Source organism: Diplotaxodon limnothrissa, linkage group LG23 (assembly GCF_057381915.1).
Source record: "Diplotaxodon limnothrissa isolate DT_005_m linkage group LG23, D_limnothrissa_male_GT1.1, whole genome shotgun sequence".
Classification (NCBI taxonomy): Eukaryota; Metazoa; Chordata; class Actinopteri; order Cichliformes; family Cichlidae; genus Diplotaxodon; species Diplotaxodon limnothrissa.
This window is the reverse complement of record NC_140617.1, coordinates 9,656,110-9,800,288: the sequence shown is the minus strand read 5'-3', so window position 1 is coordinate 9,800,288 and position 144,179 is coordinate 9,656,110. Positions and strand designations below refer to the sequence as shown.

The 144,179-nt window shown below is 40.3% G+C and overlaps 6 protein-coding genes across 12 annotated transcripts in view; 3 read left to right on the top strand and 3 right to left on the bottom strand.

Moving 5' to 3' along the window:
• Positions 1–1,578, bottom strand: part of shroom2a (shroom family member 2a) — a 45,930-nt gene extending 44,352 nt beyond the window's left edge. For both annotated transcript variants that reach the window (XM_085349037.1, XM_085349041.1), the window contains exon 1: positions 1,373–1,578. The gene's annotated coding sequence lies outside the window, so the exon portion shown is untranslated. The remainder of the gene's footprint in view (positions 1–1,372) is intronic.
• A 2,398-nt stretch (positions 1,579–3,976) lies between these two features.
• On the top strand, positions 3,977–8,411 carry LOC146607549 (synapse-associated protein 1-like). The gene is made up of 9 exons (XM_085347693.1): positions 3,977–4,155; positions 4,541–4,659; positions 4,754–4,820; positions 5,059–5,132; positions 5,216–5,355; positions 5,460–5,611; positions 7,055–7,101; positions 7,938–8,082; positions 8,172–8,411. The coding sequence occupies exons 1-9, from the start codon at positions 3,978–3,980 to the stop codon at positions 8,297–8,299; spliced, it is 1,050 nt and encodes a 349-aa protein (XP_085203819.1). The 5' UTR covers position 3,977; the 3' UTR covers positions 8,300–8,411.
• Positions 8,412–13,232: 4,821 nt separating this feature from the next.
• LOC146607548 (AP-1 complex subunit sigma-2-like) lies at positions 13,233–38,894 on the bottom strand. Of its 3 annotated transcripts, XM_085347277.1 has the most exons (6): positions 38,716–38,894; positions 34,005–34,113; positions 33,766–33,903; positions 31,273–31,303; positions 16,561–16,569; positions 13,233–13,342 (listed from the first exon to the last, which is right to left on the bottom strand). In XM_085347277.1, exons 1-6 carry the CDS (start codon positions 38,892–38,894, stop codon positions 13,233–13,235), a joined length of 576 nt encoding a protein of 191 aa, XP_085203403.1. The 3 variants fall into 3 exon arrangements, with proteins under 3 accessions (XP_085203403.1, XP_085203404.1, XP_085203405.1); XM_085347278.1 differs by lacking the exons at positions 13,233–13,342; positions 16,561–16,569; positions 31,273–31,303 and adding exons at positions 19,639–19,674; positions 22,390–22,452; XM_085347279.1 differs by lacking the exons at positions 13,233–13,342; positions 16,561–16,569; positions 31,273–31,303 and adding an exon at positions 28,233–28,280.
• Positions 38,895–44,955: 6,061 nt separating this feature from the next.
• Positions 44,956–49,458, top strand: LOC146607547 (retinoschisin-like). Of its 3 annotated transcripts, none has more exons than XM_085348303.1 (6): positions 44,956–45,010; positions 45,327–45,352; positions 45,454–45,625; positions 47,424–47,565; positions 47,651–47,846; positions 49,306–49,458. In XM_085348303.1, the coding sequence occupies exons 1-6, from the start codon at positions 44,956–44,958 to the stop codon at positions 49,456–49,458; spliced, it is 744 nt and encodes a 247-aa protein (XP_085204429.1). The 3 variants fall into 3 exon arrangements, with proteins under 3 accessions (XP_085204429.1, XP_085204428.1, XP_085204426.1); XM_085348302.1 differs by having other exon boundaries at positions 45,451–45,625; XM_085348300.1 differs by having other exon boundaries at positions 45,448–45,625.
• Positions 49,459–50,893: 1,435 nt separating this feature from the next.
• LOC146607546 (cyclin-dependent kinase-like 5) lies at positions 50,894–107,285 on the bottom strand. 2 transcript variants are annotated; one of them, XM_085347131.1, is made up of 19 exons: positions 107,166–107,285; positions 104,968–105,189; positions 102,991–103,025; positions 76,615–76,660; positions 76,304–76,440; positions 75,176–75,296; positions 73,407–73,466; positions 66,866–66,956; positions 66,554–66,743; positions 63,050–63,130; positions 62,081–62,247; positions 59,403–60,441; positions 58,878–58,979; positions 58,372–58,477; positions 55,692–55,815; positions 55,370–55,475; positions 55,072–55,194; positions 53,468–53,629; positions 50,894–52,924 (listed from the first exon to the last, which is right to left on the bottom strand). In XM_085347131.1, exons 2-19 carry the CDS (start codon positions 105,029–105,031, stop codon positions 52,565–52,567), a joined length of 3,114 nt encoding a protein of 1,037 aa, XP_085203257.1. In that variant the 5' UTR covers positions 105,032–105,189; positions 107,166–107,285; the 3' UTR covers positions 50,894–52,564. The 2 variants fall into 2 exon arrangements, with proteins under 2 accessions (XP_085203257.1, XP_085203258.1); XM_085347132.1 differs by lacking the exon at positions 107,166–107,285 and adding an exon at positions 105,855–106,477.
• Positions 107,286–119,025: 11,740 nt separating this feature from the next.
• On the top strand, positions 119,026–140,449 carry LOC146607545 (sex comb on midleg-like protein 2). Its single transcript, XM_085348015.1, has 15 exons — positions 119,026–119,136; positions 121,635–121,747; positions 122,215–122,244; positions 123,713–123,783; positions 124,764–124,998; positions 126,023–126,111; positions 126,202–126,445; positions 130,924–131,189; positions 132,616–132,709; positions 132,795–132,998; positions 133,083–133,244; positions 135,170–135,298; positions 137,702–137,923; positions 138,776–138,939; positions 139,645–140,449. The coding sequence occupies exons 2-15, from the start codon at positions 121,726–121,728 to the stop codon at positions 139,768–139,770; spliced, it is 2,058 nt and encodes a 685-aa protein (XP_085204141.1). The 5' UTR covers positions 119,026–119,136; positions 121,635–121,725; the 3' UTR covers positions 139,771–140,449.
• The last annotated feature ends 3,730 nt before the right edge of the window (positions 140,450–144,179 follow it).

Sequence of the window (144,179 nt, the reverse complement as noted above, 5' to 3'; positions counted from 1 at the left end):
ATTTTGTTTATTTTTACCTTACTGAGCTACCTTGTCTTGTCAAGTTTTGTACTTTATTTGAGCTATTTGGCGGCATGTTATATTTAATGTTTTGGCTGCTGCAACACCGGCTCAACTTCTAACCAGGATTCCTTCTGTCCTCCAAATTCCTGAGTGTTGACCATATTGAAAAAGTCTTTTAGCACAGAACACATCCTGACTAAAAGATGGGCCTGGTATCAAAATGTATGTTAAAAAAAAAAGAAAAAAAAAAGGGAACCTTTGAAATAATGTAACATGTTTTCACCAGCCACCTATCCCATATGCAGATATGTCATATAAAAGTCTACCCAAAATTTTGCAGTTTTTGAAGTTTTCCTCCAGTGAATCATCAGGAAACAGGCAAAGGTTCCAGAGTGCCAGTGACTGTTTCTGTTACTCTGTTTCACAGACATTAAATTGATACAGCTGCTATTGAAACTCTGTTATATCCCATGATAATGATGCTCAGAGCTGATTATAGAAAAAAAAATGGCCCAAACAAAGATTTTGGCTTTTGATTGACTTCGCAGTACTTTGTGACAGAGCATAACGTGTTTTTCAGCCATGAAAAACTTATGTAGATATCTCCAGTTGATATGAACTTATGAGGGTTTAAAAATGCTTGAAAAAACTACATTTCAACCCACCCGTATGTACTTCGAGGCACTCCAATTCTGAAAAAATTCAGGAAATGAAGACAAAACTTTATTTAATATACTAAAATTACTGAACAAAATAACATAAGTTGATTTTATATGAAATGAGCCACAGTGCAGATTAGATTATATAAAAAAGTGACGAGACAGTAAACAAATTAAGAAATAAAAGGTAAACTGGGAAAGTAAAAACACTTTGGAAGCTGAACTGAGCGGAACTATAAGAAATAAAACATATTTAAAACTAAATAAAAACGCCTGAAAAATAACGCGGACTCTGGTTACAGTGACAAAACATTGGATTTAGGGCTCTTATTTTGAAAGGAACCTACCACGAACATGCAGACTTTCATTTATTAACTTCTTTAAGTGATAAAATATCTTCTACGTCCATCTGTACGGAGCTCTGCGAGACTAAAGCAGGAAACCTGTAACACCTGTTGTTGTCAAACTGCAGACAGGGTGATTTAAACTTAATGCTCTTACGTGCGAGAGAATTAAACGCACCAGCAGCACAATGGAAACCATCCAGCTCAACCACCAAATAAGCCGAGTAACACCGACCTGGTCGCTCACATAGGCAACACAAACTTCGTCCCACACCAGCAAAATCAAAGAAACTCACCTACTCCATGAGGTGCGCAGCTATTTTGGGAAAAATATTACAAAAGTCGCTCTGAAACGGCGGACCTTACCTGAGAATCCAAGTTTTGGATGAACCGGTGAACAGGAAAGCTTCGTCGGGTTGGCACGGAGTAATATCCCAGGTTTACGTTACACATACTTCATCTTTTTTAACTGGTTTTATTTTAAAAGGAACAACTTTTTAAAAAATAAATCGTACGCTAACTCTTAAACGAAGTGGCGACCTTACGCTGTTTCAAACGCAGCAGCTCCAGCCGTATCCTCCTACTTCATGTTACAAACCGAGAACGACACACTGACACACTCGGGAGAGGTTAAATCAGCTAAGCTAAACTAGCTCCATCCATGGACTGCAGGGATAACAAGTGTGGCAGAACAAAGCTGCAGCGCAAGCGCGACACCTACCGTTAGCCAAAAGGAAAGGCGGGAAGAACAAGCAAGTGTAATCTAAAACGGCTAATTTTAGTAATAATATTAAATAAAAACTGACAAACACGTTACGTAGTAACTATACCTATATTTCTACTTTCCCACTTTATTTATCCAAATAAATAACCTCTTATTTTGGTTTTAGTCATGGACAGAGACAGAATTAAAATCTGTGGGGGAATTCTTTTATTAGCTAATGAGGAATTTGAATGCAGCAGCACATCTCAAAGAAGTTGGGACAGGTGCAAAACAACTCTGGAAAAGTAAGAAGTACTAAAATAAAACAGCTGGAGTAACATTTCATAACTAATCAGACTGTCAGCAGTTCAGTACCATGATTGCATATAAAAACAGCAGCTTAAAGAGGCACAGGTTCTCAGAAGTAAAGATGGGCAGTTTCACCAGTCTGCAAAAAATTGCATCTACAAATTACAGATTAACTTCAAAATACTGTACCTCAGTATAAACTGTGAAGACTTTGTATTGTAGATCTCATGATCTACAGTACATCTGTGCAAGCGACAAGGCTAAAGACCACTTCCAGAAATAACTGTATTATAACAGAGTTCACTGTACCATCCAAAACCAAAGGTGAAAGCTCCATATGTGAACATCATCCAGCAATACTGTCATTTTCTATGGGTCTAATTTAGTTTAGAATAGACCAAGGTAACTTAGAAACTGCTGTGTGGTTAGATGAATCAGAATTTGAAATTTTTTATGCAGAACATCAATGCTGCATCCCTGACAGTGGTTCAATCCATGAGAGCTACTCAAAGATTTTGATACCCAGACTTCATGTGCGCTCTGCTGATATCTGCTGATGTCTGATCTGGTCAGCATCTCATTATCTACAAACTCGTTAATAGCACTGATTAATGGGTTTCAGGCCTAAGAAGCAGAGCGGAAGAGGGCTGCAGACTGAGAAGCAGTGTGCAACTGGATGCAGTTGTGGATGGTGTGATAAACTGTTGTTGTTCTACTTTTACAATAATTAATTTATTTGTGGTTTTTTTTTTCTTATTTTGTTGTAGCTGTGAGATCAGTTTTAAAATGTAGGCAATGTTCAATCTGTCTCACAATCATTGCTCTGTTTTTTTTATACTGTCTTTGTTTTAGCATAACTAAACTAATACCACGTTATTCCAAATAAAATTTTAACTTTTCTATTAAGTTCTTCAAATGCAATTAATATTCAAATGTGTTAGCTATGTTAGCTTTGTTTATTAGTTAATCCCAGTGTACATTTTTCCTTTACAATCTTTGATGAAATAATCTTAATTATTTGTAAAACTAATAAAACTTTTAAAACGTGTGCCTCTTAAAAGTGTGGAAGACGCAATTAAAAAACAAACAAACAAAAAGAAAAACACTAATCAATGTATATTTATGAGTACAATATTTTTTTCTATTTCATATCCTCAAAAATTCATTACTGTACCTTTAAACACATTCAAATTATTGTTTAAATATGTACACAGGCGAAAAAAACAAAAACAAATATTAGCCACGTAATTGGGCTATTTTCTCATACGCTTAATTTTACTGTCATGCTTCTTATTCCAAAAATGCAGAGTTGCTAGTGTAGCTATCCTTGTGAATATCATGCATTCTTATTATATTTTGGTTCAGAGCCATTAAGTAAATAAAAAAGTAAATAAATAAAGCACACATGAATGAACTCTGAATATTATGAGCTGCTGTATGGTTATTATGTGCACTAAAAATTTCGTTATCAGTTTTTATAATACAGCAACAGCTGCTGCAACTATAATGCTAATTTTGCTACCTCGCCACCTAGCCGTTTGGTAATGAATAAAAGACTTAAAGAGAATATAAAACTCCGATCGTCTCATTTTTCGGTGTACTACCGCTACAGCTATCATGTTGCAAAGCTGTTGTTTTTTGTCTCTCTGTGGGTGACTTTATACAATCACGAGGAATAAAAGTCCGATAGAAACGTATAATTTTCTGAAACGTCGGTGAATGAAACGAAGGCGGAATCCACTCAGAGCGTTCCTTTCCATGACAACCACAACTACGGATGGTAGGTTAGCTCAAACCAGATGGGACAACGATTCGCGGAAGTGGGTAAGAGGTGAAACTTGACGAGTAGCCATCACATAAGTTTTAAACTATCGGAAAACTAAACTTTAGAGTTTAAAAGGCATAGTTAGAGCATGTTAAATAACTCATTTTAAAGTATTTAGACTAAATACATAAAGTATGTTTAAGAACTGGTCAAGCTGGCTTGGAGCAGAGAAAGAAAGCGGCCAAGTTACAGAAGAGCCTGCTGATGCTAACGAAGAAAAACGCTTTAGTGAAATAAACAAACCGAGCGACCAGCAGGGCAGAGATGCTGGGACAGATGCTCAGCTTCTCCAAAAAGCAAAAGGTTTCAGTGGTGAGTCCGCTGCAGTCCACATATTGTTGTTGTGTTTCTTAATGTTTTGGTTTTGTGGTCAGTTTTTATAGGTTTTTAGCACGATTTGAGCTTTGGAGAGAAATCATTGATTACAATACAAACAAATCAATTTGTGATGATAGCTACCTTATAGTCATCCACTATCAGATTTGACTTTCATTATAGTTAACTGAAATTACTTATGTTTTAAAATTGCACCTCTTGTAGTTTGTTTAGATGATGCTCATTTTGGATTCTTTTGTAAATGCAACTTTCACTTATGATTATTTTTGATAATGTATTATTCTGCTGATTATTTTCTCCATTTGTTGATTAATTGCAACTATGCAACACAGTAATGTGGGTTTTTCTGGCTTCTTTACAGGTTACATTTATAATTTTGCCAGCAGCGCCTCAAAAAAATTATCTGAGTCCGTAGTAGAAACAGCTCAAACCTTAAAGAAGAGCGTGGAGGAGGGGAAGATCAGTGGAATTATTGATAAGGTGAAAAGTTTCATCTATTGTCTGAGGCTGATATCAAGTTTTTACTATTTAGGGTAAGTTTGGAATGTTTGAAGGTTTGTTCTTCTTCCCTTAGACCATTTTGGGTGATTTCCAGAAGGAACAAGAAAGGTTTGTTCAGGAGAAAAGAGCTAAAGAGTATGGTGAGTACTTCTGTTGTGTACTTATGACATGAAATGTAACAAAAGCTCTTTTAATTGATGTAGATGTTTGATTTAAAATCAACAGTGCTGATGCACAGAAAATGCGTTTTTGTCCACAAACATGTGGACCAAACTGTATATCGGTTTTTAATCATTAATTAAAGCTTACATTTAATTGTAGCTGAAAAATATTTTCAGAACACCTCAGAACATCTCTGCTGCTTTTCGCCGCTTGTAGGTGCTGCTGTGCCTCTATGGGTGGGTTATAATGAAGAGGATGCCATACAGGAACAAATATTAGCTCTCTCAGCTGTAAATATCTTTAAAAAGCATTTCATTTATTATAGAAAGTTACTTAAATTATGCCTCACTGTAACTTTACTGCATTGTTTCAGGATAAAAGAAATTTTTTGCGTGACCCCCCTGCTGGGGTGCAGTTTTACTTTGACTTTGACCAAATGTATCCAGTCGCCATGGTTATGCTAGAGGAAGACGAGCTCCTGAGGAAGATGCGCTTCCATCTGGTCCCCAAACAGTGAGTGTGTCATAAGTTAACTACGTTAACTGCTGTGTTTTCAATGTGAGCCTCCCTGCATCCCTCAGGGGTGACTGCGTTTTCCTCCATGCTGTTCTCCTCAGGGTGAAAGAGGAAGTCTTTTGGAAGAATTACTTCTACCGCGTGTCTTTGATAAAACAGTCGGCTCAGCTCACAGCTCTCGCAGCCCAACAGGCGGCTGAGTGGATTGATGTGAAGAAAACCTCCTACCCTTGCAAAGATCCTCATCAAAATGGTACAGTCTGCTCTCTCCTGTAAAACCTCTGCATTAAATACTGATGTTGATTTTTAAAGCTATGATATGAAAGTTGATCAAATGTAAGAATGTACAAATATGACTGTAAGTATTTGTGTAATTCTTTATCTTAGTATTCAAGGAAGATTTGTTTTGATTTTGACTGATAGCATTTCTAGTTAGAACAGAGAGTGCAAGTTTATTGTGCAATAAAGAAAAAAGTGAGTTAACTTCTGGACCTTTCTGAGCATAGAGTGAAACACGTTTTTATTTAATGGGCCACATACAGTCCAGTTTGATCTTAAGTGGATTGAATGAGCAAAAACGCTGCACAGCAACATAAAAAGTCAGTAAAAAAATTTCCTTTTGAAAAAGTACAAGTAAAAATGTATTCAGTGAACAATCCATTAAAAATGCCAAACAGACGGAGACGTCAGAAGGAAAAAAAGTGCGATCCCATCAGTATATCTCATTACATCAACTGCACATCTATAAAGCCACAAAATATTCACATGTGAATTATTTTGTAACTTAACTAAAACATCCGTGTGCTACTAGATCGTAACATTTAGATCTTAACATGCTTTTTGTGCAGTAATGTTCTTAAAACACCAAGAGTTGCAGTGTTTTGAATAATTGTACTTATTTATTTATTTTCAGTGTTCATAGTTTGTAAAGCTTTCATGAGCAGGATTAGACGATTTAACGTTCCGTTTCTGTTCCATCAACGATATGGTTGACGCTCGTGGCTTAGACTGCGTCCATAAGATGGGGAAATGTTTTAAGAAGTCCTGTTTTTAAAGGCTGAGTGTTTTCGTCATTGCTTTTTAAAAGGTAGATGTCACAATGAAGAGGACGTCATAGACAATACTCTCATACATAGTCAACTTGTAAATCCGAGACAGCTCAGTTGTGTTCACGAAGAAATCAAATGCTTTAGAGTGAGACCACAAACTAATTGGATTTTCGAATAAAGAAGCAGAGGGTCTTTTCGGCCCTAGACTTTTATACATTCTGACTTGCAACCACAGGCGTCGCCCTCTGCTGGTCATTGGAGAGCATTCAGGTTTAAGACATTTTGGGGTTGGTTTGAATTTTCAGACCCGGCAGCTCATCTTTTATATACAGTCTGTGCTTAAAGGCAACGTTAAAAGCACCATTAGGTTTGAAAAGGCATGCTCTTCGGCTCCAGGTAATGATGTGATTCCAGAAGCAGCATTTTGATCAGTAGGATCTAGCTCCACCCTCCTGCAGACTGATGCATGCTTTTGTATGAACATATAGTGTGAAAACTAATTTATCTTTTCTTGTTGTCCTGATAGCAGTGGGATTTAAAAAAAAATGTTATTAGTATTAGAACATTTTGAATATCACATTTTTCCCTTAAATACCTTTTCACAATGATGACATTTCATTTATTTATTTATTTATTTATTTTTGTAGATGCCGTTAAATCAAAAGCCAGCAGCCTCCAACCAAAATCAAGTGAGGTAAGATTACCTGTTTTTAACCTCTGAGATCTAAACAATCCTAAACAAAGGCTGGCAGAATATGTGGTTTCTGGTTTTCGAAAGCTTTTCTTACATATCTCAGTTATCAGAGGATTAAAAAAAAACAAATTTAAAATGTTTTACTTTTCTTCATGTTTGTGATTTTAGTGACACGGAGTGAGTTTTTCTTATCAGTGGTCAATGAAACAAAACAAAACAAACCTCAGCAGCATGCTATGATACCTACGTGTTATAAATGACACCTTAATAGTCTTATAAAGGATACAGTAAAGGATTATTTTACTGTTAATATTTGCTGGTCATTAATATTGAATTTTGTATTATTTTGACAAGAGATTCTTCAGGTTAATTCTGATTGGCACGTGTTTTATAAGGGGTATTTATTTTTTAATGATTATCGGCTGTTTTTGTGGTTTTGTGATAAATATTTAACTGCTACTGCTCACTCTCATAACTTTATTTGAACCGAAAACACAAACTTTTCATCTTTTTGTTGGTTTTGGTTCCTGAATTTAACCAGTCAGCTGGTGGGGAAAAAGCAACTGTACAGAGAGCGAATCAGGACACAAAGAATGACCTCCAGGTTCAGTCATGTGATTTACACCACCGCCATCTGATCTAGATAATATTTATACACACACTACTCTGCGACCCTTAATCATTTATGAGGTTTTGCAAACGCTGTCATTTCATTGTTTGATGGTAAAAAGTTAACTAATTAAAGGTAATAGTTTTATCATTTATTATTGCTGCAGAAAGGTCATTATAAAGCAGATTTTAAAGCTGAATCTGAGCTTCTGTTTGCGTTATGAAAGGATGAAGAAGAACTCTCCACCAGTCTGCAGCTGTCTGAATTTGTAAGTGATACTTTTGACTCCTGTGAGATCAACAAGGACGACCTGTGCAAAGAGATGCGAGAGCTGGTTCTGGACAAGAGGGAAAACCTAAATCCAGAGCAGGGTGAGTGCTGTGGTTAAACTGGGACATTGTACTGTGTGTGTGTGTGTGTGAGCTCAGTGTGTTTTTTTTGTTTGTTTGTTTGTTTTCAGAGGAGATGCCAGACTGGGAGAGAGAGCTGCAGGAAGAACTTCGGGAGTACGACGTGTTGGCTGACAGCGAAACCCACGATGATAACTGGGACAAGGAGATCGAAGAGATGCTGAAGGAGGAGAGTTAGAGTAATGAGCGACACCTTCAGAGGCGCTTTGGTGATTTCTTACATCTTCGGTCTTCCAACAGCTCTCCGTGGATCCATGCGCTCCCCAGATGAAGAGCTGGGAAGTTTGCATTCATGCGTGTTTAATTCAAAATGTGAAGAGAAAATGGATGTTACAAAGACAATGTGTCTCACATTAATAGAAGTTTACAGTATTTTTTTTTTTTTTTTACTTTGCCTGATTTGTTATCAGGATTAAAGCTAATAAAGATATTTTCTCGGTAATCTAGCTCACTCTGAATGGTGGGTGACTAAGTTACCAACTCGATGTCATGTTACGGATGAAAAATTTGATTTGCAGCACATGAATTTCCAGCAGTGATCAAAAATCAAATATCTACTTTCATCCACTGTGTTTTTGAGTGTGCCGTTAAAAAGACGCCTGTAGCCATGGTGACACATCACACTGGTTTTGGACTCCACATTTTAAAGCCTCAGTGTTTGGCTGCCCTGTTGTTGTTTTTTTGAGCCAGAAGTTGGGCCAAAGGGTGGCGTGATAGGTAGTGGCTCCATTATTTATTTTATGTGTTCACCTAACAAGCAAAAGCTTCCTGGTGCATCTGGTGTAAAAGTCTGCCAGTCAAGCATAGAGCTTTGTTACTAGTTACGGCAATGGACTTAATCTATGAAAGATGGACGCTACTTCTGAGCACTGAAGTGGAGCCAGTGTGGAAGTGGCTGTACCCTGCATTCTCTTAACAGCCAGCAGGGGGTGACTCTTGTTTCAGAAAGACCTCCAGTTGTGTAGAGGTTTATGGTAACTCAGCCTTCAGCTCCTGTAATCCATGATCTCCGTAAACATGTTTGTGATGAATTCACAGCCTGAATCGGTAGTTTCATGTTTTATTGAACACAAAGTGAAGCTCATTTGATAAATTATTGTATGGCTTATGGACAATAAAGCAGGATGTGCTTCAGGGCGGGGCTAAGTTGTGATTGATAAGTCATTAACAAATGAGCTTACAGCATTCTTGGGTTTCACAGTCAGATCCATTGTACCTCGGTTTTAAAAAGCTGAGACACTAAAGATAACCAGTTTGGGTCACATGTGACATCACAGTGGCTGTGCCCATTATTTATATGCAGTCTTTCATCATACATATTATGTGAGGCTATGGCAAAAAAACAAGCAACACACTGAAGGAAGAATACAAGCGCTGCTTCATTTGCACAGCAGGCTTGTGTGGAAGCTACATTTCTGGCAGAAATTATATATTAAACCGGACTATGAACAGTGAAGATTCTCTGTAATTCATTAAACCAGAGATTTTAGTTTTGATCTGGAGAATTTCATGAAACCAGTGAAGTATAACTCTCAAAGTTTATCCTCGACTGAGCCACCCTTTTTCATACATACAAATGATTTGTTGGTTTGTCATGCTTTTTAAATGCTGTTAATAAAATACCTACAGGCTTTGGACTCCATGTATTTCACCAAATTTATTAAACAGATGAGTGAACATGCAGGTTTTTTGAATGCATTGTTTAATGTGAAACCATGCCGGTCCGAAGCAGTCTTCCTCTTGTTTATGTTTTTTGGGACTTTTCCCCCCTTATTTTTGTACATTAAAGATGTTTTTCTGCAGTTCCAGACATCATTGAAAAGCTGTGTGGTGTGAGTGAGACTTGAATGAATGAGAGGAGCCCGGCTGTTTGTGATACTCTCTCTTTATTGCTGAACCTGACAACAAAACATTAACTTCCTCTTTCTTTTTTTTGTCCATTTCAGACAATGATAGCTGTAAACACATCACGCACAGGCTGCTCGGCACTCACGCTGAAGCTGCTGTATAATTCACTTTATACACAGTATGGAATAGCGTCTGTTCTCCATAAGTCACACTGCCGATATACTGTAAACCACACACTATCAGTTGTACATGAAAAATGCTCATGTGAAGTTATAGAAAACAGCCAGAGGCTTAAGAGTAGTTCAAAGTGTAAACGAGCTGTGACGTTTGGATTAAAACAAACTTGCACAGAGCAGAAAATAGACACCACTTTATGATATTTGTACAGTCCTGTGCCCAGTGTGTCAAAAAGTGGACCTATTATGTTTTTCCTTATTATCTGTCTTATACTGTAAAGATGGTGGATGTATGTAAAAGTCATTTCTTTGAGCCAAAAATTTAGTTTCAGGCAGTTTTTCTTATTTTTTGGATATCCCTAATAGACACGCCCACCTGCTGTAAAACAAGTTTACAAGGGGCAGCCAATCAGGAGCAGCTTGACTAGCTTCAGGAGATGAACTGAGTGGCTGCATTTAGGCCCAGATTATTTTTTAACTGCGAATCATTCAAAGCGACACTAACAGAGTCAAAGAGAAGGGAAATCAGCAGAACAGGTCCACTTTAAATGTGTGAAACATTTGCTTTTTCATCCAAGCGGCTGTAAATTATTTTCAGTACATTTACGACACTATTGCTATTTAATGCATGGTCACTTAAGCAGTGTCACAGTAAATAGGTAGTTTACATGCTGTACAGTGTGTGGCTGTCACAGGCCGAAGAGTCGTTTATACTCAAAAGACAGTGAAACGGTTTTAGCAGAGTAGTCCTGATGAGACCTCAGCTCAGGGTGTAGATGGGTGGAGCACAATGTCGCTAGACCCCCTGTTGGATGCACTTCACACAAATCTAACACAGGAGTGATGGAGGTGTCTTTACGAGCTCTAACGTTCAAGTTTTCTAAGTACAATGCTCTTCACGAGCACTGGACTGGTGCTGACAAATATTACATCTTTTAAAAGAAGTATATGCAATACAACATCAGTAATCTACAGTACATGCTTACCTGCACTCAAAGAAAGACCTTCAGAACACGAAACAGGTAAACACCACCATGAAGCCAAATAACTACTCTGTTTCAACCTCTGCTGGACGCAGTGACGACTTCAGCTATAAATGTTTCTGAATGAGTTCATGAAAACTGCAGAGATGTAATCAGGCAGTCAGAATTATACTAATAATTATACAGTATGTTTATATTCAGTGACATTATGAAAAAACGATATTTATGGGATTGGGAACATGAGACCATGCACTGTAGTAACTACTATTTACTACAGATTGGAGACAGAGTCAGTGATTTTAAGCTAATGTCCTGGTTACATCCATCAAATAACACCAAAGCCAGTTATCCTGAGTGTGAACTTAAAGCTGTGTTAATCATCATGTTCTATCTGGAAATGAGAAGAATACTTTTAATGTGAATGGGACAGATCTCCCTAACAAACCCAAAATCTGAGCCTCTTTATCTCAATTTTATTTTGGTCCCTTCAGCTGTTCCACACAACCTCCCATTAATCCTCTGTGCACCCTGTTGCCACAATAACATAAAGTTTGTGATTAACTGATTAAGAAAGTAAATCTCATGGTTTAAAGATATTTGTGGACAACAACAGAGAACTAAAGAACAGGAAATACCTACACTAACAAACACAACCTTCCTCTTTTGTCCATTTCAGACAATAATAATGTAAACACATGTCTGGTAATATAACACACAATCTGCTCTCATGCTGAAGGTGCTTCACTTTATAAACCATCTGTAATAGCTTCTATTCATTGTAAATCACATCACGATAAAATCTGTGACTAGCCAGTAAAGAAACAAAGAGCTGAATGAGTTCATATCCTGGCTCGTAAACCTTCTGGGAACTCGATGTCACCTCATCTGTACTGTGGCTGTTGTTGAATGTTTGGTAACACTTTATATTAGCCATTGCTACTAAACGCTACATTGATAGTTAATTAAGCTGTGGGCTCTGACTGTGTGGTTTAAAATTTATAACATCCAACCATTAACCACATCCTTAATTATCATTTCACTGTTTGTTAACATTAAATCACTATCAATGTTCAATCAGGTACCAATTACGGTGTGCATATGATGGTTATTATAAAATGTTACCTACAGATTCAGTGACATGTTTTTATAAAAATAAAACAAAATAATCATCACAGTAGTAAACATCAAGAAAAAACTGTAAACATTAATAAAAACAATAAATAAATAATTCAGTTCCAGTGGCATGCAAATATATCCGTTATGCAATAGTAACATCAGTGAGTGATTAAGGCATTCAGCATTAATTGGAACATCATTTAGAAACCAAATATAGGAGCGAGGGTTGCTGGTAAACTGAGAGAAAATTCTTAATTTCACATATTTTCTGTTTTCAAATTATTTCACAGTAATTTCAGTTTAAGATGCAAAAAAGCAGGGGTGTCAAACATGCGGCCGGGGGTCCAGTACAGGCCAAAGAAATATTTAAGGTTAACGAATCAGCGGCACACATCTGAAACTGCTGCCCCTGGTGGTGAAGGTTTTAGTTTAATTCGAGCACAAAGGAGCCGTGGGCATACTAGTGTGGCTCGCATGAGATCAAAGTGGGTTGGCCCATTCAAATAAGTCTCATTTATTAAAGTATAAATATACTGGCTGTAGGATATACTGAGTTCAGGATTATCACAATGCAGATATGAGAGAAAACAAAACTTTTTGGCTTTGTTAATGTAATACTTGCCTTTGTATTACAGCCACTTCTTTGGGTTTAACTAACATATTTTAAATTCAGAACACTGCTAACACCTCACACTGAATAAAGAGATCGCATCAGCGTCCAAAAATAAATAAAAAATCAAGCAGGAATTCACTCAGCACAGCGTCCTGGTGTGGATTTGAAAGCAGCATGAAGCTTAATTAAGCTGGATTTGTGTCTCGGTAAACAGTTAATGTCATCACACTGAAACAAATCAATAACTCAGCAGGAGATACACACAGAGTGCTACATCATTTGTCTTTAAAAACAGTAGAAAACAAGGCAGAGTCGTGTTACACAGATGCACAGGGAAATTATATTGGTGTGTGTGTGTTGAAAGGTGAACTGTTATCAGCTACATACAGCAGAGTAGCTGGCTGATGGGGGAGTGTGGATGGCGATGAAGATGGTGTTTATGTCAGTCCGATTTCCTCCAGCACGCTGCGCGGGGTCTCTGCTTCCTGTGACGAGAAAGAAGAACCACAGCTCCAGTGAAGCGCTCAGCTGGACGCGCACACAAACACACCATGTTTCATCTGCTGTTATCAGCAGTGGAAGCACTACAGAAATATTCTAAGGAAATGATTGCTTGTAAAATAGATTCTGATTGATTGCCTTGTTACATTCGATACTATAAATCTAATCAAAGCCACATTAATCTACATGAAGATTTTAAAAGTGAATTTAAGCTGGGCTAGGCTGTTTTTAGGCACCACTGGGCAAAAATCTAACCTTTAACCTTTCAGCTTTTCTAACTCAAGTAATCTGGGAGGATAATAGACTTCTGCACATCCTCTTGGCCTTTTTTAGATTTTAGAGAAAAATAGCCTGTTATGGTTGAAAGTTGGGAGTAATATAGTCAAAATAAAATTGTAATTTCTGTTGGTCCTCAGATCTCCCCGTGAGGATACATAGGACTGGACATTAAAGACGTTCGTAACTTATAGGTCTTAAACCTGCATTCTTTATAATGGCCAGCAGGTGGCGTGTCCTCTGGGTTTGGTCCCCTTTTTCACTTCAGAACTACCTCAGTTATTCATGCCATAGATTCTGCAAAGTGCTGAAAACATTCCTAAGATTTTGGTCCATACTGACATGACAGCATCACACAGTTGCTGCAGATCTATGATTTGAACCTCCTGTTTCACCACATCCCAAGATTTAGTGTACTGAGATCTGGTGACTGTGGAGGCCATTTGAGTACGGTGAACTTATTGTCATATCCAAGAAAACAGTTTGAAATGATCTGAGTTTTGTGTCATGATGGGTCATCCTGCTGAAAATAGCCATCAGGAGATGGATATTGTGGTCATGAAGGGATGTACATGGTCAGCTACATACTCCAGTAGGCTGTGGTGTTTTTCAGTTGATACTAAGGGGTCGAAAGTGTCCCAACAAAGACATTACACTGCCCCCTCTACCACCTGTCTTATCTTTGTTGCATAGTCTTTCCAATGCATTGGGCCATGATGCTAGCCGTCCTTCGTCTGTTCACGTTGTCTAGCGGTTAACATGCGACGGGACGTGCATAGTTAAGGCGGGGAGGATGTAACCCACATAAAAATGAAAAGAACTGCATCTATAACTAAATCGGAATCTTAAATTCCAACCGGAGCGTGTCCGTGAAGGCATCGTGACGCGTCATGACGCACGCCACGCCGCGAGGCTGCACGTGCCTGTTGTGACCAATCCTATTCGCGAGGCACTATTATATGCCTTCCGGGTTGTCGCCTCGAAACGACGCGGGGGAGAGGCGTTAGCGGATGGAAGCAACAGTATTTTGATACCGCCGCGGGTAGATGCGTGGGGCTCGTATGTGACATCGCACGTAGTGAATGTGCAGGCTAGTGGTGCCCTGGAGAGACCACAGCGACACCACTACTTTGGATGGCGAGCTAGGCCCAACGAGCCAGAACCCCAGCTACAACTTCCTGCGGTCTGGTAGGAGGCTGCTGCGGCCTACACTCTCCCCTCTTGGTTTTCAGTCCCCTAAATCTCACTTCCGAGATTTCAGTCTTGGAATCTTAGTGCTGATCATCATACTTCCAATTTCAACCTGTCTAGACTGTCATACGCGTTGGACTTATATCAATCATGAAATAAACTTTATGGACATTGTTTGCCAGAGGTTGGACGAGGTTGCTGCACCGCTGTGCAGCGGATATTTTACAAGCTTGAATTATGTTTTATCTTTTCCTGTCTGCAGATTTTGTAAATATTGGTATTTGGTAATTGCACTTTATTTTCACTATAAATAATAACTGTAATCACAATATCTGTGGTTGTATGTTTATTGTACTTCACTCACCTCCTAGAGCCGAATCTGATATCTTCTGAATTAGCCCAACTACTCATAACCAACTTAAATTATTTTAGCTTATGTACTTGTTACAAACACACCTTAGAACCATCACTAACGCCAAATGAAAAAACGTCATAATTGATCATCATCTCTTGTTTTAAGAACAATCTGCATCCTTTACCCCCCCCAATATCTCACAAACACGTGTTTTCACAGCATCACCACTCATAAAATGAACATAATGGGTTTAAGTAACATCACTCTGTCCCACTGAAATAGATGATTATTTCTACCCATTCTGGCTTTGTGCTCCAGTAGAACAGTTCTGGGTCATGGGGCAGCTGTCCAGGCTCCCCAGCCTCAGGATCCCACAATCCCCATCTGTTATATGTCCAACCTACTGATCCTCACTGACCAAACGCCATGCAAATTTAAAGAAATACATAAAATCCACCTTTTTGCCTCCACTCCACTATTTCTGTTCATTTGCTTCTGTGCTTGATGTGATGTCATATTGTCATCTGTCAATTTGAGTTTTTATTCATTTGTAAAAAATTTTAAAATGAGGGGAAAAAAAATTGGCTGACATCACGACAGACAATCACAGCAGGTATACAAAACAGAAGCAGCAGCCTTAACGTCAACTATAGATGACTAGTGTTTGACATCAGCCAACGAGCACAACCTGGCTAATTCTCCTTTCTGACTCTAAAAATACAAAGATAAAAATGAAAAAATGAACTTAATCTTTGATTCAGTATGACGTGAAACTAGCAACTAATCAGGGGCACAGTGAAAGTGAGTCATGGCCCGTTTTCCCATAGACTCGGGTAGGACCAGAAGAGTCGCCCCTGGTGTCAATTAAAAAAGAAAATGCAGGTTTAAGGTACTTGGGTGCTGATTTATCTTTTACTCTCAATCTCAATCTTTATTCAGTCAGAGAAGGACGAGCTGAGGTGCAAAGGAGCTTGCAGGTTTGCAGGGGTCTAAAGCATCTTAAAACATCATGATCTATATGAGGTTTGCCAATAGGATGCATAGAAGGCCCGACTTCCTGACCTGCTCTTTAACACTTTATTGGCTGTTCTACAAAGGAATACATTTAAATACAAGTGAAAGCAGAACAAGCAAGAGCCACCCACAACCTCATACTTCAGTTTTGTTAATAAACTGGTGATTTTATAGAAAAAATGTTCACCATTCAACATCCCTCACATTTATATATGCACTAACTTGGAATAAATAAACAAATAACAGGACAGACAGGCTCTATCCTATTTAATGCACATCTACTTTGCTAATTCTACCCTAACTAGTGTCACAAGTTGTAGTTAACAAATTTCAGGGCTTGTGTCAGAAACAAAGAGAATCACTTACTTTGGCATCCTAAAAAAAGGTTCAGCACAAAGTAAAGAGAGTAAATTCATCAGAGCAGTGACATAAAATTCATTTAAGCTAACACTTCCACACAGTGGCGTCTGTGGTTTCATTTTCAGTGCAAAATGTTCAGACGTGACCTCGAAACATCCACTCTGCATTAATCACCCTTTATAGACTTTTCACACAGGGGAAATATTTTGTCAGAGTGATGAATCCCTCGTTGCCGATTATGTAGGCTAAACCCGTTAATCTGGGAAACGAATGGCGTTCTGCACAATTCAGACAGAAAATAAAAGCTGTGGAAAAAACCCTCCAATTTCAGAGAGCCACAGGGGGGAAATCCATAAACTCAGAGAACAACGGTTATATTAAAGAAAGACACCAGTGTGCTGATGTGACAGAGAATCGTAAACAATTTATTATGTATCCATTACGTACATCAATAAAGTGAGGGTCCATTTATTCAGCTGGCTTTCATTAGCAAGCCACAGAAAAGACATTTCATATGAAATATTTATTTATTTATAATAGAAAACATATTTGTAGGTCTAATTGTTTCAAGCGTTTTAACGTCTATAATCAACATAAAACCCCGAAGAATCTTTAATCCGTGCAATCATTGCAAATACAATATTCATTTAGGCAGAATTCCTCTGAAACCACTTACCTTGAAAAACTTTTTTTAATATTTATTTAAATAGGAAATAATCATGATCTGTGAATATTTTTTAAAATAACTCTGCTTATTAAGAGACAGACACTTAAAAACTATTAAAACGTCTACTGTGCGCTTCAGTGTGAACACTGGTTTGATTTTCACGCTCATAAGAACGTTTTACAAGATCACAGCAAAAAGAAAAACCTAAAAATCAAACAGATACGTATGATGTGAGAGTGAGAAGATACAAGCAAAACAGATGAGATACAGAAATGGGTGAACATGACTTCTATTGCATTCACTTCCCACAAACATGACCTGTGAGTCAAAACAAGTTAAAAACATGAAAAAACTGGATGAACCCCTCATGGATGTAATACTGACTCAGGTATGAGTGGTGAGCGTGGAGTCTGTGTTTAATTAAAGCTCAGGTTTGTATTTTGTGATCTGGACTTCAAGAATTTTGAAATTCTCTGTGTTTATAATTAAATACTTTTAAAAGTACTGAACTGTATTTTTAAAACACAGTCAGCACCTGTACTACTTGTTTGCCCAAAGACCAAGTAGAAACAGCACAAATGAACAAAAAAATGAAAGAAACATTTTGTGAAGAACATCTATCATAAAAAACTGATATAATCTCTTATTTGACATAAATCTAAATCAGTCTTGTATGCCATCATGATTAACAAGGTCAACTTAATGCGTTTTTTCCAGAAAGTGATGCAGCTATGAAGCGGAAGAAGTTATTTACTAAGTGGAACTGCTATTTAGAGTGGACCTATTATTTTCTGTTACACAATTTTCATAAACAGTTTGACTCAAAGCTGTCACAACGCCAGATTTTCAGTGGATGACTACGGCAGCCAAAAGTAAATTAAATGCGAGACGCTGTTTGTTGGACCTGACTTGTTCAAAATATCCTGAAGCTAGCTTTAGCTCAAAACACAAAGCAGAGGAGCGGAGGAAACAAACTGGAATTAAAAGAAAGAAACACTGTCTCTAGTGTTTCTTTTAACAACCACAGAGGTATAAAAGAGCAGTGACATCACCGATTGGTTGTGGAAGTCTCTCGAGATGAACGCTCTTGCCGTCACATCTTCTTTTTGAAACTGGTTGCAATGAGCAAGGCGTGGCTCTGACTAGGGCTGTTCAATATAACGATATATATCAGATGACGATATAAAAACGTCTATCGTTTCATTTTACGCTATCGTTTGTTTTGTGCTGTTGCAAAATAAACTGTTTAGGGCAATATTTTTTCATCGTTTTGATGGTCACTGTAGTGGCTATATTAATTTCCTAAAGTTCTCTCTTTCTCTTATATTTAATATAACCACACTACCAAAGGACAAGCGCCTGTTTTTATGCGTTGTCGTTAGCAACAACGATGGCAACACCATCACGTGTCCGCTTGTTTATTTTCTACATAAACCTTTCACAATAAAGCTCAAGATCCTGTTGAGACTTTTCAAAATAAACTGAATCACGTGAAAGAGTATGCAGAGTATTTACCGATGAGAAGCAAAAAAGGAGCCGTCAGGTGCTAAAAAATAAACCTTAGACTTAAACATTAGAACAGGCTTTTCCCCGCAGCACGCCGTGTAATAAATTCTCACAAAGAAAACGGCGGCAGTTACAACCTATGTCTAAAAATGTGTCATTTAATGCATCGGTAAAAAACTCGACTCCAGATACACGACGCCCAGCTGGAAACACTTCAGCTACCCGAGATTCACAGAATTTACAGAAAATGTAAAATTTTTGTGATTTATATCGTTATCGGACGATAGATGTTTTATATCGGGATATCAGATTTTGGTCATATCTGACTGTGAAACCACAAACCAACATGTATACTTGGGTTACCTCCTTTCTGAGAGTTGGAATGACCAAAATTTGCAAAACAGACTCTTAAGTTTTATTCAGTGTGACCCAGAAAAGCGTTTAATCTAAGAGTTTTCATGCAGACTCCTGCAGTATAATAGGTCCACTTTAAATTATTGTTAATATTTTATTTTTGGGTCATGATGGCACTTAATTTGCTGCTTTACAACAATAACAAGGAAACTGTTGAAATGATACAAAGAGTTCAGTGGAGCAATGACAGGCATGTGACAATGCATCACCGCAAAATATCAAATGGATCGATAACAATATTGATTACGTTTTCACGCCCCATAAACAGGATGCAGATCTCTTTGTGTAAATGCTTCCATTCATGGTTGTTTTAAATTTGAATTTGATAATATTGTATCATGACTGTCATGTATGAAAATGAATGAAAACTGAAAATACTGTTACACCCCCAAACCAATGACAATGTCAGGTGCCGCGTGCAGAAAGGAAGGTGCCAGGCACTGAGGAGCTCAGCATGCAAGGTGGATAGCAGCAGCAGCAGCAGCGGTGGCAGCCAATCAGTACACAGGCACATTAAAGTACTCATGACGGGGCTGGAGGAGAGAAATGCACACAGCTTAGTAAACAAAGGCAATACTGCTTCCAACAGCCACTTCATTCATAACGTGCAGGAGACAGAGCAGCAGGCAGGACAAAAGACTCTCACCATTGTTTCCTCTTTTCCTCTCAAAGGAAAGTTTGGCAAATGTTTGCTTTCTGGCTTAGCTTAAAAGCTGGTAATACATAAGTGTGGCTAATTCTAGAAAAAACGTACCCATTTTCCGTCTTACCTTATTAAAGAAAAAACTCCCAAAGGTGAAACAATCATTTTCAGCGTGAAAGTACAAACACTGTCTAACTTATTAAACGTTATCTCACAGCAGGTACAACATAGCTGTAATCATACAAGTCGTAGTAGTGGACAGCGTCACTGAAATGTTAACATATGAAAGTAGAATAAAGACAGATTAGTGATGAGTTCACTCCAAACACGAAGCAAAGTTTTTACATATCAAGTCAACATGAAGAGGTGAATTAATGCAGGCAAAGTGATAAGATGCGTTTAAAACTTGCATCCACATGAGGTTATTTAAAGTTTTGCAAAAAAATTCACTTCACACTGTGTTGCAAAACCTCATCAGCTGTGATGCTCTGAACGTCACCAATTGAGCTTACTGACGCATGTCAGGGGAGATCGAATTGCATGGCTCAACGTCACTTTTACATCCATGAAAAAAAAGGAGACAGAGTTGGAGAAAAACAAAACTGTAGGAGTTCATGATATGTTCTGAAAATAGATAAGTGTAACTTGATTCCAGCTATTGAGTGTACGCCTCCTCTTCTTGTAGGCTGCTAGCGGCGAACATTTGTGTTTTTTCAATGCACCCGTATTTGTATGAGTAACTCAAGGTGAGACGTTGCTTCATGTCTGGCGTGAACGCACCAAAGGACAGACCTCAGTTTCCAGTGTAAACATGTAATTTAAGAGTTAAACGACTGGTTACTGTGAAAAGGAGTCGATGAACGAGACCAGGAAGACCGTCTAAACCAGCACGAACTATGCTACACACAGACAACGATCAGTCACAACATTAAAAGCCACCGAAACAGCTCTGACTCATCAAGACTTCAGAATTTCTCCTGAGGTATCAGACACCAAGACGTTCACAGCACATTCTTTATATGTTGGAAGTTTTGAGGTGGACCTTCATATATTTAATGTGTTTTATCAACTCATCTTGGAGATTGAAATCTTTGGAATGTATAAGTCTAATCGGGATCTTGGACTTTGGTTCTTTAAAATCTTCCTGTACTTGTTCTTCACTATGACAGGACCCATTATCTTGCAGAAATAAGTGACCGCCATCAGGGAACATCTCTGTCATAGAGGGGTGTATGTGGTTTGCAACAGCATTCCAGTAAAAGTCAAAATGTTTCCCAGTGTTTCCCAGCAGAACATAACACAGATCACTGTGCTGCTCCCACAGGGCTGCCTTCTTCCCATATTGTGTCCAGGTGCCATCTTTCTGCAGGTAAACAGTGCAGTCCAGGCCTCTTCCTTCCATGGCGCCACGGTTCAGCTGTTCCACTCATGTGTGAGTTGTAGGAGATTTTAGCAGTTCAGCAAGACTAAATTAGATCATGGTTCCTGTGCACTAGCAAAGCCCCTCTAGAAACATGTCTTGCTACTCATAGGCATCTTGGATCCTTTTCATTGATTTATTTTAAAGCTTTATCTAAATTAACATTATTTTCAATAGACGCAGCATGAACAGAATCACCGGTCAGGTCCGGTAAAAAAAAATGCTTAAAATGTTTGCTGACTTCACACCAAAATGAGGTTTTGAAAATTCAAGATTTTTTGAGTCCCATGTCTTTCTCTTAAATTCTTCCTGTCACTGATCATCCTTCCCTGGACCACTTTTAGTAGGTACTGACAGCTGTGTACTACAAACAAATTATTAGAGAATTCTGTAATAACAAAGATGGCTCCAAAGAGCCAATCAACTGCTGAAATGGGAATCATCTTATTGTGCTACATATTAGAGGTTCACAGCTGTTTCAACTGTATAGCTGCAAGTATGTTTCTCTACTCTTTATCGTATTAAAGATGTGGATAAGAGTGGGAGCAATTTGACTATTCCTCAAATGTGGCCCCCGCTCTGATATGACTGTGTGGTTATAGTAGAATAACTTTACCTGGCAGAGTTTGGACCTCGTTTTCTCCTATTTTTCCAAACTTTCTGATGGTAGCAGTCATCCATGGCTTTAAACGTTTCTCCTATTCGCACAGTAGACTGCACTGCACGCCATGCATTGGACCAGTAGTGCTTTTCTTCTGTCTTTGTTGTTTAGTGGTTGACAAACAGCATCTACTTGATAAAGTGACACCTTTGGGGTCAGTAGTGCATTATGTCTTGATGCATGCTCAATCATCCAGGTAAGTAAATCCTCCAAAGTTGATTCTGTTCATCTGAACGTAGCGTTTTCAGTGGGAGAAACGTTTCGTCACTCATCTAAGTGACTTCTTCAGTCTCAGCTGACTGCAGGTTTTCCCAACCTTATAAACAGTACCTTTGCATAATGACTGAAACCAGACCACTGAAGGAACAATGGGCTTGGAGCCTCTGTGATGAGATAATTAGTGTCACTCACCTCACTGTCAGTGGTTTTAATGTTGTGGCTGATTAGTTCACACAGTTAAAACACTGAGACATGAGGGCTCTAGCGGTACACACAGCCTAAATCCACAGACACGACGCATTCACCTTAGCAGGGCTAATTCTGGAAAAGACCAGAAGACTCAGAGGCCATATTTGGAACCACCATACCTGTGAGGCAAACATTTTTACAAGGACAAAGTAAGTATGATACACCGTCGTCACGACTCTCAGCAACCTACAATGCGGGTACTACACATCTACAGACTCTGCTGAGGGAGTAGGAGATTAACCGTGCACCACCACAATAACTGTGCCCTCTTTGTGGCGATGGCTCTGCTCAATTTATCTCTGATGTCTCCCATGCAGGGCTGGAAACCTTCTGAGGCATCATTATTCCAAAAGAAGATCTCCTTCCTGGCACCAAAGTAATGGCCAGCTCCTGAGAAATATTTCATTAAAGGCTTATTGAAATCGCTTCAACCAAATCCCCTGTGGTATGTTTTCCATGTAATTACTGCACTATGCACTTACTAATGCCTAAAGGCACAAGGACCTAACTCAGAATGAGCCCAGCTCCTCCCGCATCACTTTTACCTGCAGTTTTTAGTATCCACAAACTTAATATAAGTTTAAATTTAAGGAAAATTAAAATGAAACATTCTTGCCCCTAAAGTAATTAAAATGGAGCCTGATTTGTCTGTTTGTTTATCATCTGATGTTCCACTGTTACCCTGTGGTGTTAAAGCTTCCTGCTGAGTAGCCTGATTACTGAATTACACTGTCAAGAAATTTGTGAACTAAACAGTTTCTCAATCACCAGGAGCGCTTTTAATTTGATGTGATTGCTCTCCTGAATTTAAAATAACTAAAAAAAACAAGAGGCATCAGAATAGTGACTAATTATCAAGCGCTGGTTTTCATGCTGGTGACATTCTTGATTCTCACTGTGAAAAGACCAAAACCATCGATGAACTGGTCTGACTCATTCCTCTGTGTCTCAGAGCTCCACTGTGTGACAGATTCCTTCATGATCCCAAATAATCATCCTGTCGTTAACTTTAAGGTAATCCAACAAACACCATTACGCTGCTGGAAACAGTTTGTACCACACCACGTGTATTATTCTACACCCAAAGTACAGTGGAACCCCAACTTACGAAATTAATTCGTTCCCGAGGGTCTTTCGTAAGTCGAAGCACCCATCGCGCCTTTTGAGTGAACGATAGGTTATAGGCTAATTGCTAACTGCAACAACAATACGTCGCTCAACTGGAAAAGCGAAGCGCAAGTACGAAAGCCAAAGGGGTTGTCACATGATTCGGAGGGCATTGTGGGCATTGTAGGCATTCTGGGCTCAGCCAATCAGAGCCAGCGGATTTCGTTACGCGGGCATTTTGCCATAACACGGGCAGAAATATTGCAGTTAAGTGCCTTCGTAACTTGAATTTTTCGTTAAATGGGGTATTCGTAAGTCGGGGTTCCACTGTAGTCCTAAAAAATGCTAATATTTATAATAAGTGAGCAAAGTTTGATAGGAACTACAAATAATTATTTAAATGTTTAAATAATTATTAAAACATATTTATATTCATAAGATTTTTATTTTTTTAAGCACAGATGTGGTTGTTGTGACAGCTATCAACCACATCAGCAAACATGGAGAGAGCGTCACTTTGGTTTTGGTCTTTTCTTCTGGATTTGTAATTATTAAAAAAAAAAGCAATCTATCTGTCTCAATATATATTGGCAATTAATAAGAATGAATGAAAGTGAACAGTATTAGTACAAATGCTTATATAATAATTTTATAGCGTAGTTTCATTGTTCAGAAATCATAAATTTGAACAGTTTCATTCAGTGCTGTTAGAACAACAGCTGGTCTTCACACAGGCAGCATATTTGTTTCAATTTAAAATCCCAGAAAAAATTTAAATGACAAGAATTAATAGTTTTAATTTTCTGCAATAACGTTACAGTAATCAAAATTTACAATCAGAATCGACCAAAGCAAAAGTAGGAAGGTTCGGATTATGCTGCCTGGTAGTCTACTCAGACATGTCTAAACATTCAAAACTGACTTGGTGCCTGTTATGACCCTCATGTTGTGTCACGTACGAGGTGCGATCAAAATGAAAACCTTACCTGACCTCAAATTTGTCCAATCTCCTTTCATGATCATCAAGTTTTGCACCTCTGGACAACTTCCATTATTTCTGTGTTTGGATTGCTCAGCGGCAGCAATTCACCTCTGCAGGCACCGCTCCGATGGATCTAAGGCCTTGACCAAAGTGTCAAAAAGGTGACCAAATCTGGCAGTAATAGACCTTTTCCACTGGTATTGACTCAGCTCAACTCAACTTGGTTTCTGTTGTTTTCCATTAAAACTGAGTACCACCAAATTGTGTAGGGTTGTTATAGCAATGCGGTCAAAAGTCCTGTGATGCCTGTGAGGCCATGAATGCCACAACTAGGGCTGCCACGATTAGTCGACTAGTCACGATTACGTCGACTATTAAAATCGTCGATGCGTTGTTTGAAGCTTTGTAAGATCACAAAAGCTGCAGGAATAAGTAGTAGGATTTAAGAGTGTAATAACGAACTGAAACAGAAGATGGCAGCACTGCATGTACAAGGATGCCAGCTGCTGTTAAACCCCGAAGAAGAAGAAGCTGTGTCCCAGAATTCATAGCGCGGCCCTGCTCAGTTTCCAACAATGGCGGCAGCTAGTTAGTTTTAATATTACTCTTATTATTCTTTCTGGGTCACAAAATAAACGTTTAACATATTTTCAGGCGAGAATGTAGCTGTGTAAACTTCAAATATCTGCTCAGTTTATCAAGACACCACATATTTTCAAAAGCACTCCGACTTTTTCGGAGACGTCTGTTACCCACTAGCTCGATAGTTAGCCGGGATTCAAGGCTCACTAGAGCCGCTGAGAACACCGGACTCCCGGCAAATCGTTTTCAAACCCACTGCTGTCTTTTGCTACTCAGGTTAAACATGATATACAGTGGGGCAAAAAAGTATTTAGTCAGCCACCGATTGTGCAAGTTCCCCCACCTAAAATGATGACAGAGGTCAGTAATTTGCACCAGAGGTACACTTCAACTGTGAGAGACAGAATGTGAAAAAAAAATCCATGAATTCACATGGTAGGATTTGTAAAGAATTTATTCGTAAATCAGGGTGGAAAATAAGTATTTGGTCACCTCAAACAAGGAAAATCTCTGGCTCTCACAGACCTGTAACGTCTTCTGTAAGAAGCTTTTCTGTCCCCCACTCGTTACCTGTATGAATGGCACCTGTTTGAACTCATCATCTGTATAAAAGACACCTGTCCACAGCCTCAAACAGTCAGACTCCAAACTCCGCCATGGCCAAGACCAAAGAGCTTTCGAAGGACACCAGGAAAAGTATTGTAGACCTGCACCAGACTGGGAAGAGTGAATCTACAATAGGCAAGCAGCTTGGTGTGAAAAAATCAACTGTGGGAGCAATCATCAGAAAATGGAAGACATACAAGACCACTGATAATCTCCCTCGATCTGGGGCTCCACGCAAGATCTCATCCCGTGGGGTCAAAATGATCATGAGAACGGTGAGCAAAGATCCCAGAACCACACGGGGGGACCTGGTGAATGACCTGCAGAGAGCTGGGACCAAAGTAACAAAGGTCACCATCAGTAACACACTACAACGGCAGGGAATCAAATCCCGCAGTGCCAGACGTGTTCCGCTGCTGAAGCCAGTGCATGTCCAGGCCCGTCTGAAGTTTGCCAGAGAGCACATGGATGATACAGCAGAGGATTGGGAGAATGTCATGTGGTCAGATGAAACCAAAGTAGAACTTTTTGGTATAAACTCAACTCGTCGTGTTTGGAGGAAGAAGAATACTGAGTTGCATCCCAAGAACACCATACCTACTGTGAAGCATGGGGGTGGAAACATCATGCTATGGGGCTGTTTTTCTGCCAAGGGGACAGGACGACTGATCCGTGTTAAGGACAGAATGAATGGGGCCATGTATCGTGAGATTTTGAGCCAAAACCTCCTTCCATCAGTGAGAACTTTGAAGATGAAACGAGGCTGGGTCTTCCAACATGACAATGATCCAAAACACACTGCCCGGGCAACAAAGGAGTGGCTCCGTAAGAAGCATTTGAAAGTCCTGGAGTGGCCTAGCCAGTCTCCAGACCTCAACCCCATAGAAAATCTGTGGCGGGAGTTGAAAGTCCGTGTTGCTCGGTGACAGCCCCAAAACATCACTGCTCTCGAGAAGATCTGCATGGAGGAATGGGCCAAAATACCAGCTACTGTGTGTGCAAACCTGGTAAAGACCTATAGTAAACGTTTGACCTCTGTTATTGCCAACAAAGGTTATGTTACAAAGTATTGAGTTGTATTTTTGTTATTGACCAAATACTTATTTTCCACCCTGATTTACGAATAAATTCTTTACAAATCCTACCATGTGGATTCATGGATTTTTTTTTTTCCACATTCTGTCTCTCACAGTTGAAGTGTACCTCTGGTGCAAATTACTGACCTCTGTCATCATTTTAGGTGGGGGAACTTGCACAATCGGTGGCTGACTAAATACTTTTTTGCCCCACTGTATAAGTCACTTAGATAACTTAAAAATGTTATTGTTTGGATTTTTTCAGTATTTTATTTGTTCCTGAGTAAATCGGTTTGGCTGAGATTAAAGTTATAGTTTTTACACAGCTGAATAAACGTCAAGCAGACAACTGATTATCAGAAGTGTGAGATGCTCGAGAATATACTCCGGTGTCCTGTTATATTTTAGATAGCAAGCTGTAAGCTAATGATAGTTATATAAGAGCAGATGCATGCTGGTGCAATAAGCTGTACGTTGTTCGTCCAATGGATGCATGATCTGATTAGTCGACTATCAAAATAATCGTTTGTGGCAGCCCTAGCCTCAACAAAGGAGGACATCTGCTACACGGTGTATGGCTTTTTGGCAGACTCGGGGATGAGGGTATTATTTTTCGTGAAGCCAATTTATCTTTGCTAGGGGATGTTTTTGTTTTTTTAAATAATGGTGGTTTTGATTTTCATGATAGAGACTCATGACTCATTGAGTGACGTCAATCTGTGCCATGCAGTCTGTTGGCATTATATTTTCAGACTGCCTCAGATCATTTGGACCCCTGGCCGAGTAGGTACTAAAAAAAGTGCCCGGTACCAGGTACTACAACTCAGTGGAAATCCCTAAAAACTGAGTCGAGCCGTGCCGAACCAACTCAAGTAGGTATTAGTGGAAAAGAGCTGTTAGTGTGGTTGATAAGCAGTGTGTGGGTTGGTATGTCTCTGTGAGTGAGGGCACGATGGCACATGCTACAGTTCCGGTGGTTTATGCATAATCTCCTGCCTTATAGTAGAATCAGCAACAACAGACAAATCTATTACGTGTACCACCTAATGAGACAATTAACAGCCGAACTAGGAACTTAAACCTGTTTTTGTTTTCGTGCAAAGTCATCAAACTTTGTACTGAATGAATTAACCTTGCACAAATGTAAAAATACAATGAGCATGCACCTTAGGAATTTGGTTTGACGTAGGAGTTGCTCTTTGCGTAATGTTAGGTTAGGTTGTGTAACTGCAGAACACACATGCAAATGGTCCAAATGAGTCACACAGGCGCTGGGTGTGGTCCAGAGGTGCAGAGGAAGATGATTTTTTTTTACATTGAAACAAATCAAATTTAAAAGAGGCAAAGGTTTCTTCTTTGTATGGGCAGAGTCGGACTACCCTTTGATCGCAGCCTGTATCTAGACTCAGAGTTATGAGACAGTCACACTGACAGGCGTACATGCAGTTGACGGCACGCAGAACTGGAAACCCATGCTGACTGACTGACTGTACCAGTCTAGTACTTATCAATACTCTGGATGGAGGCATGGACGGACTCTAGTTCTTTATAAGATCTCCTCATTTGGCAAACTTCCCCAGTCTTCACTCTGGCTCTATAAATACAGAATTGAGCCAGTCAGAGACCTCATTCCCTTTCTCCTACTCAGATTTGGCTTCGTCCCCTTCAGATTTTGAACTCACTTCCTCCTAAGTGAGAAAATCAGCTAAATCATTTTAAAGATCTACCTACTTTATACACTTACAGGAAAAAGCCTTACTCTAAGCCTTTCAGTACAGTATGTTCTCCATCTGATGGTCCTGCTGTCGATAAATCAATGAACAGCTTTACGGTTTGTCCTCTGGGATAATGGGTTTGGCTGGGTGGTGGCAGCAGCCTCGCAACTAATGGCAAACAACCACATTCAGACTTCTAAATGCTTTCCAGCTTCACATCACTCACTTAGGTCCAATTTATATTCAGTTGTAACTTGAGTGAAATTTCAAACTTTTTTTTAATCTGTCGTATTTCCTGAATGTCTTCACAGACATTTCTATTTCTATCAAATATAAAGGATAGAACCATTTTTTTAGTCAATTCACTTCAATTAAACTGTAAAATAAATAAACAATTTTAATCGTTAATAGGAGCATTTATAAAATCTTTTTATTTATGCTTTACAAAAAGTAAGTGTTCCTCAGAAATTCTCCATGGTTCACATCACTTTTATCCATGTAGATGTTAATGGGCTGTCAGCCGTGGCCTGATTTCCTTTCCTAGAACTCATTAGCGGTGGCCTTTTGGAGCACTAACAGACTAAATGTTCGACAAACAAATCCAGGAAACCAATCAGTCTGCTGTCTAACTGACTGATTAGACTTACATTGTACCAGACATGCTCCAATGAAAGCCACTAGATCGAAACATTGAAGTGTTTCCTGACTTGGCCAGAACAAATTGGTAAAACTGAGAACAGTCCGCTCTTTTCTGAAGCTCTCCGTGGGTGTTACCTTTTGATCTTTATACATTCAATAAACAGTGGGAGCACACACACATGGTAATGGCATGAGCCGAAGGTCTGTCACCTTGGAGACTGTGCTTCACGTTGTTTTGTTCAGGATGTCCGTTTCTTCTTCACATGCTGATTTTTTTTTAATGTTTACTAAAAACTACTTGGTTAAATAAAGCACTATAAATTATTCATTTAGCTTTAGCTACTTAAACTTGGTTAGCATTCTGTCACACTAGAGTAAAGTAGGATGGCAACCTCGCAACTAGTTAAAAAAAAAAAGAAAAAGAAAAAAATGATACCTCCATGGTTGCATCTTTGGAAATCAATTCCCACTAGTTGCAGTGACCTAGAGGCTGAGGAGGCAACACGTTCAGCCTCTGGGCGATCACTTTCAATCTTAAGCCAAATGCATAGGTCACCTGGTGCTCTAAACAATCATGGTCCAACTCAGACTGACTGCAACCACTCGCAGGCAGATTGGTGAAGGACTGCAAATAACTGCTGTCTGTATTATTAACGGAAACAGACTGCCAACATATTCAAATCATACTGAGACAATCAGCACTGATGAGTGCAACTCATCTTTGCAATTTAAAACTAATCAAGGCTTGATCAGTTTCAGGATAGGATCCTGGATGGCAGGCACAGGAAGTCATAATAGCAGCCCATTTTTCATTTTGATGTTCTGAATTGGTTTGATAGTTTGGAAGTGCTTTTTGTTTTTATTCTGATCAATGCATTTGTGTTAAAAAACTATAGCTATAATTTCAGGACCATGGACAGATGTACACATTTGACAGTTGTCTCAATGGTCAATGTGTTGGCTATTTTAGCATTTAATACAGAAAATGCTATTGTTGTCATATGCTGAAATAAATTCAACAGAAGCTGTAGTCTTTATAGATAGCTCTATTAAAAAGAGAAAAAACTGAATGCTTAAAATAATAATCAAAGTGCCATCTTGAAAAACATAACTTTTAAAATAGATTTACTGTACTGAAACTGCAAGAAATAAAACAAATGTGAATATAATATGCATAAGTCATGATATTATGCACAAACATGGCCTATTTTTGATGCTTTCTGGTTTCTCCCTGGCTTCTAGGACACTTTCTTTTTGCGCCCTGCAGTTCTTGTTGTCCAGGGTGAGTGGAGGTGCTTCTTGTTATTATTCCAAGGATGTGCAACAGCATTTCACTTATGGAATTTTAAGCCTGTAGTAAAGTATCCACTGACTTTGCCATACCAGATACCGCTGTTGTCATGCTCTTGTGTCTGGGTCACAAGTGCTTTTGTGTCTCTTTGCATGTCCCGTACACTTGCTGAAGTCAGAGCTCTTGGCACATTGGGTATGTCATATTGAAATGAACCGTGTTTTTGTTGTGGTTAGAAAACAGTGCAACGTTTGTAAATCACTGATAAAACTAACCACACCTATCAACGCTATTTTATTCCGTTTAGTAAAATCGCCCTTTTTACGTCAGACGCTGACAAAACAACATTAATTGTGCCCGGGATTGAGAGTGGGGTGAAAAACCAGCTGTGGAGCTGTGATCAGTGTGTACTGGTATCCTGCTGACAGCGCTTATGGTCAAAATGACCCTTGCTGCGATACTGTGGTTTTGATGCTATAATTACGCTCCCACTATATGAAATGCTAATCTAGAACAGAAGTGTCCTGTTTGTCACAGCAGTGAATACAATGAGGGTTTGTTTGAAGACTACAACCTGAGCACTGCCCACATCCAACCTTGAACCAGGCCTGTGCAGAAACTTTTATAAGTAACTTAGAAATGTAGGCTCTTCATTAAAAACTACTGAATGCTATTTTATTTTTAAGCAATTTTGTGTAACTATTCGTCACATTAAATGTTGCTGGTTAGGTTTACAGTGACATCAGAGACATTGGAGTTGATATAGGGTCAGTATGAGGCAGAAAACATATCAGCAACTTCAAAATTCAAAGTGTGCTGATGACACTTGAGACTTTGGTGTTGCTGGTATCTTTTTTTTCTGCTGGATTTAACATTGTGTTGGTGAATCTAAAGCTACAGATCTAACACTACAGAATAGGGATTTTTTAACAAAGTGTTACCTGCAAACAGGCGCATCTGAAAGTCTATATTCTGCAAATCACAACAGTAAAGAATAAACAAGCAAAGGGAGAAATGTGTCAGCAGAAATCAGGATTAAGATCAAGCAAACTAAAAGCAAGACACAAAATATTTTCAAAAATATGGCTGCATGAATCATCTGAGGGCTGTATTCATGCAGCACTGAAAATTAAAGACAGAAATGATCATCAGGACTCCAATGTGAGAAAATGTGTAAAAAGAGAATAAACATATAGCACCAGCAGTGCCGAGCCTTCCCTCTACTTAAGGGAAGTGATGCAACATAGAAAGACACAAGAACTCAACATTGAACCTTCTGTAAAAATAATAAAGGGTAAAGAAAGTTCTAGTTGAAGTTGAGGGTAACGAGGTCCACGTTTCTTTGCGTGACTCTAAAACAGTGAGACTTATCTGAGTATTAGTTCTTGTGAATGCTTTAAAAACACTATAAATAACTCAAGTCGAGCATTATGAAAAGAGCTGAACAACTTCCTGGGTTGACTGGAGAGTGTAAAGTAAAATCAGCTGTCACTTTGAGGTAAACTCTAAGAAACATTTTTTACTTCTACTATATGAAATTTAACTATCCATCCATCCATTCGCTACCACTTATCCTTTTCAGGGTCGCTGGAGCCTATCCCAGCTGTCATAGGGCGAGAGGCGGGGTACACCCTGGACAGGTCGCCAGTCTGTCGCAGGGCCAACACACAGGGACAGACAACCAGTCACACTCACATTCACACCTAGTGGCAATTTGGATTATCCAATTAACCTATCCCCACAAGTTCCATGTCTTTGGACGGTGGGAGGAAGCCGGAGTACCTGGAGAGAACCCACGCAAACACGGGGAGAACATGCAAACTCCACACAGAAAGACCCCGGCCTGATGGTGGAATTGACCTCAGGACCTTCTTGCTGTGCGGCAACAGTGCTAACCACCGTGCCACCGTGCTGCATGAAATTTAACTATTACAATAAAAACTATAATCCTCACATTAATTTAATTAACGTGGACCAATGGTGCTGATTTCAAGCTCCATATTTTTTTCTGACTCTAGTAGAGTAGCTTTGCATGACCTGTATTTCAAAATAATCCTTATTTGTCTGATACTGCTCCTTGGTGAAGCCCTTCACTTCTTCTCTTCTATCTTTTTATTTCATTCTGATTGGTCTGATGAAACTACAATCATCCACCATTATGACAGCATACCTATGAAAGAAAATAAGGCAGTCAAAATATCAGCTTTTCTATTTAAGGCTGCAGCAGTTACCGATGCAAAACCAGTATTTCTTAATGTTTGCTTGGCATTAGAAGCTGAGAATGGATTCTATTATGGAGCTTTTACAGGAAATCACTGACTGAATCTTATTAGAGGATCACTTGATGACACTGCAGTGAGAAATGGAACAAGAAGAAAAAACCACAGAAAAAGTGACTTTGTGGCTGGTTTAGTCTGCAGGTCTCAGTAACTTTGTGTTGTCAGACGGGAAGACTCATTATTTACAAAATTGAAAGTCTGACATTCTCAGCTACAAACCTTTGATTGTAGCTGTCTTTTTCACTGGAGTATATCTGAACAACAATCTCAGGGTCTTGGAAAGACTTTTTAAAAATATCTGCAATTTCATAGAGACAATTCATGCATCTCCCTTCGAACTATAAACACATTTTATTTTCACCATAGACATAAAGATTTTCAGAGAGATAATAACCTGGTGATAAACGATATAAAACGATTCGCTCATGGAGCAGCTTTGTAGCTGACAGCTGTTCAACAAAGCAGCTGTTCCACGTTCCAAATAGGTTGATAACCATGTATTTACTAGCTTATATGTCACTGCTTCCACTGGCAGTCACTTCAATCACTTTGACTCTTTAATCACCCATTTCACCTGTCTACAAATCACTACATTTCATCAAACTCCCATGGTCTCTGGCTGCCAGATTGCTGCTTGTCCTCTCTACACCACTTTCAGCATTTCCACCAGTGGGTCACCTCCCCCATGCTGGCCTACGCACTGTGGCTTTTCTAAGAAAGAAGAAGAAGCTACATATTTCTTTCTTAGAAAAGCCACAACATGCTTTTTCATCCACATATTTTCATTAGCGAATTAAAAATAATTTTTTTGAGAAGTAGTGATTAAATGCAATAAAACAATAAAAGAAACAATCACAGACCAGTTTACCATACTTGGATTAAATCCACCCTCGACTAAAAGAAAAATAACTACTACAAAATGTTTTTTGTCTAAAGACTGGCTTTAATGCATGACTTGCAAACTGAGCCAAAAAGTATTAAACCTTACTTGCTGCCACCACCAATAACTGGGGATGTCTCCAGATTTCCAGAAATCCTCAATATAATATAATATATACATAGGAAATAGTGGTGTACTAGTGTAAAATATCTTTACCAGAAATGTAGTATTTGAAACTGTTATTGTTCCCATGGTGGTTTTATCACATATCTTACCTCTTGTAGCAGGTCAGCCTGCTCGATGGCCTTCAGCACATTCTTTTTAGACGTCTCTTGAGCTTCTCCACCCAGCAGGAATTCATCCAGGATGAAGTAGGCCTTCTCAAAGTTAAAAATAATGTCCAGTTCACAAACCTGGTGACCAACATGCAATAACTTTAAACATTAATGAACAGCTCAGCACGTGGGAATTATAACTAAGAATAATATTAGGAAGTCAGACATCACAAACGCACACTGCCAAAGTATTTATCCAACAGCTCCACATATCTGTGGATGATCTCCAGCGTGATGAGCTCGTTGTCCTGGTCCTCAATGGCACAGCAGAAATACAGGCTGGCATATCTGCAACACAGCGAGAAGCAAATTCACTTCAACTGAAAAAGTTCGTTCCCTGCTTTCTCAGAAAAATAATTCTGAGAAAGTTTCATATGAAAACTGTTGTTTTAATTACAACTGTCAAGTAGAAAAAGTCATCCCCATCAGCACAGTGGAGGCTGTTATTTTCATTCATTCTTAAAGGCTAAAATAGGAAAAACTACATAGTCGAAACAATATACAGGGTAGTACAACATGCATTGCATTTGCTGTGTGATTTATAGAGTCTATATTTCCTGCCAGAGTGCATGAAGGAGGCTGCTGTGTCCTTTAAATGTCTCAGGGTCTTCGATATAATCAAGAGAGGGCAAATATCTCCACAGCTGATGTCTCCAAAACTGCATGCCGTACACCCAAAAAAGATAACCATCACTACAGCCCAGAGAAAAAATAACATGAATTAGATTTTGAGGTGAACTATCCCTTTAAATAACAATCTTTCGTTGTGAAAACTACACCATCAAATAGCCAAAGCCAAGGAGCAGACTTCAGGCATTTGTAAAGCTGCGACAGGCTCTCACAGTGATGTACTGTCTCACTGAAATGGTGCTGAGAGGGCATTTCTCCGTTATTATTAAGGCCTGCTGTTTACTGTGCACAGGGTATTCATTTAAAAGCCAGAAGCCGGACGCAGAAGGCTGAAACAGTTAAGACCCATTCTGCCATAGTTCTTTATCCCTGATAATCCCTAAGGCACTAGGCATGTGATGATTGGCTAATAAAGGAGCTGGTCAGTTGATCCTCTGAAACCAGAGGAGCAGCAGGACACAATGGACAGGGCTGCAGATTCTTAAAAAGACAAGTGTACAATACTCGCAGAGGTCACAGAGAACAGCAAAGCTGCTTATTAGCCAGGCTGTTTTCTGGTGGTGAATTCTTGATTGTTTCGAGCTGTTGTCTATCTTTGTCTACAGTTTGTGAAAATTAATGCAAGGTGTAGCCAAGCAGGAAGCACAAAGGGCTCGGTTCAGTCATTACAAAAGAGCAGTGAGACAGCATTTTTACTGGAGCTGACTCACTCCAGAAACAAGTCAACGCTTTAAAAGATAATGCACACTCTGTGTAGAGAAGGCTCCCAAAGTAAAGAACATCTTTATGTTGCATTGGCAGCCTGATGGCACAGGTCCCCCTGTTTTATAAGTGGATTAGTCTTCAATAAGACATCTTTATAGAATGTTGCTTAACACGTAAGTAAGGGTTATATTAACATTTCACATGTGGCAGACAGTTTAGAGCCTTACTTGGAGGTACACTTTGAATTTCAATTTAGTCTACTTTGGGAAAAATATCAGCATGAGTTCTGCTGGCAAAGCATCCAATCACAGTTGACATATAAGGAGAAGCCTTAAAGAAATTTATGGGAGAACTGTGAAACTGTAAAGATGGCAGCAGCCCAACATTCAAAGAGCCAATCAACATCTGAGCCTGGAAACATATTATCCAATCACGGTGCACTAGAATTGTTCAGCACCCTGATAGCACGTGCAGAGAAGCTGTTCATGTTGGATTGAGCCATAATGAAGCAGAAAAGTCAAATAACTTCTCACATGCATAATAAAAATGTAACTTCAAGCACTTTTATAAACCAAAAGCCTTTTTTTTTTAATGTGACTGGTGATTCTATTCGTGCAGTGTTTATGTCCAGTTAAACAACTAATGTGAAAATTGTAAATACAGGCTTCAAAATAACTCAAGTGTTAACAAACTGGACTACGTGCTTCTCAAAGGTTTTTGGTAAGAATCAGATTTACAAGTAGATTAGCCCAAAATGTGTTTGCATAATTATGTCAGAAAGGTTTTTTACCCACTGCTGGCTTTGAGCTACGTTTTAGAGCTACGGACAGTTTAATTTGGCACCAAATATCACCATGAGTAGTGCCACTGGCAAAGGATCCATCCTTGTTTCTGATCCTGGATCAATTCTGACATATCAGATGGGAAACAGCATGCATTTTAAGAATTTAGGCACAGTTTCAGTTCTCAGCTTTCTATTAAACTCACTGAGATTTTGGTCCTGGTTCAGCTCAAAAGAACAAAAATGCATGTGGAAGAATCAGTCATTTGTTAAAAACTAATATTAAGCTTCGTTATTTGCTTCTAATTTGCTCTGTTTCTCTGTCACATTTAAAGAAAATATGAAGATCAGTTTTAAACCGATGCTTGCAAGCATCTAAATTACTGTAAGATGTGAGAAATTATACAGAGAAATTTTCAGTGTTACAAGTTACACGTCTACACACTGACAGGCTGTTGGTTGATGCATTAGTGTCAACATACAGATCCATGTTGTTGCTCAAAATTAGACAATTTCTTTCTGCAAAGAAACTTTTAGCCAGAGCTAAACAATCCAGAAATCTGTCTCATGCATAAAAGAAAAGAAGACCAATTCTATTTACATTATACGTGCTCCGTTTCAGCAGTATACTTAGAAGGTATAGCATACATTCTCATTGCTATGCAGATGATACCCAGCTTTATCTATCCCTGAAGCCAAATATCACACACAGCAATTAGTTAAAATGTAGGAATGTCTTAAAGATATTTACGGCATTTCATTTCCTGCTTTTAAACTCAGATAAAAATTAGGTTACTGTACTCAGCTTTAAAAATATTATCTAACCAGATGCTTACTCTGGATAGCATTACCTTGAACTCTAATAACACTGTGAGGGATGTCTGAGTAATTTTTGGCCAGGATATGTCATTCAATGCACATACTAAACAAAAAGGTAGGACCGCTTTCTTGCAATTGCACAATATTGCTAAAATTAGAAACATCCTGTGTCAGAGTGATGCTGAAAAACTAGTTCTTGTATTTATTACTTCTAGACTGGACTACTGTTAATTCATTATTATCAGGCTGTCCTAAATAATCCTCGAAAAGGCTTCGGTTGATCCAGAATTCTGTAGAATTCTGACATATTTCTATGTTTGCCTTCATTTCATTGGCTCCCTGTTAAATCAAGAATCACTTATTCTCTTTCTCATCACATGCAAGGTCTTGAATAACCAAACCCATCTTATCTTTAAGACATCATAATAATATATCAACCAAATAGAGCACTTTGCACTTGGACTACTGGCTAACTTGTCATTCATATGGTATTCAAAAGTAGAATGGGAGGCAGAGCTTCCAGGGTTTCTGTGGAACTAGCTCCTAGTCTGGATTCAGGGGACAAAAATCCTCTCTACTTTTAAGTATTAGGCTTAAAACTTTTCTTTTTGATAAAGCTTATAGGTAGATCAGGTGACCATCCCTCAGTTATGCTGCAATAGGCCTAGGCCTCTGGGGGCCTCCCATGATGCACCGAGTCCTTCTTGTTCATTCACTTCTTTTCAGTCTCTGCATTTAATCATTAGCTGTCATTAATCTCTGGCTCTCCTCCACAGCGTGTCTTTTGTCCTGTCTCCCTCCCTCCCTTTGGGAAAATTACCCAACAGTTCACATTATCTACAAACTAAGCATACATTTTCCCGGTAAGTTTATGATCTTGGTCACTGGTTTTAGACCTTCTTCGAACCAACTTGATATTCATATTATAAATTATGGTCCCATTTAGAGTAAAATAGATGATGAAGCTGAACGTGCTTTAGGCTGTGGCTATCATGTTGAGGGAAGAGTTACCAAAATACTAAACTCATGGCTTCAAATCAGGCTTCAAATCAGTTTCTACAAACTAACAGGCAATGTCACAGTGGCTATAACCATGAGATTTTACTGCTATGCTTGGGATTGTCCTGTTGCACAATCCAATTTAAGACAAGCTTTAGCTGTCACACAGACGTCCTCACATTTGTCTCTAGAAGAGATACAGAGGAGCTCATAGTCGACTCAATAACTGCAAGGTACCAAGATACTGTGGCTCCAAACCAAGGCCATCAAACACCATGCATTTATACAGTCAATTTAAATTTGAGTGAAATTTTAGATTTTTTTCTTAAGTTGTTACTTAGCACCGATTGGTAATCCACCAGTATCATTTAAAGAAATGGCTTGCTAACAAGGCCTAATAACACACTGATAACTTAGTACTCCACCCTGTTGTTCACATGTGGTCACTTCTGATTCCAAAAACCCAACACAGTGATGGTCAAAATCCTAGCAGCGGTCCTTCAAAATGTCCTAAACCAATGGGTAATATCACATTTGCTACATCTATCTTTTACATATGTAAAAAAAATACTAAGAACTATTAACACTTAGTGAGAATTTAACTGAGGACATAAACATCTGTGTGGTGGGGCAATGGTTGCAGACTGATCAGCAGTTCAGGGGCTCTGTTAGTCCATCCCAGTGGGGTCACTCCGGTTCACAAGCAGTCTGCCTCCTTGTCCGTTGGCACAGCAACAGGATATAATGAGACTAAATTAATGCTCTTTCTTGTTGTAGTCTGAGTGCTGTCATGATGATGCCTTCATCTCTTTGGTAACACTCTCCTGATTCCCCAGCAGAGCCATGTCTATGAATGACGGGCCTATGAATTGCCCAGGGACGTGTGAAAATATTCTATTCTGAGGGCGTTCAACCAGAACACATTTTGTTCAGAAACAAGTCCAGTTCCTACCCACCTCTTGTACACAATTTTAAGGTCTCTCCACTCCAGAAAGCTGCACATTTTAGGCTTCCGTGCCAGGACTGTCTGCACCAACTCTCTGGTGATCTTCTTTTTCTCTTTATCAGACAAAGGCACGTACCATTTTTGGAGCCTAAGCTTGCCTTGCCGACTGAAAAGAAGCATGAACTGCATCTGAAATGAAGAGATGACACAAAAACCAGAGGGGCTGTGAATAAAGACATGAGAGGAAGGAGTGGGCGGTTAAAGACATCTGCACAAAGAGACACAAAAAAGGCATTCAAAAAAGAAATTCACAGCACTTTTTATGTGATGTAACATGCTGACAAGTTAAATTGAATAAAAATGATGCCTAAAAATAATTTAATCAGGTCAATCAAATTTTGGAAAATGAATAATAAAGGACAACCAGTGCAAATTAGACAGTGAGTTGCTGTTTTTGGATGATCTGCTGCCATGTGTAAAAGATAAAAAGCCTGCTATCGATTATAACTTGACTGATACATGATTTTTTTTAGACCAATACTGATACCGATATTTGATTATTTAAAACTCTCATACATAAGCCAATATTTTTTTTCCTTTCTGACATACAAAACCTAGACAGTTGTAACATACATCAACTATTTCCCTAACATATGTTACATGTATTTGTTTAACAATCCTTACTAAGACAGTATGACAGCATTGTTTAAAAATAATCTTGTTTTAATTATCCCAAAGCTTGTGGATTACATTGTTACTCATAATAACACAGCTGGTGTTTCTGTGATTTCTTCTCCACTTTTTAAATTTTCATTTATAATCTAATATACATGCCAATACCAATATATCGGAAAATAGCTAACACCAGCCAACAACAACACTGAAGCTGATGGTTAGTTTTGTAATAGGCACTTAAGAATCTGGTTGCCTCTGGTAACCTAATAATGTATTTACTACCCTGTCATTTGCCAATGCATTGTATCCTGCAATCTTGTTTTCAGTAGCTTCGATTGTTCATCTTGAAATAAGGAAGGTTTATTTTAGGACCCTACCTACATCACGTCACTAATGTTTTTTTGTTGTTGTTGCTTTTCTTCTCCAAATATTACTGACTTTCTATCGTCTATGGTCATGACATTGCTGCAAGTCCTGTGTAAACAGTGCTTTAAAACCAACACAAAAACATTGTTGTACATTAATAATAATAATAATAATAATAATAATAATAATTTGCTTAATGTTTAAATATCTAGTCGAGTAGTTGTGTGCATCCCTTCACCTAAGTTAACAGCGAGCTTCAGACTACCCCAAACAGCTAAAACTGTAATAGAAGAACATTAAAATTGATCAAAGAAGTAAGTGTGGTAGTAACAGAGAAACTCAGTTCTCTATCAGAAAAAAGAGGAGTATCTACTGTCAATTCTATTGGTATTCCATTCATCCATCCATCCATCCATCCATCCACTTTCTTTCGCTTATTTAAATCAGGATTTCAGGGAGGGGCTGGAGCCTAACCCAGCTGCCAATTGCTGAAAGGTTGGGCACACCACAGACAGGCTGCCAGTCTACTGCAAGGATTTCTCTTGGTATTGGTAATACATTTAAATTTATTCAAATTCCCTTAAAAATACATGAAAAATAAGGATGGGAAAATGCACAACACTAAAAAGTTGACAAAGTGGCATGCCAAAAACAAGTGAGTAAATTAAGAGTAAATAACAGAACAATAACGCATCAACTCCAATTATCGTTGCATGTACACATTATCATCCAGGCTGGAGAAACTGATCAGGAGGGCTAGCTCTGTGGTCGGCATGAAGCTGGACACTCTGGTGACAGTGGCAGAGAAAAGGACATTAAAGAAACTGATGGACATTATGGACAATGCCAGGCATCCTCTGCACACGGCCATTAACAACCAGAAGAGTCTGTTCAGTGACAGGTTGCTTCTCCCAAAGACAAGAACTCCTTTGTCCCACACGCCATCAGACTGTTTAACTCCTCTCTGGAGGGGAGAGGGAGGGGAAACAGGAGGACAAAGGAGGGGGGAACAACTAAGCTGTAGTGCCTCTTCACCTCACTGTGCAATACCTTTTGTGCAATACTTTTGTAAATAGTCAACGGTGCAATAGACTCAATACTTGAAATGTGCAATTCACTTGTATTTTTATTTTTATTCCTATTTATTCTATTTATCCCCTTCGTATATTTTATTTATATTGTCTCTGTATTTATATATATGTGTGTGTGTGTATAACTCTGTAACTTCTGTCGGTGCTGTGCTTTTTTGGAAATCGAATTTCCCAGAGGAACCCACCCGAGGGATTAATAAAGTTCTATCTAAATCTAAATCTAAATCTAATGTATAAGTAATTAGAAAAAAAGCAGCAAAGCTTTGAATAACAGCTTTCCTGTCATAAAATGTGGTCTGCATATTGCTAAAGCACCAGCATTTTATCTGACTGTAAATTTTGATACCAATCCCCTGGATTACTAAGAATGAGTCTTGGTATCGGTACAAAAAAAAAAAGCTATATCGATCGACTTCGACAGCCCTCCATCATATCAACACTATTTTCACTTCAGTTTTAAATACAGGGTAAACAGTTGACGGAAAACAGCGCACAGGGCATGTTTTAAATTCACTAAAAGCATTCAAACACATGCAACCCCACAGTTATTTTCACGGCCAAATTTTAAAGCATTTAAATCCATGTAGCTAAACCAGAAACATGACTGAAATCATCCCGTTTCAGCCGCTATGAACACAGACGAAAGGAAGTACCGTTAACACCGTTATTCAGCGACTGCTACCTTTAGCACGTCCTGTTATCATAGAGCCTGTTAAAAAACCCACAGGTGACCGAGCGCGTTTGTACATTTTAATGGAAAAACAAAATTTCACACATTCAAAACTACTTACCTTGAATAATAACACTGTGTATACCCCCCTCGGAAGAAATGAGCCACCCAACACCACCCAGAAACACGGCCAGTCTATAACAACCTTTTGATTGGCCACTAGGGCGAACATGATGATTTTTATTGGCTGACACGTTTTTGTAGTCCCCGCCTTTGTCAACGCGCTAATTAGACAACATACAAATGATTGGCTGCTACGGACAGCAATCAAACCACTCCGTCCCGCCCATTCAAACTTCATTACCTCAAACATATGCTGAATGATTAAACAGAGACGGAACAACCTGAAGTGAGACTGAAAAGATATGGAGAACAAAAACTGAAAAAATAAAAATTAAATTACTAAATCTAAAAAATAATTAAATATTTAAATTGATTACACTGAATCTATTACAAAATTAAAAATGTATTTTATTATTTAATATAATCTCTCTATATACATTATATTCTTCTTATGTCTAAGTTTACCCTTCCTTGTCATTTTAATAGTTTCTGCTGGCCAAAAACCATTCAAAGACAAAAAGACAAAGCACCACAGTATGTTGCAAAAAATGTATTTTTGGCTTTTTAAATTTGAAACAGCAGTATGCGACATTACGTGATGGCAGAGCTTCAGTTCATCCTTTGTCATTTTTTTTAATTTTTTTTTAATTTATTTTTTTTATTTTTTTATTTTTTTTAATAAATAGGACAGGGGGAATGAATGAGAGAAAGAGGGGGAGAGAAAGAAAGAAAACCAAAGGGGAGAAGAGACGGTGAGAAGGGGGGGGAAGAGAGAGAAGAAAAAAAAAGAACTCCTGGGTCACCTGTATGGAGAAAAAAAAAAACCAAACAAAAAAAACAAACAAACAGAGGAGACAGCAAACAACAAAGAGCAACATAATAATAGAGAAAACAAAGCACCATCACAATAAACTAGCTAGTCATAGATATCAATATTTACTAAATAATAAACGATATTGTGCAGCACGCAAGATAGACAGCGCACAGTGTGCTTTGAGGTAGCAGCCAAGAAAGCTTTAGTCCGCGTCTGTGAATACCCATGTGTGCATACCTGTGTGGATCAGCATACTTGCATTCCAAAGGTTTCTCCATGTAATGATCTGCTAGGGAGTGTGGGGGGGCCACAGCCCCGTCCTCCAGGGTGTGAAGCGGGTATGGAGGAGATCAAAACTCCAGACATCCAGAGGCCCCCAGAACACAAGAGACCATGGAAGACCAACAGAGGAGCAGCCGCGCCACTGTTCCAGTAAGAGCTGAGGAGAGTCCCAGATGAGGGCTCGCCCAGCAGCCGCGGAGCAGAAGTCAGGGGGAGTTGCAGTGACGCGCCCGTGAGCTCCGCCGGCCCCCAGCTGTGCCTGAGTGACCGAGCCCCAGGCCGAGAGGCCGGGGGCACCCCACCTCCAAAGGGGCCCGAGCGAGCCCCAGGCCCCGACAAGCGGCCGCCAAGGAGTGAGCCGGTGTGTACCCGGACGCCCACCCCCAGACACAAAGAACCACCAACACACCGACACCTGAGGGAGTCCGCCACCGGCAGGGGAAGTGGTGGTGGGTGGAGATAGGCCTCCAAACCTTGGAGGGCCTGAGGTGTCCCCAGAGAGGTGGCGTCTGATACCCAACCTGACATATAGACACAGACATACAGGCACACACAGACACAAACATCCATTCCCACCCTCATGCTCTCATATGCACTCACTCCACACTCAACCAACGTGGAGACAGACATAAAGAGACGCTGTACACACAATCACACTCCCCAAGCGTACTCTACAAACCGGGTCTAGGTACCCTTGCCCCTGGAGGGGGGAATTGCACCCAGACCCAGGTGGTGTTACCCTTTTCCCTGCGGTGGGGAGAGGCAGACCACCCCGACTCCGCAGCAGCAGGGAGGCCCCACACCCCAGACCGCAGTCGGACGGCCAACTCCTCCTACTAGCCCTCCCGCTCCAGCAGGCCGCAGAGAATGGGGGTGGGAGAAGACTCCAAACCTCCCTCCACCCGCTCATTGTAGTGTTGATGCATATGTGTTCTAAGGTGCAATTAAAACCCAGGAGGGCATGGAGCTACCTGCCAAGGAGCAGCAGGTAAGCGCATAGTCCCTCCTGCTAGCCCTCAATGACTAAGTGTATTTAAAATTGAGAGGTGGGCAACGTCGTCAGGGGTGAGGTATACACCCTGATGGTAATTTGGACTCCGTGATTGTGCCCACCCCCAAGAGAGGATCTGGTCTTAAAGGTGTTATAAACAAAGCTCTCCAAGACATTTTAATGGTAGAGGTGCAGGATTGCAAACTTTTTAAAGGGCAAAATGAACATCTGAATAGAAAATTAAGTTCTCAAAACAGAATACTTTGTGCTTACTTGGTGGGGAAACTGTTGTGGTTTCCTAACTGGAACTCTAGTGTGTCTATTTTACTTGGACAGCCAGCACTGATTGGGGATTTGAACGGATTAACGTCACTGCAAAGCTTCAATATTCTAGAAATAAGACTTTTGGAACAATCAACTTGCAACATCTGCCATGGTCATCTTTTTGACCCACATTTAAACAACCAGCTTTTATAAGATTTCAGGCACCTTAGGGCAACTTGTCATGTTATAAATTACAATTATCAGCCAGATAACTGACAAAAACAAGCAGATGTGAGATTACATCCCATCTCTTCATGCTGGGATAACTCTGAATTGTAAGTAACTCTCAAACTTACAAAATTAAAATCTCCGCCTATATTTACAGTAGCCTTTTTAAACAAATTATTAAACTTGTAGGTTGTGAGTTTTATGGATGATGGCAATTGTGGGTAACTGTGATCCATCCCAGTGTAAGTCAAACATATTAAACGAATATTAAAATGTTTGTAACTATTTCTGATTTCTTTGAATTTAAAGTGATTTTTTTGTCATAGACAAACCTGCTGCTTTCAGGCCTATTTGATCATATTTGTTTGTACCCAAACTGAATACTAATTCGCTGGTACTGGTCTGTGTCTAGATATGGCTTACCTAAAGCAGCCTTTATCAGGCACAGATAAATGAAAAAGTATATTTATGATAAAAACAAATGTGTGATGTATAATAGGACCATAAATGACCTTAGTGACAAAATTAGCTTTTTCAACTGAGTGTAAAACCTCAAAGACACCACTGCCATCACGAATGATGCCCACTTTTTATTGATGAGGTGATGACATTCAGTGCAAGAGCACCTGAGGGAGGTGTCTAAGGAGCATTAGGTAAGGCCATTGCAGGCCTGTGGATTACAGTAATCCCATCCACTTGCAGTGGGTATCATACACATCTCATTTCAGCACAGCTGAAGAGGAAAGATGGAGATGCCTGCTTGTCGAGCTGCTGTGCTTTTCCTCCTGCTTCTCTCTCAGGGTAAGTCACTGTGCAGCTGATCCTCCCTTAAAATAATCGCAACAGTTATTGTGCCTTTATGATAATGCTAATGGTCCCACAAGTTATTAAAACAGCAGTGCGTAGTACTACACAAAAATGCTGCTGCTGCAAGTGAAATTATAAAGAGGGTAAAAAGCTTTTCCTTGGTGTTTCCTTCATGCAATCCTCAGATGCAATCCAATAATTCATAAGATTGTTTGACATGGTGCTTCTTTTAGGTCATTTTCTTTTTTCTTACACATTTTATTCTATCATCTGCTCTTACGTTTCATGCTTCTGTCAATGGGGTGTATAGCCCTTGTCACTGTTCACTCAGAGGAGGTAAGAAAGAGTCTCAAAAAGGTCTAAAATGTGGTTTAAAAGTCTTAAACTCTGAGAGCAAACTCTCGATTCATTCCACCCTGTGTGATCTCCAGGAGAAGGAGGAGGAGGTCATCCAGGACCTGGACCTGCAGGAGGAGAACCAGGAGGTGATCGAAACCTGCACCTGTGACTGCGAATCTGCACGCATCCCTGCTGTCATCCCACCTGTTCCCCCGACCTCACTGCCAACACCGCCACCATCTCAAAGTCACCTGCTGAACTGCATGCCAGGTGAGGACTCCACCTGTGTAGTCCTCTGTCTGTTTCACTTATACTCATGCTGGATGCCCTTTTTTAGGTTTTAAAAAGTGATTAATGGGTTCCCCTTTATACAAAGGACACTAACTTGCAGGAGAAAGTCACGCATGTGAAGATGAATGGTGGGCAGAGTTGTGTCCTGTGGATCTTTATTTAACATCTGTGATGGATCAAACAGCTGATGGAGGCTGGCTGTGTCCTCATGTGCTTTCATGCTGCAGCAGTGCACAATCACCTCTCTGATCTTGCAGTTTTTCAGCCTGTAAGATGAAAGAGGCTTGCACTGAAGGTTTTTAAGAAATGAACAGCTGTGAGGAAGAAGCTTGCACAGGCAAATGCTTTTCAGATAATCTCATTACCTGTGCTGGAATGTGACGAACAGATTAGGAAGCCCAAATAGGCCATGACCTTCACCTATGATACCAGCAAAGGAAGCACACATCAGAAAATGCCCCGATCATCTTCTTCTACCTCATCATGCAAGAGTTCTGATTAGCAAAGTTGGACTATTACACGAGGAAAAGCTGGAAGAGGATACTTTGCTGCGTTCTTAATGTCTTTAAAATGGAATAAACATTTCATTTCAGGCAGCTCTTCTATCACTTCTATCATCCGCTTTTCTGACAGCTTCAAACCAATCCAGTCAGGGGTGAGAGGGAGTAATTTTCATCTGAAGTAACTGATATATTTTTTATTACCTGAAGTCAATTTATCATCATGGAAAAAAGAAAGTAAACCCTGTTTCACTTCTTTGGTTTAACCAACCGGGAAAACCATCTGGTCCTTACCTGGTCTTAAACATTGGGTAAATAATGCATCAGAAGAAGGACGACACATGACATATTCCACCGTGTCATTATTTATTGTGAAACTGCAGAAGCATTATGCAGCAATGACTTGAAATTATTGTTTTCCATATGACTTTATCATTCTGTCATATCACTGCGGAGGGATTTTGTCGCACGCTTCTTCACAGCATTCCTTGAGTTCATTGAGGTTAAGGTGAAAAGCATTAAAGTGAGGCTGAGGTCTGGACTTTGACTCGGCCTTGGCAGCACCTTGATTCCTTGATAGAGATGCTGCTGGGCTTTAATCATTGCCCTGCCTCATGACCCAGTCTTGCGCAAGTTTTAACTGCGGGGCACGTGGCCTCACATCTGCCCCTAGAATACTTTGATATACGGAAGAGCTCACGGTCGACTCAATGACTGCAAGGTGTCCTGGTCCTGTGGCTGCAAAACAAGTCCATTTCATCACCTCTCCACAACAGTGCTGACAGCTGGTGTGAGATCTTTGTGCTGATTTGGTTTTCTGCAAATATGCAGTTGTTGTTTTTTGACAATGTTAATCCAATATTTTGATATTTCGTATTTCTAACATTTTCTACTTTTTATATATTTTTTTTTGTTATTTGATGAGCTTAGCACAACAGTAATTTTGTTGTGCTTGCACAATGTCAGTAAGGTTGTTGGTACCTGTTGCTCACTGCTCGTCTAAGCAAAAGGCATATAGTATAGCATCATGACCACCCCATACAGAACATAACATAGTGTAGTTGCTACCATGTGAACGTGTAATGTTTGTGCTCAGTTAAATCTACCCTGTGCTCTGCTTCAAAACATCAAATGGCATTAAGTCATTTTTAACACAAAAACGAACCAATCGCTGCATCCCAGCTCATTGGAAGTGTTTAGAAAGTTTACTAAGTGTTTATTTTCAGGAATTCATACGATTTAATGCCACAGTAACCTGGAAATGTTTCCTTTCACAGAATGTCCGTACCACAGACCGCTGGGATTTGAATCTGGATCTGTGACCTCAGACCAAATCAGCTGCTCCAGTCAGGACCAGTACACCGGCTGGTACTCCTCCTGGATCCCGAACAAGGCTCGCCTTAACAACCAGGGCTTTGGGTGAGTCAAGGCCACCCAGTCTCCAGTTCGTGTCACACAGCGCACCCCAGATAAACAAATAACTGGGAATGTGAATCTTTGTTAGGTGCGCATGGCTGTCCAAATTCAACGATCAGTACCAGTGGATCCAGATCGACCTGAAGGAGGTGAGCGTGGTGTCGGGTGTCCTCACCCAGGGCCGCTGCGACGCTGATGAGTGGATCACTAAATACAGCATCCAGTACCGCACTTTAGAAACTCTTAACTGGATCTACTACAAAGACCAGACTGGAAATAACAGGGTAGGTACACTAAACAGGAGTCACATATGAAAGCGTCATAATAACTGAGTCCTGTGGCCTTTTTTACCATTTAAATTACCCCCAAAATTTCCACTTTCATTTACTTCAGCATTATTTCTTTGTAATTTGGAAAAACTGAGATCTGTTATTGGGATTACCGTGGCTCAGGGGGTTGGGAAGCTCATCTGTAACCGGAAGGTTGCTGGTTCGATCCCTGGGCTCTCTGTCCTGGTCATTGTGTCCTTGGGCAAGACACTTCACCTACCGCCTACTGGTGTTGGCCAGAGGGGCCGATGGCGCGATATGGCAGCCTCTTCCATGAATAGTGGAATTGTAAAGCGCTTTGGGTGCCTTGAAAAGCGCTATATAAATGCAATCCATCATTATTATTAAATTGCAGTAATCTCAGGGTTTATATGTGCAGTTAAACATCTTTACATTGACAGAGAAGGACATTTCATCTGTCCACCTCACTTATAAAATCTTAAATAACACTGCCCCTAGCTATTTAACAGAACTTATTCATTTGTATAATCCTATAAAAGCATTAAGATCTTCTAACCAGATGCTCTTAATGCAACCTAAGTCTAGGTTGAAAACCAGAGGCGATCGTGCCTTTGCTATTGCAGCTCCTAGACTGTGGAACAACCTCCCTTTTGCCATTCGCTCTTCTGAGACTGTTCAGTCTTTTAAATCTCGTTTAAAGACCCATCTTTTTACTCTGGCTTTGATGTAAGATAGTTTGATTATCATTTGGTTGGTTTCTATGTTTGTCTCGTCTTGCGTTGTGTTTGTCTTATTTTTATTTTTATTTTATGATCAAAACTGTTGTTTTTAAATGTGCTATATAAATTAATTTTGATTTGATTTATGCTCGAAGTGAGCCACATAAAGCTCACAATATAAAATGAGTTTGAAATCTCTGGCCTACACCAATCAGTACACACTAAAGTGTTTAAATATATCCAACTAAGAGGCTGTTATATTGTAATTTTATGTGGACCTATTATGCTTTTCTGCTATATATATGGTACTGCTTTAAGTCCTCGTGAATGATTTAGTAGTTCACCACACATAGCTGCTGCCGAGTTTATTTGGCTTGGCTTTCTAAGCTGTCAAAAATATAGGATACTAATATGGTCACATCATGCACATAGCTGTGCAAATCAAAGCTTCTGGTTAATGATGAGAAGCTAATCAGAGTAAAGTTGAGTCAAAGGGAGCTAAAATTGTTTGATTCATATAGTAGATGAACTGAGTGTTTGCACCGTTAATATAAATAAGGATTACAGTACTTTGAACTGTGAAATCATGCAAAGCTATTCAAAGAATAAAACTATGGAGGTGGAAGTAATCATAGAAGGTCCTCTTCATGAGCCTTTTCTGATTATTGTGTGTGTAAATGATACAAAATGAGCACTCTGGATGTTTAAATGCTGTGTACTTTCTTTTTGTTTAGGTCTTCTACGGAAACTCCGATCGCTCTTCCACGGTACAAAACCTGCTGCGCCCGCCTATTGTGGCTCGTTATATACGCCTGCTGCCACTGGGCTGGCACACCCGCATTGCCATGAGGATGGAGCTGCTGATGTGCATGAACAAATGCACCTGAAGTGTTTCTTACCTCACTGACCATCATTCCCCTGCCAACCCTGTCACTTGCCAAAAGGGGAATATTTGTCTAACACTGTAAGATCCTTTGATACAAGTCTAGTCTGTCCCCATTTGGTGAGGCTCACAGTTCTCTGGGCAGGTGGACATCTCTGGTGTCCTCTGATGGATTATTTGTCTGTATTAAAGTTTCCAAAAGCGCATTGTGCTGTTACGTAAACACCAAACTGTTCCAGATCAAATTGAAATTTGTTACCTTCAATAAAGCAGTTATTAACTGCGTCAGGAAATAAAAAAGCTTCTACATGTTCAGAGTCAAATCAAACGGGCTTGTTTTATTTGAGATTTACTGTTACATATGTAAACATGAATAATCTAAAATTGTTAAGCATTCATCTGGGAGTTTATGCTGTCATGTAAATGCTCTGTTGGGAAAAAAAAAGCAGATAAACACTGACTATGCTACTAATTTGTGTCTGTAATAAAAGCACAAACTTAATACTTGATTTCATTTAAACAGTTGATAAACATCCTCTGTTATAAATATTACCAAACAAGTAGTCACACATCAGTATTAATATAATACACGGTGCTCCTTCAGCGAAACAATAATCCAAAGAGAGAAACGTATCGTGTCAAGTACAGAGTGTGCACAGTCCTTACAGATGCACCACACACAATACGACACGGTCATGTCTGGGCTCAGCGCGTTACAGCAGGAGCCGGTGGGGGCCCCCCCCTCCCTCGTCTTTCAATATTCACACACTGCGCACATGAACATGAAAGTGAGGAAGAATTTACAGAGCAATATTGCTGAGCCACGTAGTCTCTTCAAAGTGCAACATTAAAAAGGTTAGGATTTATTTCTGCCAAGCTACTCTCATGGCACTTTATTTCCAACAGAAAAACAACGTTACAGTACAGATTCTGCCCCCCGCTGCCTTTCCATTTTAAGATTTCTCCAAAGCATATCCCAAGTGGTTCAGTGTGTGCAAACAGTTAAAAATACAGCAGTACAGTGATTCCCAACCAGGGCGAGGATGCTGCAGCTGAAAGAAATACTACAGCTGTGGAAAGAAATGGGCGAACGGTTAATGTTAAAGGAAAGCCGACCTCAGTCAGAAAACAGGTGGGCGATGGTGAAATGGCTAAAGAAAGAAAAGGCCAGAGTACATCGATAATTGGCTGGGATAAGCATATTTTAGCTTCAATTAAAAAAGAGAAGAAGAAAAGAAACTGTTGCAAAAAAATAAAAATTATAACGGCTGATGACGTTCGACTAACAGCTGGAACGGCTAATAGTGGAATAACGGTTGAAAACAGAGAAATAGATAAATGTGAAAAATAGTTCAGCTTAAAGTATTTAATAAATGGGAAAATAGCAGCTGGAAAACATTAAACTAGCTGAAAAAGCTGGAGCTTTTAAATGGATGGTTAGGTGGAAGTAATTAAAATAATGGATAAATAGTTGAAACAGCTAAGTGTAAACTCAAAACAAAATTATTATTTACCCTCAATAAACATGAAGTAATAATTTGGAGTAAAATGCAGCTGAAATTAACAAAATCAAAGGTTTAATTACTCATATAATTGATATTTAAGGAAAATGTGCTTGGTAGAAAAACTGAATGTATACAAATCAAGTAAATGGACGTATGAATGGCCAAACATCTGGTCAGTCAGTCAGTCTGGCTAAAAGGGTTACTAAAAGAGATGCTGTTCCATTACCCTAATACTGACAGTTTAAGTGTATTAAACAAAGAAAACTTGTAATATCCACTTTTAAATATTGTAATGTGTGGAGTTAAATAGCTAACAGGTGGAGGAGTGGTGCTTGGGTTATTTTCACAGGCTGGGAGTCATTGTACCACATACACCCAGAATGGCTTATCTGTTCCTCTAACTGCTGTTACCTTCTAAAAAATAAAGAAATCTACATTTACAGCAGTTAAACTTTAAATGGGTTTTTTTTTGGGTGCATTTCTACATGTTTTTAACTGGTCAAACAAGCAGAACCACTTGGAAGTTAAAAAAAAAAAAAAAAAAATCAAACAACAGAGTCTTTATTGAATCCTGTAGTTTTCAGAGAAAAGCCACTTCCTTTGTTATCAGCTGCAGATGTTTGTTGACGTTTGCTCAAAGCATTGCAGAACATTTGAACACGTTATAATTCATCCGTAAGGGCACGTTAACGCTCCTGCATCTCCTTTGTATAGATACACATTTGTTTTAAACTGTGAGGTTTGCTCTATTTGCGTAACATTGGTTTATATTATGCAAATGGTCATTTACACATACAGTGCATGGAAAAGTCTAAATGTGCCTGACAATCTCAGTCAGAAAACAGGAAATGCAGTGCTTCGATATCTCCCACAGAGGGCGATGTAGGTTAGGCTTTCTGTTAGTTGATGGCACCGTAGTTTCTAAAATGGCTGCACTTAAGACGTAAAACCTAAAATCTTTTCAGAAAAAAGAAAGAAGGAAAAGAGCAATAAAACGTAAGCTTTTAGATTGTCAATTGCAGCTCAGAGAAACTGCACAGGTTATAGCTAGATTTCAACACGGCTGCACTGGCTCGCAGTTGCACATTTGAGCGTCTGTAATCAGTCTGACAGAGCACATCCATAGGCAAGACAGCTTGGACACAGAATTACAATCCTGGACGAGATGAACACGAGATACTGACATTACCAATCTCTATTGTAACAACTGATAAAACTGCATTTGCTTCGAATGCCTTAGATTAGTCTTAAATAATACTACGCAGTAAAATGTACTATATTTCTATATTTAATAGAAACAAAAATACTTACACTTAAAATCTACACTTTATCTATCCATTTATATATATATACACTGAATTTGTAATATATTTACTTTATAATACAAATTATAATCAGAATTACATAGGTATTAATATAAAGTCTATCAAACATGGAAGCTTTAAAAAAATCTGGACGTAAAAAGGCTTTTGGCCTGTTTGCAAGCAGTGTTTGAACTGATGGTTTGGTGTGTGTGTTTGTGTGTGTGTGTGGAGCAGGTGTTACAGGAGGGAGGTGGTAACAGAGGAGTCTGACACACGCGTGAGAGCAGTGGGGCGCTGGAGATCACAGAGCTGTCTCTTTCAGGTCGTTGAGATTTGGCATACGAGATCTGGACGGGCGTCCGAAGCCGTGCCCGTTCTGGCCTCCTTTGATGCTCATTTGCTCCGGGTAGGGGTTGCCCTCGGGGCGGCCCAGGGCGGACGTGTGCCAGCCCGAATCCAGCTGTCCGGGCAGCGGGTACGCTGACTGTCGGGCCTTGAGCTGGGGCGTGCTGACCCCTGAGTGACCCCGGCTCTCGGTGAAACCGCCTTGAGCAGAGGATGAGTTAGGCAGCGGCTGGTAGCGCATGTCAGAAGATGCGGTCTGGTTGGACGATGAGGAGGAAAGGTGCAGGAGCTTGCGCAGCGACTTCAGCGGTTGGCTCTGAAAGACACGACAGAACACAAAATATCAGAGGAAAGAAAAATTGCGCTCACGACAGGTTTAATCCCGTCGATGACGGACGATCAGTCCAGTCAGACAGTCTCTTATGATTACTGCAGGGAAGGGATTAAGGTGTGTCTTTGCTTTTATTAAACACCAACATCTGAGTCACAGTTTATTTGATTACTAAATCATCCTGGACAGACAGGAAAATTGGTAAAATATAAAAGTCTACAACTTATTTGGCTCAGTTACAGTTCAGTTCTTGAAACATTTATACAAAATTTCAATCTTTAGGAGCGAAAAAGAGCATTTTTTCTAGAAGAAATTATCACCCTTTGTGTTCGCCATCTGTTTTTTCTCTCCCTGACATCTTGGTTAGCAGGTGATGCTGATTTGCATTGATTAGATCTTCTAGACGAGGATACCTGCTCTTATTTCTATTTGGCGCTCTCCTCGGGAAGAGCGTATGTAACGAAACGCAGCTCATGAATAAATGTTTAGATCAAGCACTTCACAACAGCGCACGAGGAGAACTCTCACCGAAGAGTGTGAATCGGACAGTTTCTCAGGCGGCCAGTCCTTGTCCCTGTCTCGGTCTTGGTCCCGGTCTCTGCTCTTGTCACGTGACCTGTGGCGGTTGCTCTGGTGACTTGAAGACCTGGAGGACTTTTGGATGACCGTATCCACGCCTTCACTGGAAACCTGTGACACAGAGCACGGAGGTATAATTTACTCATCCAATCACATTTCACACTCATGACTAGGACAGCAGTGCACAATGTTTAGGGCAACATAAAACACTCACATAATCTGCTAAACTGTTTTTATTTATGAAGTTAATTTATATTGTTTCCAACTGGCCTAAGCACTCATTTCTAACAGTTTTTTCTACTTCTGGTTCTGCATGATGTCAGAGAGAATAGGCAATCCCTGCACCTTCTGTTTTTGAGTAGCAGCCAATCAGTAGAAAGGTACCTGAGAGGAAAAGAGAGCTAAAATTGTGCTTTTTAGACAGCTAATCAACTTAAATAAGGATTATTTTGAACTGTGAGTCATGCAAAAGCTACTCTATCAGAGTCTGAGCTGGAAATGAGCGTCTTCAGTAAACAGATTTCTGTGTTTCATGTTACCCTTTACATGCGCTCATTCATCACAGACATAAATGTGAAGTTACATCTGATAACCTGCGTTGTTACTTATTGATCTCCAGTGCAGTGAAGAAGAAATAAAAAGAAAACGGACAAAAAACATGCATCAGAAGCCAAACCCCAATGTGTTTGCTGATCTGAGGAAGAGAAGAGAACACTCCACTCGTTTCTGATAAATAAAAGATGTTTTCTGAGCGTAATTCAAACGCAGTTCAAATGATATCCTCTTCATGCAGTAAATGCCGTTTTCCACCGACTCCGAGTCTGACTGCCTGATTCCTCCTCCTGGCCAGATTGCATTTATTTGTGCTCTGTCATCAGCATGTAACCCCCCCTCCCCGAATCTGAGCAAACTGTCACTTATAAATAGAAACGCAAAGGGAAGAAAGAGCCTCAAACACCTGTTTCATGCTGAACCACCACTGCCACAGAGCTGGCAGCTAGTTTAACACGCCAAAATGTGGTCGCTTTTATATTAAGCAAGTACCATCGTAGCTCCACCATCACTTTGTGATCTTTGCTCTGTAATAAAGTCACGGGTTTAGGTGCACATAGAGAAATTGATCAAATGCCTCTGCATGATGCCGGTAAGCAGTAAAGCTTTGTGAAAACAAGCACGCAAACTCCTGAAACCGTGTGTGCTCAGCTAAAGCCTGAGCGCTCTCGTCCATCCTCAGCTCATAAGCAGAGACATGCTGTTAGGGCCATGGCTGAAATCACTGGCGAGTGATCAGAAGCACAAAAATGACCCGTCAGATCCATCCTTTTAAACCGATTGCAGTCAAGTGCATGCTTTTCTTCAAAGTGGGAGCTTTTTTTTTCTCGAATAGATGGATCCAGCTGGTTTATTGATTCATTCACTCAACTCACCACCAGGAAAACCAGGCTTAAAAATCACACATTAAAACAGTGTTGACCAATGCTGTTAAAGCATGCAATGTTAGATGGGTGACACAGAGGCAGGAGGTGAGTAGGATAGTGTAAAACAGCATGTACCATGGGAGAGGACACTACAGGGAGGACTCTCACAGAGGAACTATGCTTTATGTTATTCTTTGGGCTAAACAGAGGGAAAAGACATTTCTTGATGACAGGAGGCCTTCCATCAGGGACTTCCATCTGTAATTACAGAGGCACATGACTGGTGGTAGAGGTAAACATGATGCACATGACAACAACAACAACAATAAATGGTTTTATATTTCTGTAAAGGTGCCGATGAGGCTCATAGATGGGAAAACACTGCATCCACATGTGGGCGTAAGTCCTCAGACGTACTTCACACACAACATACCATCTGAGATTTCTTCTTTTTCTTCTTTATTGCTCTGAAGAAACCCTGCTTCTCCTTTTCTTTGGAAGGCTCAGAGGCACTCAAGACTACAGTATCTGGGCCAGTCCTGAAATAAAAACAAAGAGTAATGAGCGTGATGTCTCGGCTAAAAAGTTTTAACTCCCAGTAAGAATTTCTGTTAAAAATGCCACGTCATGTGGCCGGTGTGAAATTAAATCTGACGGTATACTGTTCTGACAGCGCCACAGACAGCGAAGAGAATAAACGCTGCTGTTCTTTTGGTGTGAAACTATTTTCGGTCGTGGTTAGAAGATATAATTACCAGGGGTCAAACGCCGGCTGTCGTTTGGAGTGATTCGCCAAACTGCCGCCGTCGCCAGACAAGCCCGAGCCCCGACTCTGACCCCGGCTGTCGTGGAAGGAATTGTCTGGCCGGGGAGACGGGACTGTTCAACAAACACAACAAATGGGTTAATTTACGTCCAATATACAGAGAAATAAACACATAAACACAGGTCATTAGATGTCATAATTCTAGCTCTGACCCAAACATATATCTAAAGTTTAGGCGGGTAATACAAATAAATTAAGATTAAAACATAACTCGAGATTTCCAAAGATACACAACAAAAAACAGGGAATATAATTTAAAAAAGCTGCAAGTAAATAGAAATTTATACCATAACTAACAGTGCTGTAGACTTTAACAGCTGTGACATGTTGGCTTGGCTGCAACATGCCGTGTAAACATCGGAAATTGATTGGCACACGCAAAAGACCTCAGCGAACTGAAAATGTAACAGACTGCAATTGTATCAAACTTGTGCATTTCGCTAATGCGATCGATGGTGTTCTGTTTCGATTAGATGTTTTACTTTTCTCTCTTTTGACCTTCCTCTTCCTTTCAATAAAAGCAACCCAATTTTCTTCGGGGCCAACCTTCGGGATCAATAAAGTTTATTGAATTGAATTGAATTGAAAGCGTTCCTCAAGATTTTTCTCCAAGTACGACTTGACACACCAGTGCAAACAACAATGGCGCCCACAAAGGCTCCTGTGCAGTTCCATAAGTTAGACTTTAAAGCAAATTCATACACTAAAGTAATCGTGTGTCAAACTCAAAGTTTTAAACATTGGCCGCCCCCAAAAATGCTAAAGAAGCGAATATAAAAATACCCTGATGGAGTTTTTGCGTCCCTCGTATTATGGAAATGGACTAATGCCAAACAATGCACAAATTTCCGTATGGTTTAACTCATTTTCAGCAAACCAGATCTTATTCCATTTTAATGCTAATGCACAGGTGTAGCATCTTGAATGAGTTACGTGTGTAGAGCAGCAACGGTTAGCAACAACTATGGCGAAGTCCTGTTCAGACCACAGACTGTATAAATGTGAAGCAAAGAAGTGCTTATTATTGCATCCTTTCTGCTTGTAAAAAGAAGTTTGGCCGTACTGAAGTCTATGAGGAAAAAACAGCCCTTTGGATCTTTACTGCGCTTGGTCTAAATTCCATTTTTGTCTAATACAAAATAATTTTGCAAGTCATGGTCCCTTTTAGGAGGATTAAGCCGGGTAACATTACCAGGAGGGCAATAACGCTCAGCTTAAGGCTTCGCAAAGGGACGCTCTTCAATTTTCAGTGGAAGATTCTGCGGTGCCCAAAGGCAACCACATTCAGAAACACGCTTGAAGAGTCTGCATCACACTTTTGTCCCCAACAATCACAAAATCATCCCAAAGCTGAAGTGACTCCCTGAGATATCTAAAGGAGAGCGTCCAGTTGACCGTAGCGGTGGTACATGCAGTCTTTGCTAGCTCACGGTGTGCTCACCACCTACTACATTTCGCCCTGTTTGGCTCACTGTAATTTCACCTTCTTCCTCAAGATTATACTCCAGTTGAAATGTCACTATTGTGATACAATGGAGCCAGTCCTCATGTCTGAATAGCCACACATGGCTTGGTCTTAAAATAGCTGCTGCCTCAAGGACACTACTTTAAAGAGGAAGTTGAACACATTAGCATCAGATGTTCTTTCCATTATAGCATACTGTGCACTCCAAAACAGTGGCAAGCACATCTTTTAATAAGTTATCTCAGTCAGTCTGCGTTACTGTCAAAACCCTTAAGCCTGCTTTCAGCAGCTTCCTGACATATTGTAATTAGGTTTGAGTAAAAAGTTCCAGGACGGGCTTAAAAGAATGAAACACGATTCCTTTTGATCAGTCTCCTGTTGATCATCCTCTTGTGCACCACTGGATCATTTTCAGTGCTGCTATTATTTTTTAGATCTCTGTCTCCTTGTACTTCTGCAGTGTGTGCTGAATCTCCTCCAACATGTCAAAACTGTGATCCTTTAACTTGATTTTAATTTTTGGAAAGTGGACAAAACCACAGCGAGGCAAATCTGGTGGAAATGGCTGCAAACTGCTTAGCTGTCGCTGGAAACCCAGCTCTCATCGCCAGCGGTTATCTTGTGAAATTCCAGTCGGTTTGAAACACAAGTTTTATGCTCTCTTCTCAAGTTTGAGGTGTGTGGTGAAATAGCCGAGTGCACAGTGGAAGCGGTAAGAACAGAACTTCCAGAGAGTGGGCTAAAAATAGCAGCTGTCTGGACATGCCCGCGAAGATGACCTCGAACTGGAGATCAGCCAAATTTAATTTAGGTAAGGCTTTTGATTTTGAATGGGCCCACTGCCTGACCGTTTTAATCAACTGCTATGAAATCTACAGACATTAGAGGATGAAGATCACCGAGTCTGGTGATAAGATGGCTATTTTTAGTTTTGAGTGAAACAGCTGTATTTCTCTCTAACTTAGTGTAGACATCTCAAGAATCTGCAATAATATAATAATTCTCTATATACAAGCAGCTGATCAGTGATTAGTAAAAAATAATATTCCCTCTAGTGATGTGTCTGGAGTTAATCTTCCCCCCTTACCGCAGCAATGAAAGCGAGAAAGCCACAGCCATAAATATCACTCCTGATTAAACCAACCTCTGTAGAAGCTGCCCACCCGCCTTGGCATGGATTCGCTGTAGATGTTGCGGTTCTCTTTGGAAGAACCCCCATCTTCTGTTTGCTGGTCATGATATAAGCCAACCTGAGTCACAACAGAGAAACTTATGACATAAAATCTCCGAGGCTGCCTGCTTTGCATGCCTCTCTGTCTGAAACGATACCTTTATTTACCTGAAGGGACAGAAAAATAAGGTGGGGGCGTATTGATTTATGATTGGCCGTTATAATAAAACATCTGTGCGGGCTATAAATGTAGCCCAGAACTGAAATGCGATGCGATGACGAGCTCGACTGCGCTACCATAAGAAGTCACATTAGAGAGAAGCAAAGCACACAGAGAAAATGAAGAGGCATCTGATGCAGGAGAGACAGAGAAAAAAGAGAAAGAGAGAGCAGTTCATGACAGCAGTATCCACCCACATCCGCGCGCTCGGAAGACTGGATGTGGGTGGGGAATGGTGGGTGCAGGCAGAATGTCGGACCTCGCTTTTTTTCCGCTGTGTGTGAAAAGATGCGGTGTTGTCCCTTGTGGAGTCCCTTATTGGAGGTCTGCTGTGGGTGACCTCAGTGGGTGCCTGTTCGTTCTGTTAATGGAGACATGATGAAGCATGAAGTGAGCTCAGCATTGCAGCACATACAAATACACACACGGTATATATATACTATATGTGTGTATACAGTATATATAAATATACGGGTAGCATGATTCACTGCATGTCCTAAAAAGAAAGCCACACTCTTAGCACCTCAAATGTTCACAGATGAAGCTGCAGCTATGCTAATCCTGCCTTTCCAATTCATTATAAACCTGGGACACAAGATCTGGCTGAGAACCTAAACACACACCATGTTTTCAGACGCCACCAGAATAAGTCCTGGCTGCGTCACTGGACAAACTGAGACTGAGGCAGAGCCGTCCAACAAAACCTGGTGTAGGCATTTGTTATGATTACATCCTGAAGGCTTTCCCTAAAGCTGGAGAGTTTTGATGTGGGCTGAGGACTGACCCTGCTCATGTCTTCTTCTCTGGAGGAGCCCCCAGAGTGGCGAGGCAGTGTGCGGTGCTGCAGCTGTGGGGACAGGAGCTGGAGGCTGCTGGCTCTGGTGGGTATTCCCTGCCCGACCAACAGTCCCTCGTCTCCCCCGTGCGTCCTCTGGTGATCCCTCCGTACGTACATGGAGTGGCGGTGTGGCCTCTGCTGGGAGGAGAAGGGGCTGGTGTATCCCTGACCATAAGACAGAGGGTCATGTGGGGCAGAGAGAGAATGGGAATGGCTCCTTTCGCTCTCCCCGGGATCCAGGGAGTCTGGTGACTTGGACTCCTCTGAAGTTTTATGGCGGGTGGAGGAGCGCCTGTAGGAGGAGTCCAGAGTGTTGCTCTCTCTCTCTGAGCGCATGCTTCCTCGGCCACCTGTGCCAGGTCCCAGCCTCTCCACTCGGCGGGCCGCTGGGCTGCCCGGAGCTGTGAGGTCGAGGCAGCTGGAAGGAAAATAGCGAGACGTGGGTTCATCTGCATAAAGATGCACATCATTTAAGTTCCCCACTGACTTGGCATCGCTAAGCGTGCCATAGCTCTTGGACAAGTTCAGGTAGGCAAACTTAGAGGAGGATGGCGTGGAGCTGTGGGACTCCATGTAGTTGTGTCGGCTGTGTTTGTCCCCTGACTGAAGCGTGTTGGTCTTCCCTTCTACAAAAGAGTGGCGGTTCTGCTGTGAGCGGAAGTTGGATTTGAGGTACTTCGCCCCTGGGCCATCTGACACCTTAGACCCCAAGTTCATCTCAAAGTCGCCCTTGGACTTGGTCTCACCGGGGCTGAGCAGATGAGGCAGGTTGCTGCTGGCCAGGTCCATGTTGCAGGCGGTGGAGTGGTTGAAGATCTGCGGCTGGTAGTTCTTAGGATGCAGTGTGGGGCTGAGGTTGATGGCTGCAGACATGTTGCCGTTGAGAAAGCTGTCGTTGTTGGGGTGGAGGTCTTCATGTCGGGGTAAGCTGGAGCACTCTCTGCTGCTGGAGCGGTGGCTTCCTGAGCTCTTTCCCCCATGGCTCCTAAGGAAAAGCAGAGACAAAAACATGTAATAATGAACTCAGTGGCAGCAAAGGTACCACTTACTGCATTTAATAAGGAAAGGTGTTCCACAGGGATCAATTGCAAGACCCCTGTTCTTCCCAATACATATGAATGACATGAAACCTGCAGTTTATTATGAGCTTTTTTCTGTGTGTCGATGATACAGTGTCGTTGACACAGTGGATTTTTTAGTAAAGTAGAGTGGATGTTAACCCTTTAAAGCTGGTCGGAGCGGGCACGCTCCGTTTTGCGTAACTTTTTTAAAATCCCGGTAGCACTGCAACCACGTAAGCTAGCGCAATAATTTTTTTTGCATATGAAACCGGAGGAGTTGTACTTGCATCTCATGCCATCAGCTTGTCCTAGGTTACAGTTTCCGTCCACATATGGCTTTGCAAAAACTGCATAAAAAACACTTGCAGCAACAAAAACATGCTTTGCAAATCCGACCAGCTGTTTGTAACACTTCCTACTCGATCAGCGCGAACTATCGCATGTCCGCCATGACCTGCCCGAAACCGGAAGTGACGTCATTTTGCGGAAATGTAGTTTTGTACCATCAGGGCCTTATGAGCCTATACTGGTGTTTTTAAAAGTTATGTTTGACTTTCTGACTTTCTGTGTCGTTTCTGGGATGCTTAGGACTCATATTGCACTGCTGGAAATAGTTTATTTTGATGCATATGCTGCTTTTTTGCAAATTTGCATTATAATATTTATTTTCATTTTTCCTGCAGTATATAAAAATTGGTGTATTTCAAAAATAAAACTATGAAGACACTTAAAATAAATTTCCTGTGGTGGGAAACTATTTTGTGCAACTTTTTGTATTTACAGTTTTGAGGGATAAGCCTCTTAAATTTCTCTAACTAGAAATATATGTTAAAAAAAACAAAAACGATTTTCAAATATTTTGTAGTTTATTGCACTTTTTTGCAATTTATGTAATTACTATGCACTTAATGCAGACATATTATTAAAATTTGGGCTATAATGGTTGTATTGATGTATATCAACTTAAAATGCTCCCAAAAATGGCTCTACAGCATGTAAAAATATAATATAAGCTCTGGCGGACTTGGTTCTATGGTAGGTCTTAAAGGGTTAAGTATATAGCTAAAAGAGTCTCACTTGATGCTGTCACATTATATTGTCACTCAGTGACTATCATGGCAATAGAAATTTTAAAAACATCAGCTATTCATTTTTATTTATTGGATGAGGTTTGGTGTAAGTGCAGGGTGATGAAAGAATATGAGTAGCAGAAAGTACATCAAAACCTCCCAAAAGACTAGATATAAAAATCTTAATTCACTGTTGTCTTGGTAATATGAACAGCAAAGAAAAATGAAGTGAAGAAAAGTTTCCAAAAACAAGGTCTTTATTTCAATATGTAAATAGCGTTAGTTAAAATTTAGGAAACAAAAGTGCACTGAGATGCAGAATAATTACAGACTAAACCAGACAGACAATATATGAATTATCCTGAAATATTCTGTCAAATGTTGCTGGATGGTGGCTGCTGATTAAAAACATCTGGCAGCATTTGTTCATGAAACGACCCATTAATACATCTACACTGGCAAGCTTTCCCCAAATATAGTGCTCACTGCTGACCTGCTGGGGGTAGTGTTGTCTCCGTGGTGAGGTTTTCTCTTAGAGGAGCGTACAGGTGTGGGTGTGGGTGGCCCAGGCCGCTCCACCATCCGCAGGGTCTGGAAGGCGTGGTGGTTCAGGCTCTGCTCTGTGAGAAAGCGCTCGGTGGGGTTCAGGAGCAGCATGTTCTAAACCACAAACCACACAGATGGAGCCCGTGAGCGCTGAAGACACCCCGAACATGCAGACCTCTCAAACAAACCGAAACAGTCGTGCTACTATGAATCATCGCCATTATCATAAAAGTCAAGCTGCTGCCGCATTTAATTGTGTCTCACAGTCACCAAACGAGCCAAACAATGATGTGAAATGTGATTTGTGACATTTGCTTTTTCTTACCCAAATAATGTGTTTAATAGTCTCTCTGAACTCACTTTAATGTATGAACAAACTCAAACTGAAATCTGGATGCAGCTTTGTTTTTGAATAACACAAATATACAGTGGAAGCTACATTTTGGGTCAACATCAGAAGCTCTTTGGTAGCCGTGCAGCTCAGCGTTAACGATTAGCAAACAAACGTTATTAAATTGTATCTGAACTCAACACAAAAAAGCCCGATTAGTTCTTAGAGAGACGCCTGTCCTTGCTTAAGTCAGTCCTGAGATGGCATCATCATCATCATGTTAGCGGTGAGTCATTATCTGCTGGGAAAAGCGCAAGAGCACAAGCACAGCCTACATTCTTGACATGGAGCTCCTGTTTACAGTGTAGACACAGCAATAACAGCAGTGGAACCAGGATATGAGCTGAGAGATGCCGAAGCAGGGAGGAGGCACCGTGCAGTCACGACGTAAACACCGTGATAATGATGCAACTATCAGATGTCTAGTTTATGAAAATTATTGTGGTTAACTGGACGTTTTCACGATACTCTGAAAACAGACAAAAGTTAAGAATAAAACCATTAAAGTCGCTCGGCTCGCCTCACCTTCAGCAGGTCGAGCAGGGCTGCGTCGATGATTCCCAGGTATCTCCGCTCCAAGGTTTGAGGGTGACTCACAGTAGGAAACTGCAACATTAGCAGAGACAGTGGATAATGGTACAGTCAAAAAACTTTCATGTCATAAATAAGAAAATACTCCATATAGTTCCACTTGTCCACAACTTCAAGCAGTTGCTCTATGCCCCACATGTGGATAACCACCTTGATGATAACCACCATAAATAAGTGGAAAATAAGACGCTTTTACTAAACAACAGCATCAAATGTCCTTAGTGATCGATCGTCAGTATGAGAGTATCCTGAGGTTAAAGTGTCTTCCTCTTTTAGAGACCTGACCATATCAAATGTTAATAATGCTATTTACAATGGGGGAAGTAATTATTTGAACCCTTGCTGAATTTGTAAGTTTGGTCACTTACACAAAAACACGAAGAGCCTCTGATTTTTATGGTGGTTTCATTTTAATGGACAGAGACAAAATCATGGAATGAATGGAATCAAAGGTTATCAGTTATCAGACTTATGGTTGTTTCTTAGATTAAAATACATGGGGTTTTAGTAGGCAGCACAGTGGTGCAGTGGTTAGCACTACTGCCTCAGGTTCTGGGTTTGAATCCACTGACCGCCTGAGGCCTCTGTGTGTGGCGGTTGCATGTTCATCCTTGTCTGTGTGGGTTTTAGATTAACTGGTGACTCTAAAGTGGTTTCACTGTAGGTGTGAAGTGGATCAGAGGAAGATGGATGAATGTATGGATGGAATTATAGTTGAGTTGTACCATCCCTCCCTGAAAAATGATTGCCCCCCTTTTGCTCCCCTGTCAGTGTCACTGAACTGGAGTATTGTTAATCCAGCAGGGGATCAAAGTATAAACAGCACCAGTGGTGTAACGTAACAAGTACTTCACTGAAGTACAGTTCTGATGTACTTGTCGTTTTTTTAAAGGTATTTTTATGCTATACTTTCTTCTACTCCCCTGTATTTTCAACACCACTATACATATTGTCCCTTGTACTCCAACCTATTTATTTTAAAGCTTTACTTATTTATTATATTGCATATTTTAAAATATAAAACTGCTAACGTATCATGCTGTTATAACAGATACAGCCACCCAGGAGTATTTCAATTCAATTAATCTCCAGCTGCAACACTATGGTGTGCAGCATTATTTAATCAGAACTAAGATCACTTGCATATTAAATATTTTTATTTTAGACACCTTCATCGTATTTTAAATTAAACCTTCCTGTTATTACTTGAATGTCTTTATCATCTTTACTTCAGTAAAGAGTCTAAATACATGAAAGTTAAAATATAGTTAAAATATGATTGTTTCTGAAGTAAGTTTTCATGCCGGAGAGCACAAGACTTCTGGAACAATGTCCTTTAGACAGATGAGAACAAAATCAATATGTTTGGCTAAAATGCACAGCACCATGTTTGCAGAAAACCACTACCTCATAAAAACTATCAGGCATGGTAAATGGCCTGTATTTGTACAGCGCTTTACTTAGTCCCTAAGGACCCCAAAGCGCTTTACACTACATTCAGTCATTCACCCATTGATGATGGCAAGCTACATTGTAGCCACAGCTGCCCTGGGGCGCACTGACAGAGGCGAGGCTGCCAGACACTGACGCCACTGGGCCCTCTGACCACCCCCAGTAGGCAACAGGTGAAGTGTCTTGCCCAAGGACACAACGACAGAGACTGTCGGAACCGGGGCTCGAACCGGCAACCTTCCGATTACAAGACGAACTGCCAACTCTTGAGCCACGATGATGATGATGGTGAAGGGGTGATGATTTGGGCTCGTTTAGCACCCACAAGCTCTGGGTACCTTATGGTCAGTGAGTCGCACATGAACTCCTCTGTATACCAAAGTATTCTAGAGTCAAATGTGAGGCCATCTGTCCCACAGCTAAAGCCTGGCACAAACTGAGTCACACAACAGGAACACGATTCCAAGCAAGATTCATGGAAATGGAATGGTCCAATCAAAGGCCATGTGCTGTGTCTGGACCTTAACAGAGCGGATGCGTGTAAACCTAAAAGAACTGAAGCAATGTTGTCAAGAAGGATAAAAATCCTCCACAGTGACACTAATTACTTCACCTTATTGCTAATAAAGGTAGCTGACAAGCTATCAGTACATAGGGCTGCACATGACCCAGTGTTTTCTTCACCAATTCACACTCTGCCTCATTCTTGGTCCCCTGAATGCTACCCAATAAAAAAGAAACTCCTGAAATTGTAGCCCTATCTTGTGAGTTCTTGTTACCTTATATTTTAATATCGGTGTTGTTGTCGAACATCGTTTACTTGTTGTCTCCTGTGACAGGTTTGTTTGTATCTCTGTATAATCGGATTTGGTATTGAAGAAATCTTTTTCTAAGCTTGATTGGAAAATCCTGTAACCATGACAATGCTTTGGTGAACTCTTTTAGAAATGCCCAAATACACAACTTGTGATTTCAACCACGTGCAAATCCTCCATTGTCAACCTTTCATTTCTAATAGAATTTTTCCTCTGAATATTTTGAATTTGCCGTTTGCAGGCGGAAAAAAAGAGTCCAGAAGCCGTTCTTTTTACATCACACATTTCTGAGTGTTACAGAAAAGCACATCGTAGGTGGGAAACGTGATGAAACAACCATCAAGCGTCCTCTGTTCACTCAAAAGTGTTGTGTGGTTTCTTGTTGGTCTGATTTATTTTAATAAAAACAGCATGCGTGTTTCCATCAAACACTATTTCTCCCCTCTCGTGGTGTTAATAGGATGATCTGACTGTGAGCGATAATGTGCAGGGATCAGCGAAGTTTGCAGGATCTCATTTAAATGACAACAAGCACATAAATGTGGAGGTAGAGCTCGTTTTTTTTCCCCTTGAGCAAGTACTAACAATAGCAGGCGCTTTTTTTTTTTTTAAGAAACAGACACGGCCAACGTGTGCCTGTCTTTACCGGAGCAAGGATTTTACTGAGGAACAACAACTTGGGTGTTTAAGAGGTGGATAGAAGCTGAAAATTCAAGGTGTAGACCGTAAAGCGTTTCGCTTATTATGCAGCTTAATCAAGAAGTGGTCTTATCACTGGGTATTCACTGCCAGGCATTCACAGAGGGGGAGTTTGCTAACTAATAATTAAATCCTGGGTTGTGGGCAGTGAGGCGAAGGGAAGGACGACCCAGGTCTGCTGCACCACCAGCCTGCCACAGAAGACTTATCACAGCCTTCCTTCACAGTGCATACAGGATACATGATACACGATGAGTCATTGTGATCCAGTCAGTCACGGCACAGCAAACTCAGCCAGAAAAAGAAGAAGAAGAAGGAGAAGAGAGTGTACAGAGAAAATAAATAAGGGAAGAAGAAACAGAGGAGGAGGAGGCCTTAAGAGACAGCAAGGAGAGAGAGGAAAGAAAAGCAGTGATAAGAGCAGCATGGAGGGATGGGTCAGCAGAGTATGGGGGGGGGGGCCTGAAGTTACCCTCAGCCCGTGGAAGCGAGGGTTGTTATAGAAGAGCTTCATCTGCTCTGGTGGCAGGGGTCCCAGCACTTTCTGGATGGTAAAGAGCTGGTCGATCTCGCTCTCTCCCGGGAACAGCGGCTGCCCGTCACTCAGCTCTCCTAAGATGCAGCCCACTGACCACATGTCCACCGCCTTCCCGTAAGGAGCCCTGAGACCGCAGATTTAAGAGGGTGGTGAGAGGCCACGCATAATGAGAGCTAATAAGAATTTATGTCAGTGTGGTGACTGGACAGAGCTTAAAGGGAAAACGTAAAAAAATAGCAGGCGTACCCGAGCAGGAGCTCCGGAGACCGGTACCATCTAGTGGCCACATACTCGGTGTAATTGGCGTCAGTCCCCTCAGAGAGATTACGTGCAAAGCCTGGCAAGAGAAGACAGAGAAAGCAATAGGATATGATGAGGAGCTTTTAGTTATGCTCCACATGCTGAGAAACCTAAAAATGAATTTCAGCTGAATGTCTCTCTGGACGCTCATTATGCTTTAAAGCTTTGACTTACAAAGTAGTTTGTAAAGTTAGGTCAGAGACGACGCCAGATGTGATCTTTTTTTCCTGAACACTTTGACAGCAGCAGATCCTGCCTTTTGAATTCTTCAGCTGATTAATGTGAGATGCTTTTTTGGCTGCACAAGCATCGAAGCACACCTTTAGAGCCTCTAGCTCTCTTACATACATATAGACACGTTCCAGTTTAATATTCATGTTGGTATGTTTTATTGCCAATTACTCACATAACCAACAGATACAGGGTGACTGCATCTTCAACATTTTTTGCAGCTTGTCTGCACTTTGGCACTCGTGCATTTAGCTTATTCAGTTATTTTAACTGTTTTAGTTTGTTTTCCTATCAATTTGATTACAGTTTTCAAGAACGGTACTCAACATGCTGGGAAATAAGTTTATTTCCAATCAATCTGAGTTTTTTTTAAAATAATATGACTGTTACTGTATATTAAAATAGCTGCCTTCTAGGATTTCTAATTATGATCAAATAATATTAAAAAGTATCCTAATTGAAAGAGACTTCTTCATTCTACATTATATATGGTGCAATGGAAATTTATTAGACCCCCACCAAATGTGAGGTTTATACCACAGCTGTCCTAAATTAACAGTATTAGTAATTACCAAAATGGTTTTTGTGCTGGTATCACTAGTATGCACAAGCCTTTTAATCAAAAGGATTCTCTTACTGCTAAAATTTAATTATTGTTGTCATCCATGCATTTTCTAATTCAATGTTTTTCAAAAAGAAGAAAAAATAGTAAAAAACATTTTTAATTTATTGATTAAGATGCCAAATTATAGTTATTTACTTCCTGGAGACAAAAACTCATTTAAGCGGTTGAGTCTTATGCTTGATTAATTCCAGTGAAATTTTAATTCAAATTAGATCCAGTGTGCTCATTCAGATTAGAGTATAAAAACATGAAGTTGGTAATTTTTACCGTTTATTTTTCATGACAGCTGGCATATATATATATATATATATATAAAAACACCCAGCACGCCCCTGCGGGCAGTTTATCCTTCAAGCTCGGGTCCTCTACCAGAGGCCTGGGAGCTTGAGGGTCCTGTGCAGTATCTTAGCTGTTCCCAGGACTGCGCTCTTCTGGACAGAGATCTCCGATGTTGTTCCCGGGATCTGCTGGAGCCACTCGCCTAGCTTGGGAGTCACCGCACCTAGTGCTCCGGTTACCACGGGGACCACCGTTACCTTCACCCTCCACATCCTCTCGAGCTCTTCTCTGAGCCCTTGGTATTTCTCCAGCTTCTCGTGTTCCTTCTTCCTGATATTGCTGTCATTCGGAACCGCTACATCGATCACTACGGCCGTCTTCTTCTGTTTGTCTACCACCACTATGTCTGGTTGGTTAGCCACCACCATTTTGTCCGTCTGTATCTGAAGTCCCACAGGATCTTAGCTCGGTCATTCTCCACCACCCTTGGGGGCATCTCCCATTTTGACCTCGGGACTTCCAGGTTATACTCGGCACAGATGTTCCTGTACACTATGCCGACCACTTGGTTATGGCGTTCCATGTATGCCTTGCCTGCTAGCATCTTGCACCCTGCTGTTATGTGCTGGATTGTCTCTGGGGCATCTTTACACAGCCTGCACCTGGGGTCTTGCCTGGTGTGATAGACCCCAGCCTCTATGGATCTTGTACTCGGAGCTTGTTCTTGTGCTGCCATGATTAGTGCCTCTGTGCTGTCTTTCAGTCCAGCTTTGTCCAGCCACTGGTAGGATTTCTGGATATCAGCCACCTCCTCTATCTGCCGGTGGTACATACCGTGCAGGGGCCTGTCCTTCCATGATGGTTCCTCGTCTCCCTCCTCTTTCTTGGGTTTCTGCTGCCTGAGGTATTCACTGAGCACTCGGTCAGTTGGGGCCATCTTCATGATGTATTCTTGGATGTTCGTTGTCTCATCCTGGACTGTGGTGCTGACACTCACCAGTCCCCGGCCCCCTTCCTTCCGCTTAGCGTACAGCCTCAGGGTGCTGGACTTGGGGTGAAACCCTCCATGCATGGTAAGGGGCTTTCTTGTCTATATGTCAGTGGCTTCTATCTCCTCCTTTGGCCAGCCTATTACCCCAGCAGGGTACCTGATCACGGGCAGGGCGTGATCAGCTGACTCCTCAGGACTTGCCTGACCCTCTGAAGGTACTTGGTGGTTGCAGCTTTTCTAGCGGCCTCTTCATGGTTCCCATTTGCCTGCGGGATCCCCAGGTACTTGTAACTGTCCTCTATGTCTGCAATGTTGCCTTCTGGTAGTTCAATCCCCTCAGTTCTGACTACCTTCCCTCTCTTTGTTACCATCCGACTACACTTCTCCAGTCCGAACGACATTCCAATGTCATTGCTGTATAGCCTGGTAGTGTGGATCAGTGAATCGATGTCTCGTTCACTCTTGGCATACAGCTTGATGTCATCCATGTACAGGAGGTGGCTGACAACTGCTCCGTTCCGTAGTCGGTATTCGTAGCCAGTCTTGTTAATGATCTCACTGAGGGGGTTCAGGCCTATGCAGAACAGCAGTGGGGACAGAGCATCTCCTTGGTAGATCCCGCACTTGATGGTGACTTGTGCTAGTCACTTCTGCATATAAAAACACCCAGCACGCCCCTGCGGGCGGTTTATCCTTCAAGCTCGGGTCCTCTACCAGAGGCCTGGGAGCTTGAGGGTCCTGCGCAGTATCTTAGCTGTTCCCAGGACTGCGCTCTTCTGGACAGAGATCTCCGATGTTGTTCCCGGGATCTGCTGGAGCCACTCGCCTAGCTTGGGAGTCACCGCACCTAGTGCTCCGATTACCACGGGGACCACCGTTACCTTCACCCTCCACATCCTCTCGAGCTCTTCTCTGAGCCCTTGGTATTTCTCCAGCTTCTCGTGTTCCTTCTTCCTGATATTGCTGTCATTCGGAACCGCTACATCGATCACTACGGCCGTCTTCTTCTGTTTGTCTACCACCACTATGTCCGGTTGGTTAGCCACCACCATTTTGTCCGTCTGTATCTGGAAGTCCCACAGGATCTTAGCTCGGTCATTCTCCACCACCCTTGGGGGCATCTCCCATTTTGACCTCGGGACTTCCAGGTTATACTCGGCACAGATGTTCCTGTACACTATGCCGGCCACTTGGTTATGGCGTTCCATGTATGCCTTGCCTGCTAGCATCTTGCACCCTGCTGTTATGTGCTGGATTGTCTCTGGGGCATCTTTACACAGCCTGCACCTGGGGTCTTGCCTGGTGTGATAGACCCCAGCCTCTATGGATCTTGTGCTCAGAGCTTGTTCTTGTGCTGCCATGATTAGTGCCTCTGTGCTGTCTTTCAGTCCAGCTTTGTCCAGCCACTGGTAGGATTTCTGGATATCAGCCACCTCCTCTATCTGCCGGTGGTACATACCGTGCAGGGGCCTGTCCTTCCATGATGGTTCCTCGTCTCCCTCCTCTTTCTTGGGTTTCTGCTGCCTGAGGTATTCACTGAGCACTCGGTCAGTTGGGGCCATCTTCCTAATGTATTCTTGGATGTTCGTTGTCTCATCCTGGACTGTGGTGCTTACACTCACCAGTCCCCGGCCCCCTTCCTTCCGCTTAGCGTACAGCCTCAGGGTGCTGGATTTGGGGTGAAACCCTCCATGCATGGTAAGGAGCTTTCTTGTCTTTATGTCAGTGGCTTCTATCTCCTCCTTTGGCCAGCCTATTACCCCAGCAGGGTACCTGATCACGGGCAGGGCGTACGTGTTGATGGCCCGGATCTTGTTCTTACCATTCAGCTGACTCCTCAGGACTTGCCTGACCCTCTGCAGGTACTTGGTGGTTGCAGCTTTTCTAGCGGCCTCTTCATGGTTCCCATTCGCCTGTGGGATCCCCAAGTACTTGTAACTGTCCTCTATGTCTGCAATGTTGCCTTCTGGTAGTTCAATCCCCTCAGTTCTGACTACCTTCCCTCTCTTTGTTACCATCCGACTACACTTCTCCAGTCCGAACGACATTCCAATGTCATTGCTGTATAGCCTGGTAGTGTGGATCAGTGAATCGATGTCTCGTTCACTCTTGGTATACAGCTTGATGTCATCCATGTACAGGAGGTGGCTGACAACTGCTCCGTTCTGTAGTCGGTATCCGTAGCCAGTCTTGTTAATGATCTCACTGAGGGGGTTCAGGCCTATGCAGAACAGCAGTGGGGACAGAGCATCTCCTTGGTAGATCCCGCACTTGATGGTGACTTGTGCTATGGGCTTGGAGTTGGCCTCTAGTGTTGTACGCCACATCCCCATTGAGTTCCTGATGAAGGCTCTTAGGGTCCCATTGATCTTGTACAATTCTAGGCATTCCAGTATCCAGCTGTGGGGCATTGAGTCATAGGCCTTCTTGTAATCAATCCAGGCAGTGCACAGGTTGGTCAGTCTGGTCTTGCAGTCTCGGCTGATTGTTCTGTCTACCAGTAGCTGGTGTTTTGCGCCTCTGGTATTCTTGCCAATTCCTTTCTGTGTCCCGCTCATGTATTGACCCATGTGCCTGTTCATCTTAGCCGATATGATGCCTGACAGGAGCTTCCATGTAGTACTGAGGCAGGTTATTGGTCGGTAGTTGGAGGGGACCGGTCCCTTCTTGGGGTCCTTGGGGATCAGGACCGTCCGGCCTTCAGTTAGCCATTCCGGGTGTCTCTCGTTAACTAGCAGCTGGTTCATTTGTGCTGCCAGACGCTCGTGGAGTGCAGTCAGCTTCTTCAGCCAGTAGGCGTGAACCATGTCGGGCCCTGGTGCTGTCCAACTCTTCATACTGGAGACCCTTTCTTGGATATCTGCCACTGTGATGGTTACTGGACCCTGTTCAGGGAGGTCGCTGTGGTCAGCCCTCAGATCCTCTAGCCACTGAGCATTGCCGTTATGGGTTGCATCCTTCTCCCATATGCTCTTCCAGTATTGCTCCGTCTCCAGCCTTGGTGGTGCTGTTCTCTTATTGTTCCCTTGCCACTGAGAGTACACCTTTGCTGGTTCTGTGGAGAACAGCTGGTTTATTCTCCTGCCTTCTATCTCTCTGGTGTACCTCCTCAAGCGGCTGGCCAAGGCTGTGAGTCTTTGCTTGGCAGTTTCCAAGGCCTCAGGTATGGACAGCTTGCTGTATTTCTTAGGCACCTTATTTGTCGCACCTTTCTGCAACTCCGTTAGTTGGCTAACCTCCCTCCGTGCTACTTTGATCTTGCCCTCTAGCCTCCTTCTCCATGGAGGGTACTGCCCCTTGTCGCTGTTCAACTTGTAGCCAAGCATCTCACTGATCACTGTTGCCGTATTGTAGATCAGCTTGTTAGTGTCGGTAATTGTGGTTGTAGGTATTGCCCGTAGTGCTGCATTAACATCATCTAGCAGACCTTCTGAGGGAACTTCACGTAATCTTGGTAACCGGCTACGGGGGATCCAGGTTTCAAGCTTGGCCATGATCCTATTTTTCAGGTCAGTTCCTCTCGCACTCAACGATCCTTCTCCTATCGCACTTGGGGCTATGTACCCAATCTCGGGTGGGGGTGATGATATCTCCCCCCTGAGAGATATCATCACACACACACATATATATATGTGTGTGTGTGTGTGTGTGTGTGTGTGTGTGTGTGTGTGTGTGTGTGTATATAGATAGATAGATAGATGGATAGATAGATAGATGAATAGATAGACAGCATATTTATAGTGTTTTTATATTGCCTGTGAAACCCTTTGAACCTTTACATGATATTAGGTTAAACAAGTTTAAACAAGGAGAAACTTTTCCCTCACAATTGGACATTTACTACATTAACCCAGCCATTCATTTCCAGTTTCTCAGAGCTCCAACTCCCCGATCAAAACAACACACAGTGAAAGTGACTGCGCGCGGCAAGACTCGGTCTGAAACGTAAACCTTCACAGCGGAGTCTGTTTGGCCCGTGTCTCTTCTCTCAATGCCTTTGGCTGACACAGAGCAAACAGCAGGTCTTCAGTCTCTCACACCAGATTGCCTGTGTGATTCTGGCCACGCCATGTTTTACGTTTCCCCCTGCTTCTGTTGTGGCGCCGCCAGACTGAGCTGAAGCATGATTATGCTCTTGTTGCCCAACACATTTCATTAATTGAGATGAAAGAAGAATGACCAGCCGCAGAGAGGGGAGGCGCACACACCGCTTTAGATAACCGGATGAAGCCTGCCTGCTGCACTCCTGAAGCACTGGTTTCAGCCAAATATAGTATCTGTTGAAAACACTCCTTTTACATCACAGCTCTGACTGTTTGAGCACCTTTCTTACAGCGCGAGGATCGAATAGAGGGGCTCACCGAAGTCACATAACTTGAGGACGTCATCGGAGCTGATGAGAAGGTTTTCTGGCTTTATGTCTGAGGAGGAAGAACACAGATGGAGAGTAAGCTGGAGAGGGGCATCATTATCATCATCGCTATTACATCACTTCCATCAGTTTCTGCCACCACACATTCATCTGTTTCATTGAGAGAGCGATTTGAATGATTACCCTTCAGAGAAATGGAATTTCATCAGCAAAAATGCACAGATTGGGGGGAAAAAAACTATAACCCATACACTGAATCCCTCGATAACATTGTCATATGGGTGCCTGGATATACTACAGGCCATTTGGATGCCTGCTCTGTTGCTCTCAGTGTGCCAAAAGCTCACATGGGCCATCTGGTTTCCTGCTCTGCTGCCACTGATTCACCAAAAGCTCTTCTAGTGAACAGTACATCGCTTAGTTATAATGCTGATAGATATAATGCTGAAGATGCTATGATATCATGGGGATTGACCAGGATTGATAGGTATGGAATGAGTATATTAGAGGCACAGCTCAGGCTGAGCGGGTTTGAGACAAAGTTATAGTTTGAGATGTTTGAACATGTGCAGAGGAGGGACAGTGGATGCAATGGGCAAAGGATGTTGAATAGGGAGCTGCCAGACAGGAGGAAAAGAGGAAACTCAGAGGAAGTTCATGGATGAGGATATGCACAGGGTTGGTGTGACAGAGGAGGATGCTAGGGACAGGGCGAGATGGAGGTAGATGATCCACTGTGGTGACCTCTAAAGGGAGCAGCCAAAAGAAAAAGATGAAACTATGAAGCTAAACAGATAGAAAGTGAGCCTATTCTGACCAAACACCTGTCTCACATAGTGATACGAACCATGAAGCTGGACCCAAAAATATTTAGATGTTACAGAGAGTATGATGTATCCCATAATATTGATGCTCAAAGTTTTAACAATTCTCAAATGTATTTTATATCAGTCTTCTGTATTTAAAAACATAGGAGGACTGAACAAATTAAAAAACACCAAATTGTGATGCACTTGGAAAATATTCATAGTAAGAAGGTAAAATTTTACATGATGCATCAAAGCTCCTTTTGGCGGCTCTCTTCTTAATGAGTAAGGTGACCATATCACAACAAACTGAACGTGGGACAAAGTGAGACGTGTTAATAATACTGAGAGGTAGTCAAATATATTACATTTAAATGCAACATTTCCAACTCTCTTGCTAATAAAAGATCTTTAGCCGTCTTTGGGTTTCAGTAAAGATGCATCCATACTCTCATACATGTTTTTTTGCACCATATCTTACAATTTTAGCCATTTTTAACCAATTATGAGACAGAAATATTGTATCACTTCACACCACATTTTCAGTCAAAATTTGGGATACTGTCTCAAGATGTGGGAAAGGAGGACAAGTAATAAAAGTGCTGTGCAGTCTCACATAAAGAGCACTATCAGCATACCCTATTCACAAGGGGTTGCCACAGATTTTTACACCAGATGCAACCCCAAAGGTATTTGTGTCTTCTCATGGGCTCAAACCAGGGACCTTTTGCTTGTTAGACACACATGTAAATCACTACACTATGGAAACCAGGTGATTCTGAAGGGCTCGTGTGGGAAATTTTCTCCAGTTTGGTGGATTTTATATGGAATGACCATGTTTTTTCTCCAGTGTAAGCAAAATAATGCTGCATTTGTCTTCCTGCTCTGGGGGCCTCTCCTCTATCGTACTAACACTCTGTACGCTATGTTCAGGTCAAGAAAAACGCCTTACCTCGGTGAACAATGTCATGCTTATGGCACCAGTGAATTGCTTTGATTAGCTGGAAGATGTAGCTGCGCGCTTTTTCACTCGGCACACCGTTTGGTAACTCCTCGAGCAGTTCGAGCATATTCTAAAAGAGAGAGGGAAAAAGACACAGTTGAAGAAATCAAAGCTGAGCTCTTTATTATCATGAGGGATTTGGGGGTTTAGCGAACGAATTCTAGGTTTAACCCTGAGTTTTCAGCATCGGGAGGACCCGTCCAGACCTGACCACCTCTGGTGCAGGTTGTATTTGAGGTAAGAGATCGACATGCTTTTTAAAGTGTGACAAAAGTCTGGTTTTTTTTCTGTTGGAGAAAAATGGTTCATATTTGAGAAACAATACCTATTTTTTAATTATCTATTTTGTGAATAGAAGGTTCATTAAGTGAGAACAATGCGTTGACTGCTTCGGGCTGCCATTTCTGAAGCTGTAATGCGTTTAATAGCTCTGGTCTAAAGTATTTTATTTTGAAGACGAGGACTTTTTTCTGCTTTTTACCTGATTTTGTGAGCAATTTTAAACAATTATAATGTTGAATAGAACTTAATTTAGTGATAAGCTAAGCCTCATATTTGCTGGCCAACTTGAAATTTGGATTTTGAGCAACTTACAGGTTTGAATGATGTTTCTTCTGGTTGTTCTTTACTTGTACCTTTACTAGTCCTACACATTCAGACCAGGTGTTTTAATACCACAGTGCTCTACAGCCTTTCCCTATCACACAAACTCGCCCGCTGCTGCTTTGGCTGCTGCAGCTCTGTTGCTTTCAGCCTCTATTATGTGTTTAACCTCTTTGTATTTTTTCAAATATTATAGTTTGCTGTTATTTTGGAAAATATCCTGCTCTGTTGCCAGTATACCTCCCTGTGTTTGTCATTCGTCATATGCTGCCAATGTTATCTCTTTCACAGCGAGGTTGGGAAAACCCTGGATTGAATTATTGAGCTGATAACCACCTTCATTCATCGTTCTGTTGATGTTACGGTAAGTGAAGCCAGAAGAAGAGAAGAGTGTGCTGAACTTGTTCTGCTACAGGCGACGGGTGAGAGTAACACCAGAGTCAGCGCAGGTATCGGCCTGTGGAGGAAACCTACCTTCTCCACATATTCGAAAACAAGGTACAGCTTCCCTCTTCGGCGGAAGGCTTCTTTCAGCTCAACAATATTCTCCTGCTTGAGCGTGCGGAGCATTTTGAGCTCCCGCAGGGTCGTTTCTTTGACCTCTTCATTTTCTGCGTGGAGGTGAGACAGACAGGAAATGAGGATCACACTGAGCTGCCATGTTGTGATAGATATGGGATGCAGCAGGCCAGTAGAAATAAAGGACGAGGACAGCCTGCATTACAATAGAAATCATAAGTGCTCTCTGATGAGGCCTGCCCATCGGGAGCGAAGAGCCCTCTTACCTTCGCTGTCCTTGAATTTCTTAATGGCCACAATTTCATTGGTGTCCTGCAGCAAAAACACAGAAATCAATCCTGTCATTGCATCACGACAGTGGAAAAACACAACAGTGAGGCTGACTCAAATCATGAATATTAGTGTTACTGCTGCTGCCTTTACTACTGCGTTCAGTAGTGAGAATAACACATTTTTGCATTCAGCTGTGGGGACTGTGGCTGAAAGTATATAAATTATTTAATCAGCAACACAAACAGATGTTCAAGTCCAAATCTACAAAAAGCATGCCTAATTAAATATCAGTAGCATTCACGTTAGCATGCAGGATGGGGATATTGCTTTGAACCTGAAACTGTGTTTCAAGCAGCAACTTTGAAGCTGGAAAAAAGTGAGAACGGACATCTGAACGTTTGCGAGGAAAGCTGCAAAATCGACATGACTTTTTACACATCCAAGGATGGAGCAGTCAAGACCAGTTTTGTTATTTCCCACAAAAATTATAAACCAAAGTAAGTGAGCCAATCTCTGCTGGGGAGTTTATTAGTGTTTGGTCAACTTTCCTGAGCTGATATGCCCTGAGAAAAAAAGAAGTGTTTGACAATGAGCCGATGGCTACTCGGCTCTGGATGAGAGTTGTGATATCTGCCCAGTTACTCATCTTTGTAAGCGGGATGAAGACAGAGTTGGAGATTTTGGAGGAGCTGGCAGCAATGCACTCAGTGAAAGGGACAGGGAATGATTTGTTCACGGAGGTAAGTGCTTGCTTGGAAAGGCTTGAGCTGAAATGGGAAAAACTGGACTTTGTCCAAATCTGACACGGAAGAATGGTGGACTTTTGAAAAAGATACAAGATCAAGTGACTAAAAAGAACCCAGAAGTGAAATAAGCATTTATATTCTTATACACCGGGAGCTGTTTTGTATGCCAGTGCTAAAGATTAGAAGATGTTCTCTTTGGATCTACCATCATATGTGAACCAACATTCTCAGTGATGAAGTTTAACAAATCCAGATACCCTGTCCTGTCTGACATTGACTCTGACTTTAAGCTAGATATCTCTCACTTGATAAAACTGAACTGTTGTGGACCAGGACTCCACAACAGTCCATTCCTCATGTGCCCCCTTGGGAAAATTAATTGCCCAAGTCTGCCATAGACCCTCATATTAAAATACACACCTCAACCAATTAAATGAACATTGGTATAGCTTGATAGAGGCCAGTTTCTTTCTTTGTGATAACCTTTGCCTTCAATGTTCTTTAATGCATATTATCTGATAGTTATTTCTACAAACAGCCCATCTGAAAACTTATGAAGTTGCATGCAAGCTTTAAGACACCCTCAACTTTCTCAGACAGAAACAGGAACTGGTAATCAGCATCTTCAGAGATTTATACCGCTATCAGATCATGATGCCAGTATAAAGGTATAAAGAGTTTGTCAATCATTAATGGAAATTTGCTCCATTATCACCAACAATTCCTTAAATGCTACCATTTGCCTTAATTTTTATCTTCATTTTGGTCTTTAATATCAGAATTGATAACAAAAACATTAAAAAACTAAATAATGTGTGAAGCATGTTTCAAAAACTGTGTCCAAACCCATCAATTCTCTTCATTACTCTAACAGTCCTGGTATAATCACAAAGATCTCCTTCACTGGTGCATGCGGTTTCCTGCATATGGGACATAAAAAAGGTCCTACACCTTCACAAATTGAGGTTAGTACACCTGCATCAGCGCAGACTCAAGGTAGGAGGGCTCTGTAACCTACTTTAAAGGGGAAGATTTGTTGGTTTGGAGCAGCACTTAGTGTAGCGGGTTGAGAGTGTGCAGGGAGATGTTGTAGAGGCCAGACTGGAAAATGGGCCATTCGGTCTATGATAGTCTGCACCGTGCTAACTGAGCTTGTTAGCACCCAAAAACAGAAAAACAAGTTGCAAAAAGGCTCACATGGGGCTCAGGACATCCAGAAAGGGTCACGATGTGGATCTGAGAGGTTACAATGTTATTTAATCTGATTATATGTATCTAATCTCAAATTACACCAAGTTTCCTAGTTGAAATGTAAGCAAATGAAATCAATAAACAGGATTCATATACAAGAGTACTTACTTGAGTGATTAATAAGCGAGACATTTGTCTATTTTGAGATGACCATATCCTCATGAGAACCAGCCTATACATTTATGTCCTCTTAATGGACATTTGGTTTTGGTCTGTATCTTTTGACTTATTTGAGCTATCCTATTAACCACCGTTGAAGTCAAAAGAAGACATCCTGGCCAAGGACATCTCATGTGTTTGGGTGGCCTCTTTTAGCTGCAAATAGGCAAGACATCACAAAAAATTTAACTGAAAAATACTTGTTTCCTCGGTTCTCAGGAGGATATTGGGCATATCAACTTTCTGTGATGTCAGAAAAAGCATTTAGAGCTGCGCAAAATCTGAGCTTTTAGATCACAGTGATTACTTGTACAGACACTGACCTAATTATTCAAACTCTGGCCATGCTTTATATGAACAGTCTCCATTTTAACAGCATATATATGACAGAAAATAAAGAAAAGCAGAGAAGGTCCATAGAAAAATTGTAAATGGATCATTATCTGCAGCTCTAGTGCGATGGGCAAATCAAACGCTCGATGACTAGGCTTTGCTTTGTAATAAGGGGTCATACCATAGAAAAAACTGGGAGAATGAGTCACTGTTGAAGTGCAGCACAAACAGAACCAGTGTACCTGCAAAACTTTAAAGCTCAATAATTCTAAAAAGCATCTGTGTTATTTGTTAAAAGGTATAAGGTACAAAATTATCAACAATAAGTGGAGCAGAAGAAGAAATTCGGAACTCATCAACGGCAAGATACTTCCTGTCATCCCTTCAGGAAGTTCTCTGCGAGAGAGACACCCCGCCACTAGCCCCGTTTTTTGACATGTCCTAGTTAGGCCTGGTATTTCTGCCTATGGCTCAGAGCTGTGCTCCAGTTCCCCCCCACCCCTCCTTCAGAAAGCCAAAGGCAGCGTCGCACCACTACAGCATGGATCAGAGCGAACAGCCAGCACTCCTGCCAGCATCGAGAAATGCAAGATGACTCACAGCGGGGTCAGAGCACGCCAGCCTGAGTGAAGGAAGACGGCGAGCAGCAGAGACTAAACAACCTTTCTCATGTGTGAACCTTGATCACTAATGGAGGAAATTAGACCTGATCAGAAGCTACACATTCAGTTCAAAACATCAGGACGCAGAAAATCAGAAGCTTAAACTGCATGCAGGGATGGACAGATGGTGAAAGTCTGGACCGATGCCACTGTTTAAAACAATCTGCTGATTTTAATGTGGGACATTTTTTTGGGTTTGTTTTCCTTTAGATTTTGATTGTTGTATATTTCCGCTTTCATGACAGCGAAACGAAAAAGATCTTCTTCATCACTCAACTCTGATATAAATAAGGAACCTGGATTGAAGATAAAGTGAGCGATTACTTTAAAGGACACAGCAGATACACATCGTCAAAGTCTCACCAGCTTGCAGTTATTTTTAACCAGCACAAAAAAACTACATACATAAACCAGCAAATAACTCCAATAAGACGGTCATCACATGAATCATATAAAGTACATCCCCTAACTTTGAAATCATAAATATCGAAAAGTAGAAAAAAAACTCTCTGAAGCTGCAAGTTTAAAGATCAGCCATCAAAGATGTGGACCAAGGCCAGAACCTGCCCACCAAATGGTCTAATTTGGTTTATTGGATGCCTTTGCAAAATACACTGCTACTCTTTATCTGGTGATGTTGCCATTACACACAGGAAGTGTGAAAAATCGATGGAAAATTACAAGTATTTCTAGAGCTAAAGAAACTGTTTGGATCGCGAAAAATTTGTGAAGGTTTCTGGCCTTGCCTCTGTGAGCAGTACATCAAAAAGCAAGGTATGCAGTGACAACAAGCTCACTGAATGTGGAAAACTAAGACCACATCTACATGCCCAAGTGCACTGAGTTGCTTTCATGTGTATGGTTGATGAGATATTTGGATTAGTAAGAAGTTGAGCAGGTAGCCTGTGAGTGTATAAGTCAGAAAATAAGGGGGAAAAAAGCACCTTAGGGCCACTTTAAAATGACGTGTGGCCTGTTTATTTGATCTGTAGGTGTTTCAGTTGATTTTACTTCTTGTCTCACCTCAGTTCCACCCAGAGACCACTGCCCATTTCCCCCCCAAAACAACCTTTGAAAACAGCATTGTTGACATCTCTGATAATATAAAATGTTTTTCTGCACTCTCTGACACGGACACAGCAGCGTGCCAGTAAACACACACTTGCCACAGCAGAGGGAAGAAGCGCTGTATCGCACCAGCCCGAGGTCTCAGAAGTGGGTCCTCAAAGAGAACACTCCCATCATCTCCACCTCCGCAGAAAAACACCTAAACCACCCGGCGAATGACTGCAAACTTTCCTCTTTCTTTGCTCCAGTTCACACTGCATCACATCAGTCATTTAAGTCGGTTCAAGTTATTTCTGCTTCAGGTACAAATTGCAGCCAGAGTGATGGCAAATCCGGCACACATACACAGCGCTCGCTCTCATCTCTCAGCTGATAACAGCCATCCAGGAGCAAATTATAACAGTCAAAAGAGTTTTGTAGTTCATTATGACAGCATGTTAATGTTGTAGGGATCGGCGCAGAACACCAGGCGCTCTGAACCTTTCTGAGTTGCCTTTTATTTTAAGCTTTGTAGGAATTCCCATGTGGCGATGGACTGTGAAGCTCATTCATGTGAGAGAGAAACCAAGCTGGGTAAATGATTATTTACTACGAGCACAGTCCCTCTCCCACCGCCCGGATGGCACAAACACCTGTTTGATGTTTCCTAAGGCCAGGTACTGTCATGGTCTGTGGAATGCGTGATGCTCGGGTAGCCACACCCCCGGGCTGGGCCATCACTAGCACACCTGCTCTCCATCCCGGTGATTACATGGAGATCCACTTAATCCGGCGCTGACGGATGCTCCACGCCAGTCCGTAGTCATCCCCACAGTGGTAACCAGACTTCCACGAAAAGTGTGCATTCTCTTCTGCTTGGAACTTTGTTTAACCTGCCTACTTCTGTCCAGATTTCTACTCGGCGTCTGCTACCTGCCTGTCCTCCGGCTCAACTGGATCTCGCGGCGCTCACCTGGCCCACTCGCCATTCCACGGACTTCCTGCCCCCACGGACTGCCACACTTCCCTCCCGAGCTCCCACGGTTCCGTTCTATCGTAAGCCCCTACTCTAACTCAGTCCTGATATGTTCTCCCCGCTTCCTGGCTCCCTAGTAATCATCTCCCCTTTCTATTGCAGCCCCCCGCCGTCCCGATCCCGGCTTCCTCGTGTCATTGTTTCCCCGGATTTTTAGTTTCTGTTTTGCTCTCTACTTTCCCCGGGTCGCCTTTCGTTGTTTTAATAAAGTGTCTTTTTGTTAGCTCGGAGTCTGCGCCTGGATCCTTTCGTGCCCGCGCACCACGGCGCATGACAGGTACCATAACATGATGATCATCACCAAAAACAGCAGCGTACAAAAGGTCGGCTTTGGATATAACAGGGGTAGGCAACCTTTTTGATGACGAGTGCCATCTAAAATTTCCTCAGAAGTCAATGTGCCATATAATTGCATTAGCAATAAATTTAATAACGCTGTATATCAACAGTTGCTGCGCTGAGCGGAGAGCTCCTGAAGCATTTGAAGTGTTGGAATGTGGAAATTTCAACATCGCTTGAAAAAACTGACAGCTAGCAACGTCCGTCTCACCAGTAGGCTAAGTGATTTTTAGCCAATTACAAGTTGAATCTGATAATTGGGGTTGTTAGCTAAGATACCATCATTAAGAAGCGGCACAACTTATGTGTCTATGCGAGCTAATTTGTGATGTGCACCGCTGACCCGGCCATTCATTTTTTAATGCACCCTCTCAGATTAGTTCACTGCGTGTCGTGCCCAGGGCTGGACTGGGACAAAAAACCGGCCTGGGCATTTTGACTAGAGACCGGCCCACTAGGTATTATAGGAAAAGCCATAAAGCCTTTGAATGAAAACAAACGCTGTTGTGACAGTGATGTACACTGTCTTGTTGGTATAAAGATAAAAACTTTGGTTGTAAGATTCAGATAATTATTTAATAAAAGCGAGACATTTTAAATGAGAATAAGAAAGAAAAGCATTTCTTTGTGCCCCCCTTTCCCTGTTAATGCCCTACCTGGTCCCCTGGCAACACTTTGCTAGACCCGCCCCTGCACAGTTACCAGCTGTCAGCTACATAAAAAAAGGATCCTGGTGTTATTTGTCTCTCAGAAACAGTTCATAACTTCCCTTCAACCCATTCATGTCACCTAAAAGGTAAACCTGTTTCTCCATCACCTGTTCAGCTCTGATGATTCAGTAAGAACATCTCCTGGTTTCATCTTCATGTTTCCCTCTCACCAGATAAAAAAAAAGATATCATGACCAGCAGCTTTTACGGCTGTGGCTCCAGCAAACATCAGCTGATACTGGAAATTAATATTAAATAAATCCTAACAACAGCTGACGTCCGCTGGTTTCCTCTTTCTGGCGCAAAGTCGGCGATAAACAAACAAGAGAGATCAGCTGATCAATGATCAGTTTCATGATTGAACGAGAGAAGAAGAGGCAGCTGCAGGTAAAGACACAGAATAAATCCAGCTTTGTGTCTTTTTCCATGCCAACTGAAGTACGGGACAAACTATGTTCCTTTTCAGCTCAATATGAAACGCATAATATTTTCTCTGAATACGGGACGATTCCGTTTTTTATGGCACGGTTGGCAACTTTACTAACCAACCTTGTGAATAAAATAAAGTTCACTATCAGTAACATCATAGCACCCACCCAGCTGTATAGAAACTCCGTCATGCTAGCTAGTACGCAGTACGAGTTATTGTAACTGACTGTAAAAACTCAGCACAACGAAAATAAACTCCAACTAAACTTGGTTTATATCTGACCCAGACAGACTGCAGGTCATAACTTCTTACCTGAAGTTCAGTTCACCTGACACTCGGACCGGCGGCCGCCTCGGGTCTCTCCTCCTGCCTCCCCTTTCCCTCATCCACCTGGCCTCTTGTGGCAGCTCCGCCATATCCGCCACCAAACGAGTTATTTTTACACATCTGCCAGCATCTGGCCAATCCACCATCTTTCATTGTTTATACGGTTACTAAAAAAAAAAAATCATCGGCCCATAAAAACGGAAGATCACCAGCTTTTGTTTACTTTTAATTTCTGGCCACACCCGAACCAGAAATGCAGCAGCTGTTTGTTTCGCCTTTAAAAACATCTGGAAATATACGGCGCCTGTGATGTCGCTTTGGTTGTGATTAAAGCTCCCACTGTGGGATTATTTTTCACTTCCAGACACTGATAAATCGGTTTTGTAACTATGCAAATCTCACCCACTGGAACTGATAAAAGACGTCAAATTAAATTAAGTTATTCATCGTTCATAATCTTGATTAAATCAGTCATCTCCTGTGTTTTCCACAATTAGTCAGTGGAGGATGCAGTCATAACTCTGCCGTGTTACTTTGTGCATCATTTTTCCATCTGGTTTGAAGTGTTTGCTGCCGATCTTCTGTGGCAAACTACAACACTGAACCCAGCATTAGGAGCATTGGTTTTGTGTCACAGGCTTGTAAAGCTTCATATTATTAGTGTCAAGATCCCATGCTCAACTGTCCAAACAAGGAGATCAAACGTGAACCGCCAGGCTGTGAGATTTGGTAATAACAGCTCTGTAGTTCTCCGTGATGATAAATGCTCCAAGTGCAAAGCCAATAAAATGTTCAATGGTAGCAGAAAAATTACCCCAAAGCAAAGCGAGAGGCTGGTGAAAAATGTTTAGGTTGCAGCTTTAATTTTGCCCCAACAGAACTATTGATACTGTACAAAGAGCCAGAGTTTTCCTTCTTTGGCCCAGTGAGCACCTCTGTACAGAAGGCTGCTGAGCCAGCACTTCAGACAATGCAGGGGACTCTAGGTGATGTTCAATGATAGCCCCTCACGTCCCTGGAGATAACTCCTATGGACTATCTAAAAGGCATAAAAAAGTAAGAAGGACCTACGCTAAAAGTGTCAATCAATCCTCTTTCTTCATTTTAAAATGCAACATCAGTCCCACAAATCCTTATACAGCCTTTAGCTGATCCAAAACACTGAAAGTAACTGAAATTAGATGTGATATTTCTCCCAAATTAGTTTTTCTTCATTTAGAAGTTCAATCTTTCTTCTCACATTCAAACTCCTGAAGGATAAGTCTCCATCAAGACCTCGCTGTATAGGTGCATTCACATGTCTCACTGTTGGAGATTTCACCAGCTCTGATTGGTCTGTTTGGTAATATATGGTGTAGGTAGAGTAACCCGAGGAGTCCTTGGACACTTTATGCTGTCTTCTTTTCCGTCACACCGCAGCAACACAGCAGATGTCTGACCCTCGCTGAACCTGGGTCTGTTAGTTTTCTTCTTGTTAAGGAAGTTTTTCCTTAAAAGTGGGGAGTTTTCCCTCCCCACTGTCACCAAGTGCTGCTCAAAGGGGATTGGTAGATCATTGAGGTTTTCTTTCTAATATTCTGTTGTTTTTACTTTACAATAAAAAGCAATGAGGTGACTGTCGATGTGAATTGGTGCTGCATAAATTGAATTGGATTAAGGTTAGCTGCAGGATAATGATTCTGTGAAATAAAATGTGAGATTGTCCTTGGCATTATTATTGTGCCTTCTGCCAGTGAAGACATTTACTGTTTTTGTTTTGTTTTTGTTTTTATTTTTACAGCTTTGAAATATGTGTTTAGACTCCGATAGCCCTAAAGCCTTGTCTCCTTTCTGAGTTTCAGTAAAATAACCTGCTGTTCAGTATTTATGAGCACGAAGTCCAGCATGCACAGTTTCACCTGCGATCGGAGAGCAAAGCAGAGAAACCAGGTCAAAAGTGAAAAAATGGCCTCCACTTGAACAAGGAGTCAATGCAGTAGTGTAAATAAAGCTTTTGCATAGCCTTAGTTGGATTAAACATGTCACCATAAAGTGAAAGAAGCATAGAAAGGTTTCCTTTTAAAATTAAAACTTTCCTTTTCGACAGAGCTTATAGTGAGGGCTGAATCAGGTGACCCAGAACTATTACTCAATCATCCTGCTATTGTCTCAAATTGCTGGTGCACATCCTATGATCCACTGAGCATCTCTCTTCCTCTTTTCACTTCTGTATGTTCCTCTTCTCGCTTACCTCAGCTGTTTGAGGTTGATGGATGCTCCTACCTGTGCTGGGTTCTTCCAGAGGTATCTTCCTGTTAAAATGGAGTTCTTCCTCCCCACTGTCACCAAACGCTTGCTCACCGGGGTTCTCTCTGTGACATTAGCGGCTTTACGTGGGCCTTATTTGTGATATATTAGTACTTTTCATTTGCCCAAGACAATAACGTCACTGTTAGACAATCTGCTCGCTCTTAGTTTGAAGGTTCATTTGCTGCTAAATGAGTGCTTGCGAGTGCATATGCCCCCTCCGCTTTGATACTGCCACAATGCAATCCTGTGGGAAACTCTGAATATTGTAGGGTGTTCACCTAACATTATGCAGCACTTTAAAATGACAGCTGATCTGGCACTATTTAAATAAATAATAAGTGAATTTAATCCTAACATGCACTCTTGCAAAGTAAACTGGGTTGGCTTGCTTTATGGTACTAGTGAAAAGTGTTTGTGCAGGGCTGGGCAATGACTGAATAAATGGGGTCAAGGCAAAAGCTAAAAGGAACTTTAGGTAAATGATTCACTAAAACTAAACTGCATGTTAAAGTCGGCTGAAGCCAGGTAGTGCTTTCTGTGCACGTTGAGCTCAATAATGTATAAACACGTGACAAAAAGAAAAAGCCCATATCCAGGACGTGCGCACACAAAAGGCTGCACCAACAGGTGGGCCAAGCCTGGCGGTCTGCGCTTGACAAAGCTTCAGATTTATACTTTAAATAGCCTCCATCTATCAGGAGACAGTTACAACTTTAACATTCAGACAGGAAACGTGCCCCCTCTACATCTCTCTCTGTCTTTCTCTCTCTCTCTGGCTCCTAATAGGACCACATAGGCAAGTGTTCCACTCAAGGTGACCCATTTAATGCTGTGAAAGTCCTGTTTTTCCTCTTCTGTCCCAGTTTCTGTTCACTGGGTGCAAAAATAACTGTTCGCTTCAAATGGGGCGGTAGACATTTTTTTCCCACTAAATAAATCTAGATGTTATTGACAGCTTATATGGGAGGGAAAAAAATTACTGCATCAGTTCAATTATTGGCGGAAAAAGCACCAGCAGTTATATAATCTCGAAAAAAAAAAGAAGAAGACTTGAAGCAGTACTAAAATAAAAGATAATATGAAAAAAATGATTAAGATAGGACAAACAACAGATGACTGCAGAGTGGTCGTGACTCACTTGATGCTACACGGCAGCTCCTAAAACACTGATGGGCCTGTTAGATCTAGTCAATACACTAATTGCTAATTTTTGAATTGCAGCATGGCAAGTTACAGGCAAAGGCAATGCAAACACGACTAATCTCCAGCAGATAATAGATTTCTGTCTCAGTAGGCAAAGTGACACAGCATTAAAGAGTAAATTATCCATGAATCACACAGCAAAAAAACGTCTTAAATGACTCTATAAGCTAAATATGTTTGAGCACCACGTATTACACTTGTGGCCACAACCTAATTAGACATCACACCTAGTGTTACTCCTTCACAGTCTACTTTCTAGCATGAAGCCACAGTGCAAAAATACAAGGGTGCCAGATTCCGGTCAGATGTGGAGGATCAAAAGGCAAAAAAATAAATAAACGTGCTATTCTGAGAGTAACCTCACAGTTTAAAAGCATATGCTTTCAAAGCCAAAGCCGCCACTGCTAATTGCTTCTGTGCACTCAGAGGTAGGTATTAAACAATACCCACCTCTGTCATGGAAACAGCATGACATGAACTGGCATGAAAAAAGCTTAAGGTGAATTAACACAATAGGCAAAATCCCCACTAAAAGTGCCGTGTTACGATCTAAAAGTCAGGCTTTGTGTTGGTTAATGATATGGGGAAAAAAAGAAAATCAATCAATCAACAGCCAGTAATGCAAAGATTTAAACCTGCAGCTCAGCAGCGTCAAACCTGGGTTCACTAAGGCTTATATAGTTTATACCCTAATAAAATAAACAGATAAAAATCTCCTGGATTATACAGGGTGTATCCAAAAGAAATCATCGTCGGATTTGTGCTTTTATTCCACAGCCATTCACTGATAACAATCGAGACATGCACTGTTAGCAAGAGGTTTCACATGGTTGCTGGTAGGTAGCACAAGTCATGTTCGCAGAAGTATGGGACAAGTGTAACCACTGTATGGATATATGCCGGGCGTCCAGAGGTGGACAAATGGAGGACCTGTGGACATTGTAAGTTTTGTATGGAAAACTTTATATTCAGACATCTATTTTAAAATATACCAGAGGCTTCTTTCTATTGTTTTAAAAAATATAGCCTTTATAGATGGGATGATGCCCCATATAGCCTTGGCCTTACATCATTTAGTCATGCATGACTGCTGGCAGTACATGTGGGGTGGCAAAGCACAATCTTTAGTTAGTTCAGTCAGACAATCTTGGCATATCAACTAATATCCCAAAGCTAAAGTTGATCTCTTTATCCTCTTATACACTACTAAAGCTGCTTTAGTCTGCCCATAGTTGCTGTGCACCTGCAAGCAACTTTGCAACCCATCTCTTCCTTTCACACGTGATGTCACTGATGCTTGGACTAGTGTGTGCTCGGTTCTCGCTGTTGTATGAAGGTAAGTATGTTGTTCTCTGCACCCGTGTAAATATAAATGAGCGTAGAGTGAAATAACAATGTTATTTGGTCCTACTGTGGCCCTGATTGAGGTGCTTTTCTATTGCAAACACATCAAAAAGCAGTTTAATGCGAATAACCCCACACAGCCCGTGTTTAAGAACTTTTTTAAACATTTATTTAAAAATTCAGCGTCTGAGAGTGGGAGACATTTTAGTGAATAATTTACTCTTTACTAAAAAACAGAGAGCAGATAGATGTAAAACCTCACTGTGGTACAAATTTGATTAAAATTTTATATGTATGCTCTAGTCATCGACTTGATTGGTAGCAAAGGCACCCACAGTACCATGGTAGCTGGCACCCAAGTCTTGAGCCTGAGGCTGCAAACAATACACCAAACATTCATCTTAATACCAAATATTTTAAAACGGCAGTGAGGTGGCATTTGCTGCATTAACAGGCTGTGATATATGGTCTCACTCGGCTGTATCCTAGTGAAAAATGACTGACTGATCCTCCACCATTTCCTGAACATATTCGCTAAGGACGACTTCCTTTTGGCATCAATCTCCGGCCCTCGGGGGTTTTATGAACCTGAACCATGCCAGGAAAATACAACCCCACGCCACAGTGGAGCTGCCAGGAGCCTTCACCATAAGAAGCAAGCATTGTGCCCTGGCATGTGCCACATATGTTCGTGTTCACTTGCTATTAACAGGATGACTCATGTGATCATGTGATGCTTTCTGCTACTCAGTAGAACATTCGCTCTGTTCTTAACCCTCAGATCACAAAACCTGTTTCAACCCAATTCAATTCAACCCATGCAAAGCATTTATTATTGTCCGCAAAGTTTCCTCATACTAATTAATGAAAGTGCCAACTTACTGCAGGAGGGAAATTAATTTACTTGTTTACTTAGCTGTCAGATCCTTCTTGCATGTCAAGTAATGCATGGAGATACCTGTCAAAATCAACTTAAGCCTGTCTTTCCCTTTGATTTTCATGCCAACATATCATTAGCATCTCTTCTCATGGCTCAAAAACTGTTGGACAATTGACTGACAAGCAGTTTCAGGGCCAGGTGAAGCCTGCACCCTTGTTATTTCATGACAAATGAAGCAGACATAATATTTCAAGTTGATTCCAGACGTCAAATTTGTACTTAAGAGTTTTTCATTCTAATTTTAAATTCAAAGTCTAAAGAGATAAGGTGCAAATGCAAATGTGCGGGGTCATCATTAGGACAACAACAAAATCAAAACAAAAACTTTACGAGTGGCCACACCAAGAATCTGGTACATTCTTAAAAAGAATGAATGGACTGGCTCAGCAACACTAAAAGGTCCAAAAGGCCACAGAAAACAATTAAAGTGCACGATAAGAGAATTATTTCCACAGTTCCAAAAAATAGCATCCAATCAAGTCAAGAACACTCTCAGGGAAATGTCAAGGTTTCAAAATCTACAATCGAAAGACGCCTTCATGAATGGAGATACAGGTGCTTTAGAGGAAGGTGCTAACCACTGGACAGATGAAACTGAGATGAACTTGCAACAGAATTATGGGAAGAGGAAAGTTTGGAAAGGGAGAGAAACGACTCCTAATCCGAACATACCGCATCATAGTGGAGGAAGTGATATAATGCAGATATGTATGGCTGCCAGGGGAACCGGGTCACCGGCGTTTATTCTGACTGCTGATAAAGTAGCAGGATAGAGGGTACGGTGCTATACTCTCAGCTAGAGAACAGCAAGAGTGAGTTTTAGGACAGAAACTCTTGGGCTGCTTGAAATGGGATATTCTTCAAAGGCCAAGTCAGTCACCTGATCTCAAACCCAACAAAGCATGCTTTTCAGTTACTGAAGACAAGACTGAATGCAGAGAGACCCAACTGAAGGCAGTCGCAGTGAAGGCCTGCAGAGCATCTCAAGGGAAGAAACACAGTAAAGCTTAATATGTTCAATTTGCAATCAGTGACTACAGGGAGCAATCGGCTGACAATTTTCATCCATGTACTAAAAACGACCCTTTCAAATAAAATAATGATAGGTTTACCTTCTTTTTTTTTGCCGTTCTTTATTCCATAATTTCACAGCTGCAAGTCTGAAAGTCAAAAATACACCTGATCTTACTACGGGAAAAGAGGCTTGCCAGGAAATAATGTCACAACTGTGGACTTCTATATCCTGCATAATTTACTCCACATTATATAACAGTATGAAAGCTAAATATTCTGTGCAACTCACACAGTCTCTGGACTCTTTTGAACTGAAATGCAAAAAAATGCAAAAAAAAATGCAAAAGAAAAAATCATGAAGCATTTATGTCATGTGATCTTGAGCGCTGAAATGAATAATGAAGCAACTGTAAAATGTTACAAAATACAGTACGTGTTTTAAATTTAAATATGCCACTGCTTAAAAACTCAGCTCATTCTAAAACTAGCTGCCCCTCTTATTCACACTGTAGTTGGAAAAGTAAATCTTTACATTTTTATAGCTGTGCTTGTCTTATTTCATAAGGGTTAGGAGATTAAAATGTTGTTTTTAGTATATTGTACTAACTTTAAATTATGTTTCTGAACATGTGCAATTTACCTGTGCATCTGTCGCTAAAACGTTAGATGTTTTTTGAATGAAGGTTACAGGAAATGAGAAAAAAAAGAATTTAATGACATTATTTGGTAATAAACACCTCACACCTGCTGTTTCTGTGCTTGTTCATCATTTATTCTGTCAGCAGTAATGTGATTGTACTTCATACATGGCCTATGCAGGCATAACGGGCCAACGTAACATCCACAAAAACAAACCAGGTGGTTTTAAGTTATGTTTTGACGTGGAAAACAGCCGCCTGTTTGTTGATGTTTTTGTAGAAGAGGAAGATGACACCTCACGCACTCACACCTGTGCTGCTGTATCCTTTATGCTGCAATCATTGCAGACTCCTAAGACATACAGATCGTATTGATGCTCTGACAGGAACACTTTCCCTGAAAGGTTTATTGATATTTGACAAATAAGTCTGTAGTGATGATTTTTGCTTTCTATCTTTGTGGACACGTCAAACCCGAGTAGCTCTGCATCTATTAGCCATAAAAATTATAATTTGTGTTATTAGTCTGAAAGCACACAGGGAGCTGAAACTAAAAAAGAGGAGTTTGAATACAGCAAAATGTTTCTTTGATCAAATGTTACAGCGAAGAAAAAGCAGCTGAGTCAGGAAATTTTAGTCACACTGCAAAAATTTACATGTTGTTTTAATGTTAGCTTATAGTTACGGCTGTAAGGTAAGCTAAAAGCTAAACTAGACCATTATTTTACATTTTTGTGAGATTTGTAGAAATATCTGCAAGAATGAAACTGAGACTTTATTATTTTCTCTGAACATCCAGATGTATTTTCTGACGTTGAATACACTTTACTGCCAGTATCTGTCACATTCAAGCTTGTGAATAGATGGTAGATGTGAGTTGGCTGTGTGGTAAGCAGCTTGTTGTAATCATTATGTTGCTTCATGAGTTCTTTATGTGGACCAGACTGTACGTCACTGAATATTTTCAGTGAATTAAAGCATGTCAGTGTCTGACCTCCAGTGAAACTGAGTTAGACACTCGCTGGTCTAAGATGCAAACATGCTTTAATAATTATATATCATGTCTAACTTCACAACTTTATTAAAAAATAAAATGTTTTGCTTGTTCCCATGGTGTTAATTACATATGAAGCATCATGATTATCCGATCTGAATACATTTTTATGTGAAATTCTCAGTTTACATCGTTTTACACATGATGTGAATTTCTTAAAGACTGATGCTTTTGTGGCTTATTAGGCGGTTTAAATTCATTATTAGTAACTAGAGAGGGTGTGTTAATAGGAAACCTGTGTTTGTGACTCTTCCCAGTCATGTGATTAAAATATCTTTATGAGACATTTTAATTTGCGAAATATAAACCATTTCTTTCTGCACAGTTACAAAATGAAAGCAGCAAATGGCATGCTGGGTAATAGTAACTAACAGCCTGATGGGATGGGGGAACAGAAGAGACCGGAGACGCCCCAGAGAGGAGCTGTGTCTGTTTCTGCCAGCTAATTTTTAAAAAGTCCCAAAAGGAGTTTGTCTTGTCATCAGTTATATATAATTCCGTATTTTGTGATGAGTTTTTGTTTCTATTTTGATTTGAATTCAGTTTCATTTCAGTTTCTACAGCACATTTGTTTATTTTAGTTACATTTTTGTTTTAGTTCTGTTTTGTGAGTCTTTCTGAGTGATCCATGTTGTTTTTGTGTCCATGTGTTTCCTATGCAGTTCAGCCATGATGGAACCAAACATGATGGGACTTTTGTCATTCCCTCACATCCATCCTAGTAGTTTCAACAATTTAATGTCGGAATCTGCCGACATTTGTGAGTCCGTTGTCATTATTTTTCGTTATATTGAAAAGTTGATTGTTATTCTTTCACAGACAAATTGAAAAACTGCTGCAAAAAATAGCAGGAAGTGCAACAGTACTGAACAGGCCAATCACAGCAGTTGCGTCTGCGCCATGTAGCTATATTTCTACGACTAATGCCTGATTTAGACTTCTGCAGAAAATGAATGTCTTAACTTAACCCTACACTGTAACCTTCCACACCATTCAGCTGTTGCAGTCTTTGTTTTTAATTATTATAATGTGGAGGGTGTTTGCCAGGGTTAGGATTTAAGAAGTTTGTAATAAATGTTACAATATAAAAACAACACTCAGTGAAGGCACACATACTTCAATAAAGATGTGCTCCAAAGCCTCATCAGACTGGGTGTGTTGACAAATCTGGGCATATTTCATATAGACTAATGTAATTATTCGCTCACACTGCCCAGCTGTAGACATGTTTTATTTTATAAATAAAGTTTTATTGTTTCAAGTTCCATCACAGAGAGGAGAAGCTCCAATATGGAGAGCGGACAAGCTGAGTTTCTTTAGTTTCTTCAACCCCTGCACACACAGCATGAAATATTACTTAACTGAAAACAGCTTTGAATATCAATATTTGATTGATAGAAAGGTGCACAAGGTCCCAACATGACCCATGACATTTTTCTGAGTCATATATCGTTTGCATATGTCTTTGTTGTGAGAATGACTCATTTAAATTCACGTGAGTCTGACTGGAATCCAATTAAAGCATCGAGCTGACGCCGCTGCATTCAAGGGCCGTGACTTTTCATGCAGAAGGTCAATTTCTTTATAATTGACGAAAACAGATAATTCACTGCTTCTAACTGATTATTATTAAAGGAGACATGACCCTCCTGTCCATCTTTTACCTCTTTTTTGGTTTGATTGTCTTTAGAAATCAGTTCGTGGGTGTGTAGTATAAGAGATGTTCTCTGCTTAAACAAATATTCTGCACTGCTATGTTTAAATTCCTGCTTCCACAGTCCACACACTGTCGCGTGCTACAAAAACACCAGTGTACAAGGCCACGCAGAGGCCTTATCCAGGATTTAGATTAGCTTTCAGAGAGAAGCCTTTGTATTTGACTCAGATAAGTTTCAACAAAGAGTTTCATTTGTAAGTCACCCCGTCTCAGAGTTTAGTGGGAAGTCTTAAAACACAACACATGGCAAACAGAAAGTGTGTCACATGTTTATCCCCAGTTTTAACCATTTCTTCTTCCATTAAGGTTCTCAGTGATAGACTTCAATATAGTATGGGTATTTTATATATTAGACGCCAGTATGCACTAGACTGGTCTGATGACGTTAAGGTTTGCGGTTAAATATAACACATCACTCATTTAGAGCAAAAACACAAGCTCACGTGCAGTAATCATATGAACACTCGTCCATTAAACATTGTTGTGTGTGCGTGTGTCAGATGAGAGCCGCATGTGTGGGAGTTCGGTCTGTGATCTCCGTTGAGCAAACATACCTTTTTAACATGTGAGGTCAAAGTTGTGCAAGTTTCACTGGCAGTTTCCACTCCCAGTCCTGATATTCCCAGTTTCGTCAACAGTGTGAATAAACCTTATCGCCAAGTTCGAAATGTGCTTTTGCAAATTTACAGATTTTTAATTTTGAAGAAAAGATACAAATGATATGCAACCAATCAAAGTCCAGTAATAACTTAATTTTACTGTAGGCATTAAAGAATACAATCTTCTTATTGTCATTTATACAGATTAGAAAGCAAAAAGAATTTATGATGTGATATCAGTGTGTGAATGTGAGAGTGAATGAATAGTGGCATTGTAAAGCGCTTTGGGTGCCTTGAAAAGCGCTATATAAATGCAATCCATTATTATTATTATTATTAATTAATATTGGACTTAGTTTGTTAATTTCACTTTTTAACTTATCGCTCAGAGTAATTTGCTTACCCGAGCTTATCAACATGCTTTAATATCAGCTGAATATTACTAAAAGAATAATATCAAACTCATAGCGGTGGGGTTTTTGCACCCTGGAGTCACATCCAAACTTTTCTTTATGCACTTACTCTCACCATGAAACTGACCATGAATCAGAAACCTGACTTGTTAGTATTGAAGTATCATTATATAAATAAAATATTTAGTTACATTTCATTTATGTAATGCTAGTCATCTCAAGACATTTAAATATTGTCGGATTTTACTTCAGAACATATAGAGAAAACCCCACACTGCACTTGGAGATGGTGGGGAGGAAGAACTACTCTTCAACAGGAATAGACCTCAAACAAAACAATCCTTGCTGAGAAGCAGCAAACCATCATGACTAGTAGTGGTATATAAACACATCAGAGATGAAAAGAGGGGACCCTGATTCTATAGCAACAGGGTCTCTTCCTGTTAAAAGGGAGTTCTTCTTCCTCACCATTTCCAAGTGTGACCCGTGGTAGGTACCTATTTAAAATAGGACAGAGCCGTAGGCGCACAGTCAGTTTAAAAGAGTTTAATTTTTAATACAAAATAAAAGAAACAGTGTAACAGCAGCACCTAAAAACAATTAAAAACGTTACCTTATTAAAAAAACGATAAGACTGTACGATTGCCCGTGAGGCAGGACAAGCGCTGCGGAGAACAGTTTAAAAACAAATCGACATAGCACACAGGTTAAAAATGGACGGCAACTCACACATGACCCCAAATGGGTAAAACACTATAGAAAAAAAAGGCAAATCTTCGGTGCCGTCTTCACTCGGGCCCCCCGCTGTGCATGCAAGAGCGGGGAGACAAAAAAGGATTTGTTTTCCCTGCAGCGCCTTCACCGCCTGCGAATCAATATCTGTGGTGCCTACTGATACAGAAAAAGTAAAACAAAAAACCAAAACCATCGACAGCCGCAGCAGTCAGTCTGTCGGCTTACACCAGTTTAAAACAAATTAAAACACACTGATGTGTCGGGTCCTTTGCCCGCAGCCAGAAATCCACCTGGCAAAGCAGCAGCTCGGTACTCTGTGAATAAAAGGCAGGAGATCACTAGCTGGACAATAAAACACAGGAATATTCCTCCACTGAATTGGTTTTGTTACCTGTCCACAAGTTCGTGTCACACCCTAATAAATGTGGGTCAGTGGCGATGAAGTCCACTATACCGTTCTCACGGGAGCAATGTTTCCCACCTACAAGGGTGCAAATAACTGTAAACCTCTGCCAACAGCCAGAGCTCAAGTGGTACATTTTTGTGTAACCTACCATTCTAACAGAAGTTTAGGGGAAGACCCGTATCAGACTTTCGTAGTTAAGAAACACCAACTTGCCCAACTCGGACCAAGCACTCGCAGTTTCAGGTTTGCAGAGGAATACCCAATTGCCCACACCTGCGCTTATGAAAGGAGCGAAGACCAGCTCCGCCCACCAGGGGTGGTCCCAAGTCTCCAGGTCTCACCTGTCACACAAGTGTTTATTCTTAGATGACTGTCTGATTGTTGGGCTTTTTCCTCTTATATTGTAGGGTTTTCACTTACTATAAAAAGCATATTGAGATTACTGTTGTTAAAGCACTATATAAATAAAACTGAAGTGAAGTTAACATATTGACAGGTGTGTACGAGAGAGAGCAAAGGGAAGTTAATGATATGCAACAGAAGAAAAAATGAGTTTGAAGTGAAAAAAGAGGAGTGGAGAAAAAGTGCTACATCAAGCTGCTCAATATCCACCGACTGATAAAGAGACAGACATAACGTGACAACAGAAACAGTTCATAGTTCTTTTTCTTTTACTTTTAGTTCTAGATTTTTACTTCTTCATAACTACCAAGAACTGACTCAAATCTATATACCAGGACTAAAGAGTGGCTCAATAGAGGAGCTCTGGAAACCTCCCACACCTTTCCCACATCAGTCATCAGATCAAGTTTCATTCATTATAACTATTTCTGTCACTTTTGGTCTGAACTGTCAACCTCAGTTAAATGACTATTGTTTCACACTAGCTTTTTACAGACACCTTGAAGAGTGGCCTTTCTGGACAGCTATAAAAGCCTATCCCTCGTGTAACTGTTGGATAAAACATCATAGAAATGCATTTTCAAACACACGTCTGTCTCAAGCCTCCGCAGCTCACATAGGTCACACCTCAAGGGCAGTCACAAAAATCATTGTGTGCAGAAAAATGTGCATTTTGGTAAAAAAAAAAAAAAAATCTGTTTCAGCTTGAACCTTTAAAGCTTAAAAAAACAGCTGCACTGTGACATCTTTTAAGCGACATCAGCGTGATTAAGCCTCTTAATTAGCTTACAATAAATTAGCATAATTCATAGGGCTTTATCAAGCATCAGCAGGCAAGAGAAAAAGTCCTGAAGCATCCTCGTGGCTCACTTGGCAAAAGGTGGATCTGTAGCTGCGGCATCCATGAATCTGGTAGCCCCCTCATTTCCTCACACCATGATGATGGGCTGCATTCCCAAAAGAGTGGCCAAAAATGAATTAGTGAACCCAGGCGTGTTCTTACGGTTATCTATTTAAATCGACAAGAAAATAATAACAAAGGAGCCAGAAGTACAAGACAAAAGCTCCTCTGTGTCTCTGTGTGCTCAACCCTCTTGACACAGCAGCATGTTGCAGTTTTACTCTGAGCACTCTCTTTATCAAAAAGCTGTGGCAACATTTGGCAGAGCAGCGACAAGAGTGAGTGAAGCTGGAGAGTGCAAAAGCATTACTGAGAACAACTGGGTCCCTGTAAGGTATGAGGTGATTCTGTCGAGCCTATTTCAGTCGGGGCCACTATAGTCAAAAGAAGATTGTTATTTCCATCTGCAGTGATTTATATTTAGCTGTACGGCTCTGTTCTGAACCTCCCCGCCCTTCCACATGCATGCATGAAAAGCCTGCGGCGGAGAGCGGCAGCAAGAGCCCCACACAGAGCAGAGCAGGCATCAATGACAGCAGACATGACACTGATTAAATCAGACACAGCATGAAAAGGAGCAACTGTAGACAGGCTAAAGCTATCCCCAGAGAGCCCAAACATAAGTACATGGATGGAAATCACAATGGAAATTTATAACATGGAAAAGATAACAGCTTCTGTTAACCACAAGCTGGAGAAATTTACATCATATTGGGAAAACTGGGTTAAATATATCACGCCTCATAGGCCAGATTTTACTATTACAAACCAATAATTATGATGTATGTATATATATTTATAGGATCACCCCATACCAACACATCCGTGTTTTTTTTTGTTTTTGTTTTTTTTGTTTCTTTTTTTTGTTTTGTTTTTTTGTTTTGTTTTTTCTCTTTTCTTAGGTTTGTTAGTTTTGTTTTTTGTTTTTTGATTTTCGGATTATGTGATGGTTTCAATTACTTCTATCGTTGTAAGTATTCTTCCCTTATGACTTGGATGTAAATTAAAATACTATTTCAGTATTTAAGGCAGATAACCTAAGTATGAAGAATGCTTACATGATGTACATACTGTGAATGCCTGCTTTTGAAACCTTAATAAAAATATGAATTAAAAAAAAAAAAAGTAGACAGGCTAAAGCAACTCAAAGATACCCATTATGCTCATTTCCAGCTTCAGGTTTTACTAGACCTGGACTCTACTAGGGTAGCTTTGCATGAATCACAGTTAAAAATAATCATTGCTTATTTCACACTGGGCCTTTAAATAGCCCTGCACTTCGTCCTCTGTTTAAAAAAAAAATTCTCCCCCTTTCTTCTCATTGGCCACCCCTCATAAGCATAAGGTTTAAGTAGCAGATGGGTGGAGCTGTGTGCCTGAGGTGACCATATTAGGGAAATCACCTCTCTCTGTCCTTTCCTGTACATACGCCCACCTCTTTATTTGAAAGTGTAGTGGCATATGCAGAACAGGAAATACGGTAATACGGTAATACGATAATAGGTTACTTTATATATCTTTTTTACTCGGTGGCGACTATGTAAACAGACTTCCTGCTCAGCATTTGCTGACATAGAAGTCAGCATTTGCTCACCGCTAATATCTGAAGAAAATTGCTCAAAGGTTGTTTATCTTAAACAAACAAGATCGGGTTAGGTTAAAAAAATCCCACTAGTGATGTTGAGGACGTCTCAAAAACCCATTTAATATGATACACTTGGTTTTAAGGAGTTAATAAAGGTTTTTCAAATGTCAGGATAACTGACACAATGTTTACTTCAGCACATGTGCGCTTGTAGGAGTAAACCGCAGAATCGATCATGACAACTAGTCATTCGAATGTCCTACACAGTGTTTAGGATAATGTTCAAGACACATTAATGAAGTAAATGATCAACAATCTTTCGTAAAGAGACGCCAAAAGGATCACAAATCACGGTTATTAATATGATGAGGAAGCACGCAGTTATCACAATCGTGTAACAATGCCAGAGAAGCAAACATTCAGCATTAAGATCAAATCTTTTATCCCGTTTGTGTCTGCATAAATATTTAAGGAGAATAACTCTGCAAGAATAATAAATCATCCGCATATATTTATCTACTGCGAAAAACCCCTTTGCTGCTGCTACTGCTGACAATAAAATGATTACACCTGAATAAAAAAAAAACAGTTATCTATGTCCTCCGCCTCCTCTCTGTACAACAACCAGCCCAGCTGACTCTTGAGGATCCTGTAATGTCGGGTGCACACACTGTAATCCGTCGCCTTTTCAAACACATTCTGATTATTGCGTAGAAACTGAATGCACGTTTCCCTATTTCCATCCCTCCTATATCTGGCCCCACGTCTTTCTTGGATCTAATTATTCCTGTTAAATACATGTACTGGGTAGTGCAAGTACAAAGGGGCGTGTCACTGGTGAAATAAATGTGTTTTGTGAGAATGAGCAGCTGCAGTGCCATATAAATGCAGCCATTTTCTCTGGTCAGTGCACTTCCCTGCCCATCCTCACAGCATCATCAAAGCCTTGCTAAGCTTATGTGTTTTTCCGCTTACACACACGTGTGTGTGCGAGTGCGTGAAGAGTGTGTTTGACACTGTGCCAGCCTCTGTGTGTATGCACACATAATTATGCAGCATAGATCTGTGAGTTAGCCCTTGAAAAAACATGCCAGTTCATTCACGCTAACAATACAATATTTTCCAGATGGCACAGGTCCACATTGATCTGCAGCCAGAGCATTTATCCTCCGGTGCTTTCACACATCAACCAATAAAGTCACCAGCAGAAATTCCATCAAAAATGCATATATTACTGAGTTTCTAACCAACAAAAGGCCCAGGCAATGTGTGACAAAATGTCAGGCTTCTGGGGGCTCGTTTGTTTCGAGAAATCATTTTTTACCAAATAATGATCTAATTAAAAATGCATTCCCAAAACGCTTTACCAACTAATGAAAATGCGTTTCGTGATGTAGCTCGTTAATATACACGTGTGTATTTTTACCCAAAGCACTATTATCGCATCACGAACAGAAAAACATGAGTCTCATTGAGGAACAATGCACTCGTATCTGAGAGTCACTAGAACGGCAAAATCTTCCGAGATCACGAGCATTCAGCCATTATTGGTTGATTAGGTCAACAGTTTCTACAGATCTGTGTCTTCAAAGCTAAACTGGAGGTAAGTAAGTATCATGTTGCAAGATGAATATTGTTACCTTACAAAGCTACATGTATTGCATCCAACAACTACACTTTCCTTTAGCTTAAGTTGAGATCCACCATCTCCTTCGTGGATTAATCAGGCTTTAACCCCCAAATGTTCCTCTACCAGCTAAACAATTATCATCTCTGCTTGATGTTTGTGTCATTAAATCCAAATTAAACCAATGTGTAAAATAAAATATAGAGTACAGAAGAATATCACGCTCAGGTATAATGTCTTCTGAGCAGAGCCGTACACGCAGACATCTGAGGACTATACCAAAATCAGCATTATTTTTTTAAAAACAAAGCTCTGATGAGGTTTAGGATAGAGCTACCTAAACCTTGTCAAAACTTCCTCCGTCTCTGCTTAGGCAACATATCAGCCTGGCAGATGTACGCTGACGCTGAGCTTTATTTCATCCTGTTCTGATAAACTTTTGTTGCTGAATTTTGACGCTGACGGGTTTTCACACAAATGAAGACAATACCGAGAGCGTTGCAGACAGCAGCCGCCATCTGTGGTGCGAACCTAACGGCGGTTTATTGATGTGAGTTCTGTTGTTCGAAAACGGAGACATTGGCATTTGCGAACGCCTCGGCCTGTGATCAATCAGTTTGAATAATATTTATATCCTCGCTCCTATTTTTCCTCCCTCAACATCAACCCTTTGTGTTGTTGTCTTTTTATTTTTGTTATAACATTTAAGCTAACTGCCTGGCATTAGACACCAGGCCACTGGATAAACAGAGTAATATCACTTCTGTAATAAACATGATAAAATGAAGGCAGATGCATGGTAATTGTAGAGCAAGTAAAAAAAACCTGCTGAGGATTTTGATAGGAGAGGCTGAGAAAGTGTTTTTGTCTCCTTCTTGCAGATCTCTGTAAGTAGGAGGTAGTTAGCCTCTCTTATTCATACTGGATTGCTGTCAATTCCTGGCACAGCCTCTTCCTCACATGGACTGAGATGACAAGGCTGTGTGCAGTGTGGGTCGTCTGCTATTTTTTTTTTTTTTTGTGGTTGTTTTGATTTCCTTTTTCTTTTCCTAAAAATTAACTGCTTAAACAGAGTCTCCTTTATGTGAATAAAAAAATCTAAGTAGTGGAAGAAATGAATTTATCCTTCAAAGCAGATCTTGCTCTCCTGAGTGGAGACAAAAGGACTATAACCAGTTATCCAGCAGTCTGCAGGAGCATCTGTAACTGTAACCCAATGCGACAACAACACTAAACAAAAACGGTGCGACCAGGTTCGTGAGGAGTGCTTGCTCCTTTGGAAAACAAACACGATCTAGATCAGAAGTTCTCTGGGCCTGATTCAGATAGCCTTTATCTCTTTATCAGGCAAACCAACATTACCCTCTGACCACCACACTCAAAGGACAAGGCTGGTGCTCCACAAACAAGAGCAAACATGTATGAATCAGGTCCCTGGATTAGCTATACCGCTCATTTCAGTATAACATATAGTTACAAAAATATGACCCAAAATGTCCACTGTTGCTCCATTTTATCATGTTATACCATGCTTTAAAAAAACAAGCTAAAACCATATAAAAAGATGGGTCGTGGATGGGTCTTTAAGCATGGCAATGACCCAAAACATACTGCCAAGGCAACTAAAGAAGAAGTACATTAAGGTCATGGAGTGGCCTAGCTGGTCTCCAGACATCAACACTACAGAAAATATGCGGAGGGAGCTGAAGCTTCATGTTTCCAAGCAGCAGCCAAGAAACTGAAAGGAGTTAGAGAGTTTCTGTAAAGAAGGAAGCTGGTGACCTACTACAAGAAACCTCTCACCGTTGTGCAACAACAACAGTTTTTCTACCAAAGTACTAAGTTGTGTCATGTTTTGCTTGAGGATCAAATACTAATTTCCCTCAGCAACATGCAAATCAATGTATAACTTTTATATAACGTATTTTTTCCCTCAATTTTTGGTTAATATTCCATCTCTCCATTAAAATGAAACTAGCATAAATACAAGAGACTGTTGATTTCTTTCTAAGTGAGCAAAAATCAAATAATTATTTACCCCATTGCACTTCTAAAGCAGATCACGTATAATATTTAACTTCTTAAGAAAGAAATCATCACAGTACTGGTAGCTTTTTTGTAAATGTTACTTTAACAGAAGCAACGCAACTGTTCGACCATAAATTATACACATTTGTGCTCTAGTGAGTATTTACAGCAGTGTATGTGAGATTAGCTTGAGCCATAAAACACTGCCCCGGTTCACCGTAAGGAACAATCGAGTCACCAAGTGCAACAGCGTGACTCATTTATGTGTTTTTTACAGAAAACAACAGAGCTCCACAACACAGAGGAATAAGCACATTCTGGCTTTACTGTTAGTTTTTCATGAGTTTTGCTGACAAACATAAATCTTTTGCCCTTTAAACCTTCGTTTTTTCATATTGACAGTGTATTACAAACATAAATAATGTGAACCTTACCTTGTGTCGGCACTTCAGAACAACACCATAGGCACCTGAAACAGAAGCAAAAAGCAAGATTACTTTAATGTCCTTTACTGTTTATTCATCCATTCAGAGTAACTTTTTCTTTCAAGTAGAATCAATAACAGTAAATAATAAAACACAAAATCAGCTTGAAACTCTGTAATTAACATGCCACCATGATCTACAGCCATAAACAAACAAGGAGTATTACTCCAACTGAGAAGAGAAAAGCTTTTGAAATAACCCCTTCGAATGCTTCCTATATGTTCGCATGAACTACACATGAACTACACATGAACTAACCCCCCCCACCTCCCCTTTATAAAAAGGACAGGTGGTCCAGAAAGTAGGACACAAGTGTTGGCAAGCTACTGTAGATCTGATGTTATCGACCCTGGCAGTCACACACATGCATCCCCCGAGGGTTCGAGAGGAATTCTTGGACCAAGCAGACATATGACGAATGGATCTGTGCTCCTTTACGAGAACATCAGTGCTGAGAAGTTATCTGCTCTACAGTCGAACACACTTTAAAGACTAAAGCTATGGGGTCTATGTATTATTTATACAACTGTAACAATTTTAACTTGTGTCTTTATTATTATTAATATAATCCAAGACTCAATTTCACCTCTTGAACGTGTAATTATCTTGGGTACGCGCCACCCAGAAGACAGTGGTGAGTAAGAAACGTGTAATAACACATCAAGCTATATGTTGGACTGAGGATGTGCTGTGCACATAGCATAACCACCATAACCATACACAACAGCATCCTTAATTAAACTCTTGTTTATTTTCACTAAATCAGCCACCTTCAGCATCTTAGTTTGGCTTTAATCTTCACATGTACTTCCAGCGGTTCCAGCAAGCATGACCGCCACCAGTGAAAAATCCACTGACTAACAAGAAACCAAACTGGACAGGATTTTTTTGGTGTATGCAGCCTGGTTTCATGACAATTTAGGACATTTTGTATGTCATTAGTAAAGCAGGGACACATTAGCCACATCTCTTACCCCATTCCTACTAAATTAGTGCACAAAAAGCTGCAAAACGTGCCTGAAGTATTAAAAGATGGAAAATAATTTCTCCCGTTCATTTCCGTCCTTCAGTGAAGAGCTGGAGATAACTGCACATAATTCAGTGTATTTTTAATTGCTGGGGTGAGCTGCATGCACTTAGCACTTAGTACTAAATCATTAACAAAACTGACTGACCTCAAGATCACTGAGGAAAAATCTATGATGCTGGGATCAAGCGGAGCATACAGTGCAATGAGTGCTACGGCAGGAAACGGGGAGATGAGCAGGAAAATTTCTACAACTTTTACAGTTTAATGTGACACTAAAAGTGCTGACTTCCTTCCCAACCGGCGCATCATCGGACAGGCACGCAGCTTTTAAAATCCAGCTCGAGATTTCCCCGCGTCTTTCTGCCACGCATTATAAAACTTCTAAGACGTGGGAGTAGAAGAGTAAGGGTGTAAAAACTAGGACGTGTGGGTGGCCTCCCTTCAGGGCTACTGCCACTTTCTATCAACCAAGTAGCTCAAGGCAAAACAAAAGCCAGGAGAAGCATTTCAGGGGAATTTAACTATCACACAGCCATGCCCTGCTGATATTTACTACAATAAAGCAAAAGAAATCCCCAAACCACCACTTCATTTATCCAATAAGAACATGAAAGTATGAATCACATTAAAGCATCTAGCTTCAGTTTGTCACATTTAAATTCTTTTGGATAAATAAATATAAAACAGACGCCCTTGACCTTAATAAGCTGTAAAGGTCAGGCTTTTAATGGGCTTGTTCTGCAGGCAAATTGGTTAAAAACAATCAACCGATGGCTCACTAAAAAGCCATGCAAGTGTGCATGAAAGGCTGGACTGGACTAGTTCTTACTATCTACTGCAGACTGAAAAACAATCGCACAAAACAGGCTTTTCAGCAAGTAAATGACCGCACTTACCTTCACCCACAATCCCAAGGACTTCAAATTTATTCATTACATCACCAAGGTCAGGGATCTTCATGAAGTCAAAAGGTATGCTGTGTGAGGTGGGTGGAGCTCAGGCTCGGGGGCCCCGGCTACAGGACTGCATGAGTCGGCCAGCTGTCGGCTCCTGAGAGGCGAACGCCTGCTGTAAGCCATAATATCCGTCACATGCCTCCGTCAGTGCCTCGTCTTCACCTGCAGGAAAACAATGCACCAAATCAAAATAGATAAAGAGCCCTCTTAGCTCAGAGTTAAAAGAAAATCTACCGATACTGAATTCACGAAAGCTTGAGAAAAAATGAATCTGTGTCACAAAACTAGCAATCCTTTAGTTAAAGGGTGATTCCTGCTTTGTATAGGTCCCTTTTATTAAGCTGGAGGAGTTTAGAAAGGGTGACTAGAAAGAACAATAATCAAAATGGGTGAAGAAGGGGCTGAAATGTCCCAACTTTTGGTCCCTATTAAAATAAAAAAGCAGGATCCAATTCCCAGAAAGCAGTTTAATACAATCTATCACTCGTCCTCCTTTGCCTGCACGCCCTCATTTCTCGATCTCCATGCCCACAGTTTTAAAACACAGGCTTTCTCCCAGCTAATTGATATCTTCAGCTTTACTAAAGATAACCCTGATCATATCACAAGGGTTATTTTCTCAAGACTTGACGAAGCTCCTCTAGAGCCACAGAAGACACTGCACAAGGGTATTAACAGCCTGTGCAGGCTCCACATACCGAGCGAATAGACGCGAATGTGTGAAATCAGTGGACTGTCTCGTCAGTATAAATTAAGTAAATAAAAAGGTTCCATATTATAGTTTACAGAACCTGATGAAAATGATGGTGAAAATAGTAAATTCCTACCTGTTTAGAGAGAGTGAAAGGGCACCGCACGCATTTTGAACGTGATCAAAGGATTTCCTCTGGTATCCACACACTCTTTATTGAATCAGATAAGACTCCAGATACCACTTTCTCCATTTCATCTTCTCCTAGCTGGAAAGCTCAAGGACTTGTGTAGCCTACACACACACTCACACACACACTTGCAATCTCCTACAGAGCTGTGGGCACAGGAGCTGCTCATCACTATGCAAAAACCTCGGCACCAAAATAAACTGAGTCTCCCTGAACACCAAATATCGCTGTGTGGTCTGTTACTCCCTTATCTTACTCAGCAGCAAACCCTCAACTGTAGGCTAAACTCAAACACTTTTCACCTCGCAGAAAATGCCTTTTATTTTTCACTCATGAGTGTGTTTCTGTGCTTCCTTTGGTCCATTTCAGCTTGCAGCCTACATGAGGTGGCATGCAAGCCTATTGTTTTTCCCAAGCAGATTTTTGCCAACTAACCCACCAGGCCCACTCCTGGAAGGATAATATGATCAGGAATGCACAGTGCATGGCTGTAGATCGTATATTTTGTCTCTATCAACAGCATGACTCATGCGTGGTGCGTGGAATTGAAAATGCAGAACCTCCAAAATCTCTTCATATGATCAGTGCACTAGTATTTATGCAGAATTGTGTCTTTCTGATGATTAAAATTTGACAAAGTGGTGGAAATTTGTAGAAAAAACAACAACAACAACAACAACAACAAAGGGATCCATCTAACAACGTCACTCAGGTTTAGAGTAACATGATTTTTTTGGGTTAATTGCACACAATTACGCAAACAACAATAGACACAAGTTTAAATTTAAGATAAAATTATGGTTGAAAAAAGGAAAAGAAATTTACTGCTGTTTATGTAAAAATCTCACCTGCATTTGTGGTGTTGCTTCTTATAACAAGTCTCTCACATTCTTAACAGCTACAAAGGTGAAATGTAGCTGTCACAAATCATCATTTTTAACTGTAGCCTGTGTATCTAATTGTGTATATATGCACATATGTATGCGTGTGCGTGTGTGAGAGAGACAGGGAGCTATGACTGCCCACAGACTGACTGTAGCGCCCACATTTTTAATGCAGAGCAACAGCAAACCCAACAAGTCAAACATATGAAGCCAACTTAACAGAAATTAACAGTTTTTTTCCCTAGTTGTTGTTGAACCAGCTGATTCAGAAAACATGCATAACAAACCTCCCGCCTGCCTTAACACATAAGAGATCCGAGTCACCCTCGCAGGTTAAGTGTTACCCAAGTAAAGATAAAAAAAAACTACTCACTCAGTCACTGTTTTTGGGGAAAAACGATGGAAACAGGCCCATATAAATATATCCACCCACCAACGACGTTATTTTCATTGCAGCAGGCAGCTACAGTAACTGGATCGTGCGGTTGACAAGCTCCGAGCCCATCGCCAGGCAACAGTTCGAGCGACGTGACAGCGGCCAATGAAAATGCTCGGAACTGTTGTTTATTCCAACTCCCCCTTAGTTTCAGCCAATTACAGCACAGATGGCTTCCGGGGAGAGGGGGGGCGAGGGGAGGGTTGCTGAAAACTGTGTTGCGGTCTGAGGGTGTTTGGTATGAAGGTGGGATATTATTGTTCTAATTTCTCAATTACATAATTCTGGCAAATCACACCCCGCGTTCAAATATGACAACATAATTTAGCTAAAGGCCACTCCAAAGTACATAAAGAGGCAGAAAGATTGCCTTTTAAGGATGTTCTGATGTAAGGTGTATACACAAGCTACATTAGAGAGGAGTAAGTGCCTTGCTTAAGGGTAAGGGTAAAAACTGGACAAAACAAACTACAAGAGAGAGTAAGTACACGTTAATGGTGTGTAATAGTGGGATATAAATGCATCAGGGAGTGAATGAGCCATAAATTGAGACTCCCAGCTGCAGTCTCAAAACTTAGAGTGGAATGTGAAGAAACTGCTGTGACTTTATATCCAAATCGTGTGCATTGTTTTCAAGAGAAATCCACTGTAGCTAAACACAGGCTGGGCTGCACTTTTTGCAATGCCAATTTTCACCACTAGGTGGTGCAGTGAGCCAGTAGAACTTATTAATTTAATTACTTATTTAATCGGTAAAGTCATGAAGAACACATTCTTAGTTAAAATGATAGGATGTGGAAAGGAAAAGATTCACGATTCAAGATTCATTATAAAGCCTGTCAACAGAATCTGCAGCAAAGGTACTTTACAGGTATTGTATTTTTCGGACCATAAGGCGCACCGGATTATAAGGCGCATTAAGCGAAACAAAACAGTCAGATAAGTCAAACTTTACTCAACTCATTGTTCTTGCTTCCTCCACTTCCGTACCATTGATTCATTAATGTTAAATTCTCCAGCAGGTACTCTATTCCAATGTTGTTGCAATATATTAATGACCAACCTCTTATTGTGGATAGATTATCTCAGTTGTTCTCCTGACTGACGTTTGGTCCGTTTACAGCATCCTGCCATGCGATTGCATTTGTCCCTAACCATAGGGAACCCTCACGTTAACTTTTATCTAATTGAAAAAAGTTAGCATTCATCCTCCAGCTTTACTGTGTTTATGTTATGCTAACATAGCTATGTCGCTAGCGATCAGATAGCACATCATTATATACCAGCTAGTCCAACTTCAGTAACCCTACAAACGTCACTGCTGTTTAGTTTTCAGTCTTCATTTATGTTGGAAGTAAAAGCAGAGCTGTCTGTTTTAATTTTTTCAGAAATCTCTCAGTCAGAACATGCTATATCATGTTTAGGTGGAAACTAGCGAGCTAACTTCCTACTAACTTCTAACTCAGTTAAATTTAATAAATTCAGTTTTCATAGATGCCTGGATGTTAAACGTAATTGTTACACCTGGTAAAGCAGCAACGCTGATGATTTTATTAAAGATAAAAGAATTTAGACAGTTTTTTACTCTCATTGATGCTGCAGTGCTCGTTTGACTTTGGGACCTGAAGCGGAGTTTGGACCCGGATAATGCTCCGACAATCCATCAAGCGGTGCAGCTTTGTAGCTTACCAAAGTCATACTAAAACATTTTTTCACAGATTTCTCATGTACCACGTAAAATCGGTCCGAGGTCAGTAAGCACAACCAGAATTCATACATAAGGCGCACCGGATTATAAGGTGCACTGTCGATTTTTGAGAAAATCTAAGAATTTTAAGTGCGCCTTATAGTCCGAAAAATATGGTACGCTATTATTTCCAAAGGCATCACCACAGGAGACACAGTAGTCTGAAAGCCTTGATCCATCTTGCATTTCTTCATATTTCTTTAGGAAAACTGGAAATAGGTGCAGCAATTTCTTGAAATATCTGCAAACATACATGGAAATATAGAATATGAGGCCAATACAGAGTTTCTTGAAAGTTAAAATTTGGTACAACCACCTTTACTTCCCAGCCTAAACTCTCTTAGACAAGCTTTCTTGTAACTTCTTTAAGTAGTCTGCAGGCTTCTCAAAGGACATTTCATCACTCTTCTATGAATGTTCACTGTGTTAGGTTCTGTTCTCTGCTGAGATGATCACTCACTGCTTCAAAGATGTTGAGGCCCAGGCTAGATGCAGATAACTGCCAGGTGCATCTCTCAGGTCCTGTGTCAGGTCTTTGCTGGATTTATTTTGCTATTTCTTAACGACGTGACTTCCAGATAATGTTCATCTGCTGTAGATTGTTGTTTGTTTGTTTTTTCTAGATCTGCCACGTCTTCTTTTTGTCCTCCACCTTTCCAGTTTCATTAAACTTTTAAGGAGGCACTGCACACCCTACCAGGATATGCCAAGTTTTCAGCTAAGAGTTGTTTGGGAAAACTGCTATCGTATTCCTGTCAAAATGTGCTATTTTTGACATTTCTCATTGATTTAGCTAAAGAAATTAATATCTAACTTAAAATTGGTTCTTTGGTAAGTTTTCTGTTATGTATAGACACAAAACTGCTCCCTCCCTTGAGTTGGGGGGCTTTATGTGTGTGTGAATGATTCATAGATATGTATTAAGTGACTTAACAAAAAACAAACAAACAAACAAACAAATCCTCTGAAAATGGTCAGGTAAAAGGACTGGATTGAAAACGAGTGAGAAAGCCAATGTCCAAAGACAAACTTTCAAAGACCTTTAGAAAGCTTGGCGAACTATTGCTTTAAAAATGACAAGAAAGTCTAGATAACTGAACAACATATGAAGAAATAAAGAGTGACTCAAGACTTTTGCGCAGTACTGTACATTAATCTGATAGGAGTATAAATGCCCAGAAATGCTGCTTTTCTTTCTGCTCTATCCCTCAATTCAGAGACCCGTCAACAGCTACAAGGGTCTGAATTTGAATTTGATCTATCCAAAGGAGGTCTCAGGGTCACCTGATCCAGCTCTGACTGTAAGCTTTATCACAATGGAAAGTTTAAACCCTGACCTTAAAAGTAGAGTTGGTGTTTGTCTCTTAAACCTGAGGAGCTGGAGCTAAAGGAGGGCAGATAGCTTCTGCCTTCCACTCTCATAAAGCAGCAGGTTGCTTGATGTGGGGTTTCTTGTCATTTACAAAGACTGTTTAAAACTCGCCCTTTGAGGACACAAAGACAGTTTGCACCCTCCCTGAGGAAAAACATATGCACAGAAACGTAAGGTGCCCCATTAAGACAAAGTTCACTCATACAGATACAGGCAAAACAACAACTGTACACACATTAATTTTATTGAGTAAATTATTTATTTTCCAGGTGATTGTAACACTCAGAGAGCATTCCTGTCTTATTAATGTCAGCTGAATACCCACGGGGCTGTAAAACCTTATCACTGCACATGTTAACAATGAGCAGCCATCATGCTTTGTGTGCAACATTTCAGATACAGCTTACTAGATTAATTCCAAATTAATTTTTAGTGTGCAGAAAGCAACTTGTTTTTCCCCTTCCTGCCTATTTTCATTCAAAACCTGCTGCATAACTTTTTGAGTGTTTGTGCTGACCAATGCTGCCACCGACAGGATTGTCCTGAAACTGAATGAATCCAGGCTGTACTGTGGTCTTAAAGAAAGCATGTGTGTGTACTTTGAGATTTCACCTGCATTTAAACACATAGTCCGTTAATAAAAAGTCATTTTAATTAGTGATTAATTGATATCTAATGTCATTTATTTTGTTAAATTTGATTATTCATTGACTAACTTTCCATTTTTTTCACTTTAGATTTTCTTTTTTAAAGCACCTTGAGGGGACTGTTGTTGTGATTTGGTGCTATATAAATAAAACGGAACTGAATTGAAATGCAGTTTCCAAATATGTTAGCCGATCCCTCTAAACAATCCAGAAGTCAATAATGACTGAGCTCATCAGGTTTTCTTCAGTTTGTCATGATGTGAGTTAACTGGGAGGCTTAGAGGTAAAGTTTGCCATCAACATGGTCATCATCTCCTTCAAGGATGTCCTTGAAAGGAATCAGCCTCGAAATTATGATTTAGTGTATCAAGGTTTATTTTTCCAACTTCAAACCAACTGTGAATCAAGAGTGTAACCAGGGAAAGGACACAGAAAGCTTTTTATCATTTCTCAAACTTGTGCCTATTCATCTCCTCTGTCCTCATCCTTCCCTCGACATAGAAATCACTCTCAGGACACCATGTTGAAGGATATCTGCGTTCCAAAATGCACCTTGAGAAAAGAAGTGGCTTGATAGAGGAACTCTAATCAAGGTTTCTCAGATTTAACTTTTGGAAAAGTGTTTTTTCCTTCAAATTATAAAAGAGGTGCAGCACACTGCTGGAGTATACAAACTGTGGAGGACTCTAAACAATTTGTCCTCACTTCAGAATGGAAAGTAAAAGAAAAACAAGCTTAGGCCTTCAGCCAGTTATTCTTAAATTTACGGATAAATAAAGTTATTTTTTAAACTAACATACTCTCCAGTCAACAAAACTGCTGCCTATGTGAAGCAGAGTCTGTGAATGTAATATAGTGATCCAAAAGTGATCCCAAGGAACACAAGAGCCAAGGAAAAAATGAAGAAAGGAAGCAATGTGGAAAAGTGAGAAATAAAAAGTGGAAAATAAAACATGAATCTGTCAGGAAGTCCAAATGAAGACTGTCACAACTACCAAGTAAAACAGGAAACAACTCAAAAGACAGACAAGCAGACTGACCCTAAACATGATGCAGAGAAAGTGGAAAGTACATACCTAGTGGAGTAAAGTGATGTGGAATATGTTATAGTTTATTTAATTGGGTAAATCTTATTTGATGAGACCTAATTGTCTGTGTTATTAGCTATAATTTTACACTTGCTGAAATATTAATACAGTTACAGTCATTATTTAATCCATAATCACGACTGCCATCACCATCTTGTGTCGGAGAGGCGGATGCTGTCCAAGATAAAGACAATGTTGGATAACACCTCCCACCCACTCCATGACATGTTGGTCAGTCACAGGAGCTCGTTCAGTGAGAGACTGAGATTACCGAAAAGCACCACTGAACGACACAGGAAATCATTCCTGCCTGTGGCCATCTCCCTGTACAACGCATCCACTTAACACACTGTTTGCTGCTACAACTACACGTGTTTCTTTTCCAAATATTTATTTATAAGTGACTTATGTATGTATGTATGTATATATATGTATATATTGTACTATTCTTAGTTAGCGTATTGTCTGTCTTGTCTTAATGTTGGTTTAAAATGGAGCACTGTAACAAAAAATAATTTCCCCCAGGGATCAATAAAGTATTCTGATTCTGATTCTGATCTTAATCAATGCAGGAGGCACCACTTTCTAACTTGTATTTACAGGGATAATAAAACTATGCTCCTTGCAGCAGTTGCTGCAGCCATAAAATCCATTAATATGTCAGCCTGATGTTCATTACAAACCAGTTAACAAGACTCAGATCTATTTCCAAAATAGCCGGCTCATAGCTAGTAATACAGAGGAGAGACAATATTGGTAAAGAGCGAATAATAATAAACTTGAAATGTGTGAGGGCAGTGAAATTAGAAATATTAAGGGTGCCGGATGAGTGAAATACACAGCTGCAAAAAATTAGGAGAAAATTGAATTTATACAGCCTGATGAATGAAATATTTCAGGTGAAAATCTAAATTGGATTGTTGAGAAACATTTGAAAACCTAAATCATCAAGCTTTTCAGGCCTAGATTCAATAAAATGGAAAACACAGACTTATTTTTTAATGTGGCTCAGCAATGTGCTTATATGCACTCCTGTAATGTCTGTGCATGCTCCTTACAAGGCAGTCGATAGTTTCTTAGAGGATCTCTTCTCAGGCCGTACACTCAAAAAAAATGAAATTGGGTGGTTGTTACATGCACAAGATCCAAACTTGTAATTTGAACTAAATAATTCCATGTTTCTATGGTGAACGTAATTAAATCATGTAGCATCTGCATGAAATCCAGCAACTTAATTTGTTCTTGTTGAGATGACATCATACAATCCAGTAAGAGTGGTTAGTTGCCTGGATCCAGCCACTCTTACTGGATTGTATCATGTCATCTCAACAAGAACAAATTAAGTTGCTGGATTTCATGCAGATGCTACATGATTTAAGTACGTTCACCATAGAAACATGGAATTATTTAGTTCAAATTACAAGTTTGGATCTTGTGCATGTAACAACCACCCAATTTCATTTTTTGAGTCGACTCACGAAATTCACAAGATCACATTAGATGTCAAACCACAGGAAAATCACTGAGGTTATTGAATGTTAATGTTAATATTATGTTAAACCTACACACATATATCGTGTTGACACAACACAACCAATATGGATTAATATAACATGATTTGTTTAGATGGAATATAAGTGGCAAGATAAAATTACCTTCATCCAATTAATTATTTTTTTGAGCATAGCATCATGGCATCACCGAGATCCTGGACAGTCTGTGGTAGTTTTTGTATTCCAGATTTTCAGAGACAACGTTTGACATGAATATCCCAGAAACTACCAAAGATAAAAGCCGAGTGTGCCAGTTTAACTCAGTGGGATGAGCGGGCGACCATATGTCATATGGCTGAAAGCGGCCAGCCCGGTTTGAGTCCGACCCGCAACCCTTTGCTGCATGTCTTCCCCTCTCTCTCCCTCTGCTTTCCTGTCAGTCTTCACTGTACCTATCCAATAAAGCCAGAAAAAGACCCCCCCAAAAAATACTTCAAGATAAAAGCTTGAAATTTTCACAGCCCTCTCTATAAAAATGAATCCGGATCTGTGATTTGAGACAGATACATCAAAAACTCAGATTATTGGTTAGTTCAAATCTGAAAAAAGCTATCCTGTAAAGTCATATATTTAAGCACACAAACTGAAAAAAATCAAATAAATAATATCGCAAAAGACAACTTGACAGGGGGCACCTGGGGTGGGTGTGGTTATATTTCCCTCCACCCCTGGACATTCCCCTGCCAGTGTACAGTATTTTATTTAAACATATGCCATTAAGATCAAATTAGTGGTGGTGGGAACATATTCCTACCATGCCTACCATAAACTATACCCATGTGTTGTTGGCTGTTTTGTAAACACAGTTTGGCTAAGCCCAAACTTCCTATTTCAAATCAAAGGTGTTACTCAAACTAAGACTAACTGTGAAAAAAAAAACAGTTTAGTCAGTGGAATAAAAGGAAAAACCTTAGAATGAATCAAAGAGTAAGGCTTTAAAATATGCTGTCATAACATAGGTTCAAAATTAAGAAAAATGTAAAAAGAAAAATGTGAAGAAAGCAGTAATGTACAAAAGAAAGGGTGCACAGAAGAAACATTCATAGATGACTCAGCAAGGAAACCGCAGTTATACACAAAGAAAACAAAACCATCAAAGTACCACAGGAAATAACTAAAGGAGGCAGGAATACCAACAATAAACCAAATGTAAGAGACAAGGAAACACATACAGCCCGAGGTGTAAAAACAGAAGAGGGCACAAACAGAAACACTGAGTACAGTTAGATGATGCAAACCAAAACTCATCCACAAAACTGTGTTAATCACTAGAAACCAGAAGAAAAAAAACACCAAGAAACTAGTGTCATAAAACTGAAGCTCATTGTGAAATTAAACAGGAAACAAAGTCTCACAAATCAAAGAAAACAGGAAATGAAAACTAAAACACTGGAACATTAACAAAACACCAAACATAAACCACGACTGAGATAGATAAACTTAGCATCTAAGATATGAAGTCAAGATCCTATCAGGAAATCCCAGAGGCATGACAATGACGACTGAGACCGGGAAAGGGTCGCAGTTATACTGCAATACCTCAGAACTTCCAAACCCTTTTATAAAAATCATTAAAAAGAAGCTAAACATTAAAAACTAAACACTATGAAGTTTAAAGTTTGAAGAGGTGAACAAGAAGTCCTTGACTATAATTTTGAAGAAGTGGCTGGGAAGTACCAGGTTTTGGAAAATTATATTACACAATGGAGTCTCGGTGATGTAATATACATTACTACACCACAGAATAAAGCCTCATCTCTTCTGCTAAAGGTGTAACACTGAAGTAGGAACACTGTCTGTATTGCATAGATTAGATCTGCGCCTGCCCATACCTGTATTCACACAGAACCTGCAAAAACAAGGTGGAGTTTAAAAACCTCACCTTTCTCTTTGCATCAGATCTTTTCAATCAGCAAACCACACCCTTTAAAATTCTTTTGTCATAAAAGGTGGTTTTCTCCCCCAGCCAGTGAGAACTAAGTCCATATTAACCATGGAAATTATTCATTATTGTTTGAGTAATTCCTGTATTTATTACGTCAAAGACAGTGCGCATGCCTGCATTGGGCAGTTATTTCCCCGTAGCAAATAAATCAGTTGAGCAGTTTTAAATGTGCACACCACATCAGATCAACCAACACGATCGCTCCCAGTGCAGTTTTTTTTAATCCCGACTGAATCAAGTTTAACCCTCTTGGGTACAACATTGATTATAAAGGAGAATGAAAACCCACTAAAATGTATTAAATTGCACAAAAAATGTGCAACCTTTCAATGGAAATATGAACATGGATTACTCTTATATAACACATGATTTTGTTAACCTACAGTATAAAAGAAAATAAAGATTTCAAATAAGGTAACATAGACTTAATTCTTGACTTGACTTACATGTGTTTGAACCCTTAAAGAACCCTTTCAAACCAGATAAATTATAGTTTAAACTTGAGTTTGTCTGCTTGGAGGAAAAGTGAAGGTAAATTTGAAAAACACACATAATTACCAATGTAGCGGTAAGGTGTTCTTAAATGCAGGATCATCAAATTATGGAACCACAAATCATTGATAGAGTCTAACTTTTCCTTTTTTTTTCATTAACTGGACAAATACAGAGAGAGCTGCACCTTACTGGAAAATCAAAAATAAGGTAAAACTTTGCATGGGTGCAGTATAAAAATCTTGTGATCTAATAGGGTCTGGTGAGAGCTTAAATGGAATGAATTATGTGCAAAAGGAATATTTATGTTTTCACATTATGAGAGTAAATCTTGGGAGTTTCCATTTTCTATTTGGGTACTTCAATTTCCTCCCACAAAAACATCCTTACTGGGTTAAATGGTAATTCTAAATCGGTTGGTTTTGTGTCTCTCCATGTTAGTCTTGGGATGTAATGGTGACCTGTCCTGTCCTGGGTTTTAACCTTTCTCCACCCCCACCCCCCCCATTCCAGAGCTTTCAAGATAATGTTTGAATCAATTTATTATGAGCTCTAGTTATTATGTTGTTTGATACTTGGACACTGAGTGGCTGTTCTGCAAAGTTAAACAGCTGTGAGGCCACTGTTGGTGTAACTACTATAACAGGTGCCCTCTGCACATCTGAGGCAAACAGCACCATTTCACCAGTGACAAATAAGGATGTGAAACTTCTATAATTTTCTGTGTCACAAACAACTTCTTTCCTACAAAGAACTGAGCCGAAAATGGAAGGATTCCTGGTATTAGAGACACTTTTTATTTTTATCAAATGACAACCACCCCCCCCCCCCCCAGCGTTATTTTTTTTTTTGTTATTAAAAAGGAACATGTACTCTATAATTCTTTCACAAATGATTGACACTTTTCAGTATTTGCTCTGTTTGGTCACTGCAAACAGGAATTTGCTTCGGTCTCCACAATTCTTTTTACAATACTTGACATTTATATTTATGGATAGAAACATTTTTTTAATACAACTTTATTTGAAAATGTTTTATTTCAGTAAACACTGAGAAAGTGGAGCGATATCGTACAACATTTTGCTCCACACTTCCTGTCTATATTGGAAAAGAAAATTCAGAGCAAGTGAAAACAAACAACCACAACCTCAGCAGTTGCACCACTTAAGTGGAATTTAAAACAAATTTCTATTACAGCGATTACAAGCTAAATTTTGGTGTGTATGTTTAAGAACATTTGGAAAAGGGAAGCCTTACAAGCTAAAAACTACGAGTGTTAAAGGCTAATTTTAACTAATGGGACTCTTAAGTCAAAATGCTTAAAATGTTTTAAGCTCTCATACATTTAGCCAACTTAAATTGATGTGGAACAGCCACATGTGGAACAGAGAGCAAAATAGGGATCCTGAACTTTAAATTTGTGATTCTGCAACAATATAAACAGACTAGAAGTGTTTTTATCTGATTTGACTGGTGGTTCCAGTGACATCAATTTAATTTAGTTAATGCTAAAGATAGAGGCCCAAATAAGTCAAGATGGGTGCTAAGTGTCCAAGCTTGCGTCTAGAAGGAAAATTGAGTAATATCCACCACTAATATGGCAAATGCATGTTATTATCATTTAACAAAGTCAGTATGACCAGATACTACAATACCAGTGCATCCATACTATATTAGGGTTATTTTTTTAGGTATAAAACCATCATATTTTACCAGACACTCATTATATTATGAATATTTCAGCATAAAAAACAGTTAATTTGAATGTGTTTTGTCCCATAGCACCACTGTTTTCCACTGTGATAATTCCTGCTGTAGTGAATCCAGATAAAGACAGGAAACCAAAGCATTTTGCCTGTTACGTGTGTAATATACATGTAATAACAGAAAATTCAATGAATTTGGGAATGATGAGGAATGATGTTGAAAACACTTCAGGCTGTTTTGTCGCCAGCTTTGTAACCGGATCTCTCATCTAATTAGAAAATTAATATGAAAAGAAATAAAACCCTTTGATGGGGTTAGCTGTTTTTAAGAAAGTCTTGGATGTGGCTTAGATGAAGTCTATCAGAATATACTTCTTTACACTTAAATTAAGGATTTTTTTTTCTTTTTTTAAAGATGAAGAAAAAAAATATCTTGACACTCCTGATCTGAAGTTAATGAGGAAAAATTTTTTTTAAAAAATGTGTGGGCGGGGGAAAAACAGTGAAGACGGGACAGTGACCGTAAGTCATACGCTATTTTTCTGTGATGACGCATTACTACCCACTTTAAGTGAGAACAAACCACAACCACTTTACAGTTTCACTAACATAAACAGTTTTTATTTAGGACAGGGCTTTAGTTCTGCTCCAAATGTACTTACTGCTTTTCATGATATTATATTATATTATATTATATTATATTATATTATATTATATTATATTATATTATAATACGAATTTAGCATTTTGCATTAATTATTTTTCTTTTTACTATTTTCTGTTCTGTAGTTTTGGCCTTACGTATTTAAAGACCAGACCACTTATCTTACATTGTTTATTCGAGGCGTTTTCTTACATGTTTACAGTTTTTCAGTTTTGAAGCACAGCTGGGGGACACAGGAGAAAGACCCTGTAAAGAGGAAGGAACGCTGAAGTGGATCACTCATACAAGTTTTTTGAAGCTGAAACTACAGCCAATGCAGTCCGGATTCTTATTGGACAAATTATTTGAGTCTTTTCCTGATTGGCTACTACTGTGAGCAGCAAGCGAATTCATTGGCCATTGAACTACTCCTCCTGCAGTCAGTCCCCGTGTCATAGCTGTACTCTCCTTTCAGCACAATCTTTGGCATATATTACGTACGTGTAAGGATACACTACATTCGTGAAAAAATGGCAGCTGACGAATAGAAAAAAAGTGGATCTTCAGTCGAAAAAAGAAGGCACTTGTAAGTTAATACTTCAGAATGAATGAGTTGGAGTTTGGGGAAATTATCCGTGGAAGCTTCTCAATCCTGCCTACGTGCGATTCTCTCCGATACTGTGGAAGAAACTGTTCTCAGAGGGTTAACGCTAAGGTTAGCCAACCTAGTTATTAGCCAGCAGCGGTAGCTAACATACAAGCAGTTCCAGTTGTCAACATTGGGCCTAGACTATTACCTGAAACCGTTAATGTTACACAACAGAGAGCAGAGATGCATCATATATCATATATACATCATATATGGAACACTTTAAAACTCGGCGTTATGATAAATTAATTAAATTATACCTTCCTGCCTCGACATGTAGCCTCGCTAGCTGTTACAATCCAAGTTAACATTAAAAGGCTGGTGGGTGAGGCGACATAACCAGCTGATTTGAGAGTAAAAATTAGAAAATGTAGTTCTGGCTGTAGGTAATTATGAGGTTATAAATGTAGGTGTTGTGAATAATAACCTCTTGGGTCGATGTAACGTTAATTTAGCTCATAGGCGGGGCGTTATTAGCGTCATTATAATAGGCAATTCAGCGTGGCTAATATTACCTCAATGACTGAGACCGTGTTTCTACTGTAAATTTGAGGGGAGGGCACGCAGCTTTTATTTGCTGACCTAGAACAGCTGTTGTGCTTTCTTTATACCAAACTCACTAACTTACGGGACTCCTGGTGGTGGAGTTAGTTACATTCTACAGATGTTTTGGGAATGAAACTGAGGGAATGTACACAAAGTTGCAGACTGTGTCGTATGGGCTGTCCCACCACAGGCCCGGTTGTAGCTGAACCTCATGAAAAAAAACCCACCTTGTACGAGGCTTCCTGTCTCCGTGGGAGTGACCCATTACTGGAAAACCACAATACTGTACGCGAAAGAGGTTCTGATGGTTTTTTACTTTACGAAAAAAGGTTGATTTCCGTTTTGCTAACCACAGTATCCTTTGCCTATCTTCATACTTTTACTATGTGGGCTATTTTTAGGGACATCTCCACTATTCCTTTAAAACTATAAGCTCATGCCTGACCTCCTCAGAATCAACTGGTTTTTTAGCATATTAAATGCTGATTAGTAACTTAAGGTCTGCTGATTTGAGTCCCTATTCAGATGCTGGCATCTCCTCTCTCTCTGAGATGACTGTAGATGTAAACAATTGTAAATGATCTCACATAAAAAGGAGCATAATGAACTAAACGCTAATATTTAGAAGTTTAATTTGTTCCAACCCATAAGCAGCAGCTGCTGTGATTATTTCAGCAGACTGAGGAACAGCTGGAATTAACATCTGCACATTAGTTCTCTAAAAGAATAACACAGGGATGGTTAATATAGACAGAGACAGACTCTCGAAACCTCAGAACAAAAGCTCTTCAGCCTTTTATTGTGTCAGTTCACAAATACTGTTACAGTCAGTGCCCACAGAGTAGCTGCAGTAAAAAAAAGGTCAAGATAATTAAAGTTAATATGCACTGAAAGAAAAGGTCTCACCCTCCAGTCTGTCTCAGCCTTAAAGGTGCACAGGGATATTATTAATAACTGCTCAGTACTAAAATACATATTGTACTTAACAGGTAACATTCCCTTTCAGTTCCCTACAGCCAGTTGGAAATTATGCAAATTAGGGGAAATCTCTGATGGATCAAGCAGAAGTAACAACCATTTGTCAATATGCTAATCATGTAAGAGAGTGAGAGGGAACATCACGGCACCAAAAAAGGCTGCTGCAACAAACCTGAGGTGCACAGAAATTTAGATTGGATGGTAGAGATTTAAGAAGGCATTAGGTGAAATACGTGCCATGTGGGCTCTACCTGTTGCATTGCCCTGATTTCATGGCTGAATACCTTCACTCACTCCAACACGGATCTGTCACTTCATGTTGATAATGGTGGCGTTACCGCTTCGAGGATCAGGAGGATTCATGTTTGTTTTTTTTTGTTTTCTTTCATTCTGCTGTAACGGATGTACCGATCAAGATTTTCATTTTCTGATATCACTACCATAGATGTTGATATCTGCTGATACCAAATATCTGTCTGTGATCAATAAATAACCTGGTACTCTGACACTGAGGAAGACTGGGACCATTCCCAAACAGTAAAAACCTGACCCCCAAACCTGACCGTTCTTCCATGCTGTGTTAGCTTCTTCTCAATGAAGTTAACACAAAACAAAGATGTCATATTTGCCAGATATTCAGTCCAGATACTAGTTTGGTGCATCGTTTTTTTTCTCTATTCGTTTTTTTTAGAGGTCTGCAGGCAGTCGTCTGCATTTCTTAAATACCCATAATACTTCACTCTCTGTAGCCAAATACCTGCGCAAATAGATGTAGGAGTATAATAAGTCAGGCTTTAGTTGTCCATCCCAGTTTCTCATTTGCTAAATTGCACATCTTTTATTCCTCTCTTTGAGTCTTATGCTACGTAACATTTGAAGTGGGAAGCTGGAATTCCTAAATTCACAATTGGAATTTTCAGCTCGAACACTCCCTCGAGTTGGATGTTCTGCTTTGGACAAATTGCCTTGTTGTTATTTCAATATTTTTAAGGCGTTTCTGTCTTGTTTCTGTCCCAAATGATCCATTTTTGTGTTTTCAGGACAAACTTTCAGAGAATACGGAAACAAGTCGGTTGATCATCTGGCACCTTGTTCATCACCATAAAAGTGCCACATTGGTCATCTGTCACCATGGGGAAAACGCCGCTAAAAGGCAAGGACCTTTCATTTGTTTGAGGAAGCTGGTACTTGTGCTTATACAAAATGGAAAAAAATGGGGTTTTTTTCATAATGTAAAAAAAAACTGGTAGTAGTTTCCCTCAGATGTTTGTAAATGTTTGTTACACAGATTGTAGGGTATGTGGCGCCCACCCAAACAAGTTTTGGCTTGAGCCAAAAAGGAAAACCACCCATATTGTGACTAAATTCATATTCTAACCAGTTCTATTAATCGGGGCTTCACTTATCCTAGAAAAATTAACTTTTTTTGTTTATAAAATGGCTATAATTAACAGAGGGTGCCTATACTCTATTACATTCCATAATTATGAATATGTTCTGTGTTCAGACTGTAATTTAAAGCTTGTAATATAAGTTAAATTTATAAGGAAAATGTATTGTAATGCCTACATTGCCTGAAGTAAGATATAAGGGTTTTCTTGTTGTCTTTGTAATTTTTAGATCAGAAAGAAGCCAAAAAAGAGAAATCAGGTATGACCCCTTCAAGTTTTTTTTTTAAATTGTGAAAGGATTCACTTCATTCTCGTGTTTAACTCTCAGACATGATGAAGTTGATGAAACACAAGATGCACTCTAATAGGTATTTATGTAATCAGAGCAGGATTATAGTTGTTTTATGTAACTTCCTCATGAGCTTTTAATGACAAGCCATTGCAACAGAGAGAGGTTTGTTTGTATCACATACTGCTAAACATCCACAAGAGATGTTCTTCATTTCTTGTCATTATTGAGATTTTGTTCTCAGTGTTTTAAGAAATGAGAAGCTCAGTTGTGTGGCTTGTATAGATGGACTAAAATCATGGTATAATGTCACATTTCACACACTGATAAACTGTTTTATTTCAAGCTTTTGCACACGGATATTCATTTCTGTAATATTTAATAATTGATATACCGTATTTCCCGGACTACAAAGCGCACCTGAATATTAGCCGCACAAGCTAAAATCAGGGGAAAATCCTGTTTTGTACATACATTAGCTGCACCTGACCAAAAGCCGCAGGTGTTTCAATGTTGACTTATCATATGTAAGAGAATATGCACAAAGGGAATTGTCAGGAAAGAGATGGCTGTTTGGAGACACACCCCTTTTATTAATATTTTGAAAAACAAGTTATGGGTACATATTTGCACATGTGCTGTGCTTCATAAATGAGTAACAAATGTATTACATAACAATAACCTACAGCACACCAGAAAAATAGATTCGGACTACCTTTTAGGCTCAGGTGCAGTGACACGGCTTTAACAAGAAGAAAAGTCAGTCATTCACCACCATCTTCCTGCGCTCTAAAACCACCAAAGTCCTCTTCTCCAGTGTCGGATACGAACAGGATCAGGATGGCTTCGTCATCCACTCTCAGCTTCTTTCCTTCGTTGTCACTTTCAAAACCAAAGAAATCCTCATTGTCAGTGTCGGAGTCGAACACCCTCTGAAGGGCCGTGGCGGTGTCCTCCTCTTCATCATGCAGCAGTCCAGCCCTTCGAAATCCGTTGGTGATCGTGGATGTTTTCACACTTTTCCACGCTGTCAGAATCCACCGGTGGAGTTGAGCACAACTTGCTTTTCGCAAGTTTATCGCCGCTCGTCATCCACGACTCCCGCTGAACGCGTAGCGCTACTTTGAAGTTTGTTTTTCGCGCTACTTGTACGGCACTATGTTGCCTGGCGGATGGACATGTGACCAACATACCACTCTTGAACCCCGATCCTTCCGCCAGGCAACGTAGTGCCGTACAACAGCGGAACAAACAAAACAAATCGTCTTACGATATGACAAAAATCATGGACAATCTATAGAAAAGCCGCACCTGACTAAAAGCCGCAGGGTTCAAAGCTTGTGCAAAAAGTAGCGGCTTATAGCCCGACAATTACGGTATTTAATAGATGAAATACACTTTCACTTTCTCACATCGCTTTCTCGTTGTTTCTCTTTAGATGCTTTTAGCTGGGAAGAATATCTCAAGGAAACATCATCGATACCAGCACCAGCAACCTGTTTTCGTCAGGTATGTCCTCCTGAGTTTATAAATGCTACCAAAGTCATGGTCATGTGACTGGTTTGGTTTGTGTGTTAGCAGGATTACTGACAAATGTATTTATTTGAAATAACAAAAACTGTGATCATTCTGGAGTTGTTCTCAAGAAAACATTCCAGAGTAACCTGGACCTGCAGTTTTCAGCCTTGGAGGAAGTGAGCCCCAGCTAGTCTAGTGAAACATTTGCTGAGGTCCATTTGCATGAATATAGACCCAGTGTCTTAGAGGAAAATGTAAATGTAAGGGATATCGCCTCGTTGAGTGACACTGGAATCGGGAAATAAGATGAAGTTTATAAATGGCTTTGGCCGATGTTAATCAGCTGGGTCACATCAATGGTGCACTGACTAAATGTTTCAACGGTCTGATGAAGGGCTGAAAGACTGTTTTCATGCATGAACTCTGGACCGGTACGCGGCTGTCTGAGTGTGAGTGCAGCAGTCCCAGTTACATGCTGCTTAGACCTGCCAATCAGATCAATTGTTTCAGACAGGACAAACAGAGGGCCTGCACCAAGTGTAAGATAGGCTAGTGTAAGATAAATAAGGATTATTTTGAATTGTAAATCATTCAGAGCTACTTTAGTAGAATCTAAGAATCTAAGCAAATACAGGTCTAGACAAGCCCTCGATTGTGATTGTTTGTGTGGGTTTTGCACCCTTTTTATGTGGTTTTAACAAGGAAGTGTACTGTGAATCACAGCAGAGCTAGTAACAAAGCTGTGGGATCACCACTGAGTGAGGTTTCAGTGCTGATGTATTTGGATTCAGGCAGTTAGGGACAGTGATTCAGTAAATTCTCTTCATTTGGATACTTGTTTTTTATGCTCCCAACACCTCATACTGGGTGTACTGGGACAGCTTTTGTTAGACTGTATAGAGAGTTCAAAAACATGTTTGTTTGCTGTGATTACAGCAACCACACTCGTGACATTTTTCTGTTATCTTCAGGTTAGAGTCCCACCTACCAATGACTTCAAGGTGGGAATGAAGCTTGAAGCTCACGACCCACGCAACTCCACCTCAGTTTGCATTGCCACAGTGATGGGTATTACTGGGGTCCGTCTGCGCCTCCGTCTGGACGGCAGTGATAACAGCAATGACTTCTGGAGACTAGTCGACTCCTCTGATATCCAGCCTATCGGCACCTGTGAGAAGAATGGAGATATGCTGCAGCCGCCGCTGGGTAAGGATTGGAAAGAAGCACATACAAGGTTTTGATTTTATCTTTAGTAACAATACACACAACATGAGCTGCAAATTATTCAATAAGGAAGACTTAACTCCCATGTCATCATTATTTTGACTTTGTTACAACCTGAAGTCAAGACAATGTCAGACATGTGAAGAATTATGTTTGGAATATTTTTAAAATAGAAATACATGGTGACAGGATTGCTTTCATCATATTGTACATCTTTATTTAGCTCATATTGGGCCTCTGTGCAGACCCCCAGTTTATCTTTTGTCTGAAACAAGCTGTTTTAGTGCGTATTCTGTTTAGCTACCCATCACAAACAGAAGATTTTTTAGCAACAGAGCTGTGTGCCTAAATTGACTATTTTAGGAATATCCTGTCTCATTTACATCATCAGTATTAAAGAGTAGAAAAAACTGATGCTGAGCATTTAGAGTCGCCTGAAACCTAATAAACAAACTTCCCACAACGAGGGCCTTACGTCACAGTATTTTTAAAAAAGTCTATTTTAATAAACACTCGATACATAATCTATCTGTAGATCAAAGATACAAGTTAACATGATTCAAATGCGTGATTTAAAATGCAGACAAACTCTTTTGTTGCTGTGTTTAAAAGCCTGTCAGCCCACAAGCTGCTGACTCGACTGATGGCAACAAAGTGGAGAACAAGAGTTGCTTGATTCAATTTCGCTTTTAGACAGTAGAAAATGAGCGAGCTCGGAGAAAAGTGGGTGAAATCTTCGGACTTTCTGGTATGTTCTGGAAATATGTTATTTTTTCCAGCTATCATTGAAGTGCTTCCGTTGACTGTTCGGGGAAAATATTTAGGGGTTGCAGAAAGGTCTAAACATTTGTATGGATGGATGGATTGTGTGGAATTTTGATGTGAACATACCATAATGCTGCCTAACAAGCAGCACTGACTAAATAACAAGGTCTACTAATAACAGTAACTTCTGTCTTCTGCATTAGTTCAACTTGGTTTTAAGCCTAAATTCCTGTCATTTCAGGATTTCGGATGAATGCCTCCTCTTGGCCCATGTTTCTGCTGAGAACCTTAAATGGAGCAGAGATGGCACCAGTAACAGCCTTTAAAAAGGTTTGTATTACCTCTGTAAACCTTTTAAAAAAGTATAAAGTATTTAAAAGCTGCTGCAATGACGAATGAGGACGTTGCCTTTATTTCCAGGAACCACCAAGACCCCCTCAGAATAGCTTTAAGCCAGGCATGAAGCTGGAGGCGGTGGACAAGAAGAACCCGTACCTCATCTGCCCCGCCACAATTGGAGAAGTGAAGGGCGATGAGGTCTTCATCATGTTTGACGGTTGGCGGGGCGCCTTTGACTACTGGTGCAAGTACGACTCCCGAGACATCTTCCCGGTAGGCTGGTGCTCCCTCACTAAGCACAGCCTTCAGCCACCCGGCAACAGTGGTAAGTCTTCGACTGTAGGGGGCAGCAGACATCTGCGCATTCCTCACTGCTGTAAATAATGCGGTTTGAGGCAGATGCTATTGTTTGTAATCAATCTTTCATTCATGCTCATTTAGTTGCAGCACACTCCTCCTCTCCCCCACACACCAGCCCGGAAATTACACCCACAGTTAGATAAATATAAACGCAATTAACATTAATCATGTTGTCTTGTTGCTTAGTCTGACAGAGGAAAATATACACAGGGTAATTTTTAACAGGTGCTGAGCACACAGTAGAAAAGGCTTGAGGTTTGCCTCTGTATGTGTGATTACATTACATATAAATGCACATATTTTAGAAGAATAACAGATTTGGATATGTGCATGAATATAGATTTTAATATGGATTTCAGTGAGTGATATTATGGCTCTTAGAAGTTATATAAAGGTCTTTTACACTTCTTCCACCTCTCTCTGAGAGATGAGAGGAAAGAAAAAATATAAACCACCAAGTGACACCAAGTGACAGGGACCAACCAATCAGAGGACACAGTCACAGGTGTACTGCTTAAAAAGCACAGCTGCAAACATTCCCATTTTATTACTGGAAAATGTAATCTTCCAGTAACCCTCCATTTTACCATTTCTGTCTGGAAAATTGGATAATTTGTATTTCCCTCAAACTGGAATACATCCACCCATAGGTTTCATGTCTTCATGTGAAGTTCCTTAAGTTTACTTTTTCAGTCTATATATACAATCTTCACAATGCATACTGTATCAAACTGTCTCCATACGTGGCAACCTTACACTCAATTCAAGAGGAATGTCTGCAGCTGATCGCTGCACTGGCAGAAGAGCTGGATATTGAATGAACTTGCTATCTTTCTTAACTGTTGCCTCACCACAGCACAGTAAAAATAAAACTATGAAACATGTACAAATTATTCAGAATGTGCTGCTTGCCGGATATATGTGAGATGAGCTTCCCAGATCAATGACTCATAAGTGAAGAAGCAGCTACTTTTGGCTGCTTGCTTATTCATAAGGCATTGCTCCACATGTTTGATTTGGTGACCTTCCTAATGCAATCCCAATCCTACTTTCTTCCAGGATTGAACCAGGGATCTTTTGCTTGTTAGGCAAATGCTTAACCCACTACACTCCCAAGCAGATTTTCCATCAAACTAGCTGAGCTAGACAAGCAGTTCTCACTGTGCTGTCCCCATAAACACTATAAAAGATGGATGTGAGCCACTGTGATCTCACCTGTTAATTAGTGCAGTCCCGTCATTAAACATAGAGATGAGCGTTTTCATCATTGCCATCTTGGTTTTTTGAAATGTGACAAGAAAAAAACTACATGCCGATTGGCTAATGATTTGTCAGACAAGATTAACTATTTTGCTTTTCTAACTGTTAAAATAACTGTAATTTTACAAAATGAACCTAATGTTTTATTCAATGTGAAACAAAATAAATGAGCCCATGAACTCATCAGGAAAGTGTTTACAGAGCTCAGGGCTGATGATTTCTCTGTAGACTTCCACAGAACTCACCCACTCAGTCACCGCGCCTTGACCCAAAAACTACCTAACTAATGCTCAGATTTGGCGAGTGTGAAGAAAGGGTTTTATTTAACCCAAGAAAATAAAAATATATATCAGAAGTACACAAGAATATGAAATAGGTATAGACCTAAAAATGTACAAAACAAGAACGTAAATAAACAAACTATAAAGTAGCAGAGCAAACCATTCTAAACAAAAAGGGTTTAAACTATAGGAACACTCACTAAATTTCATGCAAAAAAAGTCCATTGGCCCCATGCTGTTGCAGAGGATGGTTTGGTCCTCTTATTAACAGCTCCACCCTCAACAAGGGAGCAGCAGATTGGTAACTGAAAAGAAAAAGTAAAGGGAATTAATGCAACAAATAATCAAACTGTAAGTGTGGCAACTATATGTGGCAGTAATGCTGAAAGGCTCAAACCTCAAAGCGGTATACTTGATTTATATGTTGGTTGAGGAGAGTGGATGAATATTACCATTTTACCGTTGTTATTTCAGTTGTGTGGTTGTGATTATGGCCATCTTAGGCTGGGTTGGTGGTTTTGGTGGTTATTCAGTTGTGTTGTTAAACAAAGGCGGTGGGTATTTCTTCACTAAACTCTTGGAAGGCTTTATAAATGAATCCATATGGCATTAAAGTGGAAAGTCAGAGTTTAGCTAGAGGACAAGCAGATAAAGCACAGAAATGTCCTTCTTTTTTTGTGGGTGGGTGTGTGTGGGTGGTGGGGGTGTATTGTGTGTGTCATAGGCGAATGTTATGAAATCACCCAGAATTAATGGGATGCTGTGAAGTTGTAGCTAACCATAGCACCAACAGCTTTTGTTTGTGGATTTTTTGGGTGGATTTTGATAGGTGTAAGATATGGTAAATGGCCTGCATTTGTATAGTGCTTTACTCAGTCCCTAAGGACCCCAAAGCGCTTTACACTACATTCAGTCATTCACCCATTCACACACACATTCACATATATCTTCACACTTCTTCAACCACCACAGTCCTTAACCGTCCTATCAGCATGCAGTGATAGTTAATGGATAAAACTGGCTTCAGTGTAAGAACAGTTAAAATGCTTTGAAATTGAGACTGTATTTACAAAAACTAAACTGACTTTTTGTCTACAAGCTGTTTTAAATAATTATTTTAATTTTTAAAGAACCATTGAACAATCTGCATGCTCCCATTTATTACGGAGCTTCTGGCCAACGCCTAAAACCTGCACTTTCTCCAATGGCCAGCAGGCTGTAACTCCTCTGGCTGTAGAAAGTGGTCAATCTGTGACTGCAGGGAACTTTCCTGATAACTTTCTGGTGTCAGCTGCTGGTTTTAGCTCATATTAAATAAAACATGAAACATGAAGGTCGTTTTGTAAATTGTGGCAAATATTTAAGTTAGAAAGGAGGATTATCTGGGATGATTTGCCCGTCAACAAGTCCTCAGTTTCCCTCATTCCTGACTTCAACATGCAGAGCTGGTGACAGGAAATGCTCCACAGCCATTGTTTTTACAGTTGGATTAATAAGAAGTAGACCGGTAGTCCTGCACTGCCTCTGATTGTGAGTTTGTTGCTTCACACACAACATGCTCAATCTGGATCGATTTCCTTTCTACGGCGCTGCTATATCATCTTAATGTCTACTTTTTGACGTGGTCCTCTTTGTAGACTGCAGCTAAGTTCAGAAATGAGAACTTAGCCGCAGGCTCGGGGCTTCTGACGCTTCTGAGAGCGTCAGAAGCCCCGAGCCAACAGTCGTAGGAGACGAGCGGTGTATTGTGTGTGAAGCTGCAGATCAGTATGGAGGCCTGTTACGTTTGTGTGCGTGTCTGTTAGGGTGGCTGGGATGAAACGGACAGAATTACAAGTGGGAAGGGAGGAAAGCAGCAGCAGGAAAGAGGAGGAGGAATGGGATTTATATTCTTCACTACGTACCTGTTTACATGGAAGAATATATGTTTACATAAAAGCTGCTCAGTGTAGTCTCTACTGCACCAGCACTCCTTATATAGTGGATAAGATTATTAACCACAGAACAGATGAAAGACTTAAAGCCCTCTTTAGTTTTCTGTGTCATACATGAGCCCTGAGACTACTTTAAAAGCTGGAAAAAGTCTTTCCCTACCACTATTTGGTCTGTGTAGAACCTTGAAAAGCATTTTTATCACTTGTTTCTCTGCACGTTGCTATTGTTAGGTATTCTTTAGCACACACACAAACACAAGTATTTACTTGTTGGATACATGGGCTGTTGCTTTGTGTGGGTATGTGGTAGTTTTTTTTTTGTTTGTTTTGTTTTTTCCAGTATGTTGAGAGTTTAGAAGAAGGGAAACAGAAATCACTGCACATATAAACACCCACCAAAACCTGTGAACTGGTCATTCTGGCTTTGTAGCTTATTAGCTGTTGTGTCTGTGCTGTTGGTTAGAGAAACACAAAAACTGCAAAGATTACAGCATTTCATGAAACTTTCACTTGGTGAAATTTTTTGTATGGATCCAAAAACACTTTGTTTAAAACTGGCTTCTGTTCGAATGATACACAATATTATTTTGATTTGGGGCGCTCCCTGTGTCATTTTCAGTAACATTATGCTATCCTATCCTAGGCTGGCACCCAGAATATTTTTTTTTTAAATTTATTTATTTTTTAAATTAAAAAAAAAAAACATTCAGCATGAGTTCCTATTTATTTGACTGGGAGCCAGTTCAGGGTCCAGAGGGTACTGGAGGCAGCAGTAAGGTATTTTTGTAGTGTTTGAGCGCTGACCCGAGGGACCTGAGGGACACCCTTTGACAACCCTGTCCATATGCATGACCTGCATGTCATCTGTTTTGCTTTCGTTTTGTTTTTTTAATATCCTATTTTTACATTTTTATGCACGTTTTATTCCAAGGACATATTTTCATTGACTCCATTTGTTTTTCTTGCAGTTACTCTGCCGAAGCACCTGCAGATTCTTCCCTCGTCGCCCTCTAAACCGAGTCGGCGATCCATGCAGTCCCCCTACAGACTCCCCAATCCTCTGCCCCCTTTGCCGGTCAGGAAGGGGGTCAGAGGCCGTCGGCCCAAAAGCGAGACCATCGCTCTCCTCAAAGCGGTGGCCGAGGCAGCCGCGGCCCAAAATGGGTCTGTACCTGAAAACACACAGCTGGTACCCCGAGTTCACAAGAAGAGAGGACCCAAACCGGGAAGCAAGGTGAGGCCCAGCTTTGACTGTTTAATCTGTTATCAGCCACACATTTTTATTAAATTTTCCCTTTTACAGCACACCCAAATACAAAAGCCTATAAGAGAACAATTAGTGGGCAAAAACTCATGTATGACAATTCAATTTGAAAGGTATCATCTTCTAGTTTAGGAAAACATGCTTGATTAGCACAAAATTAATACACAAGCTACGTCAGTTCAACTATCACTAAATCCTTTTTGTTTTTGGGCTTTGTCATTATCATTATATCTGAATCATACTAACTAAAACATGCTTCATGCCAGAACTATGGACAATGATCCGAAATGTTCAAATTGTTGCTTTTTTCACTTTTCTGACCCTGAAGATTCTAAAACCGTTTATCACAGTCCAAAACATCTTCTGATTGAGGGACTTACCAGCGTTATATGCTCGACTGAAATCCAGTCAATGTATCCATGTTGGAATGAGAAAGCGATTGTCCACAATCATCAATGAACGCCAATAATGGCTTCATTTTCACAGGCACAAAATAGATGCAACAACTGGGAAAACTGCCGTACAACCGCAGCAGTCCTGAAATGAAAACGACACTGAAAATGTGGCAAAAATTCCTTTTTTTTTTCTAGGCAACAAGCTCAAGAAAACAGTACTACCCAACAACAGTATCGGGGAGTTTTGTTTCCTATTTTCCAAACAATGTGGTTAAACAGCAAGCAGTTGATGTTGTAGGGCATTAGTTACATCTTTGAATAATTTCATGAAAAACCCCAATGTTCTTTTAAACTGCGTGTCCTGACAAAGTTACACATCAAAATTGCTTCAGTTTTTCCAGGTCTGTGTGCTGAGCTGGTAACTGTGGTGATTATGATTTCTGTAAAATGGACCAAATGCAACTGCAGTTGTGATTGGCTCCTTGGACTATGATTGTTTGCAGATTACATTTTGATTTGTAATGAGAGCCTGGAAAGGTGGAAGTATGCTTCCATAAAAAGAAAACAAAGCTCTTCAGAATCTGCCTGTAATGTGTCCACACTGTGAAACCTTTAAACACTGAGCATTGCTTTAACCGAGCTTAAAGCTTACAGCAGCATGTCATCACTTTAATGTTTTATTGTGTAATGCATCAGGTGCACCCCCTTTTCACTCACAGTGGTGCACTTTTCTACCCAGTTTATTTCAGTGAGAGCAGGATTTTCAAACGTGGCTCTGAAAGATGTAAACACTGCAAAGGAGGGCATGTATCTAAGACATTTAACCATTTTTGTCAGACTTACAGCCATAATGCAGACACTACCCTCATAACTTTTTTTTTTAAAATTCTTTAATCAAGGTTATAATTACTGCCCTAGCACACATATACACCCAGAACTAAGAATTAGCTTTACTTTAACATTCCTTATTGTTAAATTGTTTATAAACATCTGTTTTTCAGAGAAAGCCCAAAATGATCCAAGGCTCCACACAGCTGCCGAGCATCCAGGTGCCACAGGAAAGTCCTGCCAACCTAAACTCAGTGGTTTCGACAGGTAAACGCTAACGGCTCTACTGGTGCACAGAATGAAAGCTCTCATTTGAATGTCTGATTAGTTCAGTGTGTCTGCGTTGTTTCAGTGTGTGTGTACGTTAATAAGCACGGAAACTGCGGACCCCACCTGGACAGGAAGCAGATGCAGCATCTACCTGACCACTTTGGACCAGGTCCAGTGAACTCTGTGCTCCAGCAGGTCGTCCAGTCATGTATAGACTGTGCATACCAGCCTAAAGTCCTGCTCAGCGCTCTGCAGAATGACTCGGGCGGAGGGGAGGTCGTCAAAGGTATAAAGTTGTTCTGTTATTGTCACCTTAGGCAGCCGTGCATGATGATTGATAGAATACTAAAACATGTTCTCATCACCACAGTGAGAACAGATGGTGGAGTCCGTGTGGTCAGGCTACCGTCAGCTTCCAGTGCTTCCTTTGTACTGCGCTTCCTGGAGACCATGTGTCGTCATCTGCAGTGCGACAACCTGTTCAGCAGCCAGCCGTTCAGCCACTACTCGGCTTACGAGAGGAAGAAATCAGGTAAAGCCTGCAACTTTTTATTTTTAATAGCACTGTTTACAAATTGCTTTTACAGAATACTTTGACAAACCAGCAAAACAAGGATGGTAAATTCAAATAAAAAGAGACACAAGGGCAAACAAATCCAGCTTAAAATGAAAAATTTAGAACAGAGGAAAAATATAAAGACAAAACTCCATCAGCTATAACAGAAAATATACCCAAGGAAATTTTCAGAAGTGAAACTTTCAAGGACATTACAAAATGATATGAAGTGATGGAGGATGATAAGAAGAAGATGTTACATAAAAGGAAGTTTAGTAAAAGAAGGGATGTCAGTGGGCCACATCCCCCTCAGGCAGGTTGTTCAACAATCAAGGGCTTCTAATGCAAAAGGTTGATCATCTTCGTATTTAATCCTGGACTTTGGAAGCAGCAGGAAGACCTAACCTGATGATCTAATGCTACGAACGGGCAACAATATGGGGTCAACGTTTCTGCTGTCTAGAGAAAGGTAGAGAAGCCAGGATCAGGGTGATGGAATACTAAGAAGAAGAAGGTGTACTTTATTGGTCCCCGTGGGGAAAATCCCTCTCTGCATTTAACCCATTCACTTAGTGAAGCAGTGGGCAGCCATTGGGCGCCCGGGGAGCAGTGTGTGGGGACGGTACCTTGCTCAGGGGCACCTCAGGGTAGCTGTTCAGGGGAATCGAACCCCCGACCTTCCGATCATGGGGCCGCCACTCTACCTACTGAGCTATCCCTGCCCTGCCTTACTACTAAAACCAGTAAGAAACCAGACTGCTGCATTTTAAACCAGCAGTAACGCAAGAGTAACGTCTCATTTGCACCACAAAGAAAAATGTTGCAATAATCTGGAAGAAGAAACTCCACACATCCATTAAAAAAAGCGAGAGTTCTGTGTGATTATCTTTAAACTTTCTCAGATATAAAATGAAATGTGGAATTTTGAATTCGCCATTGTTGAAAAAAGTGGAACGTGACGGACAAACTCTTAGCACATCTAAATGAAGGTGGTGTAAGTTTCTGTTCCTGTCACAGAAAGGTGAGAGCATCTCAAAGAATCCTACAGCCACAGATGTAGTGCTCTGGGATTTATTTCACCTGTGTAAAGAACATGAAATATAGATTCTGTCCTGTGTGGTCCTGTAGTTTTTGCACATACAGTAGTTGAGGTCTAAGATTAAGTGGTATGCTGTGAGGAATGTCCATGTATACAGTCGTATATCACAACTTTGGACTCATTTCCACTGCTAAAAAATCCTCCTTAACCCTGTTTAGTTTGTGCAGCTGCTGGATGGTGGGAATAATGAGAGCATGACACATCAAAGCTGCTGACTGACTGCAGTGAGATTAAAAAATTGGGGGAAAATCCTGATTGCTTTCTTGTGTGGCTCAAACCACAACTATCTACCAGTGCAGAGGACCTACCACCTAACGATTGACTAACAGTCAGTAGTAACCGGTTGTGTGGTTTCAGCTGGAGTGGGGATGCCAACAGCCGTTAGTTCGAGTGCGTCATCTGTTGGGAGGAGCTGGCTAACACTAACATGGTTCCAAGAAAGCTAAAGAGGCTCTTGGAACCCAAAGATCCCTCCTGAGAGAAATTTGGCCCTCTTCAAAAGATGGATCTCAAACAGATGGACTAAGAGTGTTTGTTAGGATTGTGTGAAAGAATCTGATCAGGCAATGAAGCATGTAGGCTAGTGGAGTGACGACACTCTTGGAATAAAAATGGCAGGTGTCTTGTTAGATCCAGATTGTGCAACTAGGCTGTAGATAAAATCTGACAGCGCAATCAAACTGAGAACTAAAGACATCTCAGAAGCCACACAGTCATCTTTTTACTGATATTTGAGCTTGTGTGGTGGTGTAATTTATACACAAACCACTGGTGTGAGTTAAAGTGAGTTTCTGTGTTTCAGTGAAAGAAGAGGTGATGGACGCGCCATCACTGGCAAGAGGGAGTAAACGAAGTCTCTCTGGAGTCTCTCCACCGTATGCAGCGCCGCTGTCTCCTAAACATTTACGTGCTGAAGCTCATCCTTCAGAAGGTACAGCTTTCCTTACGGATCTTATCCCGAAGAGCGGGATTATGTAATCTGTTACGTTTGTCTGTTTGTTAGCAGTCTACTGTTCAGTTTTCATGATATCAGATTTGTGTGATGGTGGGCAACGCCTCAAGCTGATTTCATTTTCAAGTTCACACCTAAATCAGTTTTTTCATTAAAATGCCCTTTGACACCAGAGTGACGTCATAACCAGCTGACATCAGGATGTAATGTAGTTATTTTTGAAAATGGCAGCCAATTAAAATTATTCAGAAACCTTAATTTGTGGAAAAACGCAACCTTGTATAAAATATTTTTTTATTTTTTTTGTAATCGGTAAGCACACATTTTTGACTCTGTATGCTTATTCTTGGTCTCTGCTAGGCTAGCTTTGCGTGATTCTGGTCCTGTCAAACAGAGCTGGTTGAGCTCACTTAGCTGTCCCAGTGTTCCCAGACTGGGAAGTCTTCAGTGCACAAACAATTAGAAATCATCCCAGTAAAGTGACGTTACTGAATCACTGTCCTCACTGCCTGAATCTGAATACATCAGCACTGTAGCTTCACTCTATTGTGACCCATAGCTCTGCTGTTGTTAGCTCTGTTACTGCTGCACAGTACACTTCCTCATTAAAAGCAGATAAAGAGTGCAAAGCCCAGGAAAACAGTCATAATCTCAGTGTTTAATTAGAGCCTGCTAAGATATTAATGTGGTTAGGAGTGCCTGTTTGGGCTTGTTTCAGCTTACGGGAGGGGGCTATTATCCTCATTTCCACTTCTTTATTTTTATTCTTGAACCCAGCTAGAATACTTTGCTGTCAGTGGGCCCATTTCACAAACACTTGTTAATTGATCGTTACTCAGTCACCGTTAAAGAGAAAAATATGATAAAGAGAAAATTCAAATGGTTTTGGAAAGAAGAGAAGACGAGCTTTACAGAAATAGAGTGTATTGTGGTAGTGCATAGCACTCGCAAGCTACTACTGTCTGAACGCAATCAGAAAAATCAGCTCCACCTCGATCTTACCCAGTGTTGCCAACTCCTCAGTAAGGAAAATCGCTATTGGCTGTCCTAAAAGTCGCTAGAAATCGCTAAATGATGTCATCGCCTAATTTGCATAATTGGTCATGCTAATGTAATTGTAACCTATGTTGTAGGAGAGAGAAATAACATCGTGGAAAAGACATAAAGTGAGTAAAAAAAACGTCCTAAATGCATTTCGAAAGATTTTAGAACTATAAATAAAATTTCTTTTACCAATTATTGCTTCTTTTTTTTTTTTTGTAATGTCACAATTCCAATCCTCCTCCTTTATCCGGGCTTGGACCAAGAAAAAAGTGACCCGAAATAGGCACTCTAGTGGAGTTACTGTGTGTGTTTGTGTGTTTATAAGTAGTTTTAAACCTTGTGATCCACAAAACATCATAACAGTAAAAGAAGAACTGACTCCGTTACAGTCAGTGCGAGAGCTGCGGCTTCGCTCATGCGCGATTCATTTGCCGCTTGGACGCATAGGTGTGAACATCTCCTGCCCTGATAGCAGCTGGGGGAGGACTATCCTCCGCCCGTAAGCGCTTTGGCACGGGCGAGGTTCCCACCGCAGCACCGCTGCTTGTTGAGAGTAAGAGCGATACGCACTTTCACGTCAAAAAGCCGTCATAAATAAGTCTCCAATAACACCAGAGAAAGTCGCCAGATTTGTCGCTAGTCTCTTTTTAGAAAAGAAGTCACTAAGGGGGTCTGAAAACTCGCTAAATATAGCGACAAAGTCACTAAGTTGGCAACACTGATCTTACCATCTGTGCTTCACATTACTTTAACTCGGCCATTTTGGGCTAGAAAGAAAATTCCATTAATTCCTGAAAAATTAGTTTTACAACCAAAATGACAAAATGGGTACAGGCAGCCGGTGATATGTGGGTGATAAAGGATTGAGGCAAACTTTCCTCTGATTGGCTGCCCCTCAACGGTCAAGGCTAACCCCCCTGATTAGGTTTTTGCTACGATTTGTGCGTTGAACTTTGAAGATTGTTTATTTGTCACGTGCATAGTTATACAAGTACAACACGCAATGAAATGTGACCTGCGGAGCGGTCAGGAAGGCGTCTGGACGTGTCTGCGGCATCTTAAAACGTGTAGAGAAACAAAATTAAGCAAGCAGTGCGCGCAATGACTGTGCAGCCAGATCTGTGCGCCTAAGATGACCATATAAAAGAGATCCACTGTATGACCTCATACTGAGCCAAAAGTAGAAAAAACTGTGGACGTTTAGACGTCTCTGAACCCTGAGCTTTTGACTCACAGGGATTACTTTTACAGACGCTGATCTGCAAATTCACAATTCTGTGTGTGTTCTTTCTGTCTAAAATGACATTTTAAAGTTGTGCATGTTGTTTCTCTTTCCAGCAGAGACTCTGCCCCATGAAGAGAACGGCTTAATAAAGGAGCAGCGCTACATGGACTCCGCCTCCAACTCCATGACCCCGCGACCCCAGACTATGCGGAGTTTCTCGGAGTACCACTCCCAGGCCAGCAGCCTCTACCATCACAGCAGCAGCACACCGATGCGCCGCCTTTCATCTAACCCTGCAGAAATGAGCTCCACACAACCCCTCAGAAGAGTCGAAGGTAGAGAGAGAGCTTGTGTGTGTCAGATACACCTGTGTTTTCAAAAGACTTTTAAATAACACAATATAAAAGGTGCTCTGCTGCAAATCTACATAAATCATAAATGAATCATGTACTTATAAAGTTGTAATCAGCTGTTCTCCAATGGTTCAGACATGAACTTCACCATAGTGGCGAGCAGTGCGTGATGGGTAGTCCCCACTGATGAAGTTAAAGTCAGATCCTAAGTGATCCATGTGTTAATGAAGTTACTATACCAAATGAGTAAATAGGGGAAACTATCACAGACAAAACAGGCATGAAAATAAAACATGCTTATTTTTGTTTCTCTCACTTTGACCTCCAAATAGTTTGTTTTGGGTTTTTTGTTGTTGTTGTTGTTGTTGTTGTTGTTGTTGTTGTTTTGTTTTTTTTCACATTAGCAGACTGTGAGCTGTTGTACGAGGTTGAAGCTCCAGCTGTGCATGACCCCAGCATGTTTTGGCCAACATAATAAACACAACAACTTGTTACCAACGGTTCATCAACTAGGAGGCTCAGAGGATTTGATTCTTATTATGGTCATTTGTGCATCACTAGCAATACCACATAAAAGGTTTTTCTTTTGATGGAGCCTGATCAGCGGTTTGTGGATAGCTTATTTAATATTTGTGAGTTACAAATAAACAACAGTAGCTACAGATTAAAACTGCCGCTGTCTTGGATCGTTGTGTCAGTGGGGCAGCTCCAGCTTTCTGAGATGGAAATCAGACATGAGAGTTCCAGATGAACGTAACCTGCCAGTCACTCTGTAATTTGCTACTGGAGTTTGAACATGAGAAGAAATTAATTCCATTTCAATGTTTTGTGCAGCTGCCAGCTCCACCACAGGTCCCGAGGCTCTGGCGTCTGAGAGGGAGAGTCTGCAGTTCCCCAGCAAAAACCCCTCCTCCTGGTCCATCGAAGAGGTGATGCAGTTCGTCAGGGACGCCGACCCCACAGCTTTGGCACCTCATGCTGAGCTCTTCAGAAAACATGTAAGTTAATGAAAAATTTATCCGATTTTCATTGTTTGTATTCATTTTTACTCTGGAGCTCGTTTGTGGAGAACCATCTTGAAAGGAAGTCTGTAATTTCATTGCTTTTTCTCCTTCTTCTCCAGTTTCATTCAATCGCACATCTTCAACTACCCACAGATGGCGGCAATAAGCCCGTTTTCTATCGTCTGTGATCTAAATCTGAAAGGAAACTTTGCAAACACTCTATTTAAGGCAGCTCAGGCTAAGATGATAAAGATGGCCTTAATTTAACAAGATCTAGAATAAGCCTCGAGGTTTCCATCGTTTTACCTGTGAAAAGATGGTCATGGTTATGTTCAGTTATGAACCTCATTTTACTCCAGCTGTTACAACAATCTGATAAAGTGAAAGGTTTGGGCACACTCTCCTATTCATTTATTAAAACCTTTGACAGATATTGTGTCTGATTGTGAAGGCAGTGTCACCTGGGTCTTTATCTAACACACTGTGCACCCAGCAGACTTTCTGGGTTGGAGGCAGAGCAGCGAGATGCACTTTCAGCATAAAAACCCCACAACTGGGGCCTAACTCACTGCTGAAGACCCCCAAAATATTTGTTTTCAATTGGAATTATATATATTTTTTTAAATTACTGCATGGTTATTTAAGCTAATGACAGTGTTTCTGTTTTTCTAATACAAGTCCCGGTGACTGTTTCCACAGGAGATTGATGGCAAAGCTCTGATGCTCCTGCGGAGCGACATGATCATGAAGTATATGGGTCTGAAACTGGGGCCCGCACTGAAGCTCTGCCATCACATAGAGAGGCTGAAACAAGGCAAACTGTAACTACGAGATCCCGGCAGAACCCACGAGCAATAAGCCCCGAGAGAGCCGGCGTTTGCATACTGACTCATGGGGCACACAGGGGTTACATGTTACTCCAGACTCCACCTGGAGGGAGCGGATGGATGTTACAACGTCATCCCGACTTTGCGAGTGGAGAAAGTGTGCCGTGCATTGCTGACACATTACCTCATCCCCTCATCAGTGAACAAAAAGCTGTTCGGCTCTCATAGACATGCTGACTCTGAAATCCCAAAGGAAAATAATCCCCGTAGTGTTTACATTGCACATGTGCGCACATTTTCTTTCTTTCTTTTTTTTTTTTAAATGGAGGAGAAATCTTTTGATCCTGGTTTTGGATCCCCCAAAGATGGTGAATGTTTCTTCTTATATCAATTGTTATTGTTAAATCGATAAGGAAGGGTTGGTATACCGAGAAAAAGATCCATCAGATATTCCTCCACAGGGTTTGAATGCTATTTTTATTTTATTTTTTATCATGTATAGCGGTTTATCTGCCTGCCTGAAGAATATGAACCCTTTCCACTTCTTTCACACGAGCTTTCTTTGCCTTGAACTTTGTCGGCGTCAAGGCGATTATGTTATATTCTGATGTTTCCCACGAGTGTCTGGCAGAATCAGCTCCTGCTGCAAGGCATTCTCGGTGGTCTCCAAACCGTCTGCATCCCAAGCACACGCCAGTTGAGGGTTTATCAATTTCAACGGATGGGAATGTTTAGGAAGTGCAAATCGGACATTTCTAAGGGCTTTCTTTGTTAAGTTTGACTTAATATTTTTATCAGTCGTGTCATTTAAGCTCATCGGTCCGACCTCAGTGTTGTCACTTTCGACCATTACAATCACTGTTAGCAATGAAAACAGATGTGTACAGTTTTATGGGTTTAACCATGAATATCAGCGACAGAATGTACATTTTGTAGAAACGTAATATTTTAAGGAAATAAGTTAGAAATGTGAAGATAAAGAGGGATGGGGGTTCTTCTTTTTAATAGTTAACGCAGTGCTTTTAGTTCAAATACTCCCAGTACTAAACTCTGCCTTGCTTTACCTACAATATTTCTCAGGTTTATGTGATCTTTGTTAGTACAAGATTTTGTAGCATACTGTTTATAATATACTTCCTGTTACCCTCTTCCCTTACTTAAAGACTTGTGCCATATAAATAGTCAACACATGATCCAAGTGCTGTTGATTTCTTTCCCTTCTTGCATCTTCTTTAAACTACTTGAAAAAAGTGTTGCATCACTTGTCCATTACAAGTCATCACACCAGATAAACAATGTGTTTATGATGTTGTGTATTTTCTCTTCTTTTCTATAAACCTGTCAAAAACAAAAAGATGTGTTGTTACTGACTTTTTCATCTGATTAACCAGGATCACATATAAAAGCTCGCTGTCAGTTTTGCTGATTTAGGAAAATGTTTTAAAAATTCAGGAAAGTGAGAATTTGTGTATTTAAAACAAAAATGTTATAGTTCGGTAATTTTATTGATAAACTCCTCAAACTTTGATTTGATAAGTATCTGAGGCTGAGACCACAGGACTGTAAAACATGATTATTGGGCTTCATTTCTGTACTGAACAGTCATTTTAAGATTAGCTAGTAAATAACAATTACTTAATGTTGTTCATGAGACTAAAGTCATCTTACTTTGGTAATGTAAATATAATATGGCCAATATTAAAGTTATTATTTCAATCATTAATTATTACAGCAGCGAATAAACTGTTTCAAATACTGAGCTTCAGTAAAGATTCAAGCTGCATTTATTTATATTTCCTGTCACCTTAAATCTTCACTCAAAGACAGGTTTCTTTGACACTGTATATATAAATGTATTATATATAAGACATATTGTTCTTTTAATATGTTGCCATTACTAAATTTCTCTCAGTGCTTACTTTAAATATCCATGAAATCATCACATTCTCTGTAAGATTAAACAAGTAAAAAATATAACCTAAAGGCATTGCTAACAACTTCAATTCTTAACACTAAAAGTTGAAAGAGAAAACAAAATACTTTGAAGCACAACCAAATCTTAACACACATATATTTAAACTTTGTTCATAATTTTGAAATCTAAATGTTTTGCTAGCAGCTTTATTAGTTAAATGTATAAATCAACAGTTGGAAGTAATTAAAATACTATTTTTAATTATTTAATTCTTTAAACTGACACTGATCAAGGTTTGAAGTATCTAGTTCAAATTATGAATAAATACTTCAAACATATAAGCTAAAACTACTGCTAGTTGTAAAAACTATTAGCTAACAGTATGAAAGTCTGAAAAAATAAAGAAATGTAAAAAAAAAAAAATACTATTAGCTAAGAGCAATAATTAACAGTTAAATAAATTACATTCTTCAAGCAAACTTCACTACTGGCTAAAAAAAAAAATTAAATTAAAAAAAATTATTGCACTAAATATAATAAATATAGCCATAAAAGTAAAAGTTGTGACAGTTTATTAGCCGCTAACTTTAACTGGTGAACATAAATTTTAAAGTTCAAATGAAAACATTTGAATATGAGATCCATCTGACAGGACTTTGGCAGTAGATCAGATAAAAATGGGGGATCCACAACTGTAGACCGTAACTGACATTTGATAGGATTAAAACCCAGTCTGAGACCAAATCATTTTGATTCAAACCACATGTACAAAGAGCAAGGATAAAGCAATGACAAACTCATTGAATTAAATATTTAAACATCTTTGTTTGTACACTTACCAGTTACCTTCTCCGTCTGCATGACAGAGTGTGTTGTCCTCCGATATCAAACCATTTCCACCAAGAAACCACAAACCTTTTAGACTGCAACTTCTTTTAAAAAAAAGAAAACTCAGGCAAACGATTCAGAATTGAAGATTTTAGTTCACTTCCATATAAAAAAGTACACATACTGTACAGTAAGCAAACATTTATCTCCCACCACATTTCAAATGATGACCTTTTAATAAATCTGCTGTCAGAAGCAAAAAGGTGCTTCGGCTGTATTACAATATCAATTCACTCTTTACCTCCTAACTGATCACTCATTATATAAACACGCTGTATAAATAAAAGTTGCACAAGTAATAAATTAGAGATGTTACTATATAACTAGAGTGATCAGGTCAAACTACTAAACCAAAGAGCTCTGTTTAAAGGACTGCAGGCATGAGTTAAGATGTGCTGAGACTGCTAAAGTACACAGATATAAATAAAAAACTGGTTTCCAAAAAAAAAAAAAAGGAAGGAGAGCATCAAGATTTTTTCCATCTCTGTTCAACTAGACAGTCTGCATATGGCTGTTATTAATTCTTGGCCTGTAATTCACAGATTTACATAACTCTTGCAATCAAAAGAGGGGCAATGCAGTTTGGGGAGAATAATAGGTAGGACAGCCTCTAACTATGACAAAGTGCACTCAACATATGATCCACATTCACAACTCTGGGACAGAAAATTACCATGCTCAAAAAAACAATTAAAAAAAACAACAACAAAAAAAGACACTTAAACCACTTGGAACAGATGTTTACACGATTGAAAATGGGTGGATTTTCATCAATACTGGTTCTAATAAACTAATCACACAGTTAACACATACACAAACAGAATTCTCTCTCACTGAAGCCAAGAAATTGGTCATTATTTCTTCTTAACGGCAGCTTTTCCCTACAGTTTCAGCTCTGCTTCACAGCTGATTTAATCAATAGCAAACCTCCCCTCAGATTCACTTAAAGGGGACCTATTCTCCTCATTTCCAGCTACATGGTTTTAAAAGCAACTTTGCATAATTCACAGCTCAAAATAATCCTGATGTATCTTATACTCTGCCTTGGTGGAGCTCCTGCAGTTTATCCACTGGCTGAAACAAGCAAGCTGTATCAAACACTGCAGTTCCTAAACTGGCCATTTGAGGCTCTCTCCATAACTGAGTCAGTCTCCACAGACTGTTAAAATGCCCAACTATACAGCAGAAATAAACACGTTTACATAGTTGTACACAAAGCAGTTTTGGTCTCTTTAGCCAGCTTCCACCTTCATAACAACTGTGCCTTTTCATAGCGATCTTGACGTCCCCCATTGGCTTCTAGGCTCCATATTTAGAAACTTTAACATTACCCACGTTTGGCCACAACCATGTTACATTTTTCAACCAGAAGAACAAGCTGTAAATTTAAGATTTAAGCCTAGGGAGATGATTGGAGACAGCTTCAAGTGAACAATAGAGCAACTGCACTGTCTTTACACTTTCAGCTAATTCCTGCTAATTAGCAGATATAGCTAACGTTACCTAATATTTTAGAGCTCCACCCTCTCACCTGAAAATATTAAAATGTGGCTCCACAAAAATGAAAATGATTGTAGCCAAAATACTCAAGTGAAGGCATCAAA

Bases quoted from the DNA above. Each gene is read 5' to 3' on its own strand.
- LOC146607546 (XM_085347131.1), bottom strand. From the start codon at position 105,031: ATGAAGATCCCTGACCTTGGTGATGTAATGAATAAATTTGAAGTCCTT. The intron at 76,441-76,614 runs GTAAGAGGGCTC...ACCTCCACGCAG, and splicing joins GAAATTCAAGGACAGCGAAG to AAAATGAAGAGGTCAAAGAA. The intron at 55,195-55,369 runs GTATGTTGTGTG...CTGTAATTACAG, and splicing joins AAAAGAAGAAATCTCAGATG to ATGGAAGTCCCTGATGGAAG.
- LOC146607549 (XM_085347693.1), top strand. From the start codon at position 3,978: ATGTTTAAGAACTGGTCAAGCTGGCTTGGAGCAGAGAAAGAAAGCGGC. The intron at 4,660-4,753 runs GTGAAAAGTTTC...TTCTTCCCTTAG, and splicing joins TCAGTGGAATTATTGATAAG to ACCATTTTGGGTGATTTCCA. The intron at 5,356-5,459 runs GTGAGTGTGTCA...TGTTCTCCTCAG, and splicing joins TTCCATCTGGTCCCCAAACA to GGTGAAAGAGGAAGTCTTTT.
- LOC146607547 (XM_085348300.1), top strand. From the start codon at position 44,956: ATGGAGATGCCTGCTTGTCGAGCTGCTGTGCTTTTCCTCCTGCTTCTC. The intron at 45,626-47,423 runs GTGAGGACTCCA...TTCCTTTCACAG, and splicing joins CCTGCTGAACTGCATGCCAG to AATGTCCGTACCACAGACCG. The intron at 47,566-47,650 runs GTGAGTCAAGGC...AATCTTTGTTAG, and splicing joins CTTAACAACCAGGGCTTTGG to GTGCGCATGGCTGTCCAAAT.
- LOC146607548 (XM_085347277.1), bottom strand. From the start codon at position 38,894: ATGCAGTTCATGCTTCTTTTCAGTCGGCAAGGCAAGCTTAGGCTCCAA. The intron at 33,904-34,004 runs GTGCGTTTGTGA...GTTGGTCACCAG, and splicing joins TGGATAAATACTTTGGCAGT to GTTTGTGAACTGGACATTAT. The intron at 31,304-33,765 runs GTAAGATATGTG...TGTGATTTGCAG, and splicing joins AGGCTGACCTGCTACAAGAG to AATATAGACTTTCAGATGCG.
- LOC146607545 (XM_085348015.1), top strand. From the start codon at position 121,726: ATGGGGAAAACGCCGCTAAAAG. The intron at 132,999-133,082 runs GTATAAAGTTGT...TCATCACCACAG, and splicing joins CGGAGGGGAGGTCGTCAAAG to TGAGAACAGATGGTGGAGTC. The intron at 137,924-138,775 runs GTAGAGAGAGAG...TGTTTTGTGCAG, and splicing joins ACCCCTCAGAAGAGTCGAAG to CTGCCAGCTCCACCACAGGT.